This window comes from Ochotona curzoniae, unplaced genomic scaffold, assembly GCF_017591425.1.
Source record: "Ochotona curzoniae isolate NIBS_2020 unplaced genomic scaffold, NIBS_Ocur_1.0 contig_1, whole genome shotgun sequence".
Lineage (NCBI taxonomy): Eukaryota > Metazoa > Chordata > Mammalia > Lagomorpha > Ochotonidae > Ochotona > Ochotona curzoniae.
In genome coordinates, this window is record NW_024464918.1 from 33552946 (window position 1) to 33697124 (window position 144179).

Consider the following 144179-nt stretch of genomic DNA (forward strand, 5'->3'; position numbering starts at 1 on the left):
CTTTGAATTACGACTGTAGTGATAGAGATAAAGATAAATTTAGTGGCTATTTAGGCAGTAAGTAGAACAGCATTTACTGGTAGGTTTAGATAAGGGCTCAGAGAGGAGTCAATTACCCTTGTGTAGAGAATGATTAAGATGGAATTCTTGGAAAGAGGACCCAGAGTGAAAAAAGATTATATTTGGGCTTTAGTTATGTTGAGCTTGAGGGCCTTTGAAATACCAAAGAGAGAATGTTAAGTGGCGTGAAGCGATCTGGATTAGGAGCTCCGTGAACTCGTCCATCCGGGCAGCCTGGATCTCCTCAGTACCCCTCCTTCCACCTGTAGCAAGATGGAGTGCTAACGTTAGGGACTATCCCAGCTCGAGATCAAGTCTGACTTTGATCATGCAGACATCGCTGGTAACGTATCCATTGAACCCTGTTTTGCATGTCGCCCCCTTGAGCAGGCCCAATGTTCATTGTATGGTATAAATAATAAGGCCCATCAGGGACTTTTATTTAGCTCTAAAAGTAGCTTTTAAAATCTAGTTTCACAATTTCTTGCAATGTTATTTATTACAAAGAAACACTGGTTTCCATTAATGAATTAATTTAAAAATGACCAACTATCTCAACTGTTCTCTCATCAAAACATTTGATGAACATGTGCTGTGGCAAAGACCACCTTACAGGTGCTGGAGATACAGCAGTGCGCAAGAACAAAAAACCCTACCCTCGTGGGGCTTGCAATTAGTAAGTGGAATATGTTAGTGTGCAACACAATGTAGGTTTGTAATATAATGTAAACAAAGTAAGTTAATATACAACATGTTAGTTGAGTATAAATATTGAAAGTTTCAAGCACAGATGCGAGTTAGGAAATGTATGTAGGCTGGGAATGTTTGAAGCCTGAAAATCATGGTTGGGGAAAGGCTTCATTGAGTTGATATTTGAGAAACGAGTACGAAGAATTGAGGGAGTGAGCTGTCTACAGGCCTGAAAGAAAAGCATTCCAGACATATAGAAAACAAACAGTAAGTACATTAAATGCAAAAGAATTAAATTCTTCTTTAGGGGCCCGGCGTGATAGTGCAGCGGTTAAGGTCCTCGCCTTTTACACACCGGGATCCCATATGGCATTGGTTCGTATCCCGGTGGCCCCACTTCCCATCCAACTCCCTGCCTGTGGTCTGGGAATGCAGTCGAGGACGGCCCAAGACTTTCGGCCCTTGTACCGCGTGGGAGACCCGGAAGAGGCCCCTGGCTTCGGATTGGTTCAGCTCCAGCCGTTGCGGCTGCTTGGGTTGGAACCATTGGACAGAAGATCTTCCTCTCTGTCTCTCCTCTCTGTGTATCCACCTTTCCAATAAAAAATAAATAAACCTTTAAAACAAATTCTTCCTCTAAAGAAATTGGAAGAATTGCTTGAAAAAGTTGAATCAGCTATATGAGAAAACAGTCCTCAATTATCCAAAAAGTGGAAACAAACCAAATTTTCATAGCTTGGTGAAAAATCTAAACAAAATGTGGCATAACCATACAGTGGAATGCCATTCATCCATAAAACTAATGAAGTGTTGGTAAGTGTTGCCACATGGATGAATCTTTCTTGAAAGCAGTGTTCTAAATGAAGAAGCCAAGCGCAAAAGATGGTGAGTTAAATGATCGCATTATATGAAAGATCTGGAATAGAAATTCCAGAGGAGAAAAAGTGGGCTGGAGTCGGCCGGAGCTGTGCAGGGAGGACAAAGACGGCACTGCTTGACACCTGTGGTTCCTTTTTTGGGGTGATGAAGACGTTTTGGAATCAACCTTGTGAATCGACCACCAAGTACTGAATTACATATTAAAGTGGCCAATTCAATATAAAAATTACCAAAGCTCAAGAAACTAGAAAAGGAACTGGAGAAAGAACCAAATACAATTTTATTTTATCTTTTAAAATGCTAATTTGTTTTATTGGAAAGGCAGATCTGCAAAGAGAAGAGACAGAGAGAAAAAGATCTTCTATCCATTGATTCAATCCCCAAGTGGCCACAATGGTTAGAGCTTAGCTGATCTGAAACCAGGAGCCAGGAACTTCTTCTGGGTCTCCAACCTGGGTGCAGGGTCTCAAGGCTTTGGGCCATCCTCTGCTGCTTTTCCAGGCCACAAGCAGGGAGCTGGATGGCAAGTAGAGTAGTCAGGACATGAACTGGAGCTCATATGGTATCCTGGTGCGTGCAAGGCAAAGATTTAGCCACTCAGCCATCACACCAGGCCCCCCAACACAAATTTTAGAATTGAAAAGAATAGTGATAAAAAAAAAAATGTCATCGTTAAAAAAAAAATTCCCCTGATAGGAACAGACAGAAGATCCCCTGGCAGACTAGAAGATCATTCTAGAAGAGAATGGGTGCTCTGAACAACAGAGAGAAAGTGGTAGGAATTAGAAAGATAAGAACCTAAAACAGATGGAAGTTAGGAAGATAGAATGTAGGATATAAAGTAAAATGAACTAATACCAGTTTAAATTTCCAGAGAAAGAGAGAAGGATGGTTGAGAGGAAGAGGGAGTAGGGGCAGATGGAGGGGTGGGAGGAGGAGAGAGGGGATGGTGGAAGCAATGTTGTATGAGAATTTTCGGTAGCTACTCATGAACTGCAAGCTCCAAGCAAACAGGCACTGTGCGTGTGGAGAAGCTGCCTGCAAAGCCTTAAACGCACAAAGAAGGAAATCTTGAGAACAGCTAGGGAAGGGGAACAGATTAGCATCGAAGAAGCAACTGTTCCATGTGCTGACTTCTCAGGAGGCAGAAGGGAGCAAACATGGGGGAGGTACCTTTGAAGATGCCAAGAACAATGTGCGTATGTCACTACTTCGAGATGAGAAAAGTCAGCCATTTTCAGTTAGAGAAATCACCACCAGGATGACAATTCGAAAACTACTGCAACATATTCTTCAAGAGAAAGAGCACCATTACAAAGTGGGCGTGATGTGATAGAAGCATACCTGATGCTACTTAGTGAGATGGAAGATACTACTGGGAATGCAACATCAGGAGACCGAGATGAAAAGTCTGAGGGGAGCTTAGTGACATGCAGGCAGTGTGAGAATGTCTTGGGTTTCTCTTGAGCCTTCAAAGAAGAGAACGGAGGAGATGAGGGAGATTCGATATTTGAAATGAGAGTCTGAAGACAGACTTGGAGGGCTGATGGCTGACAGGAGTTCAGGAGCTGCTCATCGAAAACCTGCAAAGTAAATACCTTAGAACCAAATAAAGGACCGATTACAAATAAAACTGGGAGTGTTCAGCAGGGCTTGGAGAAGTTTCAAGACAGTGAATTATGTCTTAAAGAATGTAGAGGAAGGGTAACTGTTGATATAAAACTTATAAAACTGTTCTCAGCTCTATGAATCTTTCCAGAACGAGAAAGGAACAGTTGTATAGATATTTTTAGACAGCTCATACTTTATAGCTTATCGTCAATATACCTTGACTCAAAATATTTTAAGGGGAGTGAGTGTTTAAGACTGTAGTGAAATGGGATAGAAACAAATCAGTGAAACTTAACTTCATACCAGCAAAGCCAAGAAATGCAGTCTGATTTGTACAAAGGAGCAACAAGGAAAGGATCAAATATCAAACTCCTAGAGACCGGTCACACAACTGAATACACCCAGGAAATCTTGGGTTTCTTAAGAATAATGCAGAAAAATATTAAATACTGCTAGCCTTTAGATAGTATGAGTATTTCTTATATTTAAAGAACTAAAGCAATAAAAAGATAGAACTAGGATGTAATAAAGAGAGAAAACACAAAAACATTGCGACTGAAAATTTGCCACGTACCAAGCATGTAGCCTTGCCTATAGTTCTGTTAAATTAGGTAGGTTTTTTTTTTTTTTTTGGTTTTTACTTGATTATAAACTATATTAAAGCTATCTTATCTCAGAGGTGAAGCAGAGAAGGATAAAAGGAAGAGAGAGGAGACAAGTAATATCATGCTATTCTTAGAATTTTACCGATGAGCTGTGCTGGGCCTGTGTACAAGAACATTAAGACATGTTTCATCAGTCGTAACGCACAGGGAGCTGTAGCGAAGGGACATCCACCTTCCCATTCTCATGTTCAGATTCCAATTCCCATCTTACTGCTTCACATTTCCATAATAGTTAAATTTCTGTTTTTAACTTTGTGAATTCTGTGTCCCATTTTAAACACATTACGAAGCACTTGATGACAAATAAAATACAAGCCGATTTCAGTCGTGTGTATTACTATTCTCTTTTTACTAAACAAAAACATCTTTCTCCGATGAGTCATAATTGGAAACATTTCTTTCAGTATAGTAGCATTTCTGTGATCTCATTGTTGCTATGTGTCTGTTTCATATTAAAATGTCCATGGCTTCTTGTTGATCAGTGATAACTATAATATAGGCTTTTTACACTTGCTATTCATTGTCTGAAGAAATCATGCATTTTCATTTTTTGGAAAGAAAAATTTAGAATTACAACCTGCGGAAGAATGGTCACGTTTTGTGTTTTGTCACAGAGGCGTGAGAATTACAGCGTGGAAGGCTCCGTAGGTTCTGAGGCAAATCTAGAAATGGATTAAGGCAATCATGAAAATGTATCCATTTCTGAGAAAAAAAAAATGTCGTAGGTGATTTTTGAATCTGCGTAGGTGCAGAACTTGGATGAGAAAGCTCCATTAAGGTACATTACAAAAAGGACATCGCCCTAGCGTGGGAGGCAGCGCAACACGCAGCAGTGTAACGGGCCAAGAGTGAGGCCAGCCCCCGTGGTTAAGGGTGAGGACCAGAAGCAGTGACTGAGGTTGGAAACAAGAAAGTGACCACTTGACTTATCCTCCACGTGAGGATGCTTTTAGAACAAATGTGTGTACTAAAATTTTCTAAATGTTAGAACTTTTGGAAATATTGATAGGCCAGAGAAGGTTTTCTTTGTTTGTTTCCAGAAAAGCTGTAAAAATTGTCCTATTGAGAATACATTTTCAAACATCCAGCATGAGGATATATACTCTAAAGAAAAATGATTGATTTGACGGAAATTTTAAAAATAAAATAGTTGCTTGTTTTATATGTAGTCATATTCACACTTCAGTCATTTTTGCAGCTATTTCTGCTTCTGTATCTTACCATTGATGTTCTCTAGAGGAGATACGTCAAGTAATAGTTTTTTCACAAAGCTGCAATGTTTTTTAAAGTTCTGGGCTAAATTTTGGTTATACATTTACTTGACAAAATACTGTCTTTATTGGTGCTAACATACTCAGGGTGAATTCTGGTCAGTGAAAGACTTTTCAAATTTAACGTTTAAAATTAAACTGTGAAAATATCTTGGATTTTTTTGGGGGGGCACCAATCATGAAACCATTTTTGACAAATATTACCCCAAGACCAAATTTGTGCAGTATTTGTGTTCACATCACCTGATTTCGTCCAGCTCCTCTGTAGGTTTGGTGAGGACAATTTTAATTGTCTTCCATTTGCAAACTATGCTTTTAGTTGATACAGTATGCAAAATGCTTCAAAAAAAGTTTTAGTCCCCAACGTGTGGAACGCTTTATCAGTAAGGTTCCAACTGATTTAGGAAACAATTCTTCTAAACTTTTAAGGATTCATTTAGGAAGGGTTTACTGATGTTACGGAACTGGGGTATTTTCACAGGTTTCATTTTCAGAGGCTATATATACATCTAATTTATGACTTGTGTACCGTTAGCAAAGTTCCCACAGCTATGTAAAGATGATTATTAAAATTTTCACATCAATTTCATTACGAAGAAGTTCAGACCAGTTACTCCCATTATACATATTTGATTAAATATATAAACAATGCATCTGGACAATTGACCTGTTTTTATTTTGACCAAAGGAAAGTCGAAGCTTGTTTGAACTCAAATGTGGATTGTGTATTCACCATGACTCATTGCATGTTATTCTTTTATTTTCAGTATTGATACTTTGATCATGAAGCCATGCTTGTTCTAAATTTGTATATATTTTTGCTGTAAAATCCTTTTCCCTTGTGTTGAATTTTTAATCTGATTATTCTACTTGATTCACGTCATCAGCTGTTTTATTTTTGCAAGGTGAACTAAAGCTTTCTCTTTGAGTCCAGTGTGTAGATGAGGTGGAATTTCTCAGGCTTCTCTCTCCCACTTCAGTGTAGCAGGAGATTTGTGTTGTCCAAGAATTGTAACAAATGTCAAGACACAGTGCAGGAAGGAACTAGAAGAAGAGAGACACTGCTAAGTAATTTTGAGTTGTATCTCAGGAGAAGTTAAGGTCAAAAGCTAGGATCTCAAGTGTTAGCACAAGGTGACTTGGCAATTCATTCTGGAGCTCTGAATCATAGCTCTGTGGGCATCCTGAAGCAGTGCTGCGTGAAAAGACAATAAAGACATGTAGAATCTTGAGACAGCTCTGCTTACATTTTGAGTTTCTTTGTTCATCTACTCACTTGACCATCTTATGTGTGTTGTCTATAACTGTGCATTTAAACTACACGAATGGGAGGAAGCTTGGGTTCTACATTAAACATACTTAACGTCTGATGCTGCAGGATGCAGGAGAGTGTGTAAATGGGATAGGTGTGAGCTCACAGGACGTGGACACTTCACAGTGGGCTGGGTTTCCTGGAGAGGCACCCAGCGGTGGAGACCAGGTTCAGGCCTGTGCTTGCAGGTGGAGGAAGCCCAGCTGGGCACACAGGCAGCGTGCATGCAGAAGCAGTTGCAGGAGTGATCCCAGTGGGTCACAGGCAGCGCTGCACAGTCCCTCAGTTACTCACACGGCCAGGCTTTGGAAAGCCATGGTTTGTCTTTTGTTTTGGAGTTGGTATCTGAACAGGCGCGATGCCTTTGGACTCCTGAACTAGTAAGTGAAATTTTGTAGGGCTAATTTCCCACTGTCTAGAGTATGCTAGTTTCGGAGTCCTGCAATGGGCATAGTACCCCTGGAAAACGACTTTTGAACACAAGCAATGCAGCTACTGACCATCATATTTTGTTTTTGTTTGTTTTTTAAAGATTTATTCATTTTTATTGGAAAGTCAGATATACAGAGAGGAGGAGAGACAGAGAGGAAGATCTTCCATCGGATGGTTCACTCCCCAAGCAGCCGGAGCTGAGACAAAGTAACATAGCATTGTCTATGTGCCATCTTCAACTTCCCTGAAAGTCTCTTCAGAACAGATTAATTCATCTCTTCCAGCAGCTTCTCCAGAGGAATCCTCTAAGCTCAGTGCTCAAAATTCCTCAGGACACCTTTCCGTTCCAGCTACTTGCAGCGAAAAAGTACAAGATTTTGGCACAAATAAAGAATGGAAATTACATTCGTATGTGCATATATTGTATGACATTTGCAGCAAGAAATTAATTCAGGAGTTTAGAAACAACACATTCTTCAGTTCAGAAAGATATCAATTTGGGGATCACAAAATAATATTGATCTTAAAATCACCTATTATGCACTGTGGAAAATGTGAAATAATTATAAGTGTAATTATTATTTGAGTGATGCTAAGATTTTGACTTCTATAAAGTTCACTGTTCAGTTGTTTTACACCATTTTCATATAAGTCAGTAAATATTTCACCGCCAAGCTCAGATAAAAAGCCAGTTTTGTCACTTAGGATAAGATAGAAATGGAAGTATTGATGTGGCCAACTGTGCCACCAGATGGCAGCACATGCAAGGAGGCCTATTAGCTATAAGCATTAGTATGTAATTACTGTAACTTGGTTTGGACATCCAAAAGTGTGATAGGAGACTAACATTCCACCTTCTAGAAGGCAGACCATTTCACTCTTGTTGACTTTATGTTTTTAATTTCAAGACTGACATGCACTGTTAACCCATGCAAATTTGTTCCTTTGCAAATTAAACTACCTGGTAAAACTATTTACCTGGTAAAAACTATTTCATTTTAGCAAATGGGAGAAAACATCCTCTCCTCTCTTCTAAGTTGCTGACTCACAAGGGAAATGCAAGATTTTGACATGCATCTGTTGCTTCTGTATTCCTCTCCCTAATTTCTTGCAAGGAACCCTGGAAAGTTGCTCACCGTATAAAATACATTGGGAATGTATCCCCTCCCACCAACTTGGTTCACTGTTTGCAGCGTTTGCTATCAACTAGATATTGTATAGATTTGCTTGTGCATTAGTTGTATTTTCCCTTAATAATTTATAAGCTCCACAAGAGAGGAGGGATAAAAGGAGATTTATTTTTAAAAGAAGGGGACGTGCAATGCTGAGGATGAAACCCAAAGAGGCAGGATGTCAGTGTCACTGTGCAAGGAGAATATTCACTAGCACAAGCATCAAGTGACAGTACAAACAACAGCTGTACCATGAACATCTCAGCTCGTTCAACTCACCTCATTCTGGCTGAAAAAGCTGGAGCAGCAAGTGTTATAACTTGTTCCTGGATCAACTGGAGCCCAAGGCAGAGATTTCAGTGGAACCGTTCAGCAAGGAAGACCAAGATCTCGACCTGTCACTGAGAACCTGGAACAGGGGATGAAATGCAGCTTTCCCATTACCACCCTGAAGTCACTGCACAGCCCAGACATGGCTGCCAGAGGTGACAGTGGTCCAGTCAGAGCAACAGCGGGGCAATGAAAAGCCAAAGTCGTGGCAACACTTTGGGATGTCCAAGGCATTTTGCTTGTTGACTTTCTGTAGTCCAAAGAGAGAAAAAGAACATCTGATGGTGAGAGTGTTGTGAGAAGGCTGGTGCTGTGGGAGAATGATGCTCAGAAAGATTTGCTGGAGAGCCCTGCATGAAAATGCTCCTGCAGTTTTTTTTTTAAAGATTTATTTTTATTATTTTTTTATTGGAAAGGCAGATATACAGAGAGGAGAGACAGAGAGGAAGATCTTCCGTCCGATGATTCACTCCCCAAGTGAGCGCAACGGCCAATGCTATGCCGATCCGAAGCCAGGAGCCTCTTCCGGGTCTCCCACACGGGTGCAGGGTCCCAAAGCTTTGGGCCGTCCTCGACTGCTTTCCCAGGCCACAGGCAGGGAGCTGGAAGGGAAGCGGGACAGCCGGGATAGAACTGGCGCCCATATGGGATCCCGGGCGTGCAGGGTGAGGACTTTAACCACTGTGCCACCGCGCCGGGCCCGCTCCTGCAGTTTTATAAGGATTTCCCTGGAAAATAATTAGGCATCCACTTTACAGACTCACTTTGGCTTTTCTTTCGCAAAAGATTATTTAAGATTGCTTCCTAATCTTAAAAAATATCTTGAAAGGGATTCATTTCTACAGTTGGTGATTTAAGAAACACTATGTTGACATAATGTACATTTCCGTAGCTGTCACTTCTTTAGGCGTGGTCTGAATGACTCAGGGGACTGAGATGAGAAGGAGCTTATGAGAAAAGTCTTTTTTCTTTTGTCACAGTGATGTGGTTCATAGAGAAAATTCTATAATACAATGATACTTATCTCACTCTGTCCTCCTTTCTTACTTTCACGTTTGCAATATTTTAAATTATACTTTGTGGTGATAGAAGTTTAATAAGAAGTTTAACAAGGATGGATCAGAAAGATCATTGCTCTGTAGGGATATAGATGAGGACTGTAAGTAATTATCACATCCTAACATACCAATTTCATTTGTATACATTGTCTTTTTGTGCTTTGTGTGTCAGAGGGAAAAGGTGATAGTTGATATTTTGAGTCTGGTGTGGTCATTTCCAACTGAATAAATTTGTTTCAACTGATAAGATCTAGTTGTTTTTCATGGCTGACTAATATTCCATTGTATGAATACACAAAATATTCTTTATTGAGCCATTGGCTGGTGGATGTCTGGTAACATTTGTGTTAAGTAGCTTAATGCCCTAGCTTTGGATACCTAAACATTTACTGCAGTCTCGTCTTCCTACTGAACTGATCCCTGATTCATGATCTAATACCCTGCCTTGTTTCTGCTCCACTAGTTTTCATCTTAATGTATTTTGTGTGTAGTGGAATAGCTACTCCTTTGTTTTGGGTTTCCGTTTCCTTGGATGTATTTTTACATTCTGTCACTGTTTTTAGTCTTTGTGTATCTTTGTTGGTGATATGTGTTTCTTCTAGATAGCATATTTTTTAAATCTGTTCACTCTCTCTTTTTCTTGGGCATCTTTTAACTGGAGAGTTTAGTCATTTACATTCAAGGTTAGCAATGATAAGCAGTAACGTGGCCTTGCTATATTCTGTAAATATTGCTGTGGCTTGTTCTGGATTTCCTTTGCACTTCTGCTAGGAGGTTTTCTGCCTTAATGTTCTTTCTCTCCTGTGTGTAGTATCGCTACAGTTTCATTTGTAAAGCTCACTGTATGGTGATAACTTCTCTCATTTTTGCTGGTCTCAGGAAGGAACTTATTTCACATTTGTTTATGATTGAGTGCTTCACTTTGTACCATATTTGGAGTTACATCTTTTTCTTTCAGACTTGACCCGTATCTGTCCATCCTCTCCTAGCCTGCACAGTTCTGATGAGAAATCTATTGCTATTTGAATTCTAATTCCTTCAAAGGGGATTGGACAACTCTCTCATGCACATTTTGGGATATTTTTATTATGCTTCACATTTGAACATGTGACTGTAGCGTGTCATGGTGAAGCTCTTTCCTGGATCATGTCTGTTTTGGGCTCTGTGCACTCCTATATTTACATGTCTATGTGTTTCTGCAAATTGGGGAGATTGTCTGCTATTATTTCACTGAAAAAGTTTTCTAAGATGTTTTATTTTTTTTCTTTCCTTCAGTATTCACAATACACATATATTTTTAGTGGTATTCCATAGATCCTGAACTCTGATTTCAATTTTTATTATTATTTTTTCTTTTTTTTTGTCTGAGATATTTCAGAAGACCTGTGTTATAACTTGTTCCTCTGCCACACAAAGCCTGCTATTATTGCTTTTGTGGTATTTTCATTTGACATATTGAATTCTTGGTTTTCTTTAACATCTTTATTTCCATCCACACAATTTCTCACCTAATTTGTATAGATTTTCTTTTTTCATGTAACCCATTTTCTGTTTCTGAGTAGTCTTATTCTTTCAAATTGCTTTTCAAGCATTTCATTCATCTCCCACTCTTCGCAGTCTAATATTGATGCATTAACTGAGCTTCTTTGGGGGAGTCATATGCTTTCCTTATTCATGCTTCTTTATGCATCTGGGAAATCACTTTTTCTTTACAACTATAGTTTTTTGTTTTTTTTGCTTGAGATTGTACCTCTGGCTTATTGGGCCACTCTGGCTTACAGTGAATATCCACAGGTGTAGCTGGGTGAAGCCAGGGAGAGCTGGCCTGAGTTTGGGGGGCAGAATGGACAAGAGTCTAGGCTGACATCCAAGTTGGGCATGGTAGATTTCTGCCTACCAGCAGTCGGGAGAGAAGGTGATCATACTGGCTGGCATGTTCACAGCCTCAACCCTTCTCTGAGCCGTGATGAATATGCATGCACCACTGGCACCTGTGCACTCTGCAGTGTCATCCCTCCACGAGGTCCCGCCCTGGTGCTCAGGGAATTCAGAACTTCCAGGGTTGGCTGTGGTGTGTGCTTGTAGATCCAGACACACCCCACGCCCTTCTCAGGTGCCTGGTCCATGCAGAACTAGCACTATCACAAGATGTCCAGTTTCATGGTTCAGAACATTGATTCTCTGTCTGGCCAAGCTGCCCAATCCATGGAGTGAACTGCCTTCCTAAAAGAGGTAGCTTGGGGCTCCCCCTCAGTAGGCTGAGTCTGTGCTTTGCTTGGGAAAGCAAGGAGAGCAAGGTGGTCTCCCTTCATAAAGCTGCTCCTCCCCAGTTCTCCAGGCCATACTCAAAGTCATTGGGATCTGTTGAGTTCTCCCTCAGACGACATCACCAGTGGACAGCATTCTCTCTGTCAGCTCTCCACAGCAGACTCCAGGTCAGTGGGGGCCTCGGCTCTCCCTCAGACAGCGCCATTGCAGTCTCCTCTCACCCAGGTCTGGAAAGATGGCATCTTTCCACCAGCCACTGACTGCCAGTGTGATTGCAGAGTAAGAAGTGGTTTGGAGCGGAGAGACATGATAAAAGCAGTATTCCGATAAGAGACTGTTGCTGAAACCATCACAGGCTCTTGTCTGACCCTACCAGCCCTGTAGCGTCCACAATTAGAACTGTGCATGTTTAGGCTTTGTCTCGTCCTTCACTGACACATCTGTACCTGTCGCCAGCAATTCTTGAAAACTTTCAGGGGCTTGGGGAGCACCTGGGTAGATTCTGTGTTGACTGCTGATTCTGTCTTCTACATACATTGACTATTAAAAATGTTTTTAGAAAGTAAAGATTCATCTCAGTTTGTTAAAAAGAATGCATGGTGGGGGGGGGTGTGCGTGTATGAGAGAGAGAGAAAGGAAGTTGACATACTGGTCTTAGTGCTCTAGAATCCTTGGAATTACCGGTGACTTTTCGATGCACATTCTGTTCATTGAACACGCTCGCCAGCGTCATGAAGTCACAGAAACGTCTTCTGAAGCCAAACGTACATGGAAGCTGTGTGTTACCATTACCTGTGTTTTGTGATGTTAGTGCTAATGAAGCTTTGATAGGTCCTCCTCTTCTGACCATTTGCACGTGCAAGATTTGTTACCAGAACAGCTCTGTGGGTTCTTTCCTCAGCTTAGTGTAGAAATGAATAGCTAGGAATTGGTTGCAGACAGAGAAGTTTTATTTGCAAAATAACCAAGTGAACATGGAAAAAGAGAGAAGAAAGCACCTCCCAGGAGAGGGCCAGGAAGCGGGGTGCCCCTTGAAAGGAAAAAGGGGAGACACCAAAGGCTTTTGGAACCTCTTGGGGATTTTAAGCGTTCTCTGACCCCTCCCTGTCTGGGCGGGAACCTATGGGGAGGACTTTCCCCGTTGTGGTCTCTCAACCAGTTATTAGGGTCATCCAGTTGAAGGTGTGGCCAAGATTTTAGCGGGCTTGGAAGGTGTCAAGGTTGGACCTTCCTAAGAGGCTTCCTGTTTTTGGAAAAAGCAACAGCAACTACTACGATAGTATACCCTTCAGTGCCTCCACAGCTCTCCCAGCAACAGCCGGTCTTCCCTGGGTCTGCTGCCGCATCCTTGGGCGTGCCCCTGCTAAATCCTGGGAGAAACAGGCAGCTGTGTGCCTTGCGGACAGTCCCCAGGCCCGGTCGTGGCTCTGATTTTCCTCAGTCACGGGGTAGGTAAAAAGCCAGGGTAGGGCTCCACACTTAGCTCCCAACTCTGCTCTCACTTCCGGCTGCAGCCAGGCCTGTGGCCAGGACATCAGCTTGATGCAGGCTCAGGCCTACCGAGCACACTCCCAATTCTGTGGTTTCCTTAGGCTCCATTTGCAGGAAAGGGAGTCAGGAGCCACTGAACAGAAGCCCAGCAGAGCTGCTCGGAAGAGCCCCACAGCCGCCTGAGGAAGGTCCCCCCGTGGCTGTGGAATGTAATCCTCTCCAGTCCCTGAGGTGGGAAGACCATCTCTGTCTGCCCTTTAGCATCTGAGCTAAACAGATGATGATAATAATTACTACTGGACTGATACCGTGGACCTGAGCTGATCCAAAGCCAGGAGCTTCTGGGTCTCCCACATGGGTTCAGGAGCTCAGGGATTTGAACCATCCTCTGCCGTTTCCCCAGACCATAAACAGGGAGCTGGATTAGAGATTGAGCAACAGGGACGTGAGCTGGCACCCATGTAGGATTCTGGTACCATGGGCAGGGCTTGGCTCACTACCTACTAGCTTATTGTTCTCATAACCATGGTAAACTAAAAAAGCCCTTCAGAAAGATTGATATTTAGCACATCTATATTTATGGTACTGTGTAAATCCCTCACAGTGGGAGCAAAACAGAACCTTGTCACCCAGTCAGCATGCCAAAATTATTAATAGAATCTGCTCGTACTTTTCAAAATGTATCTGTATAGTATACATAGAAAATTTTCATCTCATGTCAAATTGCAAATATTGCAAAGAAACAAGGTCTACTTCTTGACCTAAAGGACTTAGAATTTGGAAAGTTCACGGAAAACAGAAGTAAAAGATAAGTTTTGATGGAAAGTTTTTTGAAATCCATTTAGCTTTTCACATTACACATTTGAAGACTTATCCCCAAAACAGTCTCCTTCTGAAGGGCTTTGAATTTGTTCCCTGTGTTAAATGTATATAATTTAAAAGATGACAAGGTCTAAAACCAAGGTGCCATCCCATCTTTTAGTCTCACTTCACATCCACTGAGCTCTGTGGAGAAAAAAAATCAAGTGTGCTAATGACTTCAGAAACTTTTATGGTTGGAATACATTTTGTTCTTCATCTAAGTAAATGTTAGGCATAGCAGATAAGCTTGTCTTTGTGCAAAGGTTACATGTCTTTCTTTTAATTCTATTAATAGTTTATTATGCATCTGGATACTTATGCAGTATATACTAGAGGATAACAATATTTTTATTTTTCAGAAAATGAAAATGAGCATAATTTCAACCAGGTTTTCCTTTAGTATTCATATGACTTTTTTTTTCCTCCTTGGGATATATATCAAAAAGGAGAGAAACAAATTCAGTTTTTACTTAAACTATTTTAGAAAATGCACACGTCCGCACACATTCCCAATGAAGATATAATCCAAATATCAAATATGGAATCTGAAGGAGAATAGAACTTATTATCAGCAAAAGTCAGGAAGAGACCTGGTGACTTGTAGATAGTGAAAGGCCAAGATGAAAAGTGAATCTTATCAGCTCATGGAGAAGATAGCGCCTAGGGACAGACAGGAAAAGAACAAGCAGGATTGCTTTCACAGAAACTACTGCTTGAGTTGTCATGCTTAAAACTTCTTCTTACTAAGTGCTTTGTGGATTTCAACTACATCTTAAGACACAAACAGTTGTTGGCTATTTTCTGTACTTCTTTTAACTTTATTTAAAAGACAGAGAAATAGAAATCTCTCACTTGTCCCTCTCCCTGCAACCTTTACCTCCAACCCCCCACCCCATCCTGCCAAATGCCAGCAAACAGCTGGAGCCAGGAGCCAGGGTGTCCTGTGTGGGTAGAACTGTCCCACCTGCTTGAAACAGCAGCTGCTACCTCCTAGGGTGCACATTAGCAGGACACTGGAATCACAAGACTCACAAATCCACATAGGCATTCCTTTGTGGGATTTGGGAGACAACTGTTGTGTTTGTAACCCCTTCTTTGCACAGTGCTCCTCCTGAGGTGGTTGTTCCTTTGAAGAATTTCTGGCTCCAACTCATCAGAAAGGGAAAGATATTGAAATAGAAGGGATATTAATTACCAAGTGACCACTACCTGATGATAGTGATGTGTATATGGTCTTGGATCCCTTGCATATGGAAAGATCATGGCTTAATGTTGAGTTTTGGCATAATGTTTTCAATGTAGGTTGGATGTTGTTTCTCAGTCCTTTCTCTAGATTAGGGAAAATTTCCCTTATTAAATACATTTTTAAATCCAGCTTCTGTTTCTGCACCTTCTGGGACTCCCATAACTCTTATAATTGGCCTTTTAATAATGTTTTTCAATTCTTGAATACTTTTTCTGACCTAATCCAGTTCTGCTTCCAGCTTTTTGTTTGTTTCCCTCTTGTGACAGGAAATATCTTCCAATTTTGAGATTCTTTCTTCAGCCTCCTTTATTTTATTTTGGAGAGTCTCCACTGTACTTTTAATTTATCCACTGTATTCTTCATTTCTGAGATATCAGCTTTCATTTGATTAATTTTAAGTGTGACAGATTCCTTGAATGCCTGCCTTATGTGCTTCTCATTGTTGATAAGAAGCTTTATAACAAGTGTTTTGAATTCTGTATCCCCCATTTTCTCAATGTCTTCCTCAGTGAACTCTGAAGTTGGCAAAGTGTTTTGCTCCTTTGCAGGGGAGTCTTCAATAATATTCATTGTGCCCCTGTCTCTTCTTTTGCTGTTGGTCATTGTACTTCTGGTGATCAGATTCTACTCCTTGGGGCAGGTTTCTAAGCTCTGTCATCCACAGGTCTGCAGTTCGGTTTTACTTATTGCAGTTGGCACATGGCTCTTTGCAGCCAGTTGTGCCACTCTCTCCAGCAAGTTCCACGTCCGGGTTCCTATGTTAGATTTCCACCAGGGCCTCTGTAGCCCCAGCTCCTGGATCACCAGTCTCCACCTGCTATGATACCGTGCTGAGGCTGAACCATTGTCTGCACAACCTTTCTTCCACTTCCAGTTGGAGCAGGTCCCAGGATTAGGGAGACACCAGGTGTCCTATAAAGCTAGGTTGTTGGTGGTGGTGATCTTGCCGGAACATGTTGGCCATTAGGTCTAAGGGCCAAACGGACCTATTTTTACCCATACAATGCCATAGTTGGTATTATTTTCCTGTGGAAACAGTGCAATGCACTGAGCTGAATCACTCCCAGCTCAGTGCATGCTGTGCACAGCTCACTATAGTCCCCTGCAGTCTTAAATTGTATACCACAGTGTACAAAATGGTGCCTGATGTTTCACTATTAGGGTTCTTGATCTGCTGGCCATCAGATCTGAGGGATACCAGGACCTATCTTGGGTGGAACCTGTAGAATGCCACATTGTTGCAGTTCACTGAGCCAGAAATGAGTTCCCAGCTCAGTCTCCCAGCCCTTGCCACCTTAAACCAAATGGCACGCAATATGGCTCTAGGGGGTGGACTGGGTTGTGAAATCTACCCTGTTCCCTCCCTGCCCATCTGGGATCTGCCACTCTGTCTCTGTTCCTGGTCAAATCAAACAGACCAGCAGGACGGGCAGTTCTTTGGGTTCACCTCCTGAGCTCCCAGTAAATGTCCCTTCCCCACCTGGTTGCTGGTGGAGTTCCGGCTGCTGGTGGAGTTCAGATCGCCGTTTGCTGAATGCCACTGGGGTATCAGTCACTGCAATACCACACCATTGTGTCCGCTGCTTTTCTGTGTCTGTCAGTCTCCAGGTGCCTCTCTGGTGTTGTTCTGTCCTCTCCTCTTTCCTGGAATGTGCCCTCTCTGCTTCACACTGGCTAATATTTCTCTGTCTGTTTAAACATATCCCTACCCTATTCCACCATCTTGATTTTCCTTCAAAGTCTTGAATAATTCTTCACACACCAAATACTGAGGTTAGCTTCCAGAAGTTAACCACTAAGTTAATTTCTCTCAATATCCACAGCATCTGGGCAAAGATAGAAAATATTGACTTCTTTCTTTCAAGTATTAATAATTTTGATGTTTGATCCAACTGACTAAAAAAATCATAAAAGGGTTATTTCAGTGGAAGCAATGTGAAGATTTTAATATCTAATCATTTGGGCATACATTTTGAATTGCTTCCTTATTTTGGGATGATAACTCCACAACATGTTAGTGTTTGTAGTCACAATGTCTGCAGAAAAGCTTCGTGTTTGCTTTGAGAATCATTTCTGGCTGTTCGTGACTTGCCTGTGTGACTGTGGCTGGGCCTCCCCTCTGGTCTGACTTCCCCTACCTGAGAGTCCAGATCCTGACGGTGTGGCCGGGGGGCCTGGCACGAAATATTTCCCAAGAATAGGTAGATCATTTTCACTAGTGTCTTGTCATGCACTCTGCAACATTGTTCTTCTTATGTCAAATCTCACTTCACGTCCACAACCATCCCCAGTGGGAGGTGGCTAAAGGACGGCACAGTGAAGCCTCAGTATGGCCGCAAATTCTGAGCCTGGTTCAGCTTTAAGCCCTTGTTAGGACAAAACTAAAAAAAACAAACAACCTCTCACATCCATGGTCACTTCCATTCAAAAATGTTAGTGCCAGTGAACTCAGAAGTGCTTTGCTTTGGCTGTCCAATGTGTCTTGTTCATTGGCTTGGTATATGAATCATCATGCTGACTGCCCCCTCGGTCACCCCCTTTCCTGAGAAAGGGGATATCCATTCTTGGTGTCAACTCAGAAGACAGCGAGTGGCATGATAAGCGTTTCTGTGGAATTGAAAGCCAGCTTCATTAATAAAGTAAACTAAGGCTAACTTACCATGACCAGATACTGACACTCGGACTCTGCTGTGGTGAGGACCGTGTAGACAGGGATTAGACTGAATGTGGGTATACCGAATGCTGCTACGTGACACAGGTTGGCCAGGACAAAGCACAGGCAATGCATGTGCTCCTGGCAGCAGAGTGGCTCTGTCCTTGAGAGCCACCTGCTAAGCTGGATGCTGCTGTGGCCACAGCCTTTCTCACACAGGTGAAAGGCTTGCTTGCAAATTTCTCCACTTGGCAAATCAAATGGGTCTATAAATGTCAAGGGTCTCCTTCATTCTCTTAGAAGCCACTCTATTTTATAAATGTATCTTGTTCATAAAGAACAAATCCTCCCTAGTATATGGGAAAAAAATGTATCTGAGTGAAACATACAGGTGGCTGTGCTAGCTAAAATTGCAAATATTCATAGACTTCTGATTGGAACTGATAAAATTTAGCATGCTAGCATTTATAAATAAGAGCAGTCATATTTAGGTGAGAAGTTAAACAACCTACTAAAAAAGCCAAAGTTTTTCAAGAATCTTGTAAATGATGTTGCTTATTACTGTATTTGGAATAACTAGCAAGAAGATAAAATGATATGCTTAAAAGGCTCATTGATTTGACTGAGATATATACAATAAACACAAGTACCTCTAAATTGTATAAGGGCCTAACAGGCTTTTATGTCAAACAACATCAATAACATATTTTAAAAGATTCATTTATTTATTTGAAAGACAGAGTTACTCAGAGAGAGGGGGAGACAGAAAGATCTTCCATCTCCTGGTTCACTCCCCAAATGGCTATAATAGCCAGAACTGGGCCAGACTGAAGCCAGAAGCCAGGAACTTCATCCAAGTCTCCCAGGTGGGTACCAAGGCCCAAGGACTTAGGGCATCTTCTGTTGCTTTTCCAGGTGCTTTAATGGAGAGCTGAACTGGGAGTGGAGGAGCCAGGACTTAAACTGGCACTCATCAGGAATGCCAGTGCTGTAGGCAGCAGCTCACCCCTTAATAAATTCCACAACACTGGCCCATTTTAATACCATTTCTGGCTCTTTATTGAACACTTTATGTGCTTATACATACACTTCCTTCAGCCTTTACAACTTTGTCCTGCAGGGATCTTCCAAATTTATTGAAAAAGAACATAGAAATCCCGTGATGTCGAGTTGTTAATGTGGGTGTGCCTCCACTGAATAATGGAAATACTTAGATGTTACAGGATCAGGTTGATATAGTCAAAATGTAAGATATTAAAGTAGTAATATTCATGAAGTGATATGAAAAGTGACAATAAGAAAAAAGATTACCAAATAGTTTTATTTCAAAAGGAGCACGACTGTGTGTAGGTTACTATGAAAAGAATCTTGTCATATTACATTCATTGGTAAGATTTTCACTGTATAGTTTCTTGGTATTTCTATTTTACTAGATTTCATGTTCATTCAAAATTGGATTCTTGATTATAATATTCTCTTTTTATTCTGGAAGCCAAGGGTGCTGACACTCTTAGTATTATAATACAAGTGGTAGTCTTCCTATAGGTCATGAGTTAATCAACTATACATTCTTTCTTATTTATTTATTTATTTTGGTGTTAGGATTGGTCTGGAGAGCACAGAGAGGTGGGTACTTTTGAAAGCAATAAAAATGTTTTGGAAGGCAAGATAAGAATATATCTGTATATCTAATGTGACAATCATTTGTCGGATGGCTGCTGCTTTGGTTAAGATGGATCAACAGGACTGGATTAAATCCATGCCTTGAACCAGCCACTTAAAAGAAAACATGAAATAATTTTTGAAACTATTAGCCACCTGGCAATGAGGAGTAGAATCCCTGGAAGATGGTGGGATGTGGGGCTAGTCTGAACAGCTGTCCCAGCTTACTGACTCTAGACTTTCAGGAAGAGGACAGGGAAGGAGAGCTGGCTGGAATCTCACCATTCTTTCCCTCGTATGGAGGACAAGCTTGGAATCCGGGGATTCCAATGTAGCTAGGTACCATTTGAGAGAGTAAAGAGCTTCTCAAGGAAATTAACTTTGTAAAGTTCCCTCTAGAGTCACACTAGTACCTGTGTGTGGACAAAGTGACTAAGGCTGGAAGAGCCACTAAAAGGCCTGAGAGTGAGGGATGCTCAGAGATCACAGGGCCAGCAACTTGTTCTGTTCTAACAGTCTGGAATGATGACCCTGTCCAAGGCCTGAGTGGAGTCATCAGGCAAGTGTTGCTTCCGTATAGGAAAACTTCGTTATAAACAACCTGTCTCTCATTCTGCCCAACAGAACTTAAAAGCAAGTCTCAAATGGATGAAAACATACCATGTGTCTTAACTACATCCCAAAAGACAGGTCAATACTTAGGGAAATATAAATACAGCTAAGACCAGCTAAGTGGACTTTATTTAGCATCTAATGAGAAATTAGTATGTACATGTAGTTGATGAAAAATATGATACATTTTGAGAAAGAAAAATATATCTATGTAATAGAATTAATAAAAGGACAGCAAAACAATAAATGTAATAAGAAGCAGAATGAAATTAAATTTAAATACAAATATTACTATTTATATTCAAACTAGAGAAAGCATATTTAAGGAAAAGAATGCTATCATGGTCATTTAATCCTGATAAAATTATGAATTTAAGAGGATATACCATTAAGAAGTCATAGCAATTTCTGGCATTTGCCTCTAATAAAAGATTTAAAATAATGAAGCAAAAGTGGATAGAATTATAAGGATACATCCATGCCCAAATACAGCTGGAAATTTCAATGCCCATCTCTCAATAAATAATAAAATTATTAAAATTGAATATGTTTTAGAAGATTTGAGTAACGCCATTAATCAAATTGGTATAACTGACATTTATGAGAACTGCACCTACTGATGGGAAGAAGACATGCTAGTTCAAGTGCCATTGGAACATTCTTAGCCAATTTTCTGGGCCAAAAAATTAATAGGTTTCAAATGATTCAAATCATGTGAAGTATGTTCTCTGACTACAATAGAATTAGCTTAGAAATCTGGAAAATTTGCCAATATTTAGAAACAAACAATGTTTTATAAATAACTTATGAGTCAAGGAAGAATCCAAAGAGATTATGAAGTGCTTTGCACGGAATGAAATTAAAAACATAACATTTCAAAACGTGAAAGATGGAAGGAAAGCAGTACCTAGCAGAAAATCAAGGCTCCATGTTAAGAAACTAGAAAATAAAGATTAGATGAAACCCCACAGTATGCCAAACAAAGGAAATTAACCCCAGGCAGGAATTCAATGAAATAGAAAACATAAAGCATTAAATGTTGGTTCTTTAAAATCAATAGCAATGACATATTTCTACATAGACTAATCAGGAAAAAGGTTACCCACCTGCAGCGATATAGATTCTAGAAATATTAAAAATTCTGATGAGTGTGTTAGTCTCCTATTGACCCTGTAACAAATTACCAGACAATTAGAGTTTAAAACAATGAAAAGTTGTATTGTCTTCCTGTTGTGGAGGTCAGAGGGCAGAGACGAAATTCCCTGGGTTAACTCTAAGGTGCTGACAGGGAATATTCTTTTTTTTTTCTTTTTAACAAATTTATTATTTTTATAAGTCTTGGTGATGTTTGCATGATTAAGGATGTATGCTCATGTGAACCACTGATTAGGGTGGAAAGCGTGGAGGAATGGTGAGACATCGGTTTTCAGTCTCCTTTTGTTCATACATCTGGGAAAATGAGGAGAGGGATGCTCCCAGCAGCCCAACCACATCACTGCCCTTGGCTAGGGGGCAGGCACCCAATGCCCAAATGTCCCCAGTGTGGAGCCTCTTCTGGGGACACTGCTAAAATGGTTTTCATCGTTCTGATGCAGTGCCCTCAAAATATGCTGGGAGCGTCCCCTCTCCCACAGAAAAAGTTCCTGGCTCTTGGCTTTGGATTGGTTCAGTTCTAGCCATTGTGGCCACTTGAGGAGTGAACCAGTGTAGGGAAGATCTTTCTTTCTGTATCTCCTTCTCTCTGTAAATCTGACTTTCGAATAAAAACAGTAAGTAAATCTTTAAAAAAAAAAATGCCGAAAATTGGTTTCTGTATGTATCTCTTGTACCCTGGAACTGTTTTCAACTCCCTTGATGATTATGTTATTAGGAAACAAAGACATATTTATTCTTTGTTTTGTTTTAGATGTGGAAGCCTTCATTGTTTCTTCAGTTTTGCCTTAATGTTTTAACAAGAGCCTTTATTACATGTTAAATAGGAGTGGGGAGAGTGGACTTTCTTGCCGTCTGATGAGGGAGGATGGATTCTCTCCCTCACCATGAGTGTAATGGTAACTGGATGCTTTGGATAGGTATGCGTAACCAAGCAGAGGACGCGCCATATACCTAGTCTGATGAGTTTTCACCGGGAAAAGATGTGGGATTGTTGTCTAACAGCTCTTCTTCCTGCACTGAGGGGCTCACATGGTATTACTTTCCACTCTAACGTTACTGTGAATTAAAAGCTCATTTTCAAATGTAAAAAAGCCACCTCCCATTTCTGGGATAAATCTCATTTGGTCATGCTACATTACTGTTGGCTTATATAATCCTTAGGGGGCAAAGGGAACTGTGCTATTAGAGTTGATCTGGCAAGACGGAGATTATCCTGGCCTGGATGACTCAGGTGAACCTATTATAAATCCCACGGAAGGTCACAAGAGAGGTTGAACGGGAGGTTTAAGATGCATCCCTGCTGTTGCCTTGGAGTTCTGAGGGAGAGATCACAAATAACTTTACTGACATCTAAAATCTGGAAAAAGTAGGGGAGGCATGCCGCTCCGGAGCCCGAGGGGAGAACACGGACCCCCGCTGTAGGCAGCTGTCCAGGTTCACTGTGCCTGGGCAAGTGTAAAGTTCCTGGGAGAATGCAGCTAATAGCTGGCAGGCATTCTGGGTCTGGCTAATGCTAAATTTGTGTTAACTATACCAGTGTGCCAACATAGTTGCTATTTGTTTTAAGATATGTGGAGTGCAGAAGGGCATGCCAGCAGACAGGGTCTGGACCACTGACCTCAAAACTCCATCTATGAGGGAAATTATAGGATCTGTGGTCTGACCGTGGAGTGCATGTGTCAGGACTGGGTTTCCTCAGTTTTTGAAGCCTGTGCAGTGTGCTTCATGCCCAAATGAGCTTGGGGGACATGACACCCAGTTCACAGAGGCCTGTGGAGGACATCTGCTACCATGGAGTGCAGAAGAAATTGTACAGCTTTCCCAGCAAAATTTTGACAGCAAGCATTTGGGCCAATTGACTCTAGGGCTGACTGTGTCAGCCAATGGACCTTAGTAGGATTTCTTCATCTTGTTTCTTTAGTGGAGCAATATGTCTTTGTGTATACATTAAAAATATATTATCACAAATCAAAAAATTTTAAAAGATCACATGAAAAGTGGATGAAACAAAGTAGTGTAATGTAAACAATGATTAAATATAGGTTGTGGTAATAGACATATGCAGTAATATTTTATTATTTCTGTCCTGTGTAAAAAGATGAGTTGATTTTGAAATGCTTTGTATAAAGCTGTGCATATTTTAAATAATGTACATTTCCATGGAATCTCTGAAGATTCTTCTAATGTTGCATATTTTGCGTTTATTAAAAAGCTAAAGAATACAACTGAACAGTGAAACACCACTTGCAGTGATTCGGTTGGTCCCCTCTTTCCTCAAATGATGCCTGGAAGAGAATAAGAGCAAACGCCACTGCCTAGAATCCGTGAATTGAAACTACAAGTCAAAGTCGGCAAAGCTGTGCCAGCCCCTGAACACCAGTCTACCAGCTCTGGGCCACCTGCCGGCTCCAGGAAAAGCTAATTATAGTTAAGTATCCGGGAGCATAGACTTTAAGCTTGCAGTGTTCTGAGTATTAGGATTTATGCTACAGTCAGACGCCTCATGCCCTATTCCTTCACACTTTAGACTAAACCTTGGGCCTATGAGACTTGCCCAGTTGGGGGTGGGAGTGATATGGGACAATTCAGTGTAACATTTGGAATGTCATTAGTTCCCTATAAAAATCAGTCAGGAATTTCTCTGTTTTACCTCATTGATGATCAAATGAACTGCCTCCATGGAGCTGGCTTATGAAAGGGAAATGAAGTTACCCTCAGGTTTCAGAGTGATAAAACTTCACATAAATACCTTTTACAGACACTACATGTCCTCAACATTGAGGAAAGAGAAATGCCACAACCACAGGTATCTGGATACAAGAAAGCGGTTTTCTAAAACTGTGAGTAAAATACATATGTGGGAGAGATGACCATTGGCAGAATGCTGATGGATGTAAATTTTCCAGCTTGCAAGGAGTGCTAAAAATGATGCTTACATATTTAATTTCTTTAGTAATTGTTCCAGAGCCTGTCATTATAGGATCATCTATTTGGTGCTATAAATATCTTATGTTTTCAGAAGTGTTTGATGTGTGTAAGGTAGTATTAATAGCTCCCAACTATCTACCAGCATGAGTTTGTTTCATGAGTTCCTATGTGGAATAATATTTTGAGCCATGATTATTCATTAATAAGAATAACCATTACAGTACAGGAAGGGTAAGCTTCCCATCAAAACCCAAGTTAGTATCAGATCTTAGAGCGGTGATTGAAAGCTGAGCAGAGTCCTGTTTGGGTTAGAACTGTGAAGTAGACACACCCTGTGGTAAGCGGCACCAATGCCTTCCCCTTTCTGCTGCACCTGTCTCCCTTCCCAAGCCACATCAGCACTCTGGACACTCCAAGCCCATAGGCCCACTGTGGTCACCCACCATGGTATTTTGTTATCAACAATATTAGGGATTTTTTTAAACATTTATTTTTATTGCAAAGTCAGCTACACAGAGAGGAGAAACAGAGGAAGATTTTCCGTCCAATGATTCACTCTTTAAGTGCCCACAACAGAGCTGAATCGACCCAACGCCAGGGACTAGGAGCCAGAAGCTTCTTCTGGGTCTCCCACGCGAATACAGGGTCCCAAGTCTTTGGATCACCCTTGATTACTTCCCAGGGAGTACAAGCAGGGAGCTGGATGGGAAATGGGGTCACTGGGACATGAATCGGCGGCCATATGGGATCCTGGCATGTGCAAGACAAGGACTTTGGCCACTAGGCTACTGTGCCAGGCCAATATTAGGGATCTTAATCCAACTTCTCACCCAAGCTTTCCATCATCCAAATGCTGATCCCCACCAGAGAACTCCTTGGGGTCTCAGCTTCCAGTGGCAAAGCCCTGTAGACGTTTGATGAGTGCACCTCAGCATGCCGTTCAGTCTCTCTTCGATCTGAGCACAGCTCAGGGTGCATCAGAGCTGGGTGGAGGGAAAGCCAAATCAGAAAAGGGTAAGGCTACGTGGGATTGAAAATAAGCTTTTCTTTTTGCAGAGTTTAATCGTAACGTCTTTATCTTCCAATAATATTGAAAACATCAAACTTTTTGTTATTTTCCAAAGGGAATCTGAAAACGATCGTATTGTCCCTGAGCAACAGAAATGGCTAAATGATTTCCGTGCTTTTCTCTGTTTAGAAGTTCAGTGATTGACTAACTTGCAAATTTTTACTGCCTTAGTTATTCATTCGATCTGTTTCATTTTATTTTCTTTGGTAGCATTTGAGAGTGAATGCAAAATTCCTGGACAAAATGGGAACAGAAACACGTGCTGAAGTAGAAACACACCGGACCTCTAACTGTCCCAGGGTTTTCATTGCCTCTCCGTGCCACGCTGAGACTGCAAGCAGAAAGGTGCTTTGAGGAAGCATCCATTTTGGCAGTATCTGCTTGTTATTCCTCCTACTAAATCAGGCAGTTTTGAACCTAAGGTTCCAAGTATATTATAGGTGGCTCACTTATAGCAACAGTTCCATTGGGAACTGTATTGGGATGGTATTAGAAGGTCCATAATAATAGTAATAATAATAACATCAGAGTAGCATAATGTGTTTTACATATTTAAATTTGCAAACTATGTGATGCTGCCGTTAATCCTAGCATTGACACCAACACTTTTTTTTTAAGATAAAAATGTGTGTCTAAATGGAAAAGCCGTGAGGCCCTAAGCAAGCCTCAAAAGCATTTTCTTTATCTACATCAAAGGGTTTTTAAAGTCTGTGTCATTTTGGGGAATTTTTATTCTGACTTGAAGTAATTATTTTCAGATTAACAAACCAATTTGGTTTTGGAATTATTGGTTTTTGTTTGTTTCTTTTTAATTTTTTTTTTATTATGAAGAAATCCACTATTAGCTTGAACCCAGCTGCAAAACAGAAGCAGAAGGGAGACAAGGCTGATGGAGGCACGTGGGAGGCTGTGAGCACTGCAGTGAGTCCCCACACGCAGGTGCACCCGCAGGGCCGGAGTGCGGGTGTCCGCGGGAAGACGCGCGACCAAACGCCCGCGTGTTGCTCCACAGTCAAGTCTCTTCTGTCAAGTCTCCCTGTTATTTCTACTTTCCTGGTTCAGTTCCACCCCCTCCGCCCCCCTAAGCCGTTTCAGGTGTGCCACATTCTTTAAACAATTCTGTGGTTAACTAGGAAGAGTTGTCAGTTTTTTATCCTTTATGTTCCATTTCCAGCAACGTTTCAAAGACTGACTGCAGCTCTCAAAGATTTTTGGAAAACTTCCTGAAAAAAAAATCCTGTCTGTACAAAGTCCCAATACGCATGTCAATACCAGCCTATCGGTATACATTTTCAAAAATACTTGTGTAAAAAAAGCCAAAGGAACGAATTTTGTGATGTTTTATGCACAGACTTCAGATATTCCTTAAGCAGCTCAGGCTGTCTTCGCGGTGGAGGCTAGGCTGGCCCCAGCCTAGAGGCAGGGGGAGGAGGCGGGGACTGTCCGGAGGAGACTCGGGCTGTCCAGCCCCAAGGACGCTCGGAGTGGAGCGGGAGCGGCGGCGCCTGGTGCCCGGGGAGCGGGGCGAGCGGGCGACGCCGGCAGAGTTCGGAAGCCCTTAGGTTCCGAGGCGTGGCCCCGGGGGGCCCTGCGTGGTTTCTGGCGGGGTGGAGCCAGGACGCTTTTGCCTGCCTCAGTCGACGCAGCTTCTCCCGGCTGCATTTCAAGCCTCCAAGTCTGAGCGTCGGAAACAGCCACCCTCGCCCCCGCCCCTGCCCCGGGACAGGAGAGCTTCAGGCAGGGCGCGCGCCCAGAGGCTGGACGCGGCGTTGGGGGAGCGAGGCGAGGTGCCAGGGTCCGCAGGAAGCCAGCGCTGTGTGCTCTGCAGCCGCCAGGGTCCCAAGTCCCATCCACAGGCACGCCTCGGGTCACCTTCTCGCTGCAAACTTCCCAGGAGCTGCCTCTCCCTGGCGAAGGCGTAGTGCAGGAGCAGACGCAGGGTTTGCATTGGAGCCAGAGGCAGAGAGCACCTGGACAGGAGCTGCCTTCGGGCCTCGTGGCCCCCATGCTTGTGTCGTGGCTAGCGGGTTTCGGGGCCGGGCTGATCTGTCTGCACTTGGTGCAGAAGCTCCTGTTCCCTTACTTCTGGACTGATTTCTGGTTCCTGCTGAAGGTGATGCGTTATGGCATTCGCACAGAGGTGTACAAACGGTCGGGGAAGCTGGTCACCGTGCTGGACAAGTTCCTGAACCAGGCTGAACGGCAGCCCCACAAACCCTTTATCATCTATGAAGGGGACGTGCATACCTACCGCGATGTGGACCGGAGGAGCAACCGCGTGGCCCACGTCTTCCTGCGCCACTCTTCACTGAAGAAGGGGGACACGGTGGCGCTGCTGATGACCAACGAACCCGACTTCATCCATATATGGTTCGGCCTGGCCAAGCTGGGCTGCGTGGTGGCCTTCCTCAACTCCAACATCCGTGCCCACTGCCTCCTGCACTGCATCCGCACCTGCGAGCCCGCTGCCTTGGTGGTGGGCGCAGGTAGGGAACAGACTGAGGTCGGCCTAGGGGGCTCTTCGGTGTCTTGAGATTGGTTCGGAAATGTTCTGGGGGTGTGACAGATCATGCAGATCCAGGGTGCCAGAGGGGTTTCCGGTCCTGTGGCTGGTGGTTGAACACCTGGCCCCCTTGGATCACTGAACTCTGTTGTAGGTCAGTGAATCACCATGCAGAGATCTCTGCTTGCTACCGTTCGGGGAGGAGGGCTGTGCTGCGAGGACACAGAACCTGCTCGCTGTGATTTGGACTAACCCCTTACACCATCATCGGAAAGGCAGCAAAGTCATCTTGACTTCTTATCTCTAATGACTTCACCCGACATGAATGCGTTTGCAGAATGCATTAAACCTACCTGTTGTGCAAACGTTTCAAACCTCATGTCTGTTCTTGCTGTGTGTGCACTCCATGCCCAGGGAGGCCTAGGCCTTTCTCTTCCCTTGACCCCAGCTCTCCTCTCCCACCCCACTGCATCAAACCCTTCCTTCCGCCTGTTCTACCTCCCATGGCCTAGGAGCTAAGATGCGGCTAATTAACCAAGAACCTAAGAAGCTGGGCTGCTTCCCAAAACGAAGCACAACTGTGAGTAATGTTACTTAGTTGCCATAGGCTATATGGTTTCGAGTCTCGCATGAAGTACACAGGTGTGAGGAGTAGGGTTAATTCATAGGTGCTCCTCAGGTTGAAACAACATGAAACAGAAATTTAAGTTTTTATTCTGGGTGTAAAAGCAAAGAATTCTCCAGATCACTGTTACTGCATGATATTTGCATGTCTCCAAAAAATACCAATTTGGTGTCAGAAAATGAGCTAACCCTTCAAGCATGTCTTTGTAGTTCCGCCTTGTCCTTGCAGCTTAGTGGCTGAGAGCCCAATAAAGTGCCACGTGTTTTCTGGGGGACACTGATTTTGTTGAGGCTGTGCAGTTGTAGAAGCCAGAACCAGTGTGTTGTTTGTACATTTCTTTTCTACTTATGTCTTTCTTCCGGGGTTGACTCTCGCTAATTCATGTACTGTTGGTTCAAGGTAGCAGAAAGTAGAATAAATGCGTCATTCAGAATTTTGCCAATGTGGGTGAATGTTGTTTTCTATTTGTATAGGAGACAGTGAATACAGCAGGAAAAATGGCCAGCGTTATCCATGGGCATACTTGGCCATTTCATCCTGTTTCCTGCATGATTGCTCAATCTAATTAAATCACTGAGTTTCTGAAATGAATGTAAGCTTCACATTATTGCTGAGAATTAATAATGCCATAAATTCCCTGGGTGGGCCACCCCTAAAAAGATGGCCATGGCCATGATGCTCACGCCAATTTGAGAAGCTGGGCTGGGCTCTTCCCTCCCGATTAATGGGACACAGAGCACAGAGCCCATTACCTCTCAAAAGAGCGTTTACGCTTTGTTGCTGACCCAGCTGTGGCTTAGTTACAACCAGTTAATTTTGCAGATTGACTTGGGGCCGTTTTTGCTTTGCCTGCCTGCCAATAACTAATTGAATCACTTCCCCATTTTTGTTTTTAACTCCAACGCCGATTTCTTTTCTTTTCTTTCTTTCTTTCTTTCTTTCTTCCTTCCTTCCTTTCTTTCTTTCTTTCTTTCTTTCTTTCTTTCTTTCTTTCTTTCTTTCTTTCTTTCTTTCTTTCTCTCTCTCTCTCTCTTTCTCTCTTTCTTTCTTTTTGTTTTTTGTTTTTTGTGTTTTGTAAAACTAAAAAAAAATCCACTTTGGTGTACTAGAGTTTTATGCCAAGACTATAAGATCACTTCAAAGAGTGCATGGGGCAAAAACAATTAAAAGAGAAAAGATGTTTCTTTTGGTGCAAAGTTGTTTTGAATATCATGCATGTTGTTTCATAATATGGACCTTTTGAAGTATTCTTTATTTAGTTGATTTTCTCAGTAAGTAGTCAGCTGGAGAAATCACCCGTATGCTCTACACTGCATTCCAGCAGGCAACCTCCCAACACAAACTGAGAGGTTTTCATAAATGAGATTTCTACTTTGATTGATGAAACGTGTGTGTGTGTGTGTGTGAGAGAGAGAGAGAGAGACAGACAGACAGACAGACAGAGGTAGCTTATCAATCATTTCTGAACTTGATGTTCTTGCCCTGAGCTGCTGTAGGCTTGGTGTTTTGAGTGCAAGTGTGAACGCTATGGAGTACGTGTCATTTTTTAACCTTTACATTTCGGACTTCTCAGACTCTTGTTGGATGTTTCGGATGGAGATGACTGTTTAATGTCATGTTCTCAGGGAGGAACTTTTGTCAGAAAGATGAGTTGAGTGGTTCAGATGGGGATAAGCCTGCCAAATGTGGAATTCATGACCTGCCACTTCCTCGCTGTGTGATGAAAGGCGATGTCCTGAGTCTTACTTCATGTAGTTGTAACCTGGTGATAATTTCGTCTACTTCACAGTGTAATCCTGAGAATTAAAGGGCAGAGCTCTTATAAAGTGGCTAGCTGGGGCTTCCTATGTGATAACTCGGTTCTTAGTGAGTTTAATTGCTATTATGATTATAGAGTATCCTGGGTTTTTTTTTTTTTAAAGATTTATTTTTATTATTTTTTTATTGGAAAGGCAGATATACAGAGAGGAGAGACAGAGAGGAAGATCTTCCGTCCGATGATTCACTCCCCAAGTGAGCGCAACGGCCGATGCTATGCCGATCCAAAGCCAGGAGCCTCTTCTGGGTCTCCCATGTGGGTGCAGGGTCCCAAAGCTTTGGGCCGTCCTCGACTGCTTTCCCGGGCCACAGGCAGGGAGCTGGATGGGAAGCGGGGCTGCCGAGATAGAACTGGCGCCCATATGGGACTCCGGGCGTGCAAAGCGAGGACCTTAACCACTGTGCCACCGCGCCGGGCCCTATCTTGGGTTTTTAATATGGAATTTCATTTGGATTTCACTGCTACCACAGAATATGTTGCTCAATATAAGAAAAATAAAAGCATATATAATCTGAAATAGGACATTGAGCACATGATCTTAGTGTATTTTATGGATGCTTTCTCATCCATGGGTTATATAGAACACATTTTAAGCAAGTTGTCATCTTTGACCAAAGTATCAACAGTTGCCATTTAGTCAAGGTGACGTCATAGAAAGCACTTTGGGAACTGAAATGAAGAGAATTGAAGTAACTGATTTTATCATTTTATTTATTGTTTTAAGGAACTAACAACAAATAGTTACTACAATTCTCATGTTAGTGTGATGTTAATAAAAAACACGGGTTCAGTGTAGTTCATTGATAAAATTCTGTGTCACTTTGTTTCTTCCTTCAATCCCTCCCTCCATTCTTTGTGTAACTTTTCTTTTGAAGGGAACACAGCTTAGAAGGTTCTAGAGCAAGGATTCAGACTCCAGTCTCTGATGGAAGAGACCGTTTGCTGAATTATATAGTCCCTTTGCTTCCAGGATTGGCAATGGAATTTCGATGAAATTGCGAATCACAGATATGTTCAGAAGATGCAAAAATATGAAAAGAAGCCAAGATTAACAAATCATGTTTTCATACATAGATATTTAGAAACATCAAAATGCTACTGAAACAATGATTCCTTTCCTACATTGCCGGAAGATTCAAGAACACTTGGGAACAGATACTTGTGTCTGTCAAGTAGCATCCCAGATTCTAAGTGGTATTTCAGCACTTACTAAAGATTAAACTTCTCCCCCTCCACTACACACACACACACACACACACACACACACACACACACACACACTTTTCTGACCCTGGCATTTACTAATGATGTCTGTTGCCAAGATTATCATCTCCTGATCCATATTTGCCCTTTCCTTAAACAGAACCGTGTTTGGAGGCTTGTATATCATTTAGAAAATTGTATGTAATTATCTCTATAACCCTTGGCATAGTTGGCTCTAATGATGATGTATTCCATTTTAAAATACTTTATTGGATTGCAAAGTTTTTAGCACCTCACTTTTCGTAGTCACCACCATACCGTAGAGGTAGGTATTAGAATGAGGGCAGGATGGCTGTGGGCAAGGGATCTCCTTGGGCTCCTGCATGTAACCAAGGTGGCATGGTGGCTGGAATCCCAATCCCCTCGTGGTAAGTCATGAAGACTGCTGACTTCATCCTCGTCTTTGTCTTGATTTCATTCCTTCTCTTGCCACCCCTCCCTTTTTATCCTTTATTACCCTGAATCTTTCCTTTTCTTCTCTTGATTTCTATGTTTTAAATTTATTTACTTTAAAAGATTTATTTATTCATTTGAAAGGCATAGTTAAAGAGAGAGTGATAGATAAGAATCTTCTATTTGCAAGTTCAGTGCCCCGATGGCTACAGTGGCTGAGGCTAGGCCATTTTGCAATTTTGGCATTCATTGTAAGCTTTATCTTGAATCAGTGGATACCCTCATAGCAGAAATTGTTTTTGAAATAATGCTGTTCAATGACAGACTAACAGCACAATCAGTTCTATAAAGCTTTATAAAGCTACAGTCATCAACAACCATGATCTAGCACCCAACTAGACAAAGAACGGTGTGGAACAACTAGTTTTGAAAATAATAATGATGCTAGCAAGTGTTTGTTACAGAGTCAGATTACCATTTGGGACCCCCAAACCCACTGGGTTCAAGTCCCCACTGGATCGCTGCTCCAGTTTCTGCCAGGATGCTCCCTGGGAGGTGACATGTGATGGGTCAGTGCTTGGGCCCCTGCAGCCCAGGAAGCAGGCAGACCGAGTTCTGCGCTGGTGGACTAGTCTTGGCCAGGCACACTGCCATTGCAAGTATTTAGAACCGGTGGCTAAATCCCTGTCTCTCTTCTCTCCATTTCAAATAAATCTAATGAATAACTTTACATGTAAAAAGACTAATTGTAAGAAATGGCAGTACAATATGGGGCTTAACTTTTAGGGAATAGATTTTACATCTGAATTATGACATACCCAATCACAGATTAACTTAATGGGGTTCTGTTGTGTTTTCTAGCTTTCTGTTGCCTTTGGATTCCTTAATTTAAATCTTCTTAAAATGGAGACACTGGTACCTGTGCAGTGGCATTTAGGGTAAAATCCACTCCTATAGTGCTGGCGTTTGAGTCCCGACTGTTCCACTTCCTATCCAGCTCCCTGCTTATGTAATTGAGAAAGCAGAGGAGAATGGTCCGAGTGCGTAGGTCCCTGCTCTGATGTGGAAGGTCCCTGCTCTGACGTGGAAGAGCCCTGCTCTGACGTGGAAGGTCCCTGCTCTGACGTGGAAGAGCCCTGCTCTGACGTGGAAGGTCCCTGCTCTGACGTGGAAGGTCCCTGCTCTGACGTGGAAGAGCCCCAGAAGCTCCCGTCCTCACATCGCCCATCTCCAATTACTGCAGCCATCTGGGGAGTGAACCAACAGATTGAAGATCTGGTTCTCCCTCTCTCTACAACTCTGCCTAGCAAATAAAAAAAAAAACTTAAAAAAATGTATATATGTATTTCTTCAGGCTGTTAACAAATCCATATTTTTGAAACTAGATGGCACATAATGCTGTGTCATCTCTGACAAGCCTTTGAAGCTTTGCAACATCGGATGGTGTCGCAACAGAGTGACATCTGTAGCTTCCTTCTGGATTCTCTCCGATTATTGCTTTATCATCCAGAAAGCTCCAGTTCACCATTTGTCACGATCGCACATTAGATCTGGTAATGCACCAAGAGGTTTATTTCACAAGTGGGGTCTGCTCAGCCCTTCTCAGAAGGCCGCCTTCCTCGTGGTGGCCAGGATGCTGCCCGGCTGCTCTCACTTCCGCTTGATGACCTTGAACTGTGCTTGTCCTTGGTGACCTAGAGCAGCTCCATGGTGCGGCACTCATAAGGAGGGGAGCTCACACCTCCCAGAATGTGTCCCACACAGAGCTGGTGTGCTTGGTGTGCGCCCGCGATGGTGACTGCCCCTGCTAGCTCACATTCATTGTCACCGTGTGGCCCTTGTGGAGGCCCACGGTCATGGGAAAGCACAGAGCCGTGGTACGGCTTTCCAGTGTCTGGGATGCACAGACTGGTGCCATGACAAAACTTTCCTGCTGCAGTATTTCGTAACCCCATCTTTTATTATACTTTTCAAATGGGAAGGTAAAGAGTGTATATTTCTTACTATTTTGACCAAAAAAACAAAAAGAAAAACAAAAGGTGGAGTCTCTGCCATATTGGCCTTGCTCAAGAGTCTAGAAAATGCAGATAGTCAGTCTGTAAGTAAGACCAGTGGGTCCATGGCGCACAGCTCAGATCCTTTAGCCAGACGTCTGTTTAGCTACCTGTTGTGTGTGCCTGGTACCCAGCAAGACCGGGCAGGACACTCACGGATTTCCCGAGGTGCTGCCAATTCTACAGGGCTCACAGTAGCACATTTCACTGAAGAGTGAATCTGCATGAAACAGAGTGAAGATTCACTGAAACTCTTAAACAGATGTCATTTTGGGGGGGTCAGGACTTTGTATCCAGAATTTACTTTCCTTCCTGAAAATGTTTTTAATTATTGACAACAGAGAGAACAAACACTAACGCACTCGCATGTGCTGGGTCACTCCTCAAGCGCTCTGATGGGCAGGCCTGGCATGGGGCTAAAGCTGGGAGCTGGCACTCAGGCCAGCCCAGTGCTGGGAGCTGGCAGCACTGCCTCTTCGGCTCTTAGCAGGAAGCTGGCTGCAGGAGTCAGAGGTGGGGCTGAAGCCAGGCGGTCCACAATGGGAAACAGGCCTCTGAACTTGGACCAACCTAATGCCTGTCTCCAGGATGATGTGTTTTCGAAACAGCCCCCAAGTTTGGATTTTATTGAGAGAGATTAGAGGTGATAACTAATGATTTTACTTCATCCACTGCACGACTTTAAATGCTGATTTTTAACTTTCACTGCCCTCGCTCATATTTCCAACCATGGTGGAAGGAATAAGTCCATAAGATAAACCTGTTTGTCAACTTTGATCAACTAAATCAGCTGAACTATGATGTATGAAGGAATTAAGATTTCATCTCTGACTCCTGGGAATCTGTTCAGCTTCCTTGTACTTGTAAAAGTCAGCGCTTTATGTAAATATCCTGGGTTTTATGTTTTGGTTTTGGTTTGTTTTTTTTCGACTCTAAAAGTTCAACAAAGATTTGGAACTGTAAGTCATTGTGTTGTTTGATCTCTTTATACCTGTTTTCTGAGCATAAGCATGGATATCGTTGAGAATATCTGAAAATTTGTAATGTTAATTTCTAATTCCAGATAAGAGATTTGAAATTAAGATAATCAAATGAGTCAGTACAGAGACATGAGGTTGTAATTTCAAAATGCCAGAAAGTCTTGTGAGAACAAAATGTAGAACTCTGCGTCGTTTTGTTTTCAAACTGGTTTCACTGTTTCCTCTGTGACTGGCGTTTCTGCCAGCCTCCCCTGTGGTTTTTCACTTTTCCTGTCGAAGTGATTGTTGGGCAGCACATGGCGTGCGTGTTAAGTAGAGCTTAGTATTTTTCTCTGCAGGTGTACATCCTGTTTTATTTGGGTTTGTTTTAGAAATAAAACATTTTTGACAGCATTTCACATGCCCAATTTTGTGCAGAATATCAACTCCTTACCTTTCTGTGTTTCAGCCCTCCGGTTTTCTTGGTGAATTGCTTGACTTGATTAGACATATTTTCACTTTCTGCTGCTTTGTGATTAATTTGTATTGTAGATGTTGAAAAAGCAAATCATGTGTTTTCCCCCAGTATTTTGCATGATGCTAGAACCAATCTGTGACTCAATAATTCTAGGGAATTATTTAGAATAGTATTTTGTATTTAGATTTAAACGGGATATAGCTTATATTTGTGAAATATCATTTCAAAATAAGAAAAAATGGTTTCAAATGTAAATGTCTGTATGCATGTACTGGGGCATTCTGATCAGAGCAGATTGTACATTTAATATTCTTTAAAGATTTATTTATTTTTATTTGAAAGCCAGATTTACAGAGAGAGAGAGAGAGATCTTCCATCCATTGGTTCACTCCCCAAATGGCTTCCATGGCTGGAGCTGAGCTGATCCAAAGCCAAGAGCTGGAGCTTCTTCTGTGTCTCCATGTGGGTGTAGGGTCCTAAGGACTTGAGCCACCCTCCATTGCCTTCCTAGGTCTTAAGCATGGAGCTGGATCAGAAACGAAGCAATCAGTACGCTATGGTATCCCGTATGGGATGCTAGCACTTGTAGGCAGAGGATCAGCCTATTGAGCCGTTGTGCTAGCACCCACAATTTAATATTTTTGTAATCTCTTTTAGGATGTAATGCATGGTTTTCATCAAACTTGAGCTAGATACACCGTCCACCAACTTGTGACATTGCTATGCTTATTTTTGCCAGTTTGCTATAAAGTGGTACAGAAACCAGGTGGCTTAGTACAAGAGAGATTTGTTCTTTCATGATTTGAAGAGTTTGGAGTCCAAAATAAAAGCACCAGCAGGACCATTCTCCCTTCCCAGGGTTTAAAAAAAAAAGCCAAAACCTACTTCCCATGCCTCTTCACAGCTTCGGGTGGCTGTGAGAGTCCTTGTCTTTCCTGCCTTTATCCCAAAAGGCCAGTGGATGGAGTCCAGTAGTGTTTCCAAGGATGCTTGTAGAGATGTTCAGAAAACCAGAGCCCAGAAAAGGAGCATGACAAGAGTGGGGTAGCCATGCACATGATCAAAATTGAGAGATCTGTTGCAGCAAAGGATTTTAAATTTTAAAAGAAGTTGTTTTCAAAAACTAAGGTTTTCTACTCTGAAAAAAAGAAGAAGCTTTCCTGGCTTAAAAGAAAAAATAGAGGAGTAATGTCTCCTGGTTTCTTTATCATCCCATAAAGGGCCTACTGCCTTGAGGCTTACCGTGGCCTCTCCCAGGACCTACTCCTGCTCTCTATTTTAGTCTTTTTCACTCCACTGAGTCCTGCTAGCAGGTGAGCCCCACTCCTGCTTTAGTGGGCAAGTTAAGAAGATCTAGTTTAATCTCCCAGATAAACTCCGTGTCATCCCTTCACCCCCAGCAGTTTCTCTTTTAACACCCTCACAGCAGATGTTCTCTGTGGTTCCTCCTTCTTAAACCTTGTATTTCGTCTCAGCACTTTGATCTTGCCAGACTCCAAAACCTTCAGATCTGAACTTGTCAGCTAGTTTAGGGTTTTCTACTCCTCTTCGTTTCATTTTCTCATCTTTTGGTGCTGCCCAGGGTGTGACATTGTGCTCTTCTGAGCCCCCCTCTCACCTGTCGTACAGTACAGCCTTCTCCGTGTCATGAATCTTATTGCTTTTGACTCTGAAATGATCTCTAAGCCACAATGATCTCGTAGTTTCAGAGGAATCAAGGGTTTTCCCACGTTTTGCCTGGTAGCAAAACTAAGCAGTAACAGACCGATAGATTTTGGAGTAAATGACTTAGCAAATTGTAGTTCAAGTAAAATGTTTAGTACAGTACCCTGCATTTAGAGGCAGAAAATGAAAGATAACTTTATTTAAACATTGGAAAGAAAACATCATTTGAATAATAGAATCTCTGAAATTCAATCCGAGTTGGTTTACATGTACTGACCATCAGGAGATAACTTTGTTTTCTCACAGTCTTGTTCAAACAGAACCGCAGAATGGCTATGATACTGTTCATCTAATGTGTGCAGGAAATGACACTGCAGCCCCAATGCAGAAAAGCAAACTCGGGTGAATGGTGGGAGATTTCAGTTTATTTACTTTTCACTAACCATTTGGTTCTTTCAGACTTGCTTGGAGCTGTGGAGGAAATCCTGCCGAGTCTCCTCAAAGACATCAGCATTTGGGGGATGCAAGATTCTGTTCCGCAAGGCGTGATTTCTCTCAAACACAAGCTGAGCACCTCGTCCGATGACCCCGTGCCACGGAGCCACCGCAGGGCTTCCAACCTCAAGTCCACGTGTCTTTATATTTTTACCTCTGGAACCACAGGTATGGCCTAGTTCTTAAGATTTAAAAAAGAACTGAACCTATTCAATGTGTTTGCAAAGCTAGTTTTGTCATTGAAGGGAACCGGGTATCTAAGTTTCTCACATCTTAGAACTTGAACATGTGGGTGAAAAGGTTCATTGTTTTTAGCTGCCACTTGGCCAGGCACCATGTTCACTTGGCTGTCTTGCCACCTGAGAAGATGTTCTTATGCTTTGGTGGCACAAGGGCCCTAGAACATTCTAGCTTCCGCCAATGTTGGGCAGTGCACATGATATTTGCATGGCTTCTTGGTAAAAAATCTTGATTAGTTCTCTCTTTTTCCTGATCCTGATTTTCAAAAATGAAGGGATTAGTTTCAAACTCCCCTTCTGTACTTAAACTGGTGTGCAACTGGGAAACAGTTCTGTCTTCCTCAGTACATTGTGGAATCGAGGCACTGTCTTCTTATAGATGCCTACAATCTAAGCAGCTGTGGCCACTTTCCCGATCTGAATAGATCAGGTAACATGATCATGTGACAGACGTCTCAAAGGCATTGCGGATTTGGGAGGATACACAAAATGGTCTCAAGTAGCCAAAAACACACTGCTAGAAAAGCTAAATGTTTGCTACACTGATTTTTAGGGGAAAAGATGGATTATCTCAGCAGTGAACAAACAGGTTTTTATGATTATGGTTGGGGATTTGATTTAGATGTTTTAAAATATTCTGTTATTAATGCCTTGTGTATAAGATGTACAGGTAGCAAAAATTACTATCACGTAAGTGTTTTTTCTCATGTTAAAAAACTAAACGATGGGCACCTGGCACCGTGCCATGTTAGGCTAAGCTTCCCTCTCTGGCATGGGTATTCTGTGTAAGCGCCTGTTGGAGCCCCTGTGCCCCACTTCCAATCCAGCTCTCTGCTTAGTGACTGTGAAAGCTGTGGAGGATGGCTCAAGTCCTTAGACCCTTGTTCCCACAAGGGAAACCTGGAGGAGACTCCTGGCTCCTGATTCCTGGCTTCGGAGCAGCTCAGTTCAGGCCAGTGTGCCTGTGTGGGCAGTGAACCAGCAGATAAAACATCTCTCTCTCTGTCTTTTCTTCCATCTATAACTCTACTGTTCAAATAACATAAAATAAATACTTAAAACAAAAACTATATGCTCCCTATCTATGATCTCTTTTTGATTGGAGTGTAGGCCATGGGTTTATTTTTTTGTTTGCTTTTTGGTTTGTTTTTGACAGTGATTAGAACAGCTTTGATAAAGAAACTGGAAAATGCTAATTTGCATCAAATTGTCAGTATAAATTCAGTCTGACTTTGAACTATAAAAAGACATAATACTTTAGAAAGAATATTCTATGAAAATATCCTGAAGGTACTTAACCCTTTTATCTGTGTGATTCTTGCGAAGGAATGAAATAAAAAAATTGAAAAGTGATTTTACTGGCCACATGAATTTGAGACAGGCCATAAACATGCAGCCCAAGCCTTGTGGCTCGGTGGCCTTGTGGCTCGGTGGCCTTGTGGCTCGGTGGCCATGTGGCTCGGTGGCCGCGTGGCTCGGTGGCCGTGAGGCTCGGTGGCTGCGTGGCTCGGTGGCCTTGAGGTCTTCCATGTGCTCGTGTGCTTAGAGAAATCTTTACCAGTCGCGCTCCAGAATGTTTCAGCAAACTTAATTTGTTCTTCTGGTTCTCCTTTTCTTTTAAAACCAGAGCTACTTCAACATTTGATCAACTTCATTTCTCATCTCTGTTGTTTCTTGTATTTTAAAAAAAATCAAAGCTATTGAGTACCTCAGGTGCTTATTAATGAATTAAATAGATCATTACTCACTAAAAGGTAGTCAAATTATTAAGGGGAACAGCCTAATTAGATTACTGAAGTGGATGGTTTGAAGGGATAACATATAGTTGAGAATAGCTAGATTCGTCTGTATTTAATTCGACTCCAATTGAAATGTTATTTTTCAAGTTGGTTGCCGTGAGACGAGCTCTCTGGGACTGAAAAAACAAGGCATTGCATTGTTAACAGTCAAGGCTAGGGCCCAGTGCAATAGCCTAGTGGCTAAAGTCTTCACCTGGTAAATGCCCGAGTCCCATAGGCATGCTGGTTCCTGCTCTGGCTGTTCTACTTCCCATGCAGCTCCCTGCTTGTGGCCTGGAAAAGCAGTCAAGGACGGCCCTAAGCCTTGGGACCCTGCACCTGTGTAGGAAACTCAGAAGTAGTCCCTGCTTCCTGGTTTCGGATTGGCTCAGTTCTGGTCATTGCAGACACTTTGGGAGTGAACCAGTAGATGGAAGATTTTTTTCTCTGTCTTCTTTTCTCTTTAAATCTGACTTTCCAATTAAAAAAATTAAATCTTTTAAAGTATATTTACTTATTTTTATTTGAAGGAATTATAGGGAGAGAGGGAGAGACAGACATCTTCACCCACTGGTTCATTCCCCAAAGGCCACCATGGCCCTCATTGCATATTTCCAAAACTGGGAGACAGGGGCCCAAGGACGGTGCCATCTCTGCTGCCTTCCTAGGCCGTTAGCAGGGAGCCGGATCGGAAGTGGAGCAGCCAGGAGACAAGCCAGTGTTCCTATGAAATGCTAGCACCGCAGGTTCAGGATTAGCTTGTCATACCGATGCACTACCCCCAGAAGAAACTTTCTAAGTTGTGGGGTTCCAGGCTCTTAAGAATAGCTGCAGAGACTTCTTTTGGACGAGAGGTCAGAGAATGCCAAGTTCATGTGTTAGATCAAATCCCAGTCCAGGTCATGGAAATGGAGCACAGAGCTGGCAAGGAAATACCACATCAGGGGTTCGCACCAGTGTGGGCTTGAAACAGCCGAGTCAGAGTGTTGGTGAGTCACTGCAGACTGGCTCACAGCTGAGTGTGCTGCTGTGGCCAAAAGCCCCAGGAAAACATTGGTTTTCTTCACCTCATGTGTTAACTCAGGGAGACTGGCGTGTCCGAGCAGGGCTGTGACCCCTGCTGACTGCACGCTGCGTGAGCAGAACTGCTTCCTTCTGACCGGACGGGGCCACCTCACCCATGAGTTCTGCCTCCATGGATTCAAACAACCTCAGATAGAAAATAGTTTGAGAGCATTTTTCTCTGTCCTGAAAGTGCTTGTGCAATTTTGTTTGGGTTTATAACTATTCTCTGAGTAATGCAGTATAGCCTCAATTGATATAGTGTTTGTGATGTTTTGATATAATGAGTAATCTAGAGGATTTATGTAAATTGAATACAAATAACACACCATTTTATTGAAGGGATTTGAACCTTTGTGCATCAGAATCTGTGAGAGGTTTTGAAGCCAATCCCCTTAACTCCTGGAAAACAACTCTGATATAAAACCCCCAGATTGTCTTCGAGCGCAAATCAGAGTTGAGTTTCTGTGAAATAAACAGAATTGATTTATCTGAGGGAGACTTGGATTAGGAGATAGAAACAGTTGCAAGTGTGGGTTAGAATGTCAGTTCAAGCTAGAACAGTCTCAAAGTCATCTTCAAAAAGACTGGAAAATGTGAATTGTGGAAAAAATAGGCATAGATTCCATTTTTTCCCATCAAAATAGGATTCACTACAATGTGATTTTCTGTGTACTTTCTGAAGTACTTTCTCATGAGGGAGGTTAAGCCAAGTAGGTTAAGGTGAATAGCTGGGGGCTTGAACATGACAAACAGCATCAGAACCCTGTGTGGGGCGGGAGCTAACCCAGAGAGGCAATGGGGAATAAAGAATTCTGGATCTAAAAATTGGTGTGATACACATTAGAATCTGTTTTCATGAAGGACTCTAGTCCTAGAAAAGCAGACAGTAGGAAAATAGCATCCACATCAGGGAGACACATTTTTTTTCAGACCTGAAGTCTTTAGACTGAATTTCTAGACTGGAGAAATAAATTCACAGCAGGTGCCTCAAGTTTGCAGATGGGCTGCTAAGTAGGACTCTGTGGGTGCAGAGGCTAAAGAAAGGGTGCCGCACCTAGAGCCTGGCAGGCTGACTCACTCCTGACTCTGCCCTGTGCTTGCCTCCTCTCACCTCTCTGCTGTTGGTCTCTGCTCACCTCCACGAAAGCTGGTGATAGGTTTTCTCACAGTAGCATTTTATGAAGCAAAATCATTGAATTTTTAATTTTTAGAATATTTATTTCTTTTCATTGGAAAGGCAAATTTACAGAAAGAAGGAGGGGCAGAAAGATCTTCCATTCACCGATTCATTCTCCAAATGGCTACAACAGCCAGAGCTAAGCCAACACAAAGCCAGGAGTTTCGTCTGGGTCTAGAAGTTGTCAAATGTTTTCATTTATCTATGTATTAAAGATTGGGGGGGGGGGAGCAGGACACTTTTTGAAGATTTGGTGGCGTTTGCAGAAGAAAAGCGATTTGGAGGATGATGCCATGGGGTGGTCGTTTAAGCCTTTGCCTTCAGTGCCAGCATCCAGCCTGAGCACTGGCTGGAGTCCTGGTGGCTCCACTTCTGGTCCAGCTCTCTGCCAGTGTTCCTGGGAAAGCAGGCCCAAGCCCTTTGGGCCCTGTACCCACGTGGGAGATCCCAAAGATGCTCCGGGCTCCTGGCTGTGGGCCATGTGGGGAGTGAAGCAGCAAATGAAAGATCTCTGTCAGTCTCTCCTTCTCATTACCTGTGCCTTTCAAATAAAAATATCTGTATCTTAAAAAATGGAATTTTCAATTGAATTCCAAGCAGTTGTGACAGGTTTTAAAGATCTATCCATCCACCCATCCACAAGAATGATAAAGCCACGGTACAGTCAGTGGGAGATGCCCTATCCTCTCGTGCTCTCCCCGAACAACCATAACACCCAGCTCTGAGCCAAGCTAAAGCCAGGAGCGAGTACCCCTTCTGGGCCTTCCACGTGGATGCCAGGGTCCGGGTTTTCGGGCCATCACCTGCTCCCTCCCAGACCCGTTTATGGAGAGCTAACGCGGAAACCTGAGCAGCTGGAAATCACTTGACCGTCCAGCTGGCTTTCTGCCAGGAGATGCTAGCGTCCCACGCAGTGGTGGTTCCTGCTCTGCCAAGCAGGCCTCCGTGATGACGGATTGGTAATTAGATGCCATCAGAGTGTCTAAAAGTAGATTTCCAGGAGCTGCCAGGAAAGTGGTTTTCTTTGTGTCTTTTTTTTTTTTTTTCATTCAGTCAAAAGCATTTGGTGGAAAATTCAGATGAATGGATTGGCCCTGTAATATGGCAATAAGGGAAACATTTTAAAATGCCTCATTTGTCTGCATTAACATTCCTTTCAGCTGAGGAAATCCTAGGAGCTTTTAATGAATTAAAGCTGTATTTGCCGGAAGAAGCCCGCAGTCCTTGGCTGGCTCCGCTCTCACGGTGTGCACACTTGAGCGAGGAGGCACTGTGCAGAGGGGCTGCGGCCGGCTCAGCAGCGCTGTGTCGCACACACGTGTGCACAGTTGCATGTGCAATGGGTTTCTTCGTACTCAGACAACAGGGAAGTGTGGCAAAGGAGATGGGGATGTGTAACAGGAATATTTGTTGCAGTGTGTTTCAATTCATGACATTTCAAACAGATCTGAAGCGCACAGGAAATACTATGAACATGTACTGTGAGGACAGTCATGAACTAGAAGAATACAGGCAGCTGTTCATCACCAGACACTGAAATGGGCTCAATGGGGCCCAACGCGGTAGCCTAGTGGCTTATGTCCTTGTCCTTGCCTTGCGTGCACCAGGATATCCTATAGGCACCAGTTCTAATCCCGGCACCCCACTTCCCATCCAGCTCCCTGCTTGTGTCCTGGGAAAGCAGTCAAGGACGGCCCAAAGCCTTGGGACCCTGCACCCCATGTGAGAGACCCAGAAGAGACTCCAGGTTCCTGGCTTTGGATCTGCACAGCTCCGGCCGTTACAGCCGCTTGAGGAGTGTCTTTCCTTCTCTCTATTTATCTGACTTTCCAAAAAAATAAAATAAATCTAAAAAAATAAACAAGTGGGCTTAATGATTGTGAAAATCAGTTCTCTACAGAGTTCTCCATCATCTGTCTTTACAACTCATGTTTTTAATGTTCAATGTTCTTGGTAGATTTTTGTTTTGTTAGTTGCTTCCTACTCTTTTAGATTTTCAGTGTTATTTTTTTTATAATACATTGTCTTTTGTCTTAATGTTATTTCCAATACTGAAGCTGTAACTTGTACGAAGATTTTGTAATGGGACTAGTGTTGTGGTGAGGTCAGTTTAGCATCCACCTGTGATGCAGGCATCCCGTGTGGCCATCAGTTTGAGTCCCAGCTGCTGCATCGCAGGTCCTCCCTGCTAATGCTCCTGAGAAGGTTTCAGAGAATGGGCCTGAGCCCCTGGACCCACGTGGGAGACCCAGACCAAGCTGTGTCTGCCGGCTTCTGCCTAGCTCAGTCCCAGTCCTTGTGGCCATTCGGAGAGTGAACTAACCTATGGGACATGTCTCCTTGTGTCTCCTCTTTTGTAATTTCACTATTCAAATAAGTAAGTCAATCTTGATAAAAAGAGGCTAGAGAGTTCTAATTCACTCTGTGTGTTTTGCAACTTTGGCTCTGCAGGAGTGCATAAGGATAGAGTACTAGTGTGTTTGGTCTCAATGGCTGCTGTGTTCAGTGCCAGCATAACTTTACTCTCACTTATATATTTTTTCCTCTTGTTTTTTTCTTCCAGGGCTACCGAAGGCAGCTGTGATCACTCAGCTGCAAGCTTTAAGAGGCTCCACAGGACTGTGGGCTTTCGGCTGCACAGCGGATGACATTATCTACATAACCCTCCCTCTCTACCACAGCTCAGCGTCTCTCCTGGGCATCGGGGGATGTGTTGAGTTGGGTGAGATTTTCTTTTCTTTCCGATAAGTTTTCAGATGCTTAGGAATGAGAATTAGGGTGGGTTGAACTTTACAACACAAACTGCCCAGTGCGGAGTGCGGACAGGCAGGTAAGATCGTGACCAGGTTTAATGAAGGAGCTCCCTGTCAGAGCATCTGCTTGGTAATGCTGCACTGGAAAAGGCACTGCCCTGGGGACCTGGCCATGTGCTTGGAGCTAGCTGGTGACTAAATTCTCTTCTGGAAACTGCTCGTCCTCTGGTGGTCTATACCAGACTCCCTAAGTGGTGCTAGGTGTGTTTCAAAGGGGGTGAATGTGCGCGTTGCAGAGCTGTTAAACCTTAGTCTTGGAAATCATGTAGATTATTTTATTGTATTCCTCTGCTCAAAGCAACTCACCTCAGGCCAACCCAGATTGAGGATTTGTGGAAGAGAGGGAAAAAAATTCCATGTTTTCTAAGTAGGAGGAATGGGCTGGCATTGCAAATGTGATTGCATTGAAGAAAGTGTTATGCCCATCATTGTGAACTGTTGATCCTAGACACTCGGTAGGTCAACTGGTGGAGCTCGTGGTAGACTCCATTCTTAAGTATGTGTCCATGATTAGTCCCAATATAACATAGGAAGGTGGATAGACAGATCTTTCACTGCTACTTGTGTATGTCTAAAATGACATGAAATAATTTTTAGAATACTCCACGTAGAATGTGACAGAGGGAGTCACCATAAACAAAGATGACATTCAAGATGAAGTTATCTGTAGAGTTTATTCATATAGCACACACTAAATGTCAAAACCGACTTACTAAGTTAGGTTCTGAAGTCAGCAGTGAGCACGTGGTTGGTGCTGTCTTGCAACTCTCATGGCCTCAGGGTAAGTTTGAGGTTAACTTTGGATTTCAAAATATAGTAAGCAAGTATTCAAGGTCGAAAATGAATACTCCTGGTCTCTGTGAAGATGCTTATTTCCGGCCACATTCACACACCTATGCTACCTGTTGTAATTGTTGCTTTCATCCTCCACGTTGCCAAAACGTACTTGTGCTCAAGATACAAAATTGCAACACAAATCATTTTAAGAGTTATTGGACTGTAAAATTAATGTTTTCAAATGTGTGTGATGTGAATGATCAATGATGGATTATGAAAGCCTTAGAAGTGAACAAATGTTCTGTGCAGAGCGCATCCTTCACATCTTATGCTAATTCTGCTCGTGAGATCTCTTCTGCTCTGGGGTCTGCTTTTTATCCCTTCTGCTAGGTGCCACTTGTGTGTTGAAGAAGAAATTCTCAGCAAGCCAGTTCTGGAATGACTGCAAGAAGTATAATGTGACTGTGTTTCAGTATATCGGGGAACTCTGTCGCTACCTTTGCAAACAACCTAAGGTAAGAGGCAAACCAAACAAAATAAACAAAAAAACCCCAGTATTTCAGGAAGACTAAACATATAGAGTGAAAACGTGAATTTTGTTTCCTGTTGCTTTGTGGCTTCTTCAAGAGCATAATTGGGGTGACTCAAAAAGCTGTGTGCAGTCCCTCAGGGCGAAGTAAATACCAAGCAAGTCAGACAGACTGAGAATCCAGGGATGCATAGAATGATTTTGTGTGTGGTAGCAGAAGAGGGGAGACTCATCATGCAGGCTAATTTGCGTGTAGACTAATGAAAATTTGCATTAACATAACATGCATTAATTATGAAATAAAGAGGCACGTGTTGTTCACATACGACAGTGATCCTGGTGTCTAAGGACATAGTCATCGAAGATGCTGTTCTTTAGAAAAAGAAGCTAATTCTAGTTGTTTTTCTGTGTTTTTATTTTGTAATAATGATTATATTAGAGTATGTTTTGTTTTACTTTCATTTAAAATGAAATTTTACTTTTGCATGTATGTTCCCACTTAATCATTTCAACATTCTTTTGAGCAATTGTAAAATGAAATCTCCTTTCAACTTGCACTAATTTTGGAAAAATATAACTATAGAGAATTTGAGGGGCATTAGAAATGAAAATAGAATTCCTGAGTGCTTTTTAAATTAACATAATTTTAGTTCTTCATTCTCTTTGAAGAAAAAAAAGTCACTTTTTTGGAAATGATCTTTAACCTGAATGTAAATTGAAAAACAGACAGGGAAATAAAGATTTCCTTTTCCTAAGGAAAAATTTAAGATTTTAAAGAGAGAAGGAGAGGATTATCTAATTCCTTTTCTTGCTTTCACATAAAATGAGTTCAAACAGTTCTTGGTGTTACAAACAGGGGAAAGAAGAAATTCATTCTGTTATGACAAAGATCTTTCTGTCGTGTCATTCACTGTTCATTCAAAGAGACCTGGTGTTTGGTCCTCCAGTGTTGTTTGCTGTGACCTTTGCTTGAAGGCAAGGAGCAGTTTTTGCTGTGCAGCCAGATTGGCAGTGGATTCAGGTGGGGCCAGAGGCTCCCCAAGTGACGTTATCCATCCTCCCATTTCAAGACCTGTCTGTCATTGAGTGTCTCAGATGATGTGGTTGGAAGCCCCACAGACATTTATTTAAGAAGGAATGCTTAAACAAAAGAAAACCAAACCATCTGTCTGTGAATACGTCCAGATTCCTTGTCAATCTCAGGGTATACAGTGTGTTCCCATGGAGCCCTACCTGTAGACACGGGCCAAGGTGAGCCGAGTGCTCTGTAGCTGTGTGAGAGCTGTGCAATGCTGGTCATCCTGGGCCAGCAGGATTGGCTCATCCCCATCCTCCAACGCTGTGTCTCTTATGCAAAGCCCCCAAAACAAAGCAAAGCAAGACTCTTCCCTCTCCAAAGAAAGCATCACTGCCCACATCTGCTGGGGTTGTCCCACCACTCTGACAGATCCTCTACCTAGTTTGGCTTGGATGTGGAGACTGATGATGTCACCTAAGCACCAAAGAGTGTGAGAATGTTGACCAGTGACATAGTGGAGATGACTCAGGAGACCGGCTAGGGACCTGAGCTTATCTGCAGGGTTCCAGAGCAAGAGAAAAGAGACCACAGATGTGGGGCAGCAGTAGGCAAGGGCTCCTCTGCATGCCAGCCAGTGTAAGCTTTCCCTAGTCCCAGCATTGCAAGGAAAGCTCAGTTCTAATCAAGAAATTTGGGTTCCCAGGAAGGACAGAGACCAGTAAGGGAATTTGGATAAATTGAGAATGTGTAGCATTACACAGAGGCACTAAGGCCTTTGAGGAATTCAGCTCACAGCAGAAGTCACCTTGCTCCAAAATTTTCAGAATGTCACATGAAGGGGCACCCATGATAGTGGCTCAGGTGATCCCCTCTTTTCAGAGGAGATGCTTTAGTGAGGGGCGTTAAGCCTTCTGTCCAGGTCTGGGTCTGAAGGTCTTGCTCGCCTTCTTTTGGTTTTCCCAGCATTGCAGCCACAGAGGTGCCTCCTCAGCCTAAGGAGCTGTGAGTGGCAGTGCCTATCCCAGAGCTTCTGGAAAGGGAGGGACTGAAGGAAAGCCTCCAGGGTGATCCCCTTCTGCTGTAACACATGAGATCGTGGAGGTTTTTCCCAACTGTCTCTTATGTCAGCCTGGTAAATGATGGGTACCTCTATGACACCATGGCCCACTCTAACTCAGGGTTGAGTGACTTTTAGGGGCAGCCAGAGCTTGTGCAGTTTTAGCCTTGCAGGCGTCTCCTTTGAAGAAACTTTCCAAGCCTTTCTTTAAAAAGTTTACCTCTATGTTCCCTTTATCATTGATTTTTAAGATTGCATGCATTTATAGGTACCATGTGATACTGTGAGGTGTATGTGTGTTTTGTAATATGCAATTCATGATAAGCATGTCAGTCACTCTTACAGTTCTTCTGTTATGGTAAAACAATCCGTGTCAATTCTTTTTGCTTTTTTTTGAGACATTCACTACATTACTGCTACTTGTAGTCACCGAAGTGTGCAATGAAACATCAGAACTTAAGTCTGCTTTGTAACTGTGTTAGTACTCTTAAGCCAACCGCTCCCTGCCCCTCTCTACTTATTGCTCTCTCAATCCTCTGGGAGTCTGTCTTTGACTTATAACTACTATGAGATCAGCTGTTAAATATTTCGCATGAAGTCATGGGAATCTTTCTGTACCTGCCCAGTGGCATGTGACATAACACTCTGTAGGTTGAACCATGCTCTGTATGTAACGGGATTTCATCCTTTTCTGTGGCTGCATAGCATTTATTGTGTAGTGAAGCACATTTTTTTCATCCATTCATCAGCTGAAATTCACCTAGGTTGTTTCCACTGCTTGATTCTTGTGAGTAGCACTGCAACAAAAATGGGGGTGCATATGTCTCCTGAACAGGCTTTGGATATAACCCACTAGTAGGAGGGCTGGGCCATGTGGTGTTTCTATTTTTAGTTTTTTGAATATTTCCATATTGTTTTCTGTAATGACTGGACAAGTTGACATTTCTATTAACAGTGTACAAACATTCTCTTTCCTTCACATCTTTGCCAACACGTGTTCTTTTTGTTTTTGATGATGGCTAGTGTAGCAAGGCATGTGGTAGACAACACCTTGTTGCAGTTAAAGTGTGCTGTTGTCTGGAATAGTACTACAACCATTAAGTGGAGTCAGATCCCTGAGACTTCTCAAGGATGTCTGCGTGTTGAAGGGCTGGCTGTTCAATGGAACCTGGCTGTGTTTGTCCTAGAAATTCAGCATGTGCTGCCAGCTTGCTCTGATTCTGTGGTCCCTGTCTCTGTTGCAGTGTTAGCTTGTGCTCCATGTCCAGATCTGCCCATCTGCAGTTGATGTGTTGTCACTATTTCAGCACATGAGGGCATCCCAAGGCCAGGTTTGTTGCAAGTCTGTGCAGGGTGGATTGGAGAAGTCCCTGAGACGGGAAGTCCATCTCCAGAAGGCTCTGCCTGGAGACGGGGCAGGCCCATAATGACTGATGTATGGCTGGGCACCAGAGGATGCGGCTCTGTTCTTAGTCTAAGCTCCAAAACGATGTAACAATGCCCCTCCTCTTCCCCTGAGAAATAATGACTTTCAACATTCTGCTGTCTGACACTGGGGGAGGAATAGGTGGATACTCCGTTAGCCATGACACTGGAACGTTGCACCCAGAGCCCACAGTCCACTGATAGCAGTATGGCTCTGGGGTAGCATGACCCCTCACGGTTTGACCTACCTGCTGTGTGATGGAGCCTACAGCCTGCACACCTGGCTGGAGGTGATGCTGGGCAACATACACAGCTGGCTGTCCTCTGGGGTCATGTACCTGGCTTCAGGACCATCCAGAAACTTCTTCCTTGAGCTTTGGCCTGGAGGCAGGTGTGTGCAGAGTCCCTGAACTTGGGTTTCATCATGGGAGGGTTGGTGCTGGGTTCCAAGTCTGAGATCTGCACTGGGTTCCTCCCCTCTCTTCCCAAAGTAGGCCAGGCCTCTCTCCATGCTGTACCAGTTGGGGCTGGAAGAAAGGGTGACATGATGTGGGCACGTCTTTCCATCCTGGCCTCTTCTGTGCATGTTTTCTTATTATTATCTTAACAGCAGGCACTCTTTGCTCTCCGCCTGTTTTCCTTTGCCCTTGGAAGCTTCTTGCCTGCAGGGAAAGCTTCTTCAAGTTGTGGTTTCTCTTGGGAAGTGGTCCCTGGAGAATCTCACTTGGGACAGTTGTGCTCCGCCTCTCTGCACCTGCCCTCCAGCCCTGATGTCCAGTCCAGGAATCTCTAACATCCTGTTTGCATCTAGTGTCACTTTGTGTCTTTTCTGTAACACCCGTGTGCGTTGTTTCAATTTACAGTATTAGAATATCTATGAGGAAAGCGAGCTGTTGATATTCTGTTCTCATTCCATAGATGTGTCAGAGTGAAGTATGTGCAATTCTCAGTAGATTTTGAGAAAAAGAATGTCTTCTGTTGAATAAAGTCAAGATGGAAGAATCGTAATTCCTAACATATGCTGTTTAAATTTCCGTCGAGCCTTTAGGAACTAGACCACGTTGGTGTCGTTTGCATCTGTTAAAGTATTCAGGCCTAAAGGCAGAGATGATTTGTCCCTGTGTTTTCTCTGTGAATTTTTGTTTTTTTCTGCCTGTTCCATTATCAACAAACATTGCCTTGTTCCCCGAAAACTGGAGGTGGATGCAGAATTCCTTGCACTCATACAGAACCATCACTTTTCTTAGACATAGAGGGAAGCTATTCAGCACCGAGTATTAGGGTTACTCCAAATAGCCGTTGTTATGGGAGAAAGAGACTTTGTTTAAAAGAAGACATTTGAGAAGCCTCTGCATTTCAGCAACTCATTGAATAAATCCTTGGCCTGGGAGGAAGCTCAGGGACTGCCTCTCATTAGGGCAGCTTCGGAGATCCTCCTGGGAAAACGGCTCCCAGAGAACCTCTGGAAGAAACCCAAGCCTGGCTTCCAGCTGTGCTGTGACTCCTTTCCAGATATCCCACCATCAACTGAGGTTGTGGCCCTAACGGCCACAGGGACAGGGCTCCCGAAGCCCAGGCCCTTCGGACCTCCGCGTTCAAAGCACTGACCCCATCAACAAGTTATCTCATTCTGTTAGAAGCAGGTTTTAATGGCCGAGGGGGAAACGAGTGTTTTCTGGGTTTTGAGAATTGGCTTGATACATACACGTGTGCCAAGAAGGACACCCAGACACACCCCGCTGTGAAGGATTCTGCATGGGGTTTCAGCCCCCCCATTGGGGAAAGGGCAGAACCACCGAGTTAAAAACGACCTGTTCCTGAATCCCTGGGGACGGATTGCATCTTCTATGCAGCCCTGTGGAGCCAGCGTCTTTCCTTCCTCTGTTCTTCAACTGCCCTGTGCAGACTCGGCTACAGGTGTAGGTCCAGGCACGGTGCTGGGCAGGATGAGCCAGCAATAGTCCTGGCCTCACACAGCTTACAGTTAATGACATCAGTCTGTCTCTCTTTGGCGTCTGGCCTTGGACCTGGATTTCCTTGTCGCCATGTAGAGGATGGTGGCAGTGTCTCTTGTTCTGTCAGAACGTCATGGTGACTTGGGCCTGGCACGTATACAGGTACATCCCCTTCTGATAAAGCTGCAGACCTGGTTCTGTCCCTGCACTCTGTGTGTGTGCCCTTTTGCTGCATCCCTCTGATTTCTGTTTGTCTCTGTGCGTTTCTCGGCACCTTTACCTCTTATTGTTTGTTTGTGTGTGTATGTGTGCTTCACTCAGTATCTTTATTTGTGTCTCTTTTTCCCGCCCTTCTTTCCATTTCTCTCTTCCTCTCCCCTGCACCCTTGGCTCTCACTCGCTCTCTTTTCTCTAGCTCTCTGTAATTGGCTTTGTCAGTGTCCTTTGCTGTCTTTGATTGTTACTCTCTGTGTTCCGTGATGTTCCTGTTGGTCTGTGTCTCTCACGTACTCTGTCTCTTTCTCTTAGTCTCTGTGACTCCGGGTCTTTCAGTTGTGTATTTATGTGTGTAGTTGTTAAGGTCTTCATTTACTTAACATATGTATTGTATTTATTCATGCTTCCTCCGCTCCCCACATAGCTTAGATAATCTGTAATATTTAGTAGGAGACTGAAATCTCATGAAGGAATAGAAATTTATTCAAAACAAGCCTGTGGGGAGCTTTTTACCAAGAGAATTTTTTTAAAAATATTGATGGATGTGGCCAACGTTGGATTTATTTTGGGTGAGGTGCAGCAATTCCTCAGCGTCTCCATGCTTACATAAAATCGAACAGAAGCCACTCTTAGCCTCTCATCTCCTGTCCACTTGTCCGGGGACCACACTTCCAGGCTCCCTTTACCAGTCCTCATTACGTATTCTCTTTTATTTGTCATTCTGCTGAACATATTTTTCTGTTTGACTACAACTTGGACTGTCATCAACATCATGTTTGACCTGAGCCACCTCACCTGCTCTCCTCCCATCTTCCTGCTTCCCAGCCCGTCATGCACGGCGGGACTAAGCTGCTGTGACTACACCAGTCTTAGCTTGATGTCTTCCCCTGGCCTCTAGTCATCACCCAGGGTTCAACCATAGAGTTTTATAGTAGAACTAGCTTGGTAACTGTTAAGACATTTTTCTGCTAGCCAGTGCTTTGCTCACTTGCTAATATGCCCCAGGTACACAGGAAGCCCTGGGTTGACGTGTTTGAAGCAGATTACTCATCCTGATTCAGACAAAACCCACTCGCAGTTGTCTCTGAAAGGTTAAGGCTCCCTTAGGAAGCATGAAATGAAGCCATATGGGGATCAGCAAAGAAGGCTCCATGAGCCAATATTTGTAGCACCCATGTACTATTCCATTAACCTAACTTGGGTTAATATTAAATTTTTATTATTGGAACTTCACTTTACATTTAGGATAAGGATCTTGAGCTTTTCCTGTAAAGCACCAGATTAGGAAGTATTTGAGCCTTTATGAGTAATACTGCCTGTCTTAGAACTGCTTATTTCTTGTTTGTCTTGAAAGTATTCATAGAGGGCCTGTGAATGAATGGGCTCTGTTGTGTATCATAAGACTTTTGAAATCTGCAAGCAGAATCCACAGTTTTGCAAGCTCTGATTTAGTTGATATGAGAACGTCTTGTTATATGTTCCTTTTATATATTCCTGCATAAACTAATTTTTCAAATGTTTTTCCTCTTTTTCCTTTCATGTTCATCTCTGGGTGTGAGTCCACAGGCATGGGTGTGTAACACAGGGATATCCTTGGGGCTTGCTATAAAGTTTCACATGATAATCACATTGCTATTCTATGTAAAAGACTTATAGTGTTCTCATTCTACTATATACCATGCTCATAATTTGAATCAAGCAAACAAAATTCTGAGTGTTGTTGCTAATATCTTTAATTAGAAAGTGCTTATGTTTGGGTTAACACAGTACATCATTTTTCTGTATTATAGTATATTCATATTTTTAAATAGATAAGCCTGGAAGTATAAAAATAATACTGGCATGGTAGTATTATTGATTTTATCTTTTGCTTTCCTTTTTCTGTATTTTCCAAGTTGTCCATGTTTTCATGTTTCTGTTGGTAAAATATCTTTATTTGCTTAAATCTTCTTGTCCAAAATATGAAATATGTATTTTTAGTCTTAAAATTCTTGGGTGTGTCTCTTACTACCATTTAAACTTTTCTTTGTACAGCTCCTGTTCATGATACTGGCTAAAGCTATTCCTGAGAATTAAAAATAAATAAATAAATATATAGATACATATTTGAGAGGTGGAGTGACAGAGAGATTTATCTTCCATACATGGGGGAATCTTCTGGGGCTGGTCCAGGGCTGGGCCAAGCCTGTAACTCAGTGCAAGTTCCTCACACAGGTGAGAAGGGCTCAAGTATGTGCACCATCGTCTTGCTGTGCCTGCACATGAGTAGGGAGCTGGGGATCTCTTTGGATAACGAGAATTGAGAGCACTGTCACCTGAAAAAGACATAGGGAATCAAGGATCAAGAGTCTAAGGCAAAACGTTGATTGTATGCTCTCGTGATACCTAAACAACTTTTGGGAAAGGACAGTATTTTGCTACAAGAACACCTGGTTCTTTAGTGAGGCATTGTTTATATGATTCTATAATCCTAAACATACCAGGCAGGACTCCTAAAGCACTTAGTTTCCTCTAGGTCATTGGGCTACCATTATTTTCCAAGAGCTAAAAGCAAGCCTGGGAGTAGGAGGAATGGGCCAGAGAGCAGAGCGGCAGAGCCTGTCACTGGGCAGTGTTCCCAGGAGGCCTTAGGTGTGCCTGCCTTCAGGCGCTTGTCCCCAGGCCTTCCTGAAGACCAAGACCAAGGCGCTCCCAAGGTTTGTGGCTGGCTTATCAGGGCTCTCAGCACGTATTCTACAGGCCCAGGCAGCTACAGGGAGATGAATTGAGAGTAGAAGACCAAGAAGTTGAACCAGCACTTTGCAATCTGAGAGTCCTGCCAGAGACCAGCTCCAGCTGACTGAGAGCTTGCAAAGGATGCGTGGATCGGCGAGATGATAGGAAGACATAAGACACGGACCACTATGACTTGATGCTCATAATGGACAACTCGGAAAAGTTGCCTTCTTTATTTATACATAAATCATCACAAGTTTTTTCACAACATCCAATTGTTTCATTTTTCATTACATCATGGTTATGAAAATGCAAGAAGCAATCCTAAAAAATATTTTTCTATTTCAAAGAAAACATTCTTAACAAACCATTACTCATTGAAACCTGCAATCACCTGGCTGAAACCAGGAACTCCACGGTTGGCAGCGCATGCAGTTACATAGTGACAAGTAGTTTACTTATACTCAAAATCAACTTTTACTAAACACAAACTAATATTGATTAAAATATTAAGAATACAGAATTAAAAGATCATAAGTAAAAGGATTTTATAAAAGCATATAACATAGATTCTTTGCTAAATTTTATAATCAAATCATGCATTAATTACGGTCACTGTCACCTAGTGCTGATTCAATTGTTTTTTATTCTTTTGTTAAAGGGCAGTGAAAGGGATCAAGGCAATTCAGCTAATCTACAACAGAGGGCCTCTTACAAGAAACTTTCTTTCATCTATATAAACTGTTTTCTTTCCCTAAATATAAGTGCCAATATAAGATAAAGATTTTTATAAACTATTTTCTTTCCCTAAATATAAGTGCCAATATAAGATTGAGATTTTAAGCCAATTTGAGGGAGTTCACATTTATTTCCTTATAAAAAATGCCCCATATACTTTTGCTTTCTGTGGTAAGAAACTAAAATGCGTCATATCATGTGTTGTAACAGTTCGAGGTGCATGGTAAACAAACTCTTTGTACCTCCATGATTGCCATCTGTTGCAAGATATTATCAAGCCATTTATTAAGGAAAACATTACTTACACTAGGGCAAACTTTAGGACAAAAGTGGGCACATAACAGGATGTTTGGAAACATAGTGGGCTCAATTGTATTATTGTATACTTTTAACTGTGTGTCATAGCCTTACGTTACTACAGGTGTTTTTATCATAACATGATAGATCAATTTGAGGTGTCATATCAGTTACAGGAATCACTTCACATTAGCAGAAAAACAACAACAACACCCTCAGAAGAATTCTATGAAACATCAGAGAGGTGATTGAGTTCCATGCAATGGGTGAGGCAGCAATGAGGTGACCAGAGACATTCTGCCGGGCCTTGCCACGCAGCCAGAAACTCCTCGCAGCCTTGCTAACTGAGGAGCAGTGCTCATCACACACCCATGCCATCCGACCCAACTGCACGGCTCCCCACAGTGTCCCAAGCAGCAGTTTAGTCTGTTGAAGCGCAGTGTACTTGAACATCAAAAGCAATATGCGTTTTCCTAACCCTGAACACCACAAAGTGGTTCTGCTTGCCGTTCCTCATCTGCCTCAAAGGATGACCTCTGGTGCTTCGTTTTCTTTTATTCGCTTATTTATTTTTCATTTTTCTTACATATTTATTTTGTTGGAGAAGGAGAGATTGAGGAATGGTAGGAGTGGAAAAAAAGAAATTTCCCATCTGCCTGTTTTCTCCCTAAATGCTGGAAACAGCCAGGAGCACAATCCTGCGTCCTACCTGGGATGCAAGGAGCCGGTCTGGGTCATTTCTGATCCCCTTGGTCTGTGTTTCGGCAGGAAGCTGGTGTTGGGACTGGGACTTGAACCCAGGCTTTGGGAAATTGGACATTCTCCACATCTTCACCATGAGGTTATACGTACTCCTGGGCTTCCTCAGAAGGGAATGGAAAGGGAATAAAAGTATTTTGAGATTTAGAGAAATGCGGTTGGTAGTTCTGGGAAGGAAATCATGATCATTTTGTTCATTGGACTTTCTGCATCGCTTGAGCCATTTGCAATTATTTCCTCTTATTTAGTAAGCTGTATAGCAACAGCCCTAACAAGTCACAGTCTGTGTGGCATTCGGTTTATAAACCACCTTTCACAGCATGCCAGCACATTTTACAAATAATGAGGCGTGCTGAGTCTCCTCTCTCTGACCCTGAAAAACATCCAGGAGTTGCACCATAAAAAAAAAAAAGTTTTTCATTTAAGCCAAATAGATCTTAAGATCGGCTACTGTTTCATGAAGAAAAATGACAGTAGAAAATCCAGGAGTTCGTTCTGTGCCAGGTTAGCAAGATCTGCCTTGTCCAGAGGAGGTGATAACCAGGGCAGACCTGCTCTGGGTGACAATGAGTGGCAGCGAAGAACTCTGCTCTGGTAGCAGCTGCTCTGGTGTGGAGAGATGTTTCTGTCTGCTGAGTCACCACTTGAGCCCCACAGACAGGACAAGGAGACAAGGTGACATTGTTATTTCTCATGAAATTTTTTTTCGCTGAAATTTTAAAAATCGAATTAGTGCTTTCTCATAGTTTACGTCTTTTAAGCCTTTTCAGATATTTTGGTTATTTTTTTTTAACCCTTGTTTTTGTTTTTTCTATAAAACACACAGTGACTAATTGCCTTTCCAGTTTTAACTGTCGTCACTCTGATCACGTGTTTCCTCTGTCTGTCTGTCACTGATGTAATGAAGATACCGTTCCAATAGGTTCATTGTATCTTTCAAGATTATTATAAAGAAATAGCATTCCTGCATGACATGTGTAATTCACCCATGATTTATGGTTTACAGTTTCTGTTCTATGTAAGCAATAGTTTTGATTTTTTCATTGAAGATATCTCTGGAATATTTTGTTTGGCAGCTTCCTCCCAACCGGGAACACTTGTATGATTTCTATCACTGTGAATTAGTTTTTCCTATTTGTAGAAACCGAATCTGAATCACAGCCTACGACTGCTTCTGTATTGGTCATGCTTTTTGCGTGCAACCCAGTTGGCTCTCGTGGCTTTAGAGAAGTGGTGGAGGGGCAGCACAATGACGCCCCCATAGTTGTGCATACCGCAGTTGCCCAAATGCAAGTATACTTCAGGAGGGACCATGATGGAAGGGACTCGGCAGATGTCCTGACGGTTAGACTCTGTAAAAGGAGGATCACTTTCAGATGTCATGTAGACTTGTGAGGTGTTCCGAGCTAACTCTGGGGGCTTCTCTGACGGCCAGCCAGGGAGATCCAGCTGAGAGCAAGTGATCGCCCTGTGATTTAGACTCGCTGTGTCTTCTCTGCTTCACGCCTGTTGAGACCCAGGTGTAGGAACAGGAGGGAGGCCTCTGGCTCGAAACGCAGCCCGCACCTGGTGTTCAGCAGCGGGTCAAGGGTCAGTCCTTCTCATCTCAAGAAAGTAGATACTGCCAAGACCCTGAGTGAACGTGGCAGAGGATACATCCATGAACCTCGCAGAGAGAGCCCCGTCAGTCGGCAGCTTCACCTTGGCTTGGAGACTCCCAGGTCCTGAGCCGTGCGGACCTCTCGCCCACATAAATTGTCACATAATAAATCAGCATTGTATAAATCTGCTGAATGTGCAGTCATGTGTATGTTACTGTTAGAAAAGAAGGCTATTCCAATAGAAGCTCTGTTTTACTATTGAAAGATCTGGAAGTGTGCTTAAAATGATCAACGATGCTCTGAACATTTCTATACATGTTTTGAAAATATATGTACCCCAAACCCAAGCTGTGAATCCACACCCAGGCAGGGCTTTCTGGGTATTGTCTTACCTGCTAGACCAAGTGCTTCTCCATGGATTGAGAAATATTGAGGGCCCAGCACAGTGGCTGAGCAGCTAAAGTCCTTGACTTGAACACACCCTGGCATCCTATATGGGTGCCGGCTCTAATCCCAGCAGCCCCACTTCCCACCCAGCTCTCTGTTTGTGGCCTGGGAAAGCAGTCAAGGGTGGCCCAAAGCCTTGGGACCCTGCACCTGCCTGGAAGACCCAGAAGAAGCTCCTGGCTCCTGACTTCAGACTGGTTCTGCTCTGGCTGTCGCAGCCACTTGGGATTGAACCAGCAAGCGAAAGATCTTCTCTGTCTCTCCTCCTCTCTGTATATCTGTCTTTGCAATAAAAATATATAAATGTTTAAAAAAAAAGAAATATTGAATCCCACACACAGTCTTTGAGGGTGCCTTGCCAACCCTTGGTGGAGAAATAGAGAAGAAATATCTGGCTGTTTTTGTAAATGCTTGCTGTCATCTCTTGATGTGTTTTACTTTTCATTTCTCTTCTCACTAAGGATGCTGGGCCTACTTTCATATTCTAATTGGGGCGTTGATATTTTCCCTGAGGAGCACCTGCCCAAGCAGCCATTACCCAGCAGCATAGCCCACTGCTTTGCTCACCACACTTCGCTCAAACCATATGGTAAGGAAGGGTGAGCCATCGTGGATTGATGCAGTTTATATGCTGTGGCATGGAAGGCCCCTTTGCTGCTGTGCACAGCAGGGCTGTTTTCAGTCTCCTCACTTCCCATGGAGACAAGGAAGACAGACCCAGGGGAACCCCCTGACTTCCTGGCTCTGCAGCACTTCTGCTTTCACGCTATGACATTTCCTTAAAGCATTGCTTGAGCTACGTATCGTGAGTTTTAAGATATTGTAAACTAGTATAGCTTTTTCTACTTTTCTATTTTTTTTAACCTATAAATGGCGTAACATTGTGTTGATTATGATTCAATATTTGCAGATTTTTTTAGTTCTCTTTTTACAATTTTAGTTTTATTGTGATCCAAGTATATGCATTCTGAATAAATTAAAAAAAGAACCTTTTATTTACTTGAGAGGGAGAGTGGGAAATTAGGAGGAGAGAGCAAAAGTGAGAGAGGGAGGAAGGGGAAGAGAGAGAGAGATTGAGTCCTGCACTGACCCATTCCCTAGATGCCTTCAGTGGCAGGGGCTGGGCTGGGGACAGAACTGGGAGCCAGGACACAATCCAGGTCTCCCGTGTGGGTGGCAGAATCTCAGCTACTGGAGCCATCACCTCGCCCTGCCAGCGTCTGCATTACTGATAAGCTGGAGCCAGAGCTAGGAATTGAACCAAGGTACTATGATACTGCTTGCAAGCATTTTACAGCCACCAGGCCAAGTTCTCCAGAATAAATGTTAATATTTGGTTAACAATTATTGTAGGATGGGCCTGGCGTGGTGGCCTAGTGGCTAAAGTCCTCGCCTTGCATGCTCCAGGATCCCATATGGGCACCAGTTCGTATCCTGAGTGCTCTGCTTCCAATCCAGCTCCCTGTTTGTGGCCTGGGAAAACAGTGGAAGATTGCCCCAAAACTTAGACTCTGTACCCTTGTGGGAGACTCGGAAGAAGCTCCTGGCATTGGATTGCGTCAGCTCTGGCCATTGTGGCCACTTGGGGAGTGAACCAACAGATGGAAGATCTTTTGCTCTGTGTCTCCTTCTCTCTGTAAATCTGCCTTTCCAATAAAATCAATAAAAATTTTTAAAAGAATTGTTTAAAATGTAACAATCTGGGCCCAGCCTGATAGCCTAGTGGCTAAAGTCCTTGACTTACACACCAGGATCCCAAATGGGCACTGATTCATGTCCCAGCAGCCCCGCTTCCCATCCAGCTCACTGCTTGTGGCCTGGGAAAGGCCCAAAGGCTTGGGACCCTGCACCCACGTGGGAGACCCAGAAGCTCCAGGCTCCTGGCCTTAGATCAGCTGAGTAGCGGCTATTGCAGCTGCTTGGGGAGTGAATCATCAGATGGAAGATCTTCCTCTCTGTCTCTCCTTCTTCCTGTATATCTGATTAAAAAAAAAAAAAAACAATTGAAAAGATGTAACCATCTGTTATGGAAGATGTTCCAAAGGCATTTAAAAGAAATGTGAATTATTTACTGATTTGTCGTATTGTTTTGTGTATATAAATTAAGTATTTTTAATTTTTTCCCAACATCTGTGTATCATTTGGCTATTTCTTCTTTTAACTCTGACAGCGTTTGCCCTTTATATTTTGAGAGGGAGGTTAGGTGAGTAGAAATTTAGGATGTCAATTCTTCCGTGTATTTTTTCGCCTCCAGAAGTGTTTCTTGAGTTAATTCCTCTTGGTCTGATGCTGGTATAGTTAGATTGGCTTCCTCGTGGATTTCAGGTTGTATAATTTTCTACCAAGGTAATCTCGGTTTTTCATGTTGTTGAATAGCTTAAAAAAAACTGTAAGTAGTTGGGTTTCATATTCTGTGGATTATGGAAGTCTTTTCCTTAAAGGATTGAGTCTGTTTACATTGTAATATTTGCCCTTAAGTCTGTTTTGTTTCATTTTGTCTTATTTTTTATTTGCTCTTTTCCCATTCTTTTAAAATTTTAACTATTAAATTTTTAATTTTATTTACATTTTTATTAAATATCATTAACTTTTCATTGCTTACTTCTTTAGATATATGCCTTTTAATTTTTCAGTTCTCTGTTTGAGTATCTTTATTGTATTGCAGGGTACAATATGAATCCTTAACTCAATAGACCATCTTGAATACTACTTTTCTTAGTTTTTGACAATGCAAGAACTTTGCAGCATGTTAATTTCATTTACTTATCATTAGTCTTTTGTATATCATCTATTTTAGCTCTACATGTTTTCTATAAATATCACTAATATTATTTTAATGATTCAGCACTCATTCCCATGGATAGGTGTTTGCTGTTTCTTATCACTTTATTCCTGCCTATTTTTCATTTGTTTCTGTATGTTTCTGCTTTTTTTTTTATTATAATAAGGACCTCCCTTAGGATTCCATCTGTATCTTTCTACTAAACACAAAACTTTTAGTGTTCACATATATGAAAATACGTGTTTTGCTTTTGTTTTTGAATACTACTTTCACTGCAAACAGAAAGCTAGCTTCATTTTTTTTTCCTTGTAGCCTAAAGATAGTATTCTATTTTCTTCTGGGTTCTATAGTTACTGTTGAAAGGCCAGCCAAAAATATTCTCATTGTCCCTTCAGAAATGGTCTCTTTTTTGTGTCCTCTTTCACTGTTATATAAGATCCTACTTCTGCATATTTTTGACATTTTTATTATGCTTCGTGTGTCTTACTGTATGTTTCATTCTTAAAAAGCAATTTGTTCTTCCATCATCAATTTTCAAAATGAGGTACTAAAATCCGATTGTGTTTTGCAGGGATTTGTCAACACATGGGTCAGATTCTAGGGGAATAATTTGAGGTATTGCAGAAACTGATATCTTTGTGTTTAGAAGGTCCGTTTCCTTGATAATAACTAACTAGCATGCAATCTTGGGTCCGCAGTTCTGAGATTAGAGCTGGAGAAGCATTAGCTAATGTCGTTATTTGGTTTGCAGCCCATCATGGAGCCTTCCATTTGTTAGGAGGCTGTTTAACCCACACTGGGGTCTGTCCCATTGGACTTCTCCAGAGGCACTCTCCCGAAGTGGGCACCATGTAGCAAGGGTCGCTTCCAAGGTGCCCTGTGTTATAGTAGTCAGGGCGACAGTGCTCAGTGAACACTACTTCAAGGAACTTTCCTGCCATCCTTGTTCTTGTTGATGTTTGATTAATGCTTTCAGAAATATTTATTGGATGCTCATCTGCAGGCCTAGATTTATGCTTTTTTAATTAAAAATTGATTTGCAAATTTTATTGGTTTGAAAGATAGAGGCGTAGAGAGACAGGGAGGGAGATTGCAAAGACAGAACTTCCATTCGCTGATTCACTCCCTGAATGTTTGCAAGAGCCAGGGCCGGGCCAGCCAAAATCAGGGCAGGGCACTCAGTCAGGTTGTGTTCTGTTCAACTGTGTGACCCCAGTGCTTCCTGGGAATGCATTATCAACAAGCTGGGATTGGGAGTGGAGGTGGGACCCAAACCCAGGTACTAAGATGGGAGATGCAGAAGCACTCTCCCTTGGCATTATTCATTCTGCTCAGTAACATTCCTTTTATAAGTTCACTTTACAGTTTCCAAAATCAACTCACTCTTCTTTTTTTCTCATGAGAGTTCATATATTACTGCGTTTGTTTTAAAACCATTTTTTGTGCTATTCATAGAAGGAACTGAAATAAATGCTATAATCAATCGATCATTTTTAGTTGTAAGTAACGGAGACTTTGACTTCTCTAGTTCCTCGTTACTGGCAATGAGTTACCTCCTCTCGTCATCTTCTGTTGCTTCCGGTGATGATGGGGGTAGTTCAGAGGCAGTCTGGTGTTTCCCATGATGATGCTGATGTATTGCTGCCCTAATTTTAGGTCCGTGTATAAAGCATGTCAATGGCTATATTGTTTGCTGAATGCAGAATAGTGTGTAATCGTATGTTCCAACAAATTCTAAACTACAGACTTAAAATGAGAGAATGCTGCACAACCTAAAATGATAACTGTGTATAGTTTTCACAATAAATAAATACACAATGCAGGGTCATTTTTAATAGATGACTAAACAGAATCAGAGCAGGAGTCAGTATGTTGCTCAAATTACGCAGCAGTATGAAGTGCAACTGTGGAGTTTGGAGGACAGTCTTAGTGCGTTGTGCACTCTTTACAGCAATGCATCATTGTGGAAATACACTTTGATCTGAACCTGCCAGCTACCTTCCCCGCACAGAGTCCTCAATAGTGGAGGATTTAGGAATAGCTTTCCCCAAATATGAAGGAACGTTGGCTCTGTCCCTCCTGGCCGGTGCCATTTCATGAGCAGCTCACATGGCCCTGCTATCAACATACAAGATCTGGGTTTTAATTTTTTTTTTAATTTGTGTGTGTGTTTGTTTTTTGACGTCCCCTTTGCCATGCGAAATGTCCAGCTCGCATTTGCATGTTATCTGTCTGCTTCAGTAATGGTTAATGAAAGGAAGTCTTGGGACTGGAAATAGTTATGAATAAACCTTGTCTTCTCACAGAGAGAAGGAGAGAAGGACCATCGTGTTCGCTTGGCAGTTGGAAATGGTATGCGGAGTGACGTGTGGAGGCAATTTTTAGACAGATTTGGACACATTAAGATGTGCGAGTTCTATGGAGCCACTGAAGGAAACATAAGTTTCATGAACCACACTGGGAAAATTGGGTCTGTTGGGAGAACAAATTTCTTTTATAAAGTAAGTACAGTGATTTCTTTATATACTGAAATCTGCTAACTGTTTTCTAGATTTGGGTGTCCAAAAATTATGGTCAATATTTTCACTTTTTAAGTTGGAAACTTCTATAAGTTAAATAGACTAAAGGTCTACCGTGGTGTTATGGATTGTGGAAAACTCAATCATTGTTTGTATTTTCCCTCTGTCATATGAGAATAATGAGTACTCTTTTGTGGTGCCCTGGAGTAAGTCCCTGCCTGCAGCACCAGCATTCCACTTGGGAACATCGGTTTGAGTCCTGGTTGCTGTGCTTCTGAGTATCTGCCCCCTGCTGGTACTTCAGTGAAAGCAGCAGCAATTGGCCCAGGCACTTAGATGCCTGCCTCCAACTTCTTCCTTCTTGATTTCTTTATTTTTTCATTGACATACTTTCCATTCACAATCACAGGCTTACCATCCCATGCTGTAAAGAATTCAAAAAAATAGCAAGCAGAAAAAAAACATTCTTCTTCAACAGTGAAGAAAAATGCTGTAACAATAATCAAATCTTACCATGTAAGATTATGTATTTTGAACTGTGGGTGTTAGTTACCTCAGGTTGGAGAAAACATGTGATATTTGAGTTAGCTGTTGTGAATTGAGCTGCTGAAAATGTGGGAGAACAGACAACTCTCTCATATGCTGACTTTATTTTGTTTGGGTAAATTTCCAGAAGTGGGATGGCTGGGTTATAACAACAACAACAACAAAAATTACCTTTAAATGAGTAAAATATCGCCAGTTGACTGTTCAATGACAAATAAAACAGCAATAAAATACCAAAACACAGATACCTTCAACTGACTTGGAGAAGATAACTATGAAATTTGAATTTATACTCAGTAACAGTTTGACTTACATAATTAATGCAATCAACAACGTAGCAAACTTCTAGAACTAATAAATGTATAGGTCTTTGCATCTAGCATCTGCACAACTTCAATATTTTTCAGATATTTAGGAAACATCTATTAAGAATTACTGGACCACTTTGAGATAACCTAACAAATTTCAGAGATTTGGACGTTTTTGAGTTGTGTAGTCTGATAATAGTGTAGGGCAGAAATAATATTTTTAAAAACTAGAGATTCTTTGTGTGTTTGAAAAGAAACCATTTCTAAATCACCAGGGGGTCAAAGAAAAAGCACAACAGAAATTAGAAAATTGGAGTTGAATCATAATGCAAATGTTACATTAGGAAGTTGTGAACTCAGTTAAGAAGAACTAAAAAATGAATTTGGGGCAGCTAAATATGCAGTTCAGTAAGTTACTTTTATAAAAACAAGTGCTGGGAAAGGCACTTAGCTTAGTGATGAAGAGGCTGGTCCATCCACGGCTTCCATGGCGGAGTGCCTGGATTGCTGTCTGACTTTTAGCTCTTTCACTTCTTCTCCCTCTGTCTTCCTGTCAGTTAAACTAACAAAACACAACAAACTTTAAAAATGAAGTTAAATAAACAGAAGGAAATAATATAAAATGGAAGTTCAAATTATGAATGAAAAAAATTCAAATAATATCCAAGAAGTATAGGTATAATTTAAAAAAAATTAAACGATTTTTGATTGATAGAAGATATATTCATCAGGAATGGAAAGGGGGACGATGCTGTAGACACTTTAGCCACAAGCAGAGCAGCTGAAGGCCAGGTTGAATGCGCTCTTGCTACAAATATGAAATTATTAAATGGATCTTACAAATTTGTAGAATTAGAAATACCACAGAATTATCTCAAGAATTATCATACCACAGAAAATGAAATGAATTTATACCTAGAAATCTCAGCTCAGTCCCAGATTGTTTCCTTGTGAAGTACACTTATTAAAGAGCAGATAACTCCAGTCTTAGAAAAGTATCTAGAAATTAGAGAAAGTGTAAACCATTTCCCAACTGATCCTTATGTCTTAAGGTGATGTGAGCAATGAAGGAGTAAGGTGACCACTTGAGAAAGGAATTGGTGTTCCACAGGGCATCTCACCTGTATCCTGAGAGTGCCTCTGTTCTGTGATGTTGCCATGGAGTTTTCCAGAACTCCCTAATCTGCCCATTTCTGCAAGTGTCTTTAAAAGACCTCCAGGAGTGCCATCGCACAGACAGTAATATGTCTGTGTTCCTTGCATCTCTAGCTACTTTACTTTTTAGAATAATATTTATCTAAATGAACTTTGCTACGGCAGATAACACCCGGAAGTAACAGCAACAGCAAAACATTGGCCCATCTGGACCTCACTGGTGGTTTTCAGTACCCGGAAGGAGTTGAAACAGGTGTTTCTTGTCTGCAGTGGTTCACCTCTTTGGCCAGGCTGCCTCCCGAAAGCTGGTTTACATTCTAAACCTAATGAAGGTGCAGCTATTTTTACAATGCATTCTTGGGGATTTTGAAAGCCTGGTTGACATTTCCCAAACGCTCCTGTAATTCTGAACAAAAGTCTTTCAGGGAAAGTAAGTGCAGATCTGACTGGGCTCTCCATTTCTGGCAGATAATTCTCTCATTTTCATTGTACCAGTCCCGTTGCAGACGTGGTATTATGAAGCTTCCTTTGTGACGCTGAGTCATTCCAGTGTAACCATCCACCAAGAGATGATTTGTGTTTTACATAGCTGGCCTGCCTTCATTATAATTTTCTGATGTTTTTAATTCCCCTGCCAGCCTGTAAAAATGGCAGTAATGCAGGAACTAAGGCTCATCTCTAGTTTATTGTGAAAACTTCTGATTTTCCAATATATTTTGGTTTCCTGTCAGGAAAAGAATAATATGTAATACCATATGAATTCTGTTCCCTCAGCCATCGATGCAGTCACACATCGTTTGATAACATAGCAGGTTGTCAGAAAAAAAAAATCTGGAAAAAATATCATGCCACAAGTAAGGGGGGGCATTTATTTTGTAAGTGCATCTCTCAAAGCCTGAAATGAATGCAGGCTCGTACTCTCTGCGTTTGAGGGGAATTCGCCCCCCAGGAGGAGAGAGAACACTGTAAATGAGGGAACAAGGCTACAGCAGTCTTGTTGTCTTTTTTTTTTTGTGATACTGTCATTTAAATGCATGCAGCTGGCACACTGGTGAGGTGGCATAGCAGATAAAGCTGCCTCCTGCAATGTCGGCATCCCATACAGATAGGAGTGTGTGACCCAGCTTCTGTGCTTCTCCTGGCAAAGGAAAAACACTGGCAAATGGTTCAAGTGTTTGTGCTTTGCCACCCTCCCAGGAGACCTGGAAGAGGCTGCTGGCTTTGGCCTGGCGGTTGTGGCCATCTGGGACAAGATCGTTCTTTCTCTGTCTCTATAACTCGGACTTTTAAATTAATATGGGTTTTTTAAAAAAATGAATGTAAATGAAAACATAAGGTCCCATCGATACTCTCATGCAAATAAAGTAAAAACTGGTGACAAGATGTTTGAGAGACAAACCCATGTAAAGGTTACGGACACCCTTCTCTTGGCTAGTATTTTCAACAGGGGAAGATAATTCCTAATAGAGAAACGTGAAACCCTAAAGGATGGAAAGCTTGCAGAAAAGGGAGCAGTGAATCTCTATACAAGAAGGCTGAGAAAAATATGCCTGCACTCAAAACAGTAAGCCAGGAGGAAGATATGTTTAGAAAAGCAACTTCTCAGAGGCTGGAAAAATGACAACATTCCCTTTTAAGTGTAAGAGCTCAAAGGAAGGGAAGGATTGGGAGGAACCTGAGTCAACAACAGAAGAGGAAAAGTCAGCCTGGCCAGCTCAGAGCGGAAACAGCAAAAAAAATGAAACATTGTTGGCAGTGAACATGAACACACATTAAAGGAGTTAGAACAGGGAGGTGGGGATGATGGGGCTAAGCAGTCACACAGCACAGTGGACAGAACAAAGAACACAAAGAAAAAGGGGAGGGTTTGGAAACAAAGAGTGGTCTTCCATGTGTGTAATTGCTGTTCCTGCAGACAAGATCAAACGGAAACGGATTGTTTCACTCATAATACATGAAAATTACAAAGAAAAGACTTAGGTCTTTAGCAAAAGCACACACTATGTCCAGAGGGGAAATATGGCATGATAAAATCATCAGTAATACATCTATCTCCTGATGAGATTTCTGTAAGAAACCCAAGCCAAAGAGCTCTCAGCATGTGGTGAGGAGATCCTGGGCTGCTCCCAGGGAGCCTCGGATGAAGGTGAGCTCTGACACCTCTCAAAACAAAAGCAACCTCTCAGAAAGTGCCAGAAGGAAAGGAAGGGAACATCACTGCCTGAGAATTTTACTGCTGATGGATTAGTTCTTCGAGCTGTAAGTCTTCACTGGTATTTGAAGATCTTAGAAATCACGATACATAATGCCCTCAGAGTTACCAAAAGGCCAATTTTGTTGATAATATTTACTAAATGCCACTGCCTATCAACAATAAGATAAAACAGGACTGAGAAATGAGCCCCCTGCAGTGAGAAGGCTTGAATTATGCTTATATGTGGAAAGAGATTAAAATCCTAACAGTCCATGAAGACTTGTAGCACTAGCGGACAGGAGGCAGGAGAGAGAAGTCATTGTTCTCTTATCAGTCATTGTACTGAATGCATATACACACAATCTAAAGATTAAAAATGTACTTAATAGGGTGATCATTTTAGGCACTCATTATTAGCCTCAGAGGCTTTTTTTTTTTTAACAGTGTTAGAAGTAAATTATCTTTCTTGAGCAAGGAATGTTAGCTGATTGCAGAGGCAGGGAACAGTTCACCCAAAGCCTCCCTAACTTGTAACTCACCAGAAGGACTCCTAACATTTAAAGTCATATCTGTGTTCAAAGCACATGAAATGAAACATGTGACAATCCATAATGGGAAGAAGCACAAGGGCAGGAAGCAGCTGCCCTGTTTTGCAGAGTCCGAACAGCAGGAGGCTTCTGGTGTCTGCGTGAGGCAGTGTGTGGAGTGTGGCCAACTGGGAGGCCCGTGGAGCCTTCAGTCTAGGTGGCTGCCACGTGACCGACCTCCATCTCCTGTCCTTTGGAGAGCTCAAGCTGGGTGGTCCTGAACCCCTACTCTACATCATGTCAGAGTGCCTGGGTGACCCCATTCTCAGCCCCAGAGTTAGAAGGACACAGAAGGTATTAGAGAGTCCCTCCCAGGTGCCAAAGGTGAGGGTTAAATTGCTTGGCACACAGAGACTGATACTCAGCTCTAGTGCAATCTCTAGTACGACTGGACATTGGGATTTTGGTTACTTCTTCCTAGGCTCCAAAAATCTGCTTAATATTAGACACTTAGATGATTTTTGGGTTTCTTCTCCATCCTGTACATCTGTGAAGCTAAGTGTGCCAAAGCACTTGTGTGTAAAGAAACTCTCAGGACCAGTGTACATGGGTGCAGCTACACAGTGCTGGGGCACGAGGGGAGTGGGATTCTGGTGGCTGTGTTCTGGACAAGTTCTTGTTCACAAACACATAAATATCTGTATATACCAACTGTACATTTAGGGAAATTTCAAGAATGGCATCCATTTTTAAATTGTATTATTCTTAAAAAATGTTATTGATTTTTATTGGAAAGGCAGATTTACAGAGAGAAGGAGAGAGAGAGAGAGATTTGTCCACTGGTTCACTCCCCAGATGGCCACAGTGGCCAAAGCTGAGCAGATCCAGAGCCAGAAGCTGGGAGTGGATGCGGGTGCAGGGTCCCAAGATTTGGGCCACTGCTTTCCCAGGCCACAAGCAGGAAGCTCACACAAATGGGATGTTGGCACTTGAAGGGAGAAGATTAGCCAGCTGAGTTACAGCACCAACCCCTTAAATTATAATGCAGCTATTTTTGTCATCTCATGGGGGACTTTGTGAAGGCAGGAAGAAAAACAAATTCTTCTAGCTACCTTAGAAAATATTTTGATGTGCTTAAATTCATTTGAATTACCACTTTCTGGACAAGTCCCCTACAGCTGATAACAGACTGAACTGTGGTTCTGTAAGGAAGAAATCATACTCTCACACATGGTTGCCAAATTAATCTAAAAGAACCCTAAAGCTGACACCACAGTTGCCTGGCAAGTTTTCCAAAACATAAAGAGTGTTGAAATGGGAGAGAAAGGAACGGCTTCATGGACCGAGCTGTGTCCTTGTGTGGCCATAACGATAAAGGCAGTTCCGGATCTTCTGCAGTCTTCCCACCACTGGCTAGGCGACCAGCCAACGTGCTGTATCCTGCTTACAGGCAAAGAGCCACAAGATGCAAGCTTGCATTTTAATGAAGGCATTTTATGTCCAGAATAAACTCGTATTTGTATCACTTCCTGTTTGATGGCGCCTACTCTTCAAACAGAGTGTATTATCTTCTTCCTCATAGGGTCTGCTGATGAGGCCTTGCTCTCTTATAGCACAGGGGCTGGCATTTGTAAATGCCCAGTCACTGCCAGCTGCCCTGTTTTATCTTTGGATTCAGATAATGAACTGTGATTCTCTAAGGTTAAGTACTAGAGGTATTTGTGTCTAGTCTTTGATAATAAATGATTACCTTTCTCTCACTGGCATTCACTTTGCCCTTTTTGTTCTGTGGTTGTTCGTTTTTCTCTGCCCCTCTCTCCTAATCTGCTCACTCACTCTGCTTATTTTTTTTTTTGCATCTCATTTTAATACCTTCATGTTAGTTTACTACATTCTAATTTGGTTTCAAAAATTACTTATCTAATTGAGCAATAAAACTTCAGATTTCTTAGGTATCAAGCGAGGAGATGGACTGGAGCAATCAGCATTCTCTCCCAGCACCAGAATTCCATGATCTCTACGGCTACATTTCATCATCATGTGAACACTGCCGGAGCAGGATAACTAGGGACATTTGAGGATGAGAGGAAACATCTAATTATCTTTGTTCCCCAAATGATATAGACTTTCCCATAAATGGCTCATCTCACACCACATAGTACTCTAAAGCCCTGGATGTTCTTTCCCTGATCTGAAGATGAAGGGTCCGGGGTGAAGCCAGAACAGTGTCTGCAGGGATTTGCTAGTTTTGCTAGAGGCTGCAAGAAGAGAATTTCACAACAAAATTGCATCATTTATAGTTTGGTTCTGTTAAGCTTCCTATTTGAGATGATGTTTTAGGACCCTGCAAAAATGGTTCTCTCACCTGTAGTTAGCGCAGCACAGAACTGAATGCATGCATTAATTTGTATCCAGATATGACTCATTTCTGATAACAGCTGTGCTGTTTGTAAGGGGAAGTGCTACCAGGGAATGAATGCTATCTGTGGGTATCTTCAGGTCTCACCACAAATACTGGCTTTTAGGCAGCGAAAGTTACTTGTTTTAATGCGTTCATTTATCTTTGAATAATTGAGAATACAGTCTCTTGAGCCAATGTCCTTGAACAAATAACTAAAATGGTTTTTTTGGTTTAATTTTGCTTTTGCAGCTTTTCTTCTCGTTTGATTTGGTAAAGTATGATTTTCAGAAAGATGAACCTATGAGAAATGAGCAGAACTGGTGTACTCCTGTCAAAAAAGGTATAATTCATATTTGAGGATGTCTCCTCGAAGTTTCTGAACTTCTGTGTGACTATGGCTGAATCTGTAGAAGAACGAATGAGTAATTCTAGTGTGTAATGACTGATTCAGTATTTTAATGCAACATGGTTTAGTTACTAGATGTTAGCAACCTCACCGTAAACTCTGAAACCTGGAAAATGTTTACAGGTTGGCAATGCTTCTTCTTAATCTACTACCTCTATTTTGTACCAGTAGCATATGTCTGCCGCCCAATATCACAAAACTATAATGCAAAAACAGATAAATTCATTTCTAATTCTAGCTATGTTGGAAAGTCAGGCCAGCTTAGGTTTAAATCTAAGATCTAACATTTAGAATCTGTGCAGCTTCAGAAAGGTTAATTGACTTGTCTGAGTCCTATTTTAATTTATAGATATGAAGTGAGGTCACCGTTGACAGTTTAGTGACCAGCTTAGATGTATGTGAAGCTGGTGGAGGACCTGCTATGTGGCTTGTCGCCCGTTTCCCCTTCTTCTACCTCCCCTTATTTCCCAGCAGACTTTCTTACAATTTTAAGTTAGAAATTGTAATATTAGCAGGTGTCCCAATTAATGCAGGTGCCCACTGCACTTAATCAGACTAGAAAATAAAATGTTGTGATATGCACTTGCAGATCGTTTAGAGGTTTGGAATAAATAAGGCCAGAATGACATTTTACTACTTCAAAATATGTTTAAACTACTTTTGAGGAATGACACCTTACATCTCTTCTTCAAATCCAGAAGTAAAGGTTACAAACATGAGACTGGAAAAACAATAGGAGCATTATCTATCACAAGGGAAACCTTTAATTCAAGTTTATGGACATTGTGCAAAATAAGAACAAATGTCAAAGAAGTTGTAAAAAACTACACATGCCTTTCCAGTGTGCTTATCTGTTGCAGCTACAATCATGAGTGAACACAGAGCTGAATCCCAGAATTGAAAAGGTGTAATCTCAGAGTGTCCTGAACAGTGGACCCCAGAATGCTGCCTTGCTAGTGGAGGTTTGACTAGGAGCTACTCAGTTCTTTTCTCCATTAAGGAATTGTGCCTTAGCAATGGAAATTATACCTAGACAGGAAAGATAGGGATTCATTGTGACCTATTTAGGCATCAGCAGTGATTAATTTTTTCAGAAAAGATGTGACCACCTTTACTCATTTCATTAACTTTGTAACTGGAAGAAAATCAACATAAATTTTAAGGTTGATGGAATAGTCTTGGAAAATTTCAAAATTATAAGGACTGTGGCTGACACCAAATGATAGAAGAGTTAGGTAGAGCTGATCATAAAACATCAGCTCCTGTGTGAGACTAATGAGTGGCTCTGGGAAAATGACTTTTTCTGCCTTGTTTGCTGTAACCGTACAGTGGGAATGTTATCAGGGCCTCCCTTATGGGTTTTTGGTGACATTTAGAAAGGGACATGGATGCAGACCCTCATAGCAAGGAATGGTCCATTGAAAGCCCTCTGTATGTGCAGCTGTGGTGGTGATGATGAGGGACGGTGCTGCTGGCGGTAAGTGACCAATGGCATTGAGAATTACAAGGAGCTGGACAGAGGGGGAGTGTCTCTGGAGGGGGGGAAATTTAAGACCGGTGGGAATTGCCTTGTAGCCCATCCAGTTATCCACAATGCTACCCCAGCCCTTCACAGCAGGCAAAGCCAATCAACAGGTGCGTGAAGGCTTCTGGGCCGGGACTGCTACCTCTAGGCTTCACTGGCCTTTCGCCTAGCAGATGGGGTGGTAGGGGCGGGGGGAAGCCTGTTTAATTTTAATAAACTAGATCAGAAAGTTATTCCAAATATGAATAAATGTGACACTGTTATGTTTTAGCAGATGGGAGATCTTTTCAAAGTCTTATCTCCTTCCCATCAAGGTTTTCCAGCTTGTGCTTCTGTAACTCTTGGCCGAGTGCCTCGCTTGTCTGGGACTGGGTCCCTTGCTCGGGGAGTCAGGGATCATAGTATCAATCTCAGAGTACTTCTGTGAAGAGTAAGATGGCAGTTGCAAATTCCCATAGCAAGTAGTCAGAAAATACTGCTGTCATTTTGCATTAAAGTTATTGTTAGGGTAGTTCCATAGCTTTCAATAATCTCTAGATTTGTACCTTTATAATAAAAAAAATAGCCATCGTTCTGTTGACTCAGAAAGTCAGGGAAATGTCCACACATCCTTCCTTTACATCACATTGCACATCGTCTTGGTTTTCTCAGAGTGATTTGTACTTGTAACCTGTGAATGATGTGCTGGGTGGAGGCACCAAGAGTGTGTGATGTCAAATAGAATAGAACAAAGGTTGGGGGAGCTAAGGTGAGCAGTGCTGGGTGAGTGTGATCAGACACATGTATGTGATGGATGTGACGCTAGTTGTGCTAAGATGCCTGCAAAAATGCTGTTTTCTCTGCTAGGAGAGCCTGGGCTTCTCATCTCTCGAGTGAATACAAAGAATCCCTTCTTTGGCTACGTCGGGTCTTCCAGGCACACAAAAAGCAAGTTACTTGTTGATGTTTTCAAGAAGGGAGATGTTTACTTTAACACAGGAGACTTAATGGTGCAAGATGAGGAGAATTTCCTGTATTTCTGGGACCGCATTGGAGACACCTTCAGGTAGGAAGCGTCTTGGGATGCAGCACCTGTGCGTGTGAGCCAGGCCTGTGCAGTTGGCCAGTGATGCTGGAAGAACCTGTGCTAGCTGTTCAGTAGGTGCTTCAAAGAGTAAATATATGTGGCATGTTGTAAGCTCATTTTATCGAAATTAAATAAATTATGCATTCATAAGGATTCTGGGGTCAGAGGAGTTAATACCTAGAAATTAGAGTGTATGCATATTAAACGTCACCCATAGCTTCCCTTTAAATTACTTGTATTCATAGCACCAGAGATAGAATTTTTGTCATTTAGTGGTTACTTTACAAATTAGAATTATAACCCTCATTATTACAATATATTTATGATCCAGCATATTTAGAAAGCAAGCAATCAATGAACTGTGAATTAAATCATTTTAAGAAGAAATCAGTTTGATTACCAACAAGGCATTTCTATGGAATACTGTTTGGAAATATTATTTGGAAAACAGAAACACTATTTGGAAAACTGGCTGTCCTGGTTACTGCGTGCTCACACAGAGCTGAACGGCAGGCAATCAACTGAAACTGCCTACCTGCTTCTCCGAATACAGGACTAACTGAAATTTCTCTTTGTTGCAGGTGGAAAGGAGAAAATGTTGCCACCACAGAGGTGGCGGATGTGGTTGGGATGCTGGATTTCATACAAGAAACCAACGTCTACGGTGTGCCCGTGCCAGGTTCGCACCTGTGTCGGAGCTGGGGCTTTCTCAGAATATGCCAGTCTTTCTTTCATGTTGTAGTGATTTTGCTGATTCAACATTTTCTTTTTTTTTTTTTTTTCTTAACATGTCTTGTCTTCTTCTTGACCAAGCTAACATTCTGATCACATTAGAGCAGAAATACTGCTAAATTTTAATACCTATTTGTGTTTTTAAAGAAAAACTTCTAAATCATGGTCAGTGACTCACTGATTACAAATAGATGGAGGATTTCAGTGGTCTTTTTTTTCTCTCTCTTTTTATGATTCGTGTTAGAAAATACAGATACACAGGAACAGGTCATTTAGATGTTCAGGCACGCTGACTCACCTGAGTGGGTCTGTCTGGAATTTACAAAGCTTCGTTGACTTCATAAATACGTATTTTGGAATCCTGTGATGATGGGGAAACTGTCACAGCAAGCAAGAAAGTTGAAGTTCTCTAACACCCACCCATCACTTCAGTCCCAGATTTTTTTTTTCAGGAAATATAATATCTTCCAGCTAATGCTTACAGGACAAGGGGCACCATAGGGTGGGAGTATTTGGGACACAGGGAAGAGGTGTTGACTTAGTCAGTTGCCTCTGGGTGTTGGTAAAAGGCTGCAGGCCCTCTCTCTGATCCCTGCGCAAATCGCAAATCGGAAGGTAGCTTCATCTGCAGTGGACGGTCTGTGGGATTTACAGTGGGAATGCCAGCTTCTCGTGTCTTCGCCAAAAATGTACCTTTGTCGCATTCACGTTTAGAGCTTAGATGTCTGCTGAGCTATGCTTATTTTCACATGTTTTTTGTCTTGTTTTTCTTTTTTTTAATGAAAGGAAGCAAGATCCATGTATTTCATAAACAAAATTTTTAACAGAATAGTGGTCCTTCCCAACTTACCCTCCCTCACTCCCACCTTCTCCTTCTTAAGAATTGTGTTAGAGGTGGTAGAGTGCAAACTGTGGGTGATTTATGGTGCTTTTCATTCTGACTCTTTAATTCTGTAGTGTAGACAATCAGGGATGGCCTGTCTTTCCTTGCTGTCGAATTGCCTTTAGGCATTAAATATCAGGCTCAGAGGAAGACGCAGTCTCATGCATACTCTTGGTATATTGTTACCACGCATTGCATTTGTAGTCAGTAATTAGCAGGATAATTCTTAAAAATTCATCTTGACATTGTTAAACTGATTCTGCTTCAAAATTTTTTCAGGCTATGAAGGAAAAGCAGGAATGGCTTCTATTATTTTAAAACCGCATAAATCTTTAGATTTGGAAAAAGTTTATGAACAAGTTGTGACTTCTCTGCCGGCTTATGCTTACCCACGGTTTTTAAGAATTCAGGTAATTTTACTATTCAGTTACCATAAAATTTTAAGACCTGGAAATCATGAGGGGCTTTTATGGCAGAATAATATGATATCTGTAATATGTATTTTTAAGTTGTATTAGAAAAAGTCCAGGAGAGTTACAAGCTTGGTGATGTTGAGTTGATGTCAGTTGGTTGTCATAGCTGAAAGCTGAGACTGTGGGAGGAAGCCTGGTGAAACGCTAGGCTGTACTGTGTGTATATGTGTGTGTGTATGTTCTTATGTCTCTGTGTGCTTGTATATGTGTCTGTGTGTCTCTGTGTGTGTATGTGTGTTTGTGTGTGCATGCCTGTGTTGTATGTGAGTCTGTGTGAGCTTGTATGTATCTGTGTCTGTGTGTGTATGTGTGTGCATGTGCATGTTTGTGTGCTTGTGTGTGTATGTGTGTGTGTGTGTGTGTGTGTGTGGAAATGGCTTCTTTTCGCTGCACTCAGGACCTCATGGAACAGTGACAGTCCTGGTGACCCTGAGGATGGAGCATGCCAGGACTTCACTTTGCATGTATCTTGTGCACGTCTTTGGAGTTTGGTCTTTAGAGTTCAAGATGTCTGCAGGATGCTAGAGTTAGGTCCCCCAGGCAGACGTCAAGATGTCTGCAGAGCCTGCCGGCCATTGACTTGAAGCAATTCTGCCATCGCTCTGTCCAGCCTCTCACTGCCTGCCATCTTTTGGCTCAGTACTGAACTCAAATGTTTTGGGACAAGGGATTCTCTTGTAAGGTGACTCATGTAAAATGTGGTCAAAGGAAAATGTCCTCAGCTACTGTATACAATTACATACTCACATATTCAAACACTGGTTTGTCTGAATTTGCGTCCCAAATGTAATTTCCACAAAGTTTGCAGTTTCCATCTCCTATCATCTAAATCGCACATTTTCTAAATTTACTTGTTATCACTGACTGAGGAACACATGGTGTCATATTCATCTGTCAAGTATTTGCTGGCCATCTTAATCGATCACTGATCTATCAGCCATATCATCACAACTTTAAAATGCATATTGAATTTGCATATTTTTATTTTTAAGAGCTTTTACATTGTTTCGTATTATTTTTCTAATAATACTCAGAAATACTAAAGTCACAGATTTAAAAGAACAGATTTTAAATGAGTTTTTATTGAAGTAGTTGTTGATTCACATGTCATTGTTCTATAAGAGAGATCCCAGGGATATTTATCTAGCTTCCCTAAACTTAAAATTTATAAAGCTATTACATCCAGGGTATTGATGTAATGCGCCTGATTGAAATCGCTCCTGTTTTGCTGACGTTAATATGTATGTATGTGTTTGTACGCCCTGATCTCCCATGTACCTTCATGCCTCTTGGACCACAGGAAAGACCTGAGCAAGTTCAGGGTCCCACAAGTTATCTTTCTCTAACCTTACCCAGTGTCCGCATTTCCCTTGCCATCTCACCTCATAGGAAATATATTTTGATGAAGTAGAATGTTGAAAGAATGTAAAATGTTTTTAATTTTCTCACCTAAAGCAGCTTAAGTTGAAAAGCAGGCATATTTGCATAAAATATTAGATCAGTCTTTCACAAGTACAGAAAGTATTTTAGGATTATTAACCACTATTAGTTATGGTTACTACAGTATTTGCTTTAATTAGCCCAAAGGCTGACACTTACAGGTCAAAATGTCTGTTTAACAAATAAGTTATGAAAATACATGATCTGATAAAAATGTGTAAAGATAGAAGTTATTTGTTTCAGATAAAGCAGTCAAAATATCTCTGATTAAAAATCAGTCTAGCACAAGTAATTATGAAGGGTTCTTTTGCCAACTCTTTATCAAAGATTTTTTTGGAAAGATTTGTTTATCAGAAAGGCTGATTTAACCAGAGAAGGAGAGTGAGAGAGAAAGATCTTCCATCTTCCATGTTCCCCAAATGACCACAAAGGCTGGAGATGAGCTGATCCAAAGCCAGGAACCAGGAACTTCATCTGGATCTCCCACATGGGTACAGGGTCCCAAGGACTTAGGTCATCCTCCACTGCTTTCCCAGGCCACAAGCAGGGAGCTGCCTGGGAGGTGGAGCAGCTGTGGCTTGAAGCAGCGCCCACTGGATCCTGGGTGTGCAAGATAAGGATTTAGCCACTGAGCAATCGTGCCAGGCCCTTTATCAGTGATGTTCAAATGTGGTCATCCTCAGTGTCTGAGATAAAACTAATCTTCTTGTTCCTCCAGGGAAGTACAGGCGGTTTTCATCTTTGTACAAAGCAGTCATGTGATGCAACATGACTCAGAGGATTGCATGTATTTCAGCTCAGTAATTTCTGTTTCTGTAATTTATTCTTAGGAAGTAGCCAAAGATCCACAAACATTGTATCTGAACATATTTTTCAAAGTGTAATGGTGTTAAGCCTTTTCATCCTCTCCGTAAATTAGTAAGAATAAGGTTAATTAAAATATGGTAATTAGATAAGAGCTTATAAAACCACTTATTAAAGTGTTTCAAAGGAGATGACCTGACCTAAGGAAATTACACTTTATATAATGTTAATTGTTTATAAGGGAGAATTCTGCATCTTATAAATGCAATGAGCTTCTCTCATTCTCTGGAAAAGCATCCACATGGCTCCATTGATTTGTAGTTATAGGAGGAAAGTGTTGGGCCAGGGAGCCAGGAGAGGGAAGGGGAGTGATCAAGGGTGGCTTAGCATGGAACAGAGTCTCGAATTAGCCCCAAGGATGAACAGAAACAGCTAAAGGTGGGTCCCAACATGTTGTCTCCTGCAGGCAAGGTTGTGTTTCCATATGAGCCATCCAAAAAGAAAGAGAACCTGATCTCCTTTCAAACTCCTGAGGCAAAGATTCTTAAACTTTTTGGATTTGTGGCAACCTAGGTGTTCTAGTAAATTTTTTTCATGACAAAATATCTATTCATTTATCCACTAGCCTATTAAGTATTTAGGATGATCAATTAGCATTCATGTGAAAAATGATGCAAATAAATCAAAACACAAACTCTTTCATTTAGTTTTCAAATAACTCCAGTTACTTACGAAGGGACTTGTAAACCTAGTGCCATTGTTTCATGGGCTGTAACACAAACTACTGTTGAGAACTGTGAATTCTCTTCAACTATGAGGCTACTCCAGAAAGGTCCTACAAATGAGATTAGAAGATTTATTTATTTTGCTGAGCAAAATTTTTAAATCCACACATTGCTTTTCTATGAGATGTCAGTTCCCCGAGCTTTCGGAAGACTTCTAAGGTGAGCAGTAGGTATCATTGGATTTTTTTGAAAACTGAAGCTAGCCTGTGTGGGTCCTGGAAATTCCCTGAGCTGCCCCAGGTTTGATGACTCGGGCTTAGGGCCTTCCGTGCGAGAACCTTTAGTATTCAACAGGTTGTGCTGCCTGTTTTAAACATGCTTACATGATATTCATAATTTTGACATACTGGCTCAGTTCATAAAGTTTGCAGGTAAATCAGTCTTAGAGTTTAAATGTTCCATTGTTCATTTGCTATTTCCTTGAAGTTACCAGTAGCAGACAAACTCACTAGTCCGTGGTATAACATACTATGTTTGTATGTTAATATTAAACATTTCCACTCATCCTTATAATTGTTTTATAGGAAAAAATGGAAACAACAGGGACATTTAAACTACTGAAGTTTCAATTGGTGGAAGAAGGATTTGACCCATTGAAAATTTCTGATCCACTTTACTTTATGGATAACTTGAAAAAGTCTTACATTCCTTTGACTAAAGAACTTTATGATCAAGTATTACTAGGAGAAATAAGACTATAAGAATTTGCCTATTTGGGGATGCCATGTGCTCTCCATTGAAGAGAGAAGAGCATGGATGCTACTCAACTTCTGATGGGGTTGCATTTTCATAAACCAAATGTCGTAAGTTAAAGTTGAATTGAATACACCCAATCCGACAAGCCTATCTGCTTAAAACATAGCACATTTGTTGCAGAATCGTTTTCCCTGGTAGTTCATGGGCTGACAGGGTGCTGCGATCTTCTGCTATTATCCAACACCAATAAAGAGTTTCTTAGGCATATCATAAGCCCAGAAATATATCAAAGCTCAAAATTCCATGAATGGTTTCCACTGAATATCATTGGGAAGTGAAGTTGAAGCATCGGAGGTTGTGAGCATGAATGTGATCATGGTTACTTTTGTGATTCTTTAGTATCAAATCGGGAAAGGGAACAAACATTAATCCTCTGCTGTGTTTCCTTAATATGGAAGGGAATTTCTTTAACGCTATAAGAATTTAATTTGTTTTGATTAATATATGTGCTAGTTGACTATTTTATCTGGGGAATTCAATGTTTGATAATATTTGTCTTAAGATTTGGAATAATAAATAAGACATTAACAATTTAGATAATCACCTAAAAAGTACTTTCTATTGTGTAATGTTTCTACTTTTGAATAAGTAATAAAAACATACGCAAATATTTTATTTTTATTTGTTATGCAATATAAATAAATAAAACCATGTTTGCTTACTGTGTCTTTTGAGTTTTTATTATGTTGTTTTTAGTTGTAAGGTTCCGGCCAAAGGGAGCTGACTGACTCCATGCACTCATATCTTCTTTATCTTAGACTTGCAACAGGATTGCAGAAGACATGGGAACATAAGAAATAAGAGCAGGAAGCTGCTAAGCCCAAAGCGTCAGGAAATACTGGAAGGAATCACATAACTGGGATCAAACTAAAAAGCTAAGCAGAACTGTAGGAATCACTAATAGACACGGGCAGGTGGACTTGAATATCGCCGTGGTGTGATCACTAAGGTTGCAGAGAGAAAAGTCTGTATGTTTGAACAAGTTTAGGAGGAGGCATTTGGGAGGTTATCACTGGGACTGTGTGCTGAGCAGAATTAAACTGGGTCAAGCAGAAAGCAGCGGACCCCAGTGTTTCCTTTAAGCTAGAGCCACAAAAATGACTCTCTGAGTAAGGTGAGATGTCCTGCGAGGAGCATGGATGCTCCAGCAGTTCGTATGCTACAATCTTGGTCCCTGGGTGGCAATGTTGTATGGTAGAACCTTTAGGGGTGGGGCTGCATGGTAGGTTGTCAGTGCAAGTCCTGCCCTTGGGAGGGCTAAATGTAGTTCTTTTGGTGCCTCAGATCTTTGCTTTTTAAAAGCTTTTTTCCCCCACTAATCTATTTTATTTGAAAGGTGGAGATACAGCAAGAAGAACAGACATGGAGGTCATACATGAGCTTCTCTGCAGGACCAGAAATAAAACAGCTGGAATCCAAACCCAATGCCTGTATGAAATCAGCGCTGCAGGTGGAGACAGCCTGCTACACCACAGTGCTGGCCTCCTCAGATAGTTCTCCTGAGCATGAATTCTTATCAGGTCACCCCCACATGTCTGCCCTCTTCCGCATGAAGCTGCTCCCGCTCTTGCTGCTCTGGCATGTTGGATGCATCAAGGAGGCCCTCGCCAGAGGCCAGTCGGATGGCATCACCAGATCTTGGACTGCGTACCTCCAGAACTGTGAGTTGGGAAACTTGTTTTCTTTCTGAGAATGTGAATTTCAGTGTTGTCTTAAAACAACACAAAGTCACCTTGACTGAGGGCTGGTGAGGCTGGGCTGCTCAACTGTCAGGAAAGCTTGTCTTCTGCCTTTTGTCTGCCATGAGCCAAAGAACTTTGTTGGGTTTGAACTCATCTTGTAGGCAGGATTTTTGTCACTGTTTGGAGAATATGTGTTCTAAAGTTAAAACCTTTTAAATGTAAAGGGTAACCACGTACAGCATAGAAATAAATGATCAGACTTTAGATTTAAAAATGAGAAATGTAACTGACTTTGCAAAACTCAGACATTTTAAGAGCAAGCTTTAAAACAGTATAAAGAATTCTAAGCAGATCCAAGTTCTACCATGTGAGAATGGATTGATTCCCTTTAAAAAGTGCTGAATGAATGGACATTTAATTCTCACGGTAGCGTTTTGACTGTTCTTTGCCTTTCTCCAGTAGAATTTATTTGGCTTTTATGTATTGATGTATTTTTCGTTTGCAGTGTTCCTTAGGTACTGTAAGTACTTTGATATGTTCCTGCTATTTTTTAGCTTTTTAAAAAACGTAGGCATTTGAACCATGATTGTGAACTCCTACCAAATGTGTTGCAGTCAAAGATTGAATGGTACCAAGCAAGCAACTGACTTACATCATGGGAGAAGGCAGAAAGCGTATCCTCAGCAGGTAAAGCATTGTGAGGAATTAGTGAAAAGAGAAAGAACACGAGATCAGATTACTGAAGAAGCAGTGGAGGATGAGTGGAGAATAAAGCAGCAAGCTTTTTTGCAGCTGGAAATCACTCTAAAGGCAAATCAATGAATCACCCACCAACCCCCCCACCAGCTAACCACAGTACAGAGCAACACGGACTTTCCCTGTAATTATCCTAGGACAACAACTACCAAGCCTAATTTTCTAATCGTTTAAATCCATTTTATTTGAAAGAGCCAACAGTGGACAGATATCTCTCACATGCTGGTTGCATCTTTTGGGTCCCCACATGCCTGCGGAGGTCAGGGCTAGATGAGGCTGGCACTCAGTCCAGGTCATGCATTTCGGTGGAAGAGGCACAGGTGCTTGAAGCAGCACATGCTGCTTCTAGGGAATGCTTTAGTACAGTGTCGTGTTGGGTGTCAAGGAGCCAAGACTCACACCAGGCCCACAGATAGGACATGGGGTGTACCTTTTGTATGTTTAACATCATTTCCAAATACCTGCCCCTGTGAAGCTGGAACTCTCCATCAGCCAAAATATCTTTTCAAGAGTAAAGATGAAATAGAAATAGTTCTAGATAAAACAAGTCTAAAACAGTTCTTATCTAGAAGCCCTGTCTAGGAGAAAGACTTAAAGGAGAGAGATTCTATAGGCCAAAGAAAAACAATGCCAGTTGAAACATATGTCTTCAGAAAGAAGTGAAGATTCTTGGAAATGGTATATATGTGAACAAACATGAAAATTATCTCATTTCTCTGAAATTTAAAGTACATATATATTTAAAATTTCTTGTAGATTTATATTTGTTGTAGATGAAACACAGGCATGAAGAGTGGAAAGTCCAGCGGATAAAAAAGTTATTTATCAAGCCCTGGCTGGGGGTGGGGATCTTAAAACTCCTTACTAATTGCAAACTACGACTAGAAATAAGAACGAAAGCCTTTTTAACAGTTGACAGTATCTGTTTTTAATGAGACTTGCGCGCACCGTTTTTGATGGGAATTGCTCTGAGGATAGCAGCATCTGTCAGGAAATGAAATGCATGTGACTTGGATTCAGCAATTCTAAGATTAAAAGCAAGATACAGATGATAATGAGCCAGTGCAGCATTGTTGCTCATGTTGAATAACTAGAGACAATGGAAAATAGAAAACAGTAGCTGACTGTTGAATCAGTGCCCGGTTCCACTCTGCAGTGATTGCAAAGTGACCGACATCACAGCGTGTCCTGCCCTGGAGTGACACCCTTGGCCTCTCACTAGGAAGAAAAGACATAAGGAATTTTCACTTGTTAAAAACAAATACAGAAATAGAAATATTTGTCCATTTTAAACAACTTTGTTAAGTAATTAAGAGACATGTACTTGTAAGGTGCCAAGTGGTATTTGCTGATGTATTTGCATTATACCTTTTACATTGTTTGGACCTTAAAACTCATTTATCCTAATTATATATGCTCTTAAGTTAATTAGAAAACTTTGGTGCATTGCTTATATTAGGAAATCGCAAGACATTGAGCAAGTGACATTATAAGAGGAAATTTAGAATACTCAACTGTTTTCCAGTTAAAATAAATTTTAGGTTTGTCATTCTCCCTCTCAATCTATTTCACTTCCTCATAGATAATACTTCATGACATATTTTAGGTGAATTTTTTAGGGCTATAATGGAAAACAGTATAATATTACTGATGTTTTATAACAATATGTAAATATGAATGTATTAATTGTCTCCACATTTCTAGAAATTTATAAGCTCATTAAAATATGTGTTGATTCAAGAGACAGAAAGAACTTCCATCTGCCAGTTCACTTTCCCAGCTGTCTACTGGGACCAAAGCTAGACTGAAGCCAGCGGAGTGGAACAAAATCCATGTTTCCTTGTGGGCAGCAGGAACCCAGTAACTTGAGCCAGAACCACTGCCTCCCAGGATCTGCATTAGCAGCATCCTGGACTTGAACCATTTCCAATGTGGGATGTGAGCCTCTTAACCACTAAGCTAAACACCCATCCTGTAAATAAATGGTTCCTTGTGTGTAACACGAGCCAAGGTTGAACCACTAAATGTGGTTTTATTTTAAGGCACCTGCTAACATCTCTGGTTTCCGCTCCACCCCTAGATCCCCCAGCCCGACCCCACCTCTGCTGAAGGGTTTTAGTACTGGAATTATAGCTTTCCTAGGAAGAAGTTCTGGGTAATGTCTCTAAGAGACTAGAAGTCCAAGTTAATATGCAACAGTAAAATTGTCTATGGAGTTTATTTTATGAATTTCTTGCAGTGCTTTCCCCTGCTCAGAATTATGGTTTCTTGCTTAAATGTCGCTGACATTTAATCTGTGTAAACATTCTGACTGTAACCCTTCCAGAGAAAGAAGCTTGGCTTTGTGGTTAGCATCTATGTCATGTTTCCAGAATTCCATGGAAGGGTTGAATGGTAAATGGGGTTCTTACTCCACACACCTGACCCTCAGGCCTGTGCGGGCTTCTCCTTTCCTACCCAGTCGCTGTATGAAGTTGTCACTGCTGTAGTCTCCAGCCTCCAGTAAGACAAATGCTTGTCCAAGCTGCACAGCTTAGCAATCATTTGTGCAAGTTTTATAATGCAGTTTGCTGAGTCCTTCCCAGATCTGTTAAATCAGAAATTATGTGTGTAAGCATAAAAATATTTTTTTTTCTTAACAATACCCTCCAGATTCTGAACCCTGGCTATTATCATAGCCAATTCTGAATTTTGACTTCCAACTGTTCTGCATGCCAGACTTTGCTCTGAAGTGTCTTTGGAGCCCCAGGCCCACGCTCACCAAATTTCTATAAGTCCTCAGTGTCTTTCTTCAATCGTTCCCTCCAGTTACTTGCTTTACTGAAAACTCGATTCATTGTGGAATTTGACATTTTAGCTTTCATGAACCCCATATACTGTTGTCAAGGGTTAATATGTTCCATGTACTTAGGACTCTTCTTAGCTTCCTGCTCCTCTGAGTGTCCTGTCCTGTTTGATTTTTTTTTAACAGCCTCACCTTCTGATGTCTCTGTCTCATTCATTGAAGATTTTATCAAAGGGCTCATAGATCCTCTCCCCATTTTTTGCCATTGGTCTACAACAGTCTCAATTTAACCATGCTATTTTTTTTCTCTGCAGTTAATGGGTTACATTTTTCCAATATTCTACTCGCCTTACTTTGATGAGGTTCATACATGTGCTCACTGGAGTCAGGAGAGCAATGCATAAATAAGATATCAATAAAGGGGAAAATATCCAAAATTAGCGAACAGAAACCATAGAGCTGAACAATCCAACACTGTGTGGAGGTTCAAGAACTGACTAGCTCAAGCAGATGGAAGGATTTGTTACTTCGCAGACAAGTCATTAAAAACCATCCAGTCATAAATAAGTAAATAAATAAGTGAATAAGATTTAAAAAGCATAAAAGGAGCTTTAGAAATCTGTGGGGCCACTGTCAAGCCAGCCCGTAGGTGTGTTGTGATAGCTTCAGTTTCAAAGGAGAGAACATCTACTCGTCCTCTTCTGTATATGCCCACTTCATGGCTCCGGAGCTCAGATGAAACCTGGTTCATGATAGGCGACGTGGATAGCGCGGCAGCTTGGTGGCACTAAGGCAGTAGCAGGCCAAGGGCTGTCTTTTCACTGCAGAGCAGCTGCCTGTGACGATGGCAGGGTGTGCTCTTGAGCCCTGAAAGTCTGGCTGGGGTTTGCCCATGTGGCCTGGCACCAACATCAGCTACACAGGTTGGTATGGCACAGATGCAAGGGCAGCTCTGATCTGCTGCAGAACCTGTTTGGATTCCAGAGCCACTCAAAACCAGCAGCCTTCAGGTTGCTCCTCCGCAGGACCAGCATCACATACCCGGTAAGGCTTATGTCATCAATGAAGCCAATGGCAAAATCGCAGGACATCTGTGCGCTTTGCATCTCAGATAAGGCATCATTTCTTCAATGGTGAATGCTTAGATCTTAACAAAAAAGTCAGCAGCATAATAAAAGTTGAGCAAAAAGTATGACCATAGACTCTTAACAGAAAACACTTCTTAAATGCATGAAAAATGCTCACCTTTTAAAATTCAAAATGAAACACACATCCTAAAGTTACATGTAGAAAGAGAAAACTCTATCATATTGAGAAAGATCAGATTAGCAAAAAATCAAAATTTCACAAGTGCCAAAGGAATAGAGAAGCATAAAATTACATAACTCAGGGGAATTACTTATTGCTCGGGGGAACATAGTTATATAATCCTGTGGAAGTCAGTTTGGCGCTGTATGCCAACAATACACAAGTGTGTATTTATAACCTAGCTATCTCCTTTCTGGGAGCTTACTCATCAGATGCACCTGGACTCCTATAGGAAGACATGTTTACAAGCTACTTAGTCTGAGTGTTGTCTGTAATAACACAAGATTGGAAACTGGGAAACTGCTTCAATAAATAAATGCATCTAAACCTAAGTATAAAAATCAAGCAGCTCTCCGCCTGTCAATTTGGAAAGACCTCATGTATGCATGGTTACATAGGTCATTTTAGACAAGAGATGCATGGCTTGGACTGTACATCATGTCAGAGGATGTTCTGGCTGCTCATACTTCAGAACTCTTTTCTTCTCTGGGCCCCTTGAAAATCCGGAAGCCTTTTGCTTCACCTGATGCAAGGTGGAAAGAAGACATAAGCTTATTTTTGTATTAACGAAAAATCTGAAACTCATGCCCAGGTTTTCAGGATGTGCATTTTCCACAAACTTTTGGAAGACCCCTTGCATGTGCCTTTTTGCTCTTCCTGATGAATTTACCTAAGTTTCCAGGGCATCCCTGTCATCCACAGTTAACACCTGTGGTGTATCATAGGGCAGAACCGCGGGATTTATTGGGAGATCACCATCCCTGTAGCCTGGAAGATTCTGAAGATTGTTCAAACTTCTGCTGTTCTTTGGGGATGTATTAGTTTTTTCATTGCTAATTATCTTAGCCCGAAGGAGCAGAATTCCAGGGCTTCCATATCTGTTCTCTTCCTAATTGTGAATTTATAGTACAGGTGGAGAAAAATAATACATAGGAGCTGTCACTTGCCTCATCTGTCCATTTCTGCTGAACTTTCCAGAACTCAGGGGAATGACCACAGGCTGTGTCTCAGACACTTTGAAATGAACTCGGGCACATAGGTGCTTGTATTCCCTGCTTCTGAACAGTCAACCGTGATGTTATAGGCCTCCAGCCGCCCTTGGAAACTGAGTGCTCCAACTCGGGGGTGACCTGAGTGAACGGCCAGAGGTCTCAGGGAATCAGAAAACGACTGCTGTGCCTGATTGCTCCAGGACTGTAGGTCCTTCTTCTTCAGTCCCAATGGGGTTATCAGGCAGCCTCTCAGGGGAGCAGGCAGCCAGGGGAAGCAGGGCCCATTGTCTTCCTCAAAAGTTTGTTTAAGCAGCACGAATGTGGTCAGAGTCATGAGGGGGAGGAGAACACGAGAAGCCGAAATGCTTCCATGAGACCATACACCACAAGAAAGAGCAAGGAAGAAGGAGATGTACTGAACGAAAGATAGCAAACCACATTTTCAACTTCTTTCCCAGGCCATAAGCAGAGAGCTGGATGGGAAGTGGGGCTACTGGGACATGAACCAGGGCCCACATGGGATCCTGGCGCTTGCAAGCCGAGGACTTCAGCCACTAGGTTACCGCACCAGGCCCTTTTCCAGATTTCTTAAATGCAGTGGACATCTGAGTTCAGAAATGCCATTTATATAGATACACATTTTATGACTTGTTAATGACATAATGGAAATTTGAAGTACATTTTCAATATACAAAGAGCCCCAGCATTCAGTTTAAAAATAATATTCTCATGCAAGCAAGCTAAAAATATTGAAGATATACATGCAAGTTAATGCCAAGAAAGCAATAATGTAATGAATATATTTCTGTGAGGTTATCTGACCTTAGCAAAAAAAAAAAAAAAAGCAGTTCTTTGTTCTTTTCCTTTTTTTCTTTACCAAGGAAAACCCTTAAGGAAGAAACATGAAGGAATTGTTTATATCAAAGATAATATCAAAACTACCTCAGTAAATCAGGATTGTCAAATAGTTTGATGATTGATATATGAGCCAATCTGTCAAGCTTCATGAGGGAGTTTCTGAATGAGTTCCCTTTGATCAGCATCAGACTCTCTATTATTGCCTACAGTGGGGCCGGCACAGTGGCATAGCAGCCTCATATTCCACCTGTGCTGTCTGCATCCCAAATGGATGCCAGTTCATGTCCTGGCTGCTCCACTTCCAGTGCATGGCCTGGAAATACAGTGGAGGATGGCCCAAATCCTTGGGCCCTTGGGAGTCCCGGAAGAAGCTTCAGGCTCCTGGGTCCAGCCAAGTTCCGGCCATGTACAGCCATCTTGGGCGTGATCCAATGGATGGATCTTTCAGTCTCCCTCCACCACTCCCCAACCCTGTAATTCTGGCTTTCAAGTAAAAAACTAAATAAATATTTTTAAAAAGGAAAACATTATTTGAAGTTATTATGATCTAATGGTTTGCTATTTAAAGACATACAGACTAAATGGGAGTTTGCAGAAAACTAAGCTCCATTCATAAGGAGACCAAGCAAGGGTTTCTTACATTTTTTACTTTGGTTATTGAGACTTGACTATGAGGCTATGTGTATAATTCCTAAATAATCCAAGTTGTATTTTGAGAAAACATCAGACAAATTTCAAATAAGAATGTTCTACAAAACATTTGCAGTACTTGTAAAAAGTAATCAAGGTCCTTGAAAACCAGACATAATTGGGACTTGCGTGTGGTGTGGCAAGTTAAGTCACTGTCTGCAATGCCAACAACCAATGTGGGCACTGGTTCGAATCCTCACTGCTCCACACACCGACCAACGCACTGCTGACGTGTCTGGAAAAGCAGTGGCAGATGGCCCAAGTGTTTTGGCCCATGTGCCCATAAAGTAGACCTGTAGAAGGACTTGTCTCCTGGCTTCAGCCTGCCAGCCCACTGTGGTTGTTTGTGGAATGAGCCAGTGAATGGAAGTTCTCTCTCACTCAATCTCTCCCTCTCTCTGTGTAACTCTCCCTTTACAATAAGCAAAAGTGAATGCTTAAAAAAAAAAAAACCTATCAACGAAATGTTGTGTCATAGGCTGGATAGGAATCCTGAGGCAGACAGGAAAGAACATTAGGGAAAATGAAAGCAAGTTGAATGAAAGCATGGACCTGAGTTAGGAATAATGCATCAGTCCTGATTAATTATAACAAATGTATCCATATTAATTTAAGATGCTAATAATAGAAGAAACTGGGCTTATGAGGGTGGGACTTGCTTGTGTAACTCAATTTTTCTATAAATCGAAAAGTTATTCTAAAATGAAAATTTATTTCTTGAAAATTTGGGGATTCTGTTTAGCCCTTGGAATATAAATAACCTTTCAGAAGAGTCCATATGACAATGGGGCCAATCAAACTTCCGAGGAACTTTCCTGTGTGCCCTTTGGCATGACAAGGTGCCTCATATTCATGGTGTGTGCTGCTTGCTGTGGTCTGAGAATCAGCAACGTTTATTCTTTTCAACGAAGAATGAAAGAATCCACGGTTTGGGTTGCTGCTGGCCTGTTGCTTACAGCATCTGTCTGTCAGCCAGGAAACATAACTGTTAGCTAACAGGCCTGTGAATGTTTCCATACATAACCATCTGTGTCCCTATGCAGCGTAAACACCAGTTCACACCTAGGATCTGACTCATTGTCACATAGATTATTGAACCTGCTCCCTGTGCTGGTTTGCAGCCTGTCACTGCATGGGATGTCATATCAAACCCTCCTGGGTTCAGTAAGGACTTACTGACTTGGCAGAAATGCTCAGCACTTTAATATTCAAATGTTTATGCAAATTATGTGATTTTGTCTTAAAGATAGAAGTGCAAAGTGAGGAGTAGGAGGCTTAATCAAACAGCAGTTAAAATAGTGAAAGTTGTAGATAGTTTTTTAAAAGATTTATTTTCATTTGAAAGGTAGAGTTAAAGAGAGAAAAGGAGAGAGAGATCTTCCACCTGCCGGGTCACTCCCCACATGGCTGCAATGACCAGAGATGGGCTGATCTACCGAGAGAAGTCAGGATCTTCATGCAGAGGCCCAAGCAGTTGGACACTGCTCTGCTGCCTTACCAAGCCATCAGCAGGAATGTGGATCGGAAATGGAGCTGCTGAGACTTGAGCCCATGCCACGGAATGTTTAGCTGGCTACAGCCCAGTGTGGGCCCATAGATAGTGTTTTAAATACATGAATTAACCAGCACATGAGTGACAAAAAGGGAACACAAAAGTCTCTTGGGAAAAATGATGCCACCTTATAATCCATGAGCCAGTGATGAATTTGGCAAGAGAAAAGAAGTTATTTGAAATAAACAAAACTGAAATAAAAAACAGCAAAACACATGGAATACAGCCAAAAAAAGGAAACAAGAGACATTTGTGTTTCCTTTTTGTCACTCATGAGCTGGTTACTCAGTGGTGGTTTTTTTTTATGGTGCTGTAAATTGTTGTTGTAAATTGTTGTTGTGGCTGTTCTAACTCATACCAGTTGTTGACCTTGTTTCATGGCTTCTCAATTATGGAAATGTATAGTGATGGAGTACTGGGGTCTGTCATATACAGATGTGGGAGTATAGTGGAACATGCATCCCTGCTTTCAGACAAAAGATGGATTCCCAATGGAACTGTTGGACATGTGTAGACAATGGGATGCTGGACTGTCTGACATTGTCCGTACCAACAATGTTGGGGTACACTTAAATAAGAGACTGATAGAATTATGATTTCTTATGAAGAACTATATTATTGTAGTATAATGGGAAAAATCTGTCAGGGGTGGGAGTTTGTGGGGGATTCCCAACCTATATGAAATTATACCACATAATTCAAAATAAAAATATATTGAAAAAATAAATACATTGAATTAACTTGCATCTATAATAGAAATTTCTAATTTTATACTGCTTATATATTAGTTAGCATATCAAAGTTTATTTTAAAATAACAAACTTAAATTTATTAATAGTTACAGCTCATAGACTTTTGGGAGGTATATAAGAACAATTAAAAGAAAAATCATTCTAAATATTGCTGAGAGTGCTGCTTGAACATTTTGAAAAGCAGATGGCTTAGATCATAAATATGCATGAGCTATATGATAATAAACAAACTGAGGAAAGTGAATTTTTGGCAATTAAATCTGTATAATCAGATATAATAACTCAGAAAAACTATGACACCATTATTCAAATTGAGTTTCAAGATTAATTCTTTTATTATAATTGCTTTACGATTTGCTTCGAAGTTATAAATAAGTCTAAAATTTTTTTTAAATAGAGGAAAGAAGGTAGAATATATTTCCAATGGTGTATATTTATTGTCTAGCACAGTAACTGGCACATAAACATTTTAAAAATAATTTGTTAATGAGTTGATGTTATTGCTTTTTTCACAGATTGCACTACAATTAATATCTTAAACACTCCTCTCAAGTTTGGAGTCGTCTAAAGCCCACAATGCTTGGCTGTGGACAGTATTTCTGTAAAATTGTGGATTTCTCATTCATGGTTGCACTCTGATTTTATACTTAAGTGAAAATGCAAGAATTTTGTGGACAATATCACACATTGTCAAAATAGACTGCCCAATCATTTTTTCTTTCTTTAATCTCTTATTTCAGCTAATCTCAAAATAACAATAATTTGACCTAGCTGCTATAAGGAAGAAATTGCCATGTTGGAAAATTGGAAGCAACGATTAAAAATGTTATGAACCAGGGACTGTAAGTATCTCATTCTAGGAGATCTTCATATTTCGTAGAGGAGCTGTTTGGGTCTTACCAAAAACTGAAAGTATACTAAAACTATGTAAGTGTGTTTTCTATTACGATGAACTTTCTTTGATGTGGAAGTTAATGATTCTCTAAGGTTCAGTCCCATCTCTCAGGATCTGTGAATATGCTACCTTAGATGTATAAGCCACTTTAGCAGGTGTAATTAACTAAAAGGTTGAGGTGGCCGCATTATCCTGGAATAAACATTATCCTGTAATAAACATGTCCCTGGGGCCCTCTGAAAGGGAGGAAGAGTGGAAATTTGACATATAACCATGAAAGCAGGGAAGTGCCAAGCCTTGGGTTTTAGGCTGCAATGAGGGAGGCAGGTACAGTGGGCACTGGAATGCAGGTGATCTGTACAAGCTGAAGACACAAGGAGCCATCTTGTCCTTCTGGTGCCTCCTGAAATAGCACAGTGCTGTTAGCATCCTTGGGTTGGACTTCTGTAGGCTAAGCTGGCATAGAAGTGCTTGCTGTCCCCATGAAATATGTGGCAGGTTGTCCCAGTCACTAAATCTTAATCAGACAGCTGGGTTCTAGGAGATGTCTTCCCAGCAAAAATGTAAGCACATCACTGCAGAAAGCGTCTGCAGCTTCCTCAGTGTCCGAACCTCAATCCAGGCCTGAAATACAAAGGGGAAACATCCCACTGGCTTACTATTTCACTTTATTAAGTAATTATTTTAAATTTCATATTACCATTAAAATATTACAGTCTCATAAATAAGTGAGAAACAAATGCATCACTTGGCTGACACATACAAGTAACTAGAAGAAAGCTAGCAAGTGCTGAGATGAAACTTGGAACTCTCCCCTTTTGGATGGTAGGCAAGTGTTTTCTGGCCTGCTCAGGCTGTCAATCAGGGTCGCTTCCATTTGTGCTGCCTGTCAGCATGTGGGAAGCACTGAACTTTTGAAACTGTGATCAGGCACTTCCATAGCCATTGCAATGACCTGCCCTGGCTTCTTTTATGCAAGATTCCCTGTTGGATCTGCGAGAACCTTCTCAGGCATGGGGATCAGTTAAGCGTGGGTTGGGATTCAAATGCAGGCCTGAGCTTTCACAGAGTCTGGTGAACTGGGGGAAGTCTCCATCTGTATTTCTTGGGCACTGTCTCAGCGAGAGGGCGCTCCAAGCAGGCATGTTGGCCAGGCCGCTGTTCTCCACTGTATTCCTGGGTCAGTTGTATCATCAATCACTTGGGAATGTGGACATGGTTTCTCAGCCTTCTCCCCACATCTCTGGAGTCAGAACCATGAGGGGTAAAGCTCTGATGAACGCTTCAAGGGCTTCTCATGCCAACATTTGAGAGCTGAGGATTCCTCCCATTTGCTTAAACAGTGGTTTGTATGCAGGAAACAATATTCAACTTGCAAATAATTTTGTAGTAAGGGAAGCAGTTGTGATGGAGGTACAAGGTGGGGAGTAGGATGGGGAGAAGGAAATTAACAGAAAAAATGCGTTAGTTTGATTTTTCTTTTTACTTCCCTTAAAGAAATTGCTAATAGATTTCTGTGCATTGGTGGTTGCAAATAATTATGTTTCATTAGGGGTATATGCTCTTAACCTAGAGACCCCTAAAAGGTTGTAGGAAGGTTTCCAGAAATCTGTGTTTCCAGGTATATTCCCTGTTGTAAGATTTTTTATCACCAGGCCCGCAGTTAGTCTTAGCTAATGTTCTGTGGTCTGAGCAGCTACATTTATAATACTAAGTATGCTGATAAGAGGCAAATTGGACTAAAGGAAATATTTTGTCTGAGATTGACACAGGGCAAACGCCAGTGGGTATAAACTCTGGCTGAACATTTTTAAAGAAACGAAGAGGGAAGTAGGGCAAGTGGAAGCAAAGCATCACTTTTAAAATTGCATCTATGCATTACATTAAATCTGTTCTCTTCGTTTAATAGAATAATAAACAATTCCTAACTATCTGGATTCAACTACTCAACTCCACAGTCTTGGTTAATTTTAAAGTTCAATCAAGTCTGCCTAAACCCCGAAGTGGGAGAGGATGCTGTGGCAACAGGTGCGGCTCAGGCAAGCAAGGATGAGTGGTGGCAGTCTACATCCAGGGTAAGTAGGAAGGTTGATGGATACAAAGAATTGTGTGTATGTCTCAACACTTCTCTTTACTGTGGTTGTTTTGGGTCATACTTTTAGGAATGTCCTCCTTTTTGACTTTTGTCACGTTGAGTACATTTTCCCTAGCCTGACCACTGGATTTCTCTTTGGTGGGTAAACTGGATGCCTTGGATTCTAACAGCAGCCATACCAATAAAAATGTCGCCTTGTGGAACATCAGTATTGCTTCCATTCCATAATTATAATTCAGATCCAGTCTTATATGCAAAACTCTTTTCTTAAGTGTTGTGGAGTGTGTGCACAGCACATTTATCTTATCTAGAACCTTCACAATAAATGTATCCACTACGCTACAAATTCAGACTCAACATTCCAGTCACCAAGGACTTGATTTTGTCAGGGAATCTTCTTGCTGCGCAAGTCATTTCTAAATAAGACTGCATGAAGCCAAGCTTGAGGTATGAACATAAAATCACCGTGTCCCTTTCCTGCCTCTGATTGCACATTTCTTATTCACACTGAGGAAAGCAGCTGAATTCCTGTGGGTTATTTCAGACGAAGTCTTCCTTAAGTTCTGCTAGCTGTCTCGTAGAGAACATTACCATCTGGCTTTGTATTCACTATCAAGAATAACTAAGCATAACAACTACAAAGCTGATCCAGCAGGAATATTCATCTGAACCTCCAAGTCAACACGATTGCATTGTAGGGGAACTGCCTGCCATTCTGGAACAGCTTGAAGAAGCCATAGTCAGTCAGGAAAAATGAGGAAAAGCAGAATGTGTCTCTGCACTTGTTGACCTTGTTGACATGCTTCATCATGTTACCACCTCACCCTGCTCTTTCTCTCTCTCTCTCTCTCTCTCTCTCTCTCTCTCTCTCTCTCTCTCTCTCTCTCTATTTACCTATCTATCTATATGTATACATTTCTCTCTTTTTATTTCTTTCATCTTTCAGGTTACAAATATTTTGAATTCTTCCACCATATATCCCTAATACCACGGCTCGTAATACTGTTGTTTTTCTAAGGGCCAACTAAGTCGAAGGAAATTAATCTATCTTTATACAAGATGTGTACCCATTTGACTTTTTATGTCATTGGGACCAGAGATATTGCCAGAATGAGTCTGTTAAGCTTTTTGCTCATAAATGCTAAATATCATGGTAATGAGTGATTTCAGGAGTCAGACTTTTAATGAGAATTTGATATAGTTTTACTAGAACTCTTATTTTTAAGAAGCTTAAGTAATCAGAGAAACCATTTTAACCAGGTTTGAGAGGAGCAAAATGATAACCTTTGTTCAGGTTTAAAATCAGGTAAGAGGGGCAACACTCTACTGAGCGCCAGTTTAAGTCCCGGCTGCTCTACTTCTGATCCAGCTCCCTGCTTGTGGCCTGGGAAAGCAGCAGAGGAAGGCTCAAGTCCTTGGGCCCCTCCATCTCATGGGAGACCTGGAAGAAGCTGCTGGCTCTGGCTGCAGTGTGGCTCTGCTCTAGCTAATGAAGCTCTTTGGAGAGAGAGAGTGTGTGTGTGTAATTCTACCTTTCAAATAAATCAGTAATTATAAAAATCAAATAGGAAAGGAATTATCTTTGTTGGTGGCAGCCAATTCAGTAATTAGGACCAGTCTTTGCTCTGAGAAAAACTAGCCTAAACTACCTCATGGAAGACTTTTTTTTCTGCCTTTGGGGCTCCCTTTATCCTCTTTCCATTTATTTTAATTTAATATAGACTGTGTCTTGACTGGAATTTAATTTTGTTTGGATTGAAGCCTCATCAGTTTGGGGAGATTCCCAGCTGTAATCGGCTCATAAGCTCCTTCTGTACCATCCCTTATCATTTTTTTTTTCCTTCCAGAAATCTAGTTAAAGGTATGTTGAACTTCTAGAAGATTACAAATTACTTAAAGTCCTCCAAAAAGAAATAGTAAAGCTGAGTATTCTTTTGCAAAGTAACTTACATCAATAACTAAAGACTTAGTATTCAGCTGGGAATATTGAGGATGCTATCATATTGTTTCACAGCAACGATCTTAAAAGATGAGAAAATCTTGAACTGAGGATATGAACATTTTAAGCAAAGCCTACTATGAAGGAAGGTATTAATATTTCTAATTAAATTAAGAGTAAGACCTGTTGTTTCTAAATCCATCAGTAAGAAAATGAAAATTCAAGCCCAGAATCTGAGAAAACATTTGTCTCGTGTGTGTGAGTGTGTGTGTGTGTGTGTGTGTGTGTGTGTGTGTGTGTGTGTGTGTGAGTGTGTGTGTGTGTTCATAGAGAGGTGCAGGTGTTCTACTCATTTTGGGAGCCTGCATGATGCTCCAGCAGGTCCTCTACCTGTAACACCAGCTTCCCATATGGGTTCAAGTCCCAGATGCTGCATTTCCAGTTCAGCTCCCTGCCCATGGCCTGGGAAAGCAGCAGAGATGGTGCCAACGCCCTGAGTCCTTGCACCCCTTGTAGGAGATCTGAAAGAAGCTCCTGTCTCCCAGCTTTTGGACCAATCCAGTTCTAGCTGCTGCAACCATTTGGGGAGGGAACCAGTAGACTGAAGATCTCTCTCTGTCTTTCCTTTTCTGTATTTCTTTGTAACTCTTTTTTTTGTAAGATTTATTATTATTTTTTTATTGGAAAGGCAGATATACAAAGAGAAGAGAGGGGAAGATCTTCCATCTGATAATTCACTCCCCAAGTGGCTGCAATTGTTGGTGCTGAGCCAATCCTAAGCCAGGAGCCAGGAGCCTCTTCCGGGTCTCCCACGCAGGTGCAGGGTCCCAAGGCTTTGGGTTGTCCTTGACTGCTTTCCCGGGCCACAGACAGGGAGCTGGATGGGAAGTAGGGCTACTGGGATTAGTACCAGTGCCTATATGAGATCTAGGCTACTGTGCCAGGACCCTTTCTGTAACTCTTTAAAATAAAAATAAAATAAATCTTTAAAAATATTATTCCCCCAAAACATTGCTTACTTTTTATCGGAAAGAAAAAGAAACATAACCTTAAATAAATATTTAAAGTAGCAAAAAATCTTAGCAAACTATTAGCAAAATAGCCTTCTTATATTTGCAGTTAACCTGCTGAGAAGAAAAAAAATTTTGTATTATAATGCTACACATGCAAGTTCTGAAGTATTTTATAACATATAATAACATGTTTTGATTTCTGTATTCTTTATTTTTAAAGTCTTCATATATAATGATGTATTTTCCATTCATACCAATCTTTGGAGTTCACATGAATATTTTCCGGAGAGAAACAAATGGCTCCCAAATATAGTTTAGCTTTTACTGATAGAAAAAGGCATAACCACATGAATGACCCAAAGAAAATATTTAATGAATAAATTACTTTTTATCATTTTATTTATTTCCCGGTTTCCATGACCAAAATTGATGAGTTAAAAACAGTCAAATTTAAAGAAAACGTTCAGGTCTAAAAATTTGTGATGCCTAGTCACAACTCTGAAGGGCACAAGTGTGAAACCTCAGAAAACCCAAATCCCAGAGCCGGAAGTCCCGGAATCACAACCCCGGAAGTGTTGAAATGCTGAAAGCTGAAATCCCTGACACCACAGTTCTCAGGTTAAGGGGTGGGAGGAAAGGCTATGGAAGAGGGAGAAAAGTTCAATTTTGTGAGTCCAGTAACCATGAAATCTGGCAACAAGAAAGCTTTGGTTTTCACATGCCTCTGTCTGCGCTGACATTTGTTGCAGTGGGTGAACTGCCAGGGGATTTTACTGAAGGAAAGCTTGATGTGCCTGAAGTGGCCAGCAGAGTGACCGAGAGAACTACGTGCACAGCAGGATGAGAAAGCACTTGAGGAAAGGTGCTGCTGTTTGAGAAGCCGTGTTAGGACTGATGAAGCTGTGGTCTGTGAGTGAGTAGATACGGAAGGGACTTCTGTGCAGCTAACACGGCATGACACGGAGATGGGAGAATTGAATAGGGAACGCGGATGAGACTGTGTGAGTCCTGACAGGACATCTAAAAGAACTGCGCAGCAGAGAACATGAGGGTGACCAGATGCTCCGTGGAGAACCATGCGCTCAGAAAGGGCAGCCCTTCATTGCACTGCAGGCTTTGAAATGCAGTCTGATAGTGTGGCAGTCTGCCAGCTCTGATGGACTAGTCTGTGCAGTAGAATATAACCATTCCCTTTTGCATATCAAAACTTCTCCATATTTTAGAGTTTTTCCTCCACTATTTTAAGCTACCAGCACTGATTTCTTACAAATAATTATGCTACATACGATATCATGGTGTTATTTCCAACATGGGAAGTACTAATTTGGGGATCTGTAGAGACTAATTCATGTCATGGTTGTTGAGTTTGGTTTGAATCCACAGAACTGCTAGATTGCAACACTGACGTCAGGTGTAAACATTGAATGTCTGCCTCGCTCATACGAAGGCTGGGGTTGCCAGTTGTGCCAGCTTGGATAATGGCAGTGGTGAAGCCGGCTGGCTTGAGTCCCAGCCATCGGGCGTCACATGTATTCACTCTGTGTCTTACCCTTCTTTCATAGATAGGATTTGTCTGTTCATAGCTGTTACACCTGCACAACTGTGGTTAGTACATCTGAGTGCTTAGCCCTAAAAACACTGTGTGTTCTAATTGCCAGTTGTATTGTGCAAGTTGCCTAGAAAGTGTTCTGTATTTTTTTGAACGTTCTGACATTAATGCCCTCTTATGAGTGCAAATAACTTTAAAGAATATCTTTTTCCTAGTCACATTTGTTGGTTTTGATCTTTCACTACTGTGGCACAACAGTCTACAACATGGAGCTTAAAGGCACGGGAGAGTAAGATTGGCAGAGCAGGGTGGTGCGGGGGAGGTCCTTTCTTTAGGATACATGTGTTCTGTATGAGGGATAGAATAAACCAACGCAACCCACATAGCAGCCACTATGCTATTACTAAGCATATCCTGTTTGTTCCTTTTCAGGACTGCCCTGGAAGGCACATCAACTCCCTCTTAAGCTGTAACTGACCGTGAAATTGGCCTTAGCCAAGCAGGTGTGCTCAGAACTGATATCTATCTGTGTGGGGAAGAAGTTCTGATGATTGGGGAAGCTTTCCAACTCCTCACTGACCATACTGCATGGAGCCCCCTCTGACCCAAACTCACTATATCCCATAAGCAGCACAAGTGTTTTGTTTGTTTGTTTGTTTTAATTGGGTTGAGCCATTACAGTTGGAGATTGTGTTTTATGATAATGTAAGCTAGCAGCCCTTCTGACTAATGCAGAGTTTGTGTCTGCACTCTTCCTTTTCTCTCTCTTTCTTCTCCTTTCCCCTTTAGCAGTCTGATGCTTGGGTGTGTGTTTGAGTCTGTGTTTCATTATTAGTGATGGGGGAGTATGTTTTTTGCAGAGCCCCTTAGTAATCAATACACAGGCGTTCCCAGTAGCTTTTATTAAGGTCAACCCTGCAAGATGTCATATACTCAGAGAGAATTTGTCTTGACAATATGAATTATCTCTGTGTCATCTGGAAATGACTCACATTAGCTAATGACTGGACTTCCAAGTACTGGCCATATGTTTTGGTTGCAAATACTATTAACTGATGGACTGCAGCCATTGTCTAAATTAGCAGATATTTAAGCATGGATGAGCAATATGGAAATCCTTGATGGTTGGCAGCATCTGTAGTGTGTGTTGTCTTTAGCTACAGAGAAGGTGAACTGGAGGTCTGGTGCCTTGTCTGTGGTCTGTGCAGAGTAGGCACTGATGCTCGAAGCCCTGTGCCGAAACACACGTTGTAATCACTGTAAAAGCAACCTGGGAAGAATTGTGGCTTCCCAGGAGGGTGAGTGTATATTTTCTTTTTAAATATCATTTGTTAAACAACCCGTCAGGACAGAAAATATACAATAGCATATCTTAAAATGATTTTACTTGTAAGAATATATCTATATGTAGAGCCATTTAAAAAAAAGAAACCAAATAAGTCAACATGCAATTACATGTTAACAAATTATTGGACATACTAACAAATGTCCAATAAACATACAAAGTGTGTAACTTCAGAATCAGTGAAAGGAGAATTAAAGTCACTGAGAGACATAACATTGGCAATAAAGGAACGTGTTATCTTGACAACGGATGCTGGACTCTGCCGTTGTCCATGCCTGCAATGATAGACTTATGACTTTATGGGGAGCTATACTGTTGTAATGATATGGGGGAACTCAGTAGGGGAAGGGACTTAGGAAGGAGGTAGGGGCAATCCCAGGGCTTATGGAAAAGTATCATAAAATGATAAGAATATGATAAATAATAAAAAGGAAAAAATATGTAAAAAGAAAAAAAAAGAACACGTTTAAAAGAACTAGCAAAAAGATATAGAAATGAAAACCCCATGTATTCCCACCGGGATATCAACTCAAATAGAATGATTTGGCAAGTTTTGTTTATTTATAATTTTTTTAAGCTGAGTTAGATTTACTAACATGCCCTGCAAAGGGGCAGGAGGGAAGTGGGTCAAGTAGGGTCCAGTGGCTACCAAATGCTGCAGGGGAGCTGTGGGCTAGCAGGCCAGCTGCAGACTGAAGGCTACCACAATGTGGGCAGTGCGGGTTACAGTCTAGCAGACCCTTACCGGGGCATATCTCCGCTGGCTAGGAACATTTACATCAGGAGTGAGTTCCCTATGGCTGGAATGTTGTACAATGCTCTGAGCCTTCCGTAGAGCCAAGGGCCCTGGTGATCTCCGCATTGACAGTCTTTTGGGATTTGGGGGAAGGTCTCATCTGTACGGGGACATTGCATTGATCCTGCCTTGCATTGTTGATCTGTCAGGGGTTCGAGGAGACCTGGGGCCTGGACTCTATGAAGCAGGTGTGGAGACTCAAGTCAGAGGGAAGAGGGGGTGCTCAGCTCCAGAAATGTCTGCCCTGCTGTCAGGGAATTGTTTGGCCTCGTCTGGAGGAAATTGATGTTGAAGGAGCTGCATTACCATTTGGAGATGGAGTGTCCGTCTTCAGGCATCCATTGTCAGACTTCACTGTGTCTGTTGTGGAGGGACGTGTCATCTCCGAGCTCCAGGCCAGCATCCTTTTGCTGGGCATTGTACTTCTGCAGAATCCTGACAGGCATAGGCGCAAAGCTGAATGACTGTGACAGAGGGATCAAGCTGACTGGGCCAACTCAATTCGACAAGTTTCAAAAACCCAAGTATTATCCATTTCTCATAAATAGCGCTAAGGAGCACATCACATATTTTCGCAGGGAGGCACATGAACGCTTGCTCTTTGCAGTATTTCTTTGGAGTAGGAAGAAATGCATATCACTTTACATCCATCTAGGGTGAATATATAAATGAATGTAAGTGGATTCGGTTCTACCTATTCAATATTTTATGAAACTTCAATAAACTAGATCTATAGAATCAGTTTTGATGTATATCAGACATCCAGTATTTTATGAAAAACCTAAAAGGTGGATACCACTGATAAAATTTTTAAACTTCTAGATAATCAGATGTTTTAATGCAAGGATATTTACATGGAGTACAGACCTGATCAGGAAGGAAGTCTATAGACAGATTTGGGAGACAGTTTCCTTTAGGATAAAGGGAATGGTGTGATCTTGGATTGTAAATGGGATTTCAGCGATATTTGTTAAATCTTGTCAACTGAAGGAAGTCTTGGGATAAAAACAAAACAAGGAGTCAAGCAGAACAGCAGTGAAATAGCCACTAAAGACTCAACCAGTGAAGAACCAAACTTCCCAAAGGTGAAAAACCCCACATGATTACTAAGTTTTTGTTTTAACCTCATTAATGATATAGCCTTTGCAAAGGTCACTCTTGGATGAATCTGTCTTATTTCACTGGATGCATATGGCACAGTTCCCTGAGTCTTGTGTTTTTATTCTGGTTCATCATGAATAGCTGTAATAGATGTATTTGTACACACAATGTTAAAATGGCAATGATAAAATAGCAACTACTTACTCAATGACTGCTATATAGTGAATTCCTTAATAGATGACCTAAATACAAGAACTCATATCATCTCCTCCAAGACTCTTGAGGAGATGAGCTGGAACTGGGGCGGGGTTGCAGTTTGGTCAGAGCCCCAGTTTGGGTGGAACGAAGACAGCTTTCAGGCCTGTGTCGGCCTGCAGGTCCCTGGTGCGTGCGCGCCTGTACGACTGAGTCGATGTTATCACTGCACCCTGGCTTGCATCTGGTATCCAGGAAAGTCCAGATCAGTTCCTTTGGCCTGGGGACAGACACCTGGACAGCACGGGCTCGTCCCCAAGCAGTCAGGCAGATGCTGAAGTGTTCTGTGACAGGTGAGGGAAAGCAAAGGGTGTTATCTTCGGATGAAAGCTTGATAGACAAACATGTGTTCCCAGCTCTCCTTCTGCCTGCCGGATGCGCAGGAGTGTGAGAATGAAGAGATGGGAACGGAATCCAGGTCTCCGAGTCACTGTGCTGAGGAAAGTCACCCGGCCTATTGTGTGAGTGACAAATAAACCTGGGACATGTTTCAACCAACTTTCATGAGCGGGTCAGTTGTAGTGTATTAGCTTACCCTAGATCCTATGGAGTAATACAGAATTAAATATGAATATTTTAGATTCTTGGGACAAAATGTTCAATTACTTTGTAAAAAAAAAAAAACCCTATTGTCTTAATTGACATGTTCACCAGAGATGGTGAACCATTGACTCATTTCAGTAGCATGTATTTTGTGTGTTTGTGTATGTTGGTACGGCGTTAGTCTTTGAATAGCAATGTCTGCACTATCCTAGCACTGATGTGGCAGCTTCAGGCTGAGTCCCAGGAGAGTCACACAGAAGCAGAGTCTGAGCTTCCGGCCAAGTGACCCAACCCTAAGAATGTGATGAGAAGAACAATTGTGAAAGTGGTTTATGGGGGAGAGTGGCGGGGGGGACTGTTTAAGGAGAGCAGTGAGGAATGTAGGACTGGAAAAGGATAGAAATCTCTCAAGTTGTCAGGAACATGCTTACAAAGTGTCCTGATTGACAGAAACAATCTTACCTGGGTAAGAGGTAGAGATGGATGCGTTCCCTGGAGTTTGGTGCTGTGAGATGCTTGGTATAGAAAACCCTTCCCTGGGAGCCCATGGTTGTAGAAGTTTCTAACTGGCTGCAGTATCATGGGTACTGGAGTTTAGCAAGCTGTCCTTTGGGGGTCTGTGTTTAAAACAAAAATGATAAGGAATATCTAGAAAGGCTCGTTTACTGCTCATGGCCAACCATGATGGATTGGTTAGAAGTCCATGCGTTCGGCAGATGCTTTCAGCCCTGAGCAGTGTATACAGCACACCTCCTGCCTGTTTCTCTAAAAGCCAGCACTTACAGTGACTGTGTACATACAGGATGTAGGATGTGATAAAACAAGGATGCCTGCCAAAGAGGAGACAGTGAGGAATTCCCATAGCCTGCGAGGACTGCCTTTAAAGGAAAATCCTCTTCGCATTTGACGTCTATCTTGGCACATTGTGTGGCAAATTCTTCCATATGCGTTGGTTTTTCATCTCTTTCCAGCAGCAGCTTGTATTTAAGGTTGGCTTGGGATCCCTGAATTCAAATCTAGATACTGCCGCCTAGTGGCTGCTTGATCGTGTGTGTGTGTGTGTGTGTGTGTGTGTGTGTGTGTGTGTGTGTGTGTGTGTGTGTGTCCTTACAGCCTTATCTGGATCTTCCTTTAATTTTGTTGATAAAGAGGGAAAAAAATCGCAGTCCTTGGCTCAGTGGCTTGTGTGGTCAAGTGACTGTAAAGCATTGTGATCGGCTGAGTCCCAGCTCCCAAGGAGATCTGGTCCTAAGTTCTGTACGTGTGGCTTCAGATGGGAAGAGGGTCTTTGCAAATGGCACACAGTCAGGGGTCTGGAGATGGGGAGGTTATCCAAGAGTGTCCCACAGGCAGCCGCAGGTGTCCGGTAAGGGACGGCAGAGACGGATTTGAACACAGGAAGATGGGCAAGAGCACAGAGAAAATGCCCTCCCCCCAGTGTGGCTCTCACTCTGAGTTTGTCAGTACAATTTTGTGATGATCACAGCTGCATGGGTGCCTAGGGACCTGAGAAGAAGGATTTTTGTTATTAGGAAAAGAAAAAAAAAGATGCCAGTCTTAGTTTATGACACTATTTAGTCCCTGGCCCACTGTAGCCACCACTGTCCTTGGGACTTTTGATTATGTGCAAATTATACACTTGTATTTGTCAGACATCCTTTTTCTTGCAAATTAAGAGTGTTTCTAACTAGTGCAATGTATACAGATAGCTTCGTATCACCAATAATTAAGGTTTGGAGTTCCTCGACTGCAATAAGATGCATCTATATTCTCCTTGAGAAGAAGAAACGCTTCAAATTACTCAAACACACAATACAAAAATGTGAAAGAGAAAATAAATCAAATGTAAATGATCATTTATTTGTTCAACAACTGTTCACGGAGTTTATGTTCTTTAACACATACTAAAATTACTGCAAGTCGTCATTCAGACAGCTCCGCCTACATGCTTTGTGTTCATTTTAAGCAATAGTTACCGAAAACATTAATCCTGAATAAGACCAAGACAGTAAATAAGGACAAGTGAGAATTAAGGTAGAAGACTGGGAAAAGCTTGAGAAACAGCCTTACATGTTCACACAGAAAATTACGGAAAAATATACACAGATTTCAAAATGGTTTTGCTCCAAAGTAAACATCCCAATTCTGTTTTTCTGAAACTTTTGAAGTACTCTCTGAAGGAGAGAAGAGGAGGCGAGCTATTTTTATCATCTCCTCATCTTCAGGAAATGAGACCTGCTGAGGAAGTGCCTGTATGCCACCTGACAGAGAATGGCAGGTGCTGGGGACAGCAGCAGTGCCAGGAAGGCTTCCGAGCCAGCCTGGCTGAGCCGCGAGCAGAGAGGCAGGCGGAGAGCCCCGATGGTACCCGACTGTCCCGGGGTGTCTGCTCTGGAAATCTTCAGATAAATTGTTCTCATGATGGGAGTGTTGGGTCTGGGAAGACTCAGGCCTTGACAGACACTTCCTGAGGGGATACAAGGAAATTCTGAAACACAAAACATAACCGATTAGAAACACCTTTTTCTCCTCAAATGAAAAAAGAGAGAGAGAGAGAGAGAGAGAGTGTGTCCTGAAATAGAATTTCGAAAGTATGTTCTTTGTAAAGATGCTAAGACTGAGGAAGGATGAAAAAGTCAAAATTATTATTCCACTTATTATAGTAACGTAGATGGAAACTATGTTGAGAAAGGACAGCAGGTATTTAAAATAGCTGAAATTACATGAACAGGAACATGATTTACATAATAATGAACTAACTAGCACGTGCTCTTCCCTCTTTTCCTTTCTGATTTTTGGTGGAGCAAGTGTCCTTATGGCCGGAAGAGCCTCCTCTGTGCTCGGAATGCCGCTCTTCTCATCATTCCAGGGCAGGATTCTGTCCATTTCCCTTTCTCCCAATGGGCCATCAATCTCTCCTTTTTTCTTGTTCATTGTGCTCAGTACAGAATGATAACCCAGCAGTTCTCATATTTCTTGTCTTTAATGACACTTTCCCAAACCCACGTGCTTCTTCATGTAACAGATTGACTCATTTTTCACTCGCAATGTGTTTGAGCTCAATAAAGCCAGGCTTTCGTGTCCCGTGCCCCACTGGAATTGCCTTTATGCTGGCATTACCTATGGGCATGCTCATTGTACTTGATATCTCTGCAGTGTCCGTTAGAGTTGGCCATTCTTTCTTTCCATCGCATTGAACATATGAAACATATGCATTTGTAGGTCTAAAGTTATTTACACGTTTTAGTTTGGGTCAGTCTGGAGCCATGTGGGTATTTCTCCTCCCTGGCCACGGATTCCTTCTCTGTGTTGTTCCTGCTTTCACTTCCTCCGGAGCTCTCTGTCATAGGCCCTATTTTTGTTCGGGTTACAGTCTCCCTCTCAGAGATCCCATCTAGCCTTAACCATTTAAATGTCTTCGCCATGGGGCGAATGTTTGGCCCCATGGCAAAGGCGCTCCTTGCAGTGTCCATATGCCAGGTTGCACTGCCTGGCCTCAGGTCTCAGCTCCGTTTCCAGGCTCCTCGTCCTGTTGATGCATTTCCTAAAGAATACTGCTTATGCTCCTGGACCCAGTTTCCAGATCCTGGCTGCAGCCTGGTGCAGCCTGGTGCAGCCTGGGCTCCTGCAGGCACTTGCGGAGTGTAGGAGCAGGTGGACGCTATCGTGTGCTTGCTTACTTACTCTCCCTGTCCCCTTCCCTCTGTGTTTTTTTTTTGTCACCCTCTGCCTTTTATATAAAATGGAAACCCATACATTAACATGTATAAATATCTTGTGAGTGATGATTTGTTTTATATGTGGATCTTGAGACTACACTCCTATGAATTTCAGATTCATGCATATAACCCCTAGCGAGTAACTCTTTTGGATGCCTTATAACCACTTCACACTTCACATGGCTGGGACACAGTTCCTGATTTCCATCCCCATGTGTTCCTGCTCTTGGCTTTTGTTACCTCAGGAGTGGTGCCAGCGGCTTCTCGGAGACACAGGCTCCAAGCCAGGGGATCATTGTGGATCTCTGCCGTTTCCAGATCTTCCACATCTGTAGCACGTCCTCCTGTTCCCTTTGCTTTCGAGATGAGAACACATTCATTCACTCATTGTGATGTGGGGTACTGATGTCCTAGAGCAGATTTTCTCAACCTGATGCCATCAGCGTTTTGAACAAAATCATTTTTGTTGTAAGGAACTAGCCTATGCCCTGTTGTGAGTTTAACCCCATCCTTGGACTCTTTGTCAGATTCTAGTAGCAATCCATACTCCGTTGTAAAATTCAAGAGATTTTGAGCACTGACACTGTGGCATAGTAAGCTAAGCCCCTGCCAGCCTCCCTTACGGCACCAATTCATGTCCCAGCTGCTATAGTTCTGATCCAGCAGCAGAGAAGGACCAAAGTTCCTGATCCCTTGCACCCACATAGCAGACCCAGAAGAGGCTTCTGGCTCCTGGCTTCAGGTAGGTCCAGCTCTGGCTGTGCAGCATTTGGAGAATGAACCAGCAATCGAAAGATCGCTCCCTCATACTTCTCCAACCTCCCTCTCTCTGTAATTCTGGCTTTCAAATGAAAAATAAATCTTAAAAATAAATAGTCCTTGGTCAGTGAATTGGCTCAATTGACTAATCTACAACCTGCAAGTACTGAGATACCATATGGATGCCAGCTTATGTCCCAGCTGCTCCACTTCCCAACCAGGTCCCATGTTTTTGGCCTGGGAAGGCAAAGGAGGATGGCCCAAAGTCGGAGTCCTGAAGAAGCTCCTGGCTCCTGGCTTAGGATCAGCTCAGCTTGGGCTGTCACAGTTATTTGGGGAGTGAAACAGCAAATGGAAGATCTATCTGTGACTCCTTCTCTCTGTAAGTCTTCCTTTCCAATAAAAATAAATAAATCTTGAAGAAAGAGAAAGAGAGGAAGGAAGGAAGGAAGGAAGGAAGGAAGGAAGGAAGGAAGGAAAGAAAAAAAGAAAGAAAGAAAAAAAGAAAGAAAGAAAGAAAGAAAGAAAGAAAGAAAGAAAGAAAGAAAGAAAGAAAAAAAAGAAAGAAAGAAAGAAAATGAAAGAAATTGCCTTTAAGTACAAAACATGTGCAGGAGCCAGATCACGGCTGACACCCACGGCCCTACACGGTCTTCCATCTCTTCTTGCCTGCTTTGCTATAATTGAAAACCAAGCAGGTCTTGCTTTTCCTTTTTTTTAATTGACCCCTACATTTCATTCTCTACATGATAGACTTTTCAGAAACCATTTTCTGTCATTTCCCTAATGAAATGATTCCCCGAGATTAAAGCGCATCCCTTCGGTGTCCTTCCAGGCTCTGCGTGCTGTCAGCATTGTTCATGCCTCCTGTGACATCTCGCCCCAGTCCTGTTCCATCCTCACCGTTGCTCAAGCAGACGGGACTTGGTATGAAGAATCTCTGCCTGGAATGTCTGTTTCACCGTTCCGATGTCAGCTTTTGTGTTTCCTGTTAGAGAAAACAGATCCCAGACAACCTGCTTGACCTGTGTCGTTCCAGCTATGTTCTGAATCCTGATAATATCCCTTTGGAAGTCAGCGGTACCTGAACAGTATTTCCTGTCAAGGTTCCTGAGGGTGAGTGTGAGCATTGAGTCCAGGTACACTCACATGATGAGAAGGTCGGGGGCCAGGAGAACACGAAGGGGAAGGAGAAATGAGAGAGGCTGCGGCAATCTGAAACAGAAATCCCGGCTCAGCAGCTAGCTGATGTAGCTGTCATGGTGGGCAGGGCGTGAGAACGGTGCTTTTGTTGTGCTGGTCCACTGAGATATCCGAGTTTGCTTTTGCAGTATATTAACATATTAATCAATACTGTGCAAGCTAACTTCTTGAATGTAAATGCGGAAAGGAAGCCTTCCACTTTCACATGCAGAGCTCCCGAGGGCCAGCATCATTTGGACCTTTCTTCTAGAAGAGCAATTATGTCAATGAGTATAGTGATTTTTCCATTTTCCTAAATGGAACGGCCATTTAGGGGTTCTTATTTTCTGATTGCTTTTAATAACATTTATAACAGTTGCTCCAACTAGTACTCTGTTAATTAGCTTTCTGAGAAGAGGACTTCGTGAGGCAAGCACTCCTGTCCCTTTCTGATGTAGCGATGCATTCAGTGTATGGCATGGTGAAGTGCCTTCCACACAGCTGCTCTAACTAATGCACCTGATGGGCTGTGGCCACGGGGACCGCACCCTCCACTGGGCCAGTCTGAGATCGCCCAATGAATGTGGAAATGGGTTTCTTTACTGAAAGTCCAAAATATCTTTGAAAAAGCTGGGTGGAGGAAAGGATGTTCACTCAGGGCTGCGGGGGAGACTTTGCAGGTGCAAGGGTCCTTGCTGAGAGGACCCGGAGCCCAGGCCAATCTCCTGGGTTGGTCTCCAGCCTTCTCTGCTCCAGAAAGCTGGGTGGGCATGGAAAAAACCCTGTATAATGAGTGCACCCAGAGAAGCTATTTTTATCTCCGCAGCGTAGATGAGCACATCCGGGCACAATGGGGAGGACCTATAATGGTGTAATGGTTGCAAATCATTTTGGGAATGATGAATTCGGACGAGTTTTATCCAGATCTGTCCACATTTGATGAAAACTCAGGACTTTGTCATAGCTGGGGTACACAGTGAATGAGAAAGGCCAGACAGTGGTTTGAGCATCACTTTAAGGCAGTGTGGTTTCTGAGTGCGGCAAACTGGCCCCTTGAGCATTATTTGGCAAAGTCTGGAAACATTGTTGGTTGTCAAGACAAAGAGGAATGGGACTCTGGGCTTGCAACTGGAATATAGGCCAGAGATGTTGCTGCACCATCTCAGGGATGCCCAAGACAGCATCCCAGGAAAAAAGAGGGGTCCCTTGCAAATGTCCATCCTGCCAGGAGACAGCCCTGCCTTACAGGGTTTTTTTTTTTTTTTTTAACTTCCTTTTCCCCCAAGATTTACGTATCTGAAAGGCAGAGTTTCAAGGTAGAGGGAGAGTGAAAGCAAGAGAGCTCTTCTTTCAGCAGGTTCACTTCCCAAACAGTCCTGCTGGCCGGAGCAGGCCAGGTTGATGTCAGGAGGCAGGAACCGCATCTGGGTGTCCCACGTGAGACGCAGGGGCCCAAGCACTGAGCTGTCTTCTGCTGCTTTCCTGGAGCAGCAGCTGGAAGCTGATTGGGATGCAGACTCCCACAGGGATGTCTCAGCAGGCAGCAGAGTAATTTGATGTGGTCAGGACTGGGAGCCTTTTCTTAAGAAAACAACATTCCTAACACACACACACACACACACACACACACACACACACACACACACACACACACACACACCACACCACACACACACACACACACACACACACACACACACACACACACACACACACACACACACACACACACACGATGCTGAGCCTCGTCCTCCAACAAGGAGGAAGCCCAGAAGGGTTCTTCAGATCCACCTGTCAGCCTCTGTCATCGGTTGGTTTTAAAGACAACTGCTGCCCGTCCCTGAGCAGCACTGCACCTTCGGCACCAGGCCGACAAGTAACCGAACCTTAGATTCTGCAGCCTCAGGTTCTCCCTGTCCAGTCCTCAGCCCCTCCCTCCCCCGGCCAGGAACTCCGTGGTCCGAGGGTCGGAGCACCTGTGGGGTGGAGAGGGAGAAGATGGAGGCGCAAACGCCCCCGCGTTAACGCCAGCGGCCGGGCGGGCGTGGGGAGGCAAGGGTCCTCGGTCCAGCGGCTGGGGCTGGGGCGCGCAGGAGCAGGCGCGCGCCCTCCGCTGCGTGGCCCCCGGCCTCGGGCACACCGTGCCGCCCCGCGCCGCGCCCGCCGCCAGGACCCGCCCCTCGGCCGCGCCGGGCGAGGCGAGCCGGCGGGCGGGCGGGCTGCGCGCGGAGGCGGGGCGGCGGCCGGCGGTGCCTGCGCCTCGGCGGCGGCGGCTCGGCGCTCGCACACGCTCGGGGGAACATGGCGGCGGCGGCGGAGCCGGCTGTCCCGGGGCTGGCGGGCGGCGCGGGCGCGGTGGCGGGGACGCCGTCGGGCGCGGTGCCCGTGCTCTTCTGCTTTTCTGTCTTCGCGCGGCCCTCGTCGGTGCCGCACGGCGCGGGTTACGAGCTGCTCATCCAGAAGTTCCTCAGCCTGTACGGCGACCAGATCGACATGCACCGCAAATTCGTGGTGCAGCTCTTCGCCGAGGAGTGGGGCCAGTACGTGGACCTGCCCAAGGGCTTCGCGGTGAGCGAGCGCTGCAAGGTGCGCCTCGTGCCGCTGCAGATCCAGGTGGGTCCCGCCCGCGCCCCGCCGCCCTCTCCCTGCCGCCCGTCCCCGCCCTAGCCGCGCTCCTCAGGTGCCCGGAGCTGCCCAGGTTGGCGAGGGCCGCGCCAGCCTCCGCGGACAAGGCGCCCGTCCGAAGGTGACGGCCGCCAGCTGTGGCCGCCGGGGCAGGGGGCGTGGGCCTTCCCCGCCGGTGGCCACGGACGCCACCCCCACGTGTGTGGTCCACGGCGCCGGCCGCTTCCGCTTTATGTGCAGGACGCAGGTCCCAGCCTCCTGCGGAAGCCTAGGGCTGTGCCCTGGGGTCCTTGTTGCCTAGGGAGGTGAGGGGAAGCAGAAGCGGGGTGGTAGGGAGTGTGCGCCTTAGGACCCCCGCTGGGTTAAGTGCTTGCTTCTGGAAGGCAAACTTTGCCCTCTCTGCCTGCTCCCAGCTCCTGGGGATTTGGGGCTGCCCCTGGTTCCTATACCTGCACCCATGCCGGCCTCTTCCCAGTTCTGGGGCGACTGGCCCAGTCTTCCTATGCTAAAAGCCCTGCTCAATGCCCAGCTCATTACCAGACCCGGAGTTGCTGGTGCTTGCTGCCTGACAAAGTTGAACTTGAGGATTGCTTACTAGGTTTTGGCGTTTCTTGAATGGTGTTCTCAGATACGCTTTCTGTTTAAAGGTTTTACTTTTGTTTTTAATGTAAGCATTCCAAGGTTGAATTGGGTGCTGAACTGTCAGACGGATCAGCTATTCATTGGGGTTGGGAGAGATTCGCCTGTTCAGGTTACTGATTATCTTTCAGCTATAAAGGGTCTGCAAGATGGGTCTTTCTCGTCCCCACCCCCACACCTACCCGCAGAAGTATCCTAAGCAGGTGTAGGGTCCTGTATGAAACCTGAGATCCTGTTGCCTGCCGGTGGAGGCCCTAAGTGAATTGCCCTGTGGCCCACGTGCAGGACCACCGCCGGTTCTGGACTTGAGACTCCGGAGTCTGAAGGTTGAGGGCTCCCTGGAGCCGCTTGCCAGCCTGTTTAGATTACTGCTGCCAAAACACCCAGGGTGTTGGATTCACCTTTGACAAGCCCATTTGCAGAGAATCCAGATGCTAACCGGGGCTGGCCTGGGGACACAGACCTCTTTGTCCAGCAGCTGCTTTTATTGGGGACGGGGGGAGAGAGGGAGGTGGAGATGGGGAGAAGGGGACCCCTAGATGGGGCTGTGCTAACCTAGAACTGCCCTCCCAAGATGGCAGGGTCCCTGTTTAGTACATTTCAGGGCCTCATCAGTGTGATGATTCTGTAATTAAACCTTCTGGAAATTAATAATGTAAATGTAAGTGGCCGAAAGGTCTGCTCCATCCTCAGAAGCCGCTATGGAATCCAGGTCGCTCCCGGCTGTGGCTGGCGCTGCTCGGCACAGGGGAATATGCACCGAGGGTTTTCATGTGTAATGGTGTCTGAAATATTCATCACAGCCATTGCGTGCCTCTTTGCAAAGGTACTGTTCCTCGATCCGGGTTTTGACCTTTTACATGCTTTTTGGAATGGGCAGTTTTGGGAAATACTTTTCTTTTATTGTTATGTCATTTTGGAACTCGCAGTACTTGGCTTCAGCCAGGTGCTGCTGTGGGCTCAGGCGGGGCTCATGGGAGGTGGTGGATGGAGGAGATAGGGGTGCACACACACAGAGCACACGGACCTTTTCATCTTTGCGTGTGTGTGAAGTGAGTGTGCCCACGCCCCCTCGCTCGCTCTCAGGAGAGAAAGGTGTTTCTTTCCATGACTGCTGTTCAGGACTATGTTTTTGGGAACCCATCGTGTCATCTTAGTGACAGGGTTCTTTGTTGAGTGGCAGCTTTAAGAGAGTGAGAGCTTGGGGCAAGCCTGGGTTCAGTCCTGTGCCTTGCCTGGTAATCTGACCCTTGTATTTCGCAGAAGAATAGAAGCAGGTAAAAGGGTTCAAGGTTGCTGGTCCCAGGTGGCAGAGAGGTGGAATTTCTGTTTCCGGTTTCTGCTTCGTGCCCAGTGAGAACGCTGAGCAGCACAGAGCAGAAGTCACACACTTGAGCTTTTGCTGGTTCATTTGTCTTGCTCCTGCTCGTTGGTATTGAGTGCACGCATGGCTGTCACTCAGGGTACTCATGGTCAGGCCAGGCCACCAGGGATGGCAGTTTCCTTCTCCTCCAAGGCAGGGACGGGGGCACACATTTGGCTCCCTGGGGTCTGCTGTCTAAAGCAGGGGCAGGAGTGGAGCTTTCTCTGGAGATGGGCCCCGAGATCGTGGTGGAGCAGGCTTACACACCGTTGGACTCCAGGATACTTACCGCTGGTGTGGAGTCCTGCTTTGCCTGGACGCTCCTTTCTCACTGCAGTGGGCAGCCAGCTGGTGAAGTGAGGAGCCTGGCTGCGTGCTACACCTGCTGGTGGTGTTCTGTGTTCTGGAACTAATAGCTGTGACTGCCCTGCTAATGTTGGGCAGTGGGGACTCCTCCACGTCATGTTGTTGAAGCCCTCTAAGTGACTGGATATCTACTAAGAGTTTGAGCAGCTAGAGATATAGTTTCTACTTCATATAGGACTTGTCTCTCCAGGGGTTTGTCAAATGCCGTAAGTCTGATGCACTGGGAGCTTTGTGTGGGCAGAGGTGAGAGCTTCCTTAGGAAGGCCGTCTTGGCCTCTGCTGAGATGGTTGATGGGCACAGGATGGGCCTCCAGCTCCCCTGCACTGGGCGTTTTGTTGCTACCATCATTTTAAAATGGGGATGTGGACCCAAGTATTGGAAGGAGGGACATTGGGGCCTGCAAAGAATGGGGAAAGAACTCTGGGCTGCCTGTGGCTTGCCCCTTGGAGCAGGGCAGTTTTCAGTGCCAGGGCCTTCTCTCCTGGAGGGAGGCAGGCAGGGCAGGTAGGGGGGCTGGTGGTCAGAAGTCAGAGGGAGCAGGTGTGCTGCCAGGCATACTGCGTGGTGATGTTGGGATCCTCAGCAGAGATGTCCTGTCTCCTGTTGGTGTGAGGCGAGGGTGTGTATCCTGACCGCCTGTGTGAATACATTAGAGGCTGGTTGTCCGTAGAAGGTGTGTGAGAGTGGCCCTGATGGTCTGTTTGCGTTTGGAGGTTTTTTCCCTTTCATTTTGTCAGTGAAGAGAAACCTAAGGTAGATTCAGCATTTCTGTGTGTGCAGCTTATTAAGGTTTTAATAGTGAATGATACTTAACTCCATTAGAGAGTAAGGATTTAAGACTTCTTGATCAACTGATGAGCTGTAGCTCATTTAATTCTGAAAGCACCCTGCAAGGCAGATGTTGTGTTTTCTCCTTTAGCGTGGCATTTGTCCTTGCATTTGGGGACGTTAATGACTGACCGAAATCTATGTGATTCAAGTTGAGGTTTGGACTTAGATTCTGATGTCTACTGCATGGAAAATCCTTGTACCCTCAAGAGCCTCACCTCAGACAAATTGAGTCGAGGTTGGAGCAGTCCCTTCCATGTGGGAGGGTCCTCGGATGTCCTGGGAAGCACCTGGCAGTGGAAAAGCGTCCCCCTGATCTGCTGCCCATGACCCTGATGGGCGGATCATGCTGTTTTTGTGTCTGTAATAGATCTGCTTGCAAATGCATCACTTTAAACCCTGCTGAGGAAGATGGAGGACTACCGACGGAGGTTGGTATTTTCCGGAGTTGGTTCCTCCCAGGGATGTGAGAGAGGAAGGACTCCTGCCTTCTGTCCTAGTGTCCTTGGCTCCTGGCTGGTGGATGTGTCACATAGTCCCTCTCTGTGTCTGCAGAGTCGTCTCCTGTGTGTGTCTGTCCAGATGGCGCCCTTTTGTAAGGACATCGCTCATGCTGGGTAGGACGGCTGCCAGTCTGGTGTATATGACCCTTAGGTTAACCTGTAGCCTGACATTAGACACCTGCAGTGGCCCTGCCTGTTGGGGCCTTCAACGTGGGAATGTTGGGGGTCATGGTCCAACACGGCACCCAGAATGCATTGCTTTAACGGAGACTATGGACCCGATGCAGGCTGTGCCACGCAGCTCTGCCAGCTGCGCCATGGAAACACTCTCATGGAAGCGTTCATGATGGGACATTCATGGATGGGACGAGCTGATTGAAGATGAAATCTGAGGTACCATCTCAGCCTTGACAGTTTTATGAAACTGACCAAAAATATATGTGCTTCAGTCTGTTCACTTTAACCATAGCTTGAGCCAATCAATGGATGTGATAGACATTTTGTACGTAAGTGTGTATGTGTGTGTGTGAGAATAAACTTAGGTGTATGTGAAGGTATGTGTGTGTACATACATAAAAGAGTGCTCCCAGAGATTCATGGAAGAAATAAATTCAGAGTACAAAGTTTTGTTAGTGCAAAACCATTTTTCTTTAAATATTTTTGTTTATTTACTTTTTTTGGAAAGGCAGGTTTACAGAGAGAAGGAGAGACAGAGAAAGATCTTCCATCTACTGGTTCACTCTCCAGGTAGCTGCAACGGATGGAGCTGAGCTTATCTGAAGCCAGGAGTTTCTTCCAGGTCTCCTATGTGGGTGCAGGGTCCAGGCCACAAGCAAGGAACTGGACGGGAAGTGGAGCAGCTGGGACACAAACCTCTGCCCATATGAGATTCTGGCGCTTGAAGAGGGAGGACTAGCCAATTGAGCCATGGTGGCAGGCCCACAAAAACATTTGAAATTTATGCATAGATTTTTTTTTTCATCAAATGCATTTCACACATATTTCGCAACAAATTGTTATCAGATAAGCTCATGCTTTTAATTCTGTATTTCCATAGACTTTTTTTTCCTTAGGTATCTTGTATGTCATCTGTATTATGTGTGATTTCTTCATGCTTCTTGAGTAATGGCTCCGCTTTTGCTTGTCCTGGTCAAGGCCCCTTTGAATCTGCTGTGGTAGGGGGTGATGATTGTAAATGGTGACAGCTGGCAATATCTAGTTCTCTGAACGATTGTGGTTTAAGAGAGTTTCGTGAGGCACAATAAAAAAAAAATGTGAGTGACACGGCCTTGTATCGTTTTCACAGCAGCTGATTGCGGATAGTCAAATGGATTTGGGGTGGGGGCAACAGAGGGTTGGTTGGTGATGGTTGGAGAGAGGTTTCCGGTTGGTTTTTACAGCCTTACTCCTCTTCCTTGGCTTGTACTCATGGAGTGGCATCCTGGCTCCAGCTGCCATAGCCAGGGATGCCTTTTATTTCATGTTTGAAGAGGTTTTGCGTTTCAGAGTGGCTTTAGATGTCCAGCAGCACTGGGAGGGCTGTGTCCCTGCATCCGCTCCCTCTGTTGGGAGCATCTTTCCTTCCAGCAGCTCGTTTGTTAGGATTGGGATCCACACTGCTACATGGTTCACTGAACTCCACACTTTATTTGCATTTCACCTGTTTTTCCCTCATGTCCCTTTTCTATTCCAAGGTCCAGTCCAAGATTCCCTGTTTCTTGTCTCGCCCCTGTTGACCGATCTGGGCTGGGACAGGCTCTGGCTTGTAGTATCCTTGGCAGATGTGCTTGGTAGGTGTTGTAGTCGTGTGTCCCTCCACTGCGGTTTGTCTGATTGGGACTGTACGACATCAAGAGCAACATTGTGAAGGTCATTGTCGGTGCATTGTATCCAGGGCCCAGTCTATCAGCGTGGCATAATGAATCGCATTCATCATGAGCTGGCCTATAACTGTTGGCTGGAATTCTTCTGTTCTTTGCTCAGAAGAAGCCAGGGAATACCGCCCCTTCCGGGGGTGTGCTGAGATCTGAGTGAGGTGGGCTGAGCTCACAGAATGTCCACGGAGCGTCCCTGGTGACCTGCGCCTGTGTCCTCTGCGCTGTGGTGTAGCTAGCGTGCCTCGCCACGGCCTTCCCTGTGGATTCTTTGTTGGAAGCTTATCAGTGAGTTTCCATCCTACAGTGTCTGTGTAGGGCTGCGAGGGTTCCACAGCCGTGTTCTCTGACCCCCTCGACTGGACTGTGAGCACAGGATGTACAGCACAGGACTGCACACTCCTGGGAGGAGGCCCCGGGGACCCCCCATGCAGGAGCCACAGGAGACCACCATGCCCTGATGATGGGCGCTCTCCTGCGACCCTCACTTCTGTGGCTGTTTTATCATGCAGGACTTCTGAAACATTTATGTAACTTAACATTTTGCTAATGAATGGAGAACAGCCTGTTCCTCCCCCACCAAAGCCCTTGATGTTCTCTCTGCTGTTAGTATAGTTTGCATCCCTTATTTTTTTTTTTTTTTTTTTGCAGTCAGCTGTCATTTGTATTTCTTGCTGCTCTCATTTGGTCTGCCTCTAGAAGTTTCCTTTCTGATGTGCTTTTTCTAGCATCTGTGAATTCAGTATCTATACAGCCAAATCACGGGGATTGCACGCAGAGGTGAATACAGGCTGCCGGGGGGCAGGTGGCAGGGGTGGCATCCAGCGTGCGGTGGTGACAGGCCGAGTGCCCGAGAGGTTTGCTGTTTGGACGTGTCGGTCCTTGCTTGTTCCGGATTCACTGAGTTGCTTTTCTGTCACCTCACAGAGGCCTGAGGCAGGTCAACTGTTGTGTAGACTACACTCTCAACCCTTTTGTGAATGACTAGGAACCCATGGCTTAAATTTATGCAAAGAAAAAACGAGGCTGTTCAACCTCCTGAGCCAAGATGTAATATTTTTTGGGAATTTGAAGTGCTTAGGTATGAATCCTCACTGTCCTTTGGAAACCAGAGTCCCGAACGCACACAGCTTGTCCTTGGCAGCCCTCATGTGCACACAGCCTGCTCACTCTTTGTGAAGATGGTCAGAACCGAGGCTTAGTTCAGTGTTTGCAGAAACGCGGTAAGGAAACAGGCGGAGCTGGAGTGTAGGATCCGTGATGCTTGAATGACTGTAAGTTTGACTTTCTGAACCTGCATTTAAGTCTTCTCATTTACTTCTTACTACTGTAGCAGTCTTACTGGTTTTTTTTTTTTAATTCCTTCTTTTCCAAAAGTCATTAATTTACTTATTTGAACCAGGCCGACGAAGAGGAAGAGAAACAAAGATAGAGAGAGCTTTTTTTTTTTTTTTTTAAGATTTATTTGTTTTTTACTGCAAAGGCAGATATACAGAGAGGAAGAAAGACAGAGAGGAAGATCTTCTGTCCGACGATTCACTCCCCAAGTGGTCGCAATGGCCAGTGCTGTGCCGATCTGGAGCCAGGAGCCAGGAACCTGCTCCAGGTCTCCCACATGGGTGCAGGATCCCAAATCTTTGAGCTGTACCCTGGATTGCTTCCCAATTGACTGCTGCACTTGGGGCTCAGCCAGACCGTCAATAGGAGCAGATTGTGTTGATAGATGTGGATGTCTTGAACTCTTTGGTCCAAGAACTTATTTTGAAATAACCTTCAGTAAATGTGTTCAAATAGTGTGAGACATACAAGGAAGGCTGAAGAGAAAATACTGTCAGTGCCCCTAAAAACACTTGTTAATTTTTCATGTATTTTTCAACTTTTACGTTCATGACTTGAATACGTTGCTTGAATACTATCTCTTGTGTTAAAATTAGCATTGAACAGATTCATAGATATGCTATGTGTGGCCAAAGTTGTTTTGTTTGTGGATATGTTTTTTTTTTTTTTCTGCTAGACTTCAAAGAACTTCTTTGGGATAATGTTTGTAGAAATGGCTTACTGGATCAAACAGTAGGAGTATTTTTTCCCCTCTTTATTGGCCTCATTGAAAATAAATACCATTGAATAACGAGCACTAACTCATTCTTTTTGTTTCCCCCTCAGCTCACCACTCTGGGAAATCTTATGCCGTCAAGCACTGTGTTTTTCTGCTGTGATATGCAGGAACGGTTCCGGCCAGCCATCAAGTACTTTGGGGATATTATTAGCGTAGGACAGAGACTGGTAGGTCTTACATACACATGGCAGATATTCTTATGTACACACCCATGCATGCTGCTAATGGCTTTTCTGTTGATCTTTTTTTTTTTCAGTTGCAAGGGGCCCGGATTTTAGGGATTCCAGTTATTGTAACAGAGCAGTATCCTAAAGGCCTTGGAAGCACCGTGCAAGAAATCGATCTAACAGGTGTTAAACTGGTGCTCCCGAAGACCAAGTTTTCCATGGTGTTACCGGAAGTGGAAGCAGCATTGGCAGAGATCCCGGGAGTCAGGAGCGTCGTGCTGTTTGGAGTAGAAGTGAGTTCCTTGATCTCGATGTGGGCACACAATAGCATTTGTGTGAGGCTCAGTATTTCTACAGGGAAGCTTTGTGGGCAGCATGCCATGCAGGTCACCCTGATGCTGACAGATAAGTGTTCGCAGTTTGCATAGTACCGATCCAAGAGTACTAACTCCTTCAGCCCTCACAAAGAGTCTTTGAACTAAGCACCGCCACGTGGAAACCCTCTGAGGTCAGCACTGCTGATCTGCCTGTGCTGCAGAGCAGGAAACAAAGTCCAGCTTGCCCAGGCTCCAGCAGCTGGTCAGGTCAGGGTTGGAGCTGGATGTGAAGGCTGGCGGATGGATCCTTGGGCTGTACTGGAACCACTATTTTTGGAACCCTTGTTCACCAAAGGCATGTCTACGTGCATGTTACAGGATTCCACTTTTGTCATATTTGCACTAGGAAAAGCATTGAGATCCTGTGCTTCAAATTTGTGCCATGAACACACCCTTTTAAAGAACAAAAATATGCTTACTCCTGCTTATGTCAGCTGATATATTGCTAGCTTTAACGCAATAGATGTACCAAGAATTAAAGAATTGTGAAAGCTCAGGAAACAATGAAATATATTTACTATACTTGTGAAGTTTTGAGAGCAGGATTCAGTTGTAGAAAGATGTAGCGTCTGTTGGATGTACGTTTTGTGTTTCTGTGAACTGAATCCAGTAATGACAGTGTGGAAGAAGCCTGTTTATATACACGTGTCCTCCCAAATGCTGGCTTTTTGCTTGTTCGTCATGATTAGACCTCATGTTCCATCAGGATGATCTGCAAGCAGTCTTGCAGTGCTAATTTTAATGAAGCGTCAGTTGATAAATCTCCCAAGCTGTCTTGTCATGGAAAGATGAAATTGGCATTGTGGCATCGCTGAGCTCCTCCTTCACTGCGTAATTCAGTTGTTGTCAGCGTACATGCTGGGACATGGTACTGCGTTAGTGTTTACAGCGATAGGCTCTGCACGCCACAGTTGCAGGTGATGGAAACTGGGCATCTCCCGCCCAAGTCGTGGGCTATTTTTAGCATGGCCTGCCTTTCCTACCGGGTGCCTTGTCATGGCTCACTTTCCCCCACACATTCTCACCCTGCAGACTCAATCTTGGAGTTTGGCACTTGGTCTGAATCCAGAGGTAAAATCAAATGCGGGTGCCATCCAAGCTGAGTGGCTGTGCCAGCCAGGTGGGGGTCACGGGGATGATGTGGGGGGGTGCGCTTCAGGGTCCCAGCGTGAGAGGCGCAGCTGCAGTCCAGTTCCTCATCTTACAGAGGAATAAGCCGATGGCAGAAGTGCTGTGTTCTGCTCAAAACAACCTCACTGAGTGGAGGAGGAACGAGGTGCAGAGGAAGGCCGTTGGACTTGCAGGGCAATTCTGCTTTTCCGTGTTGTCAATGAGTGTAGCTGGGATGCGTCAGCTTGCCTTGCTCTGATCTCCGCTTTTTGCTTTCCTACAAGACTCACGTGTGCATCCAGCAGACGGCCCTGGAGCTCGTCGGCCGTGGCATCGAGGTTCACATCGTTGCCGACGCCACCTCCTCCAGAAGCATGATGGACAGGATGTTTGCTCTGGAGGTAACTGTGCAGCTTAAAAATGGATCGTTTACCCAGTTTGCTGAGTGAGTGGGAAGAGTGTTGAATATGGAGTCCAGCGGAGGCTTGACCTCTGAAATTTAAGCCTAGTGGGACGGTGTCCCCCAGACTGGTTTCCAGCCACGTGGGGGCTCCCTGAGCGACCTGAGAGGCGTCACTAGTGTGTACTGCTTTGCATCTTGTCTATTCCCTAGGACTACGTTCTAGCAAAGCCCAGAGCTCCTGGGACTACCTTGTTACTCTTCTCTTGGTTTTTTTTTTTCCATGGAGTGAAAGATTTCAGGGAGCCTAAGCTTTACAGTGAAGAGATTTGCAAATTAAGGGCAAATGGACTGGATTTACCTCAGCTAAGACCTAACCCCAAATGAAGGCATTGAGGGCAGAAGCCTGGTCCAGCCTTACGCCCCATTTCCTGACTTGAATGTCTAAGTGTCCCGGCCTGGATCCCACACAGTGTGTCATGGCTCTCAGGCCTTGCTGCATCACAGTGTGCCACAGGGCACTGATAAGTGCTTCTTTGTCATCATTGCCCAACAGTCATCTTGTGTAAGCCGTTTCTATGCCAAGTCTATTAAAGAGCAGGCCGTTCCATAGTTCCAGGGAGCCTGCACTGCAACTTGGGAGCCTCTCGCCCTCTTTCTCTCACATATGTAATTCTAGTCCTATAATAATTTCAGAGCCCCGTGCATGTTGATTTAACTGCTGAGTTCTTTCACTGTTATCTGTAATAAGAATATAATGAGCAGAGGGACTCGAGATTGTTCTAATGAGCTCACAAGGTGTCCCCAGCTGGCCCAGGAGCTGCTTTCTCTGTAGGGTTTGCTCCGTGGGCTCTTTAGCCTGAGGTGTTCTCTAGGGTAGTGAGGGGGCATGGATGACGAAGGGGCATTGGGGTGGGGATGGGTGAGCTGGCCGCAGGCAGATGGGCCTGGCCCACAGCTCCAGTGCTTAGGTCTCGGTTGGCCATGCCTGCAACCATTGAGTGTTGTGCTGAAATGACCAAGGGGAACAGTGTGAGTGACCATGTCAAACCATGGTCAAGACCATCTGTGCTATTCCCTTCTGGGGTAGTCAGGTGCTCAGGTTCTGCTGTGCCAGCCATGGACTTTAAGCCATTCTCACGGTCAGGAGGGAGACAGCTGCCTTTCTCTTAGCGGCAGCCATATACACCCTTGCACTGTCGGGTCTGCCCTGCCAGCAGCAGGGTCTGAGGGGGCAGACTTTGGTATTGGGAGGAAAACAAACAAAAATCTAAAACTTGTAAGGCAGAACTTTTCCTGCCTGGAAGGCAATTTCATGGACTTTTCTCCTACGTTCTTAAGTGTCCCAACATTTCTTTCTCACGGCATCCATCATGGAACATTGGCTGGCTGGCATTACCGCCTTCCCATGAGACTCGGATGACAAAGATGGCTGAATGCCACCTGAATCTCACCCTGGAAGAAGCTGCCTGTCATCTCGGGGTGGAAAGTCCGAAGGCTTGGGCTGCTTTTGGAGAAACTGTTTTGACTGTAGTTACTTTCATGAAGTTAGTCTCCCTAGAAATGTATGCAGAGGTAAAATCCCAGGCTGAGAAGGAGCTCCTGTGAGTGAGTGAAGAACCTGGCGCCTCGGGTGGGTGTGGAAGGATCTGGATCCAAGAGCGTCGCCCGGGATGACAGTGAGACGGTCCAGAGGGGGCAAAGCATCATGGTTAGGTCAGATGGAAATGAGAAACATCTGTCACTTTGCCGATTCTTCTCCTTAGTTTTCATGTTACAGAGGTGATCTAGTTTGTCCCGACATTTAGGAGAAATGTTTGCTTTTTGCTTATTAACTGTGACAGTTAAACCAGTAGTTTGGCCAGCTTCTTTATTCTCTGTCACCTTGGTTTAAAATACAGCTGAGGCCCTTCTTCCAGCTGTGCAGGCCGCATGCTGGGGTGATTGGACCAGCAGCCTGCCTGGGGAGTGCAGTTAACTCCTGCCTGCCCCGGGGGCGGGGGGGGCTGCATCACATGCTGTGCTCAGTAAGTGTGGCCCGGGCACCTGCCATCTGTCAGGCAGCTGGCATTCAGCTCGGCAGCACTCACAGCACACTGAATCCACCCTCCCCTGGACTGGCCGTTCTGTACTTGGATTGCTTGGGACTTGAACGGATGTATGTTCCCCCGCTCCCCCCACCAAGCCTTTGTGCTCTGTGTTTTTAGGTTTCTAGGTCAGAGTACCCTTTACTTTCCATTGGCCTAGCTGGACTGGTTTGGCAGGTGTAAGGGCAAACTCCAGGAGCCTAACGCACATGGGCCTGGTGTGCTCTTAGCAGTTGAGTTTTCAGTTCTCCTCTCCCCTTTTTCATTTATTTGTTTTAATTGGAAAATCAGATTTGAAGAAAGAAGGAGAGACAGAGAGAAAGATCTTCTGTATACTGATTCATTCCCAAGTGTCCGCAATGGCCAGAACCAAGCCTGTCTGAAGGCAGGAGCCTGGAGCTTCTTCTGGATCTCCCATGTGGGTGCAGGGTCCCAAGGTTTTGGGCTGTCCTCGACTGCTTTCCCAGGCCACAAGCAGGCTGGATGGGAAGTGGAGTAGCCGGGACATGAACCAATACCATATGGGATCCCAGTGCTCATAAGGCCAGGATTTGCCACCAAGCCATCCTGCTGGGCTCTCAGTGCCCTCTTTAAGCCCAAAGGCAGAAGGGGCCTAGGGACCCCTGTGGAGGGCAGAGGCTGCTGTGGGTGTCTGACTGCTCAGGTTCCCTTGCAGGTTGAGGCAGGTGCCATGGAAGGATCTGTCAGCCTTGCATTCTGTTGAACCATACCTTTCCATAACACAGGTTCTTGGCCAGATCATTTGAAATGCAATCAGCATTGGTCACACCCTGTCGAGCTCAGCAGTGCTATTTAGGGGTCATCTGCTGGAATGTGTTTTTGTGAGTGTCCAGACTGCCCGTGCCACTGTGACTGAACTCTCCTGCCTGTCACTGAGCCATGCAGGGGCACTGGGCACAGCTGGGCCTGGAGGACAGCCTCTTCGTGGCAGAGAGATTCCTGCCTTGGACTTGGGAACAGCTTTCTTCCATTCCTGCCTCACCAGGGAAGGAGGCTGAGTCCCTGCCAATCCAGGAGCAGTGAAGGGGCAGCTGGTTGGTGTGGTAGTGAGGCACCTGCACCCCACAGCACAGGGTTCAATTCCTGGTTCTGGTTCCCGACCCCAGGCTCCTGCTAATGCAGACCCCAGGAGACAGCCAACCATAGGGCTTAAGTATCTGGGTCCCTGGCACCGATGCACATGGCTGGGCTGAGTTCCTGGCTTCTCGCTTCTGCCTAGCATAGCCGAGGACATTGAGACCGCGTGCCATGGACACGTGGGGATTAGTCAGTGCGCAGACACTCTTTGCTCTCTCTTTCCTGCTGTCCAGTAGATAAATGAGAGATAAACACCGGCAGAGAGCAGTGACGGAGTGCTGGACAGGCCAGGCAGTGGTGAGGGTGAGCTGGGGCTGGGCTGGTGGGTGTTGGAGGATCGTTCCACACCCTGGGCCAACAGCTAGCTGTATTTTGATTGCCTTCCTTTCTGTCTGGAACAGGCCCGGGGCCTTCTGATATCTGGGAGGTTTTCAGTGTTAGAATCAGTTGCCCAGCAAGGAGGAGGAGGGAGAGCTTCCCTCAGCTGACTTCCCTTGGCATTTGCCAGAGTCTATAGGGCACAGCTGGAGTGATCTGTCACCTCTTGCCATGTCACTGGCTGCTGTTTGCTAGCATGTGCGGGCCAGCACAGCCAGGGTGATCTCTGACCCCTCTTGGCATGTGTTGGCAGCTGCCCCGTGCCTTGCTTGTGGCTCATGTTGGCTCCCTGGGATGTGGGGATGGCTGTCATTGCCCTCTGTGTCTTGGACAAGGTGGGTGGGAAGGAAGCTCCCGCAGGACCAGTGGCTGTGTCGGCCTTCTGGCCCTGCAGCTTGGGTCTCCTCTGATCGCCCTGCGAGTCATTCCTAACTGTGTGCCCTCTAGTGGGTGCTTCCTTGGGTACAGGCTTGCCCGTTTCTAGCCATTTCTGAGCACAGGTGTGTCTAGAGAGTGGATCTCTGCTGTAGAGTTCTCTTCCCTGGCCCCAGCTCTCCTTCCCCTCCCCTTTCTGTTCCTCCTCCTCGATGCTCCTTTTCTTGGTTATTTTAACTCCACTGCACCAGTTGGGTAAAGATGTTCTTTAAGCTGCCAGCGAACCTTCAGTGCAGCCTTAGGTTGTATTCTTGTCTGAAGCTGCCTCATGGTTGGCACTCATGGTTGCATTATCCCTGGGTGACGGCACGTCTGCTCCCCCATTCCTGCAGACAGGAACTCTGCTAGTGGGAGGGACTTACAGGCTGTACGCTGGATGATGGGGAGCAGGAAGGAGAAGTTCAAGGTCCTTTTCATTCTGACGTTAGTTTTAACGCATGAAAAGTTTGAGTTACATGGAATTGGGTCATACATTAGAAATAAAATATTCCAGACTTTAGTTGCATCCAGAGGTCAGCTCTTGGAGCCTCAGAAGTGGGTTACCCCTTTGTTGTTGCTTTTGGATGAATAGCCACTAAGTGCCAGCTAAGGTACTAAGTAAGTACAGCTATAATCAGAGCTTTGAATAGCACAGGAGTTGCATGGCCCAGTGGGAAGTGTAAGTGGAATCAGATTTTCTTAATCTCAAGACAAGGATGAGTTGTAATAAAAGGGGTTAATCCATTCAGCAGTAAGTCCAAAGCAGTCTTTGAGGAAGGGAGGGAGGGTTGAAGCAGTTGTTGGCTGGTGGAAAGGTGTCTGGGGTCACAGCGCCGTCCGCCCCGTCGGGTTCTGCAGGGAGGACCACAGTTCACCCTCCTGCCTCTGGCCTCTGTGACCAGGTTGTAACATTGATTACCTGTTTTCTTTGGGGTGTTTTTGTTTTTTTTTTATTGGCTTGCACTGCAGTGTACCAGTATGAAAATATGCACGTTGAGTTTGTGACAGGGCTCATGTCCCTGAATTTGACACTGTGACCTTGGCTTTGCAGAGGACATTCATTGCTGTGTTTCATTGTTATTTGCTCAGAAATAACCTTCATTCTCACGCCCCTTTCTCTGTTCGTGTTATCTTCCCTTTGCAAGCGCCTTGCTCGGACTGGCATCATCGTGACCACCAGCGAGGCCGTCCTGCTGCAGCTGGTGGCTGATAAAGACCATCCCAAATTCAAGGAGATCCAGAATCTAATTAAGGCCAGCGCTCCCGAGTCCGGTCTGCTCTCCAAAGTCTAGGACGGTTGGAGGACGGCTCTCCCGCACACTGCCCGGGACAGGACTGTAAGCCAGACAAGTACTCTCGACTCCACTAGAATAAAAACGTTCAACCCCAAACGGCTCCTTTTCTGCCCCTCTTAGTGCCACCTCACCGGCTAGACCACCTGGAACCAGCGTTTAGTTATAGACGTCCCAGGCTTTGGGTGCTGCTGCTGCTGTCCGCCTTGGTTTCTCGATGTGCTTTTATTTATTCAAGAAGAGTTTCAGTAGAGGTGCCTGACTTGTCCATATTATGTACGCATCACAACCGTCAAAGGAAACACTCTTATGTTCTTCAATTGTGTGTTAAAACAAGCGTAGCCATAATGGTTTGGTTTGTCTGTATTCGTGAGATGTGCAGTACCTTGTCCTTGTGGGTTCAGGGGTGTCACAATGCAGGTTGGTTGACACTGGATCACTGTTTGGGTGTTTGAAGGGAGGGCTGTGTTACAGGGTCCCCGTGTCCCTCAACGTGGTGTCCACTTATGAAGTGAGTCAAATCACTCACCAAACCAAATTCTGACGAATAATTACAGCTCTTTCTTGAGTCTGCTGATTTGCTGAACCTGGTCGCCATGACTGACGCCCTGGGAGTGTCCGCTTCTTTGAGCCTGAGCCTTTTGCTGGAAGGACTCCTGGGGCGTGGCTTACTTCCCCGCGTCGCGGACGGGGTGGATGGTTGGAGTTGGAGGGCTGTTTCAATGACTTCGAAGTGCGACCTTTATGAACATCTTGAATGCTGCTACTCCTAGAATATTCAGGGTTTAGCCAAGCTATAAAGGGAGGGGGGCGCAAAAAAATGTAGTTTTAAAATACCTGTGTTCTGTTCTCTCGTCTCCGCTTGGCCTCCAGATCCTGCCAATGCAGGCACCACTGATAATTTGGTGATATTAATTTTGTGGTCATCATCACCCTTTAAAAATTTATTTTCCTTAAGTACTTATTAGAAGGTTTTAAAGGTGTTTTTTTAAAAATCTGTGGTATGTGGAAACAGTGCTGTCTTTTCTACAATAAAGTGATTAAAGGAATATATTATGTGAATGAAAGTCATTGTGTTCCCTACAGGATGGCTCTGGCGGCAGCATTCCAGGGATTCCAGTATTTGTTTAAAGGTAATAAGCTTTTGGAGCTTCGCAGGAGCTATCAGAATGAAGCTCTTCACAAGCAGCAGCGCGTGGCTGTTCCAAAGGGCCTTGGTCACGATTTCAGGCAGGTGGAACACTTTCCTAGTTTGTTTTCCGTTTGTCAGTGGTTACGACCTGCCGCCCAGCATTCTTCTAGGTTTGTTGAAATGAATTTGTGGAGCTGTGTGAGTGTCTAACGGAACGGGGGATGTCTGCTCATTCTGAAGTGGTTTCTAATGAGTATGATCTGTGGCTGAAACTTCAACATAAATGCACAGAGCCTGGGGACACTGTGCAAGAGCTGCCCCCAGCTCAGCCGCTCTGCGCCGGCCCCGAGGCGTGCATTTTCACAGCTGCAGTTTCTGCCACGGCTGCACCACATGGCCCACACGGGAGTAAGGAATCTCATTCCCAAGTGTCTTCCTGCACTGCGCGTGTCAGGGAAATGCCAGCACGGTGAAGCGCCTCCCCGCTGAAGCCAATTCCATCAGCCTGGGTTAATTTCCTGTGGCCCGCCACAGTGATGGACCACAGTGAGTGACCCGTGTCCCGGCTCAGGCACGCTACCCGCAGCTCTGCAGGCGGCTGGCCCGAGAGCTGTGTGAGTGGCATGCTAACATTCCCGGCTCTTCCACAAGTCCAGCTTCCACCTCCTTGTGCTCCAGCAGAGCCTTCCTCTTGCCTGCTCTTGGCTCGCACGCTGGTGTGGTGTCAGGTGTGCTGGCCACGCACCTCCTGCTGTCTTTGATTCCATTTCCATGCTAACACTGTTGTTATCGGGCCCAGCGTGCGGGACACGAGGGGACCTGGGGGGCCTTGCGTGTGAAGGAGCCCTCAGCTCCTCTCTGCTGCGTCTCAGGTGTCACCGTTCCCGTTTGATTCCAAGTTCCCTGACGATGGCACCTGTGCGTAAGGAGAGTTTTCTGGAAACAGGAGACGCTACTAAGTACTGAGTGCCGTACTTCGGTTTTACTCTGTGCTCAGAAGAAAAAGATGCCCTTAAGGAACTCGGAGTGTGGCCAAAGTCAGACCTGTCACAACCTGTCAGTACCGGGAACCAATTAAATTAGACGAAGGGTCCTGCAGTGTCAGCCGCTAGCACTCAGCATCATGTCCTGTGCACGCTGCTTTCTCCCGTCTTAACTGTAGCTAAGGCCAAGCAGGTTGACAAGGCTTGATTATTACAGAAGCACTGAATTGATTTGAATACATTAGGTCTTGAAGTTGGAAGCGTGGGTAACCTGTTAATTGATAAAAGCAGGGAACATAAGAGCAGTCTCAGGAGCAGGACCGAGCAGCCTTGTCTGTAAAAACTTGCAGAGAGGCAACCTATTCTGCTCAGAAAACCAAGCACCCTGTTGCATCAAGTGTCCCGTTTGTCAGTTTAGCAGGAGTATTTCCTTTTCAGGAAGATGATGTTTGGCTACGTGTGACTGGACAGCCGGAAGCAAAGATCATGGTCTCCACGCTCCGATCCATCGCTCCCATTCTGAAGTCTCCTTGGGTACCAGACGCAAGCCAGGAGGCTGGGCCAAGGCGGGAAAGCGGTTTTGCACAGCTGAGCGGCGTGGAGAACTGCGGCTAGGGGGCGCCGTTCCTGAGTGTTCTTAGATGGATAGCACAAGGGGAAGGGGAGCATGAAAGTGTACAGAAAAGCGTAATATTTCAGTGCCTGTACACTGCTGTCCCTGACTGGTACCGACATCTTTCCCTGGCCGAGGCTTCCTAGGGGTTTCCTCGATGCGCGTCCTGTAATTTGGGGAAATGAGTGGTGGTCGTTGAATATAGTCATCTTGTCCTTACCAGTTGATTTGTGTTTGCTATTCCTGGATGGGGCAGTGTTATCACTTAACCCTTGCTTTAACATGTGGGAAGGCTGTAGGCAGCTCTAAGAAGATAATTTGATGATTTGCATATGATTGAATTGGATTTTTATAAATGCTTGTCTTTGGGCCCAGCGCAGTAGCCTAGTGGTTAATGTCCTCATTTTGCACATGCCGGGATCACATATGGGTGTCGGTTCTAATCCCAGTAGCCCCACTTCCCATCCAGCTCCCTGCTTGTGGCCTGGGAAAGCAGTCGAGGACGGCCCAAAGTCTTGGGACCCTGCACCCACGTAGGAGACCCGGAAGAGGGTCTGATTGGCTCAGCTCTGACCATGGCAGCCACTTGAATAGTGCTTCATTGGACAGAAGATCTTCCTCTCTGTCTCTCCTCTCTGTATATCTGCCTTTCCAATAAAAATAAATAAAATCTTTTTTAAAAGGTTGGGGTTTATACATATTTTTTTAAGGATTGCTTTGTTCTTATCGGAAAGGCAGATTTACAGAGAGAAGGAGAGACAGCGAGGTCCTCCATCCGCTGGTTCACTCCCCAGATGCTACAATGGCTGCAGCTGAGCTGATCCTGAAACCAGGAGGCAGGACCTTCTTCCGAGTCCCCCAGACGGGTGCAGGATCCCAAGGCCTTGGGCCACCCTTCCCCGCTTCTCCCAGGGAGCTGAATGGAAAGTGGAGAAGCCAAGACATGCGTCTGGGATGCCAGTGCTGGCAGGTAAAAGATTAGGCAGTCGAGCCACCACGGCCTCCCCAAAATGCTGGGCTTCGAATTTCAAAATTGTGAAGTTCATTTTGCTGTTCTTTATCATGTGACTTGTTCTCAACTTCTGAACTCTACCCGAACATCTGACCATCTGCTAAAGAAAAACTGCTTTATCAGAAAGAATGCTTGAAACCTGCCCAGAGTGGATCTTGAATATTCTCACCCAGTACACACACACACGTTCTCTCTCTCTCTCTCTCTCTTGCACACACACACACACACACACACACACACACACACGCACGTTCACACAGACCACCCCGTGAGATGACTGATAGTCATTAGCCTTGCCGTGGCAATTATTTCACATTGTGTACATACACCAAAACGGCATCCTGTACATTCTACAACATTGTAGCTTTAATTCCTGTTACATCGTAATAAAGAAATTCAGCTTTGCCTTTGCAAGCGTGAGGATTTCTGGCCTTGTGGTTCGTAAATAAGCCATTACTTTCTGCTGAGGAGATGGGCTTGTTACAGACAATGATTCCCAACGGCCTCAGAGTCCCAGTTCCCTGCTGCGCACCTGTCTCCTCTCAGCTCTCCAATCAAGCACTAATCAAGGTCCCTCCTGGCATCTGTAAGGTTTTACGGCAGTCCGTAAAGCCCGGGGCACTTCGCCTTTAAATAGGGAGCGGTGTGGTGGGGCCAGGTGAGCCCGTGGAACTCTTGGAGCGTTGGATTCCTCCGCTTTCCCGTGGAAGGGAGAGGGCTGCGGCCAGGCAGCCCCCACGAAGCAGGCGGCCCTCTGGGTGGTACAACCCCACAGCTCAGCAAGACAGGAATCATGCCTGAGGGACACCGACTGACTGGCACGTCCGCCCTGCGTGACCCTGGGCGAGGAGTCCAGCCAGGCTGGGCTTGAACTTCGGACCGACAGATCTGTGAGTTAACACGTTTGTGTTTGAAGCCAGTTAACCCGGGGTCATGTGTGCCGCACACTAAGAGGATGATAATAGCCTTTGTTCACTGGTGGCTGTTACAAAAGTCAGCAGTCCGGGTTGTCTAGAATGAGTTGTCTTCCTCAGCGCAGGTGACTAAAAGGGAGTGAGTGCTAATGGGCCGTAGTGCTTGGAGAACAATTTCTCAATTAGATAGCATTGCTGCTGTTTAAATTTGATAGACCTTGCTAGAACATGGGAGTTTATTTCATTTCACAACAGACATGGCTGCTCTCGAACAACCCGAGGTATGGAGCTGTATTGAGAAAGCCCCTTCCCTTCCCCTTGGTCTCGGAGAGCTCGGGAAGAGGGTTTGTCGGTCGTCCGCGTCGCTCAATGCTGCTGTAAGACCTGAGTGCAGCTCAGGACCATCTAATGAGGCTAAGGGTTTTAGCTCGAGTCAGATCCTTCCTCTCCGTTGCCGCTCCTGCAGGAGTTAGCACTTGCATTTTCCGCAGCTGTGGGACATCAGCTGTGGATAACTAAGGTCCCGTCTCTCGCCCCGCAGCGCTGGTGGCTGAACAACCTGCAGGATTCTCCGGCCGCCATTTCTTTTAGGAAAAGAGCTTGCTGTCTCAGAGGCTCGTGGGCTGGCCAGCCGTGGCTCCTGCTCTCCCCCTGAGGCCCTCGCAAGGTGTTCCCCTAGTTCCCCATCTGCCAGCTTGGCCTAGCCGCAGAGCTGCTCTGGAGCCGGAACCTGCTCCCAACATAGCCAAACAGGGGCCTGGGAAAGACAGGGAATTGTCTCCCAGAAGCACCTGGCGCTGAGAAAGGGGGCTGGTGTGAAGGGAGTGGGGGCGTACGCTGTTACCTTCGTGGCGGAAGAGAATCAGTGAGAACTGAGGCGTGTGTCTCAAGCTTCTGCGTATCACGAGGGTTTCCTCTTTCGACTGTGGGTTTTTCATGAGAAACGTGGGAACTTCAGTCACAAGACCCTGAGGTTTGTGCCTGAACGGCTGAGGAGTGGCAGCTTAGCCAAGTGGACTGGAAAAGTTGACCATCAAAGGGATTGCTCAACACCTGTCTCTGAGAAGGTTGACTGAGACACGGCCTGGGTGCCTTCGCGCCGCTGTGAAGTTGTGTCAACTGGGGAGTGTCTAAGCAGCAGCGGTTTGTTCACCCCAGAGCAGGAGGCTGGGGAGCTCCAGATGAAGGTGCAGCTGCATTGCTGACTCAGAAACGTCTGCCCCACTAGCCGCTGCCGTCGAGGGTGGCAGGCACAAGGCTGCAGTCTGGGGCTTCTGGTCCGAGTATTCCGTCACAGGGCTGTTCTTGTCTCCAGTGCAACACCATCACATGAGAATTTGGGTACCATGAATTGGGCATGCTTTCTAACAACAACAACTTCTGTGCTTATCACATTTCATTATGAAACTGTAACAACTCCCAAAATGGCAATATTAATTTTCTGTCTCCCACATGGTGGATGGACAGCACGTATTATCCTCTGATAGAACAAATACTATCTGGTCTTCTCGCCCTGCGTCTTTGGGTAATTCTGCACTCTGTTGAAACGGAACCAATGCTTTTGAAATTGAGTGGCTGAAAAAAATGCATACTGTGATATTTTTCATCCAGCAGCGTGAGTCAAACTGGGGCAGAAGTTGGTGGATTTGAACCACATGGCGTTGTCCTGGGTGGCTTGATGATGATCACCTGCTGATGGAGCAGGTCTGCAGGGTTGAAGTTGGTGGTACTTTCATGCCTGGTGCTTGGGTAGAAATGGCTGGACACTCTAGATTTAGCCTGGGGTCTTCTTCCTATGCTCTGGAGGGCTGCCCACATGGTCTCTCCTGCCAGGGCATTGTCGTTCTTACTCCAAGGTCCAGAAGAACAAGGCTGAAGGTGGCATTCTGTCGATTTCTCCATGCTGTGTTGGTCAGAGCGATTGCATTTTAGCCCAGAATCAAGGGAACAGGCCTTGTCCTGGATTTTCATAGGAATTTGCAGCCATCTGATTCCTCACACTGATCCCTTCCCCTTTGGTTCACTGTCCAAGGCGTTCCCCAGCCTCTGGGCTGTCAGCCAGCCCTCTTGGACACGCCCTGCCTCGGGACCTTGGTGTGTGCTGTGCTCTCTGCTCGACCCCAGCTTCTCCCAGATAAGCCCATTCTCCCCTCCTTCAGGCTTATACCCTGCAGTGAGATTTTTCCAGAAGACCTGTTACAAACGAGCCCTCAGCACCTCTCCGTGGGGGCTGTGATCCCTCTCCCTGTTAACTTCCCACACCTCTAGGTTGTGTTTCGTGTTTTTGCATGTTTATTGCATGTTAAGAATTGGCATCTTACAAGTCAGCGTTGTTGTGGGTGCGGACTTTAGTTTATTCTGTGCACCACTGTGTCTACATGGTCTCGGCTTCCAGAACTCGGTGTTCCTCACAAACACAGCCTTTAGTACCTTTGCTTGTGGGAATGGAAAATCCCAAGTAGACGCTGGCTGGCTGCCTTGTTTCTTGAAGTTACTTCCGAGTCACAACTAAAAAAAGGTTCCCATTTATTCCTGAATGAAGAACATTTAATTATGTTTTTTTCCCCTAAACACCTACTAAATCATAGGAAGAAAGAAGAGTTACGTGCTAAATGGCTTGGGCCCACTTAGAGAACGATTGTGGATCTGACTCTTCACCAAGCCAAACATTGAATATATTTCTGCTGTAGATGGTACTGAATTTTGAGCCAAATAGACCAAGGTAAGACTACACATGTCTGCTTGTGCGCTGACAGCCGGTGGTGAGGACTTACCTGGCATGGTCCACCATGTTTCTCCTGGAATCACTGATGTAGAAAGGCTGGGAGAGGGGCTCGTGATTGCAATCACATCGTTTTGATACTTTCGTTTTGGTCATGACCCAACAAGGAAAAAAGAGGAAGCAGGGAACAAGCAGGCTTTTACCAAGAGAACACATCCCCAACCCCACCGCCAGCCTCCTGAGTAGCTCCTAACTGGCTTCCAGATAGTTGGGTGGAGAGGAAGAACCGATCCTGGAGTGCGTGGTGTGAGTGATCCAGAGTTTCTCATTGTAAGGTTGCCATTTTGTATTCTGCTGCGCAGTGCACCTGTCATATCAGAGGCTCGTTTCCTGATATAATTGTTAGTTGCACAGTGTTTGCCTGCTCAATGCAAAGTCATTGGCTTTAGATTTCTTCATTGTTCTTGCAGCTGCTTCCTTGTTAAATCAGTCCTCCCACTTGAGACAGTAAAGGCGAGAAATGAGGTGATGTGTCTCGGAACCTATAGTTAATTCACAGGCGCTCATTGTTAATGTATGTTGAGTACACAGCTTTGATTTAGGCTCCTGGAAAACCCATCATGCGATTTGAAAATAGCCTACTTGGCAGCCCCACCTACAGAAGCGGAATGCTGTAGAAATGAAGACCCTGGAAATGGAATTTTTCCAAGAAAGAATTCATGTAACTTATGAATGGAGAAAGCCAGTACCAATGGCTGATCACTGTCCAAATTTTAGCATCCGTTTGCTAATATGTTGTTTGAATGGCAATAAATAAGAGCTTTGTCCCTTGGGGCAAATCCAAATCCTGAAATACCCTGTATTCTATGATGCCATTATTAGATTGGGCAATTTATTTTGTAGGTAGCATAGTTTAAATCAAATGCTGTGTGTGTGTGTGTGTGTGTGTGTGTGTGAATGTATACACAAACACATATTTAAAAGAAGTTGGTCCTGGTGAAGACAGTTAACAAGGAACAGGGAGAAGAGATTTTCCCTTCCCTGCTGATCAAAGAGGAAGAGTTAGCATTTTGGCATGCTGGGTTAAGCCATTGTGTGTAATGGCTAGCATCCCAAATGTACGCCAGTTTTCATCCCAGCTGCTCCATGTCTGATCCAGCTCGCTCCTAATGCGCAGTGGAAAACAGAAGATGAGCTATGTACTTGGGCCGTTTCGGCCTCTTGGAAGACCTGGAAGAGCTGGGCTCCTGACATTGTTCCCAATCCTGAGAGTGAACAAGTAGATGAAAGATTTCTCCGTCTCTCCCTCTCTATCTCTGTATTTCTATTAAAATAAGTCATAAAAACCCTTACATAGTATTAATGGTTATATGATGTACTATGTAATTGAGTGTCATTGCAGTTCTAAACTTCATACTTGCAGTTTTTAAACTGAATGAAGTGTAACACAGTTCACTCCCTAGGTTTTCACAACAGCCAGAACTGGGCTAAGCCAAGTGCCCGTTCCTGGTCCTCCGCCTTGTGGAGCAGGGGCTCAACTGTGGCCCATCTTTTGCTGCTTTCCCAAGTACATTGGCAGGGTATGGACTAGAAGTAGAGCAACTGGACATGAACCCGCCCAAAGCTTAACTGGCCATGCCACAATGTGGGCCCATATTGTAACACTTTCGCTGAGCACTTACATGAGGGAATATATTGATACGAAATGTATTCTATACCAGGTGTGTGTGTGCTTGCTATCTGTTGACCTAATCTATCCTTTTTTAATTTAAAGATTTGTTTTTCCATTGGAAGGTGGAGAGACAGAAAGATCCTCCATTTGCTGTTTAACTTTGAAATGGCCACACTGGCCATAGCTAAGCTGGTCCAAAGCCAGGAGCCAGGAATTTCTTCCAGAGCTCCCAAATGGATGAGAGGTCTCAAGGCTTTGGGCCATTCTCCACTGCTTTTTCACAGGCTACAAGCAGAGGGCTGGATGGGAAGTGGAGCTGTCAGGACACAAACCACAAACCGGCACCCATATGGGATCCTGGCAGTCCCTAGGTGAGGATTGAGACATTGAGTCATTGCACTGTGCCAGACCTAATCTATCTTGTGACTTTGTAATGTTGCTGAAGAACAGTGACCAAGAAACCTGTTTGTGATCACCCAGCTGGTTGGAAGTAGATAGAAACTTCAATTTAGAAACTGTGCTGGTTATCATTATGTTTCTTCCTGCTTTTCTATGAGCCAAACATGCTGAGCCCTGGAGAAAAGTGAGAGCCAGCTGGGATGAAGGAAGGAGGCATGGGTGGCAACATGGGAACGTTCTGCCCCAGACTTGGGCTTATCAGATGGAAATAAGGGACTTTATTTTTTCCCAAGTCTGATTTTACATTCAACAGTGTCTTCAGAGATGTCATTGGAAAACGTGACTTGCACTGAAAATTAACTTTCACTAGCTCTTCAAATTTCCTTTTAGAATTACATTCAAAAATGTAATTTTCTCAACTAGAAATTTTCACCTAACCTCTGTACTCAAATCTTTGAGATAAAATACCTTATTTTATCCATCGTTAATAATCATCAACTTTGACAGATTAGTTCCTGCGTATTATTACTTACATAAAATAATTCTGTAATTACCTAAAATGGAATCTTTTAAGTATCATTAGTTAACTTTAAAATCAATGAAACCTACATCAGTGACTTGAATGATGATGCCAAAATTAGTATATATTGATTAGAAATAAGAGGAGTGGGAGCGTCACATAGGAGCGACTGAGGTTACCCCGTTTTTCTTACTGTATCAGCCGTTCTGTCATGTTCAGAGTAATTAAAATCCATTGAATTGCTATAAACTCGAAACGTGTTTTAAAGCTAAAGCATCACCAAGTCTATAATTTGATTTTACTGTTAGAAGCCAGCATCGTAGATGCTGGAATTAGACAAGAAATCCCTGGATCGGAGACTGAAGTGATGCTCAGTAAGTCTTCACTGAGCATCAGCCTGTGTGCTCTGATTCCCCTCACCTCTAAGTCCCTTGGGGACTTGCACAACGTGTGCCAGATGGAGGCCAAGCTCAGCTCACACTGAGCTCTTGCAGCAAGCAGTCAACAAGCTTACTCTGCTGTCAAGGTTACCTGTTTTTGCACCAACACTGGGGGATGGCTTGAGAATAGTAGTGCTCAGGGCCTAGTAGTCTTGGCAAACCCAGCAAGACCAGTCTGAGTACGTGGACTCCAAGGGGTACAGTTGCTTGCAGATGCATTCCTGTTGGGGGTGGGAGTACATCCTGATTCCTGGGCTTCCATAGGGTGTGGGGTGGAATCCATCCATTCATCTAGAAAGATCATGTAATACTCTCAAAACTTCATTTAAAACTTGACTAGAACTAAAAAGTCAGAGCTGGGAGTCTTCAAATAACCAAGTAACAAAGACTGACTATATGTGTAACAAGAGTTCTTACAAAATATATAATTGGGCCTAGCATGGTAACCTAGTGGCTAAAGTCTTGGCCTGGCCTGTGCTGGGATCCCATATGGGTGCCGGTTCATATTCTGGCTGTTCCACTTCCCATCTAGCTCCCTACTTGTGGCCTGGGAAAGCAATCGTACATGGTCCAAAGCCTTGGGACCCTGTACCACATGGGAGATTCGGAGGAAGTGCATGGCTTTGGATTGTTTCATTTCTAGCCATTGTGGCCACTTTGGACATGAACAGTGGGTGGAGGATCTTTATCTCCTTCTCTATAAATCTGGGTTTCCAAGAAAAATATATTTTTAGAAGGAAATAAATTATCAAAGTTGCCTTGTGAAGAATGATATTTAGAATTATAAGAGGAATACTGCATTTTAAGAAATGGTATTCCAGTTGTGGGCAATAGTCTAGGTTGTATTGTACCAAGGCAAGTGTTATACTTCTGGGAGAAAAGCTGCTAATGGCTGGTGGGCATCCTGGGCCTGCTTAAAGCCAATCTGTGTTAACCATACCACTGTGACAACGTAGTGGCCTAGCCTATTCTGTTTTTTCTTAAGATATGTGTGGGGTGCCAGGTCCATGAGCCCTGAGGGAAATGGGGGGCATGTGATGGGGCCCAAGTCACCTGGCTTGGGTCCTTAGGCCTGCCTGTGCACTGGGTGCCTATTATGTGAGCCCCAGGGTGCCAGTGGTATAGGGTGAAGTCCACTAGCCCCCTGGCAGTGTGCTGGTGAGGGCTTGGTGTGTCCGATCCCAGATGGTCTGGGGATAGCACAAGAAGGCTCAGCTGCAGGATTGATGGGCTGACGGTAGAGTGCAGGTATCAGACCTGGGCCTCCTCAGAGCAGAAGATGGAGCAGTGGATGGCAGCCCGTTAGGGCCTGCAGGGAACATCTAATACCACAGCAGAGGAAGCAGGGCCAGCTACCCCGACCAAGGGATGACAGCAAATGTCTGGGCAAATGGAGACTCTAGGTTCAACTATGTCAACCAGTGGACTTTGGAAATATTTCCTATCCTAGGGTTGCCGAGATTGACAGCATTGCGGAACTATTGAAACCACTTAATCAGAACTTTTGGAACATGCTCCATATTGGGGACCCTGGGTTGGCATCGGGGGCTGTTCCCCATCCCTGGGTACTGGGACAGTTAGGAGGCTGGGTGTGGCTTCTCCCTTTGTCTCTCTCTTTCCCCCAGATTCAGGAAAAAGAAAATTTGGAAGCAAGGGTCTCGCCCACTTTCCTCTAACCTTCGATCCTTCCCACCTTGATCAACTACGTAAAACATCATCAAAAATAAAAATTTCAAAAATGTGAATTCAGTTGTAACTGCATGATCATAAAAATTAGCTCCTTTTTATTTGAAAGCCTTTTTTATAAATGCAATGATGAGACAAGGTGACTGTCTCTACTAGCTTAGAGATATTAGACAGGCAGAAAAACTTGATTATGCTTTTTATGAGCAAATAAATGAAGCTCATTTTAAAAAGCAAACCATGAATTGCTTTTATGTTGGAATAACTGCTAAGAAAATACATATTTGCTAAATAGTACTATGTTGATCAGGTTGCTTGCTTAGCAAGGCGAAGCATTAAGCGATTTCAGTCCCCACTGAGTCACAGCAGTGCAAGCTAGAACAAAGCCAAACGGGTACACGTTACACACACTGCTTGGGCTGATTGCAATGTGGAAAGCCGCCACTGCAGGTGCATAGCACTGACAGGGAGTGTCCAGCCACACAGGATGCTGTGTCTGATGGACCATAGCAGCACAGGGTTCACAGGACGTTGGCCTTGGAAAAACGCAATGCAAGGAAATCAAGTCTCCCCATTCCTTGGCATAAGCATACATGCTTCTTTTTCCAGCGCTGCTTTCCGGATCGCCCGCATGATGAGCGCGCTGCACTGGGGGAGCTGCCGAAGGGAGCACCGCTGCTTCTGGGGAGACCCAGCGCCGATGCACAGTCCACGCAGAGCCCACTGCAGAGTGAGGTCAGTGTAAAGATGGAGCCTTCTCGTCGGCATGTTTTCATTTTTTTCTTAACGTTTACTGTGTGTTTTGGGCTTTTTCTTAACCGGCCGGATAAGGAGTTTTGCACCAAGTTCATGGTGTCTTGAAGGAGCCTATAGTCTGGTTATCCTGGAGCTGTTGTGCCTCCACGGAGCATGCTCAGCTCCTATGGACAGGGTGGGGGCCGTAGGCATAAACCAGCTAAGGGCGACTTGATGAGGCTGGGACACTTCGCTATGAGTCACAGACTTTGACATGATTGCCATATATTTTATCTAATTTAACTCTCATAATCTTGTCTGATCCTGTTAACTTCAAACACGGCAGTTAAATACTTGGAGCCCTGAGCTGACAGTTCCAATATATAAACTCTGATTTGTGGGCCACCCTCAGTGTGTGGGCCGGAGGAGTGCTGAACGCCAGCTGTGGGTGGCTCATGGGAACAGTGTCTTAAAATCCTCATGAGAAGGCCCGTGAATCACTACAAGGGCGGCCCCTCTGGACCGAGGCTAGGGGGCTGCCAGTCATGCCAGGTGGTCTGGGGTCTGTGCCATTGACATTGTGTTTGCCCTGCTCACGCTCACTTGCTCCCAGGGCAAGGCAAGGAGTACAGAAAAATGAGACTAAGAGTGATGGGCACATGGGAAACGCACATGTCTTCTGCAGGGGGCAGGCCCTGCTCAGCTCCATCTTGTTAGCACAAAGGGATGAAGGCTCAGTGGCGGCGGCCTTCCAAATTGGACAAAACAAGCGGGTAACACATCGGTGGTGTTCTTTGTGAAAAGAATTCATCCAGTGTTAGCGTGGTGTGGTGCAAGCTTTCAATACCTGAGCCTAAGCTGGCAGGGCAGGACTTTCCCTCACACGGAAACTCATTTCGAATAGTAGAGAGCAAAGGATGTCACTGGCTTTCCACCTAAATTCCCACAGTTGTTTTATCAATGGTGTATAATTTTCAATCATACAAAAGACAAAAATACTTCGCCCCGTGAGGCTGCCATGGCACCCAGTCAGGAGCCAGAAGGAATCTGTCGGCCAAGGGAGCCTTCCCTTTGTGACCTTTGACACTTGCCTGTTGTGCTTTTGTTGGTGGTTTTCTGAAACACCAGAGGACTGAGTGGTTGGATCCAGGCCAGCATCTGGAGGGTGTTTTTGTAGGCTAACCTGCAGTCAGAAGGGTTAATATTAATACCTTATTTTCCTACTGGGGAACTAAAACTTAGAAAGTTGAGGTGACTTGTCCAAGTTTTAACTCTTAGGTGCCAAGCCACAACCCACTCTGGGCCGTTTCCCAGGCCTCTGTTACTGGCGTAAGTTGTACACATGGGACATGTACAGCAGAGACGAAACTGCCAAAGATTATGAGTTTATGAGGAAGTTTTGAAAACATTAGTGGAAGAATGGCATTCAGAAGTGGATTTTGGTGTGATGTAAAAGTCCATTTATAGTATTTTATTCCATAATACGCGTTTCATGAGCTTTTTGAAGTTGCTCTGTATGTGTGGATTTCAAATATTTTTTTGACCGAAGTATCCTTTTAATTCGATTTGGCATGGTCTTTTAGAAGTACCTTTGTACAATTGGCTGGTTCCTGGATGTCATATATGCCCATTAGCACAAGCTGTGCTCTACTAGAAACTGGGAGATTTTTCTATCTAGATGGCTAACAAGCCTGTTACAGGAACAGTAAGTGTAAACAGCGTTCTTTGGTAAATGGAGTAAAATGTTTGCAGAAATATCTTTGCAGAGTTTTATGAGATGGAACAGACTTAGCAAAATGTAAGATAGAATCTCTGTGATCTGTTTACCCAAGAAACTAGAGCCACCTTTCTTTTTTATTAATTGATCTTTTTGTTCATTTGAGAAAGAGTTGCAGAGGAGTGGGAGAAAGGAGGAGACTTCGTCCCTGCACTGGTTCCCTGTCTAGCTGGCAGCCATGGCTGGAGTTGACTGGGCAAGTTCAAAACTAGGTTGTCTGTCCAGGTCTACCTCATGGGTAGATCTCGGGCCATCTTAGTGCCTTCCTTGGCGCATCGGCAGGGAGCGGGACCAGAAGTAGAGCAGCCAGGACTTGACCAGCACTGTAATATTGATGCATTGATTTATTCAAAGAGGAAGCTTAACTAATTGCATCACTGCCCCAGTGGAGGCCACATTCATGCTGTTGATGGCAAGGAGCAGTGTCTGTTAAGCACCCCTGGAGGGAAGGGATTCTCTTTGATGACATGCTCCCGGGTTAGGTTGCCCACAAACGTAAAATTTGTTACAGCCCTAGCAGAGAGGAAGACGGAGTCCCGTGTGATCTGCTAAGTCAGTCCCGTACATTATGGACCCATTCCTGATGCAGGATTGATGCTTTGGTGACGTCTGTTTTGGTCTCAGGTCTGATGTGTGTGGTGGTTCTCCAAGTTGATCAGATGTATCTAGCATTTGCACCTCTCTCCTGATAGCTTGTCCTGGGTGTCCTCTAACTTTGAGTAGGCAAGAAGTCTCAGGTTGCCACTGGATCAGCACATTCACTCAGTGTTTTCAATGAATGTGAGCTATCTGATGGGCATTCTGTTAGACACTAGAGCCAGAAAAGTACAACAGCTGGTTGTCGGTTCATCTATATAAGCATTTTTACAGTGAAATAATCCAGCAAATCGAAGTGGCAGTGTGTTGGCCCCTCTCTCAGTCCCCTCCTAAATGCCACACTTGGAAAGCAACAACGTGCTTTTTCTTACAACACACATCTGGAAAGGCCAACTTGGTGAAGTTTCACCATGATAAACATTGGCGGGGAGGTGCATGTGTACATTGAGTATAACATTACCAGTCCTTCAGAAATGCCAATTCTATCACTCCTTAAAAGTACATCCTACCCTGACTTCTTAGACCATAGTTTTGACTGTTTTTGACCTTGATGTATTTTTTCTAATCTCCTGTTAATATGCTTCTGCGTAATGATATCAGCTTTGACCTGTAGTAAGCTGCACTGCTGAGTAATCTCATATATTTCTTTTTGGCGAGTGTATGCACACTTTTAAGTGTACAAGTAAGAGTGTTACTACAGAAACCTAGGATATATACACACCAGGCAGACATCTGAAGCGGCCATACCTCTCCCCTGTCTGCACTAGAGAACAAAACCTGGTTTCTCTGAGCAGTTTCTGTGTCTCTTCCTGGGAGTTACTTACTTTAAATGGGATCTCTTTGTTGGTCCAGCCTTTAAAGTGGCCAGTGACACCTTGCTGTATAAACTAACTGCACTTCGAATTGCCTCTTTTCATCCTCTTCCCAACTTTATGATTGAATGATCTCATTGCTTTTATAACTGAACATAACATACTTTGTTTTATTCTGTTAACTTGAAGCTAGCTCCTGCACTGTGTTAGCGGTAAATGCAAACACGACCCACCCTTGCCCTTAGCGTCTCTTACCTGTTCCACCAAAATGACAGCACAGCCGTCCAGTTGATTCTCTTGTAAGCGTGCTAGCTTATTTCTCCTTTGTAAAAAGCTGTATATGTACTAATAGATTCTAAGAGACCCAAGTTTCAAGCAGGTCAGTTTCAATTTCAAGCAATAAGTTGTGGTGTTTAGTATTCATGAAAATGAACAGGAAGGTGGTACTGGGAGTCCTGTCTATGGGTGTTAATCCAAAGGGAAAATTCAGACAACAGCGTTTACTTTGACTGATGGGTGTGGTTGTCACTTTTCCCCAGAGACATGCTCTTCCTATGTGGTGTCTGTCTGCTGAGATGTCCAGTTGGTCTCCTAGTACAAAACCACAAGGTGTCTCTTACAAGCACTGACCCCTGGCAGGGGGTCAAGACATGCACTTCTGGTGTCAAAGATGCCTTCCTAAGTGACGCAAGCATTTCCCCTTGTCTCAAGTGTGTTCCCCACTACGATGCGATGCCTACTTAGATATTTCCCAAATGTCTCGTGCATGTCTTCAGGTGGGATTTTGTATGTCATATTTCTTGCACGCAGCATCTGAGTGACCGTGGCAGTTGAATGCTCGCCCTCTTGGCCATTCGTGTCGCCCTATTGATGGGCAGATGCGCTTACAGTAGCAGACCCTGGGTTCTGACCAGAGGCTTTGCCCATGCAAGTACTGTGGCCCTGTCCTTTACCAGGCAGCTCCTGACAGTTTGAGGGTGAATGTCTAAAATGAGGGTCTAAAATGGTAAGGAGAAGACATAGGGATGTGTGTGTGTGGGTGTGTGTGTGGGGGGGGCGCCACTGGAACCTTCACTGTACAAAGGTTTTCCATGAGCATGCCCATTTGATTTCGCTCCTCTACTCTGTGCCTATTTATTCTCACCGTAGGCCACTGTGAGGTGCTGCTGGGGAGTTTTCCACTTGTTTCGTTCCTTCTTAATCTGTCTTTTCCAAAACTGACTGTATGCATTTTGGGACTTGAAGAAAACAATGAAATCTGATCCCCTATAATCGTCTTCACTTGGCGAGATGGGCATCTTGGTGTCCCTTCTCTGTTAGGGGAAGGAGGGAGGCAAGCAAGTAGGTGGGCAGGTTCGACCCAACCCCGAGGAGCTCCCTCGGACTTCTAACTCCTTACTATGGGTCCTAGCAGGCTAGTTAGCCACAAACCTCCACACATCTTTGGGGAGATCTTTCTAGAGCCAATTTTGTCAGGTAGCTGTGTTGCAGAAAGTAGCCCTTGATCAGGCCCTTGGTTCTTAAGCCCGGCTCTGGAACTTCCTGATGTAGCACTATGGGGCAGTTACAATCCAGACGATTCCAATGGTCTCCTTGCGGAGACAGCTGGGAATGACTTCTGCCTTTTGCCTGCCATAGCGTTTGTGAGACTGTGTTGTGATTTTAAAATAAAAATAACCTATTCTGTTATGAAACACATCGGCAGACACACAGGCATGCCAGCAGGCAGAAACGGAGCACCTGCCAATGTTCCATCATCACGTCTCAACTTCGTCCTCGTTGGCTCTGAGTGATTCCTGAGCTGTATCCAGGATGCTCGGTGAAGAGGCCAGCGAGTCGGGGAAAGAGCAGCAGAACTTTTTAACTGCCACCCTTTGGTATAGCTGCATTCTCAGTGTTGATTGCATTATGATTCATTTGGATAATGCTCTCTTGAATAGACGAGAACTTGATGAATAATGGCATCATTAAATAACCATGAAACAGTAGGAGGCATACTCTGGGCTCGCAGGCAGGCAGGATACGCTTTTGCTCCATTTGGTTGTTGGAGGGAAGGCGACTCCAAGGGGAGAATTCTTCCCACTGCCTGTTGCTATACAAGACATGGATGTGCAAACATACAGGATTTGCGTCACGTATCTTCCAACTTTTCTTAGTACCTTTTCAAACTTTTCTATTCAACTGACTAAAGATGAAGCACAAATGCTAGCTATTCCTTCATGTCTTTCCAAGGTTTGGATTAACTAAATGAATCGTATCAGTGCAGGTCTGGGCTCTGTCTCTGGCAGACACACCAAAGGATTACTGTGGGAGGCCTGGCTTATTGTGCTTCTCTTCATCTTGGGAAGTTAGTAGAGGAGCCCAAAGGGCAACGGTT

General features: G+C 43.8%; 2 protein-coding genes across 2 annotated transcripts; both read left to right on the forward strand.

Moving 5' to 3' along the window:
• The first annotated feature begins 27069 nt into the window (after positions 1–27069).
• Positions 27070–81230, forward strand: SLC27A6 (solute carrier family 27 member 6). Its single transcript, XM_040970506.1, has 10 exons — positions 27070–27911; positions 37644–37847; positions 44502–44660; positions 45919–46043; positions 63374–63568; positions 70967–71057; positions 73495–73693; positions 74296–74393; positions 75609–75739; positions 79356–81230. Exons 1-10 carry the CDS (start codon positions 27431–27433, stop codon positions 79530–79532), a joined length of 1860 nt encoding a protein of 619 aa, XP_040826440.1. The 5' UTR covers positions 27070–27430; the 3' UTR covers positions 79533–81230.
• A 29206-nt stretch (positions 81231–110436) lies between these two features.
• ISOC1 (isochorismatase domain containing 1) lies at positions 110437–126840 on the forward strand. Its single transcript, XM_040970605.1, has 5 exons — positions 110437–110766; positions 118516–118635; positions 118725–118928; positions 120407–120523; positions 125645–126840. Exons 1-5 carry the CDS (start codon positions 110455–110457, stop codon positions 125789–125791), a joined length of 900 nt encoding a protein of 299 aa, XP_040826539.1. The 5' UTR covers positions 110437–110454; the 3' UTR covers positions 125792–126840.
• Positions 126841–144179: the final 17339 nt, after the last annotated feature.

Coding starts and splice junctions, on each gene's coding strand:
- SLC27A6 (XM_040970506.1), top strand. CDS start 27,431: ATGCTTGTGTCGTGGCTAGCGGGTTTCGGGGCCGGGCTGATCTGTCTG. Junction 37,848..44,501: donor TTTTACCTCTGGAACCACAG/GTATGGCCTAGT, acceptor TTTTTCTTCCAG/GGCTACCGAAGGCAGCTGTG. Junction 73,694..74,295: donor CGCATTGGAGACACCTTCAG/GTAGGAAGCGTC, acceptor TCTTTGTTGCAG/GTGGAAAGGAGAAAATGTTG.
- ISOC1 (XM_040970605.1), top strand. CDS start 110,455: ATGGCGGCGGCGGCGGAGCCGGCTGTCCCGGGGCTGGCGGGCGGCGCG. Junction 118,636..118,724: donor TTAGCGTAGGACAGAGACTG/GTAGGTCTTACA, acceptor TTTTTTTTTCAG/TTGCAAGGGGCCCGGATTTT. Junction 120,524..125,644: donor ACAGGATGTTTGCTCTGGAG/GTAACTGTGCAG, acceptor TCCCTTTGCAAG/CGCCTTGCTCGGACTGGCAT.